General features: G+C 45.9%; 1 protein-coding gene across 9 annotated transcripts; it reads right to left on the reverse strand.

Annotated features, from left to right (window-relative positions):
* Nucleotides 1-699: 699 nt before the first annotated feature.
* Nucleotides 700-120,184, reverse strand: FGFR2 (fibroblast growth factor receptor 2). Of its 9 annotated transcripts, none has more exon segments than NM_001131221.2 (18): nucleotides 700-2,389; nucleotides 6,065-6,170; nucleotides 7,789-7,926; nucleotides 9,753-9,823; nucleotides 10,393-10,515; nucleotides 18,936-19,126; nucleotides 20,918-21,028; nucleotides 23,251-23,372; nucleotides 26,228-26,379; nucleotides 37,540-37,742; nucleotides 39,779-39,923; nucleotides 42,419-42,609; nucleotides 61,104-61,227; nucleotides 73,575-73,744; nucleotides 86,721-86,798; nucleotides 87,668-87,934; nucleotides 115,479-115,754; nucleotides 119,782-120,184. In NM_001131221.2, coding segments are annotated over 17 exon segments (2,523 nt in total). In that variant the 5' UTR covers nucleotides 115,645-115,754; nucleotides 119,782-120,184; the 3' UTR covers nucleotides 700-2,224.
* Between the last annotated feature and the right edge of the window lie 23,995 nt (nucleotides 120,185-144,179).

Consider the following 144,179-nt stretch of genomic DNA (forward strand, 5'->3'; position numbering starts at 1 on the left):
AACACAGAGAAGACCCCAAAGACAACACTCTTTACCAATGGCCCTGTAAGGTTCTAAGAGCCTGGCTGAAGTGCAGGAGAAGTTGGTCTGTGTTCAATTCCCTTTCCTGATGCTGATGAGGCTGGCAGGTAGATATAACAGACCCTTAAGAGTCATAGATTTGCATTTGTTAACTGACAGGCAAAACTCCATTTCCCTCTTCAGATAGTTGGTGGTATGAAAATAAATGATTATTCACAAATTTGTCCAAGTTTTCTTTTGGAAAATTTGAAGCAAATCCTTCTCTCCATACATCATGAAGAAAACAGCCTAAAAGGTTTTTAAGTCCCCAGGATTCAGATGTTCTGAACGTCTTCCCTACTCAAAACCTGTCATCCTTAGGTCACCTCCCAGTTTGCAAAGCTCTCTACCATGTGGCTCTTTGTTTGCTCCTCTGGGGAACTGGTAGGGCTCAGAAAGGAACGATGATTCCATTGAGGCGCCAGTAAGCAACCGAGCCAGGGCTCCAACCAACCGATTCAGATTTTCCACTGGATCAACTCAACCTGTCACAGGTACTGTTGGTCTCAGTCAACCCCTCTGGCAAGTCACCCCCGTGCGTAGCACATAAGACCCTTGGCAGCCCTGCCCTTCCTGCCTTCACAACAGCACTCAGTCAGCACCTTCAAGCACAGGAAACCATTTGGTAAGACACGAGTATTAAAAAAATAAGTTGCGTGACATTTATTTTGTCTTGTTAACATTAATATCTGTAGAAACATTTTTATTGTCAGTATAAAAATTAACAGGTTTTATTAAATACTTTCTCCAATTTTGTAACACATAAGATCAGTGTAATCTGCATTCATCTTGCACGGCTATTGCAAAGTGAGTGGGTGTTTCCAAAGCAAAACACAATACTTTAGTACAGAAGGAACAACGGCGATATTTTGTCTGATGTAGGTATGAGGCTGGATCTTTTGGTGAGGTCCTGCCAGAATTAGATGAAAGCAATCCCTTAAAAATACGGACATATCCCCAAAACTATCAGCAGAACAACTCTGTGTTTCAATTTTCTATGATGGGACTTGAAGATCCTAAGAGGCGTCTCTAACGCCAAAGAGTCTGGAAGCCATTATCAAAATTCACTGAAGAGAATACAGGCTAATCTGATTAATGTGCAACTCAGAAGCAGAAGGCCAGCTGCCAGAGAGAAGCACATTCTGCTATCATTTCAACTGAGGTCTGTCCTCAAGGAATGGATTAAGGCATCTTTTAAGAGGACGCTGGTACCATTTGTCTTGGGAAGTCCAGTTAGACGTTGCGTTGATGAAATGACAGGGTTGCACACCAAAATGAAACACCTTCCTATGAATGAGTTCTTTTAATATGGGGCATTTAGGAGGTCTAAGAACAACCGTCTGACAGCAGCATTTAAACACAAATAAATCAAAACTTCATTTTCCCCAAATTAGTCATATATTGTAAATATTCTCTTTTCAAAGGATCTGATAACTAGTTAAGTCCAAGCAATAGATTAACTAGTCTGCTGTGCTGCCTGCATAGAAATGCCACTTAAATTACAAAAAAAACTATAAATGATTAATTGTTTTGTATATTACCAATTCATTAATAAATTAATGTTATACCATTTTCCCTGAAAGCAAAAGTATTTTTCCACCTCTGCTCGGTGAAAATTAAGAAATTCTGTGTAAGAACAGCATTTAGCAAATAACTATTAAAAAAAGAGAGACCAATTTCCTAGGTGCATTGGGACATCCATTTAAAATCAATACAAAAAATAATTCCTTGTAAATATATAATATATATTTATACATAATTTGAATATATTTACATACATCCAGCACCTATATACTGCATTTGTGCTCTGTAAGTGTGTGCTGACATAAATCTTCTCCAATTATTACAAAATTAACAAGGAAGGCAGAACGCATGTCCACCTTGAGTCCTACTGGTCCACAGCCAGTATGCGCGGCAGGTGAGAGGGGTTACGTGGTGGCTTGTGGCAGTCCACTGCTCCAGAAACCTTCTTCTCCTCCTGGTGAAGATTACAAGTTTTCAACTGTATAAATCTTTACACGTATGCTGATTACTTTTCCAATTATTTACTCCTCTGATCCATATATACAAGCGGAGACAACAAGCTCTGGGAGGCATGGTCTCCCTGCTCAGTGTAGCTAGGTTCCCAGTGCTGTCCTGTTTGGGGACAGGCAGACACAGTCATTCATGTTTTAACACTGCCGTTTATGTGTGGATACTGAGGAAGGCATGGTTCGTAAGGCATGGGGTCTGGAGAAAAAACAGAATCATCTCCTGAAGAACAAGAACTTCTTGTGTCAGGGTAACTAGGTGAATACTGTTCGAGAGGTTGGCTGAGGTCCAAGTATTCCTGAAAGAAGGGAAGAGAGACGTTTTATTTCATCTTGGGTCGGGATAACAAGGTGAATACGGTTCGAGAGGCTGACTGAGGTCCAAGTATTCCTGAAAGAAGGGAAGAGAAGAGTTTTATTTCAAACACAAGCTCTTGAGATGTGGGTATTGGACGCAGGACAGGACAGGAGACCCCTAGAAGGTGAACAGAGACCCAGCCCACCTGACTTCCACGAAGACCTCCCTGAGACCACGTCTGATATACTCCAGGCTGCCCTTAGCTTTTCTCTTGGAATCCATCATAAATCAACTATTGGCAGGTAGAGAACAATAAAACCTAGTTGAGCTATAGGTGCTGGGCAGGCAACTCGACTTCACACGGACCTAAATGACCCGCTGAGTCTACACCACCTCCTCACTAGAGCCCTTGCTTCAAATGCGAGCCCCAGCAAAATGAAAACCGGTAACACGTTGTGGGTCCCCAGACCCCCTTCAAGTAGTTGAGACCATGAATATTTATTTTCTGAATTACATTTTACTATTGTAGTTTCTGGGATAATTGAAGGGGAATACTTCTTCATTCGGCGGGTAATTTAACAGATGTAACTGATTACTCTCAGAAGTTCTCTGAGTTGAAAATGTAAACAGGTTCAAAAAAGGCTTAGATATATTCGTGTATGTTAAATCCATAATGCGCTGTTAAAGGAAACTTTAGGAAAATACAGGTTAAGTTTCAAAGTTTTGAAGGTTTGAGATTCAGAAAGTGTCCTCTGCTCCCCCAAGGCATCCAGTGCTGGTGCTGCAAAAAGCCCTCTGGATCACCCCAGGGTGATACTTCCTCCGACTTGGGTGCCCATAGACGGCTTTGTATGGCCTGAGGGCTAAAGATGGTCTTTAACATTGGTAAGTGGTTGAAAAAAAAAATCAAAAGAAGAATAATATAGGATTAAAATGAATAAAATTTATATACAATTATATAAAATCCAATTTCAGGATCCATAAAATTTTACTAGAAGACAGACTAGAATACATCTACTAGAACACATCTATTTACATATTGTCTGTGGCTACTTTGAGGCTACAGTGGCAAAGTTGCGACAGAGACCACAGGGCCAGCGAAGCTGAAAATATTTACTCCCTGGCCCTTTACAGAAAGCAGTTGCTGACCCCTGTTCTGAAGCTATGAAAAGCTTTCTAAATTGGGAGCTTGTGGGTCTCTCTGCCTCCACTGGGCTGGCACAGTGGGGCAGTTCTGCTCACACATCCAGAAGCCAACAACTATTCTATGACATGTGGTTTTGCTGAGAGGGGGCAAAAAGTGCAGACCACAGCACAAACAGCCTCAGTGTTATCAGAAAAGAGCCCATGGAATGTTGGCAACTAGACATTTTTAAAGACACACACACACACACACACACACACACACACACACACACACACACACACAAAAACCCTATAATTCATCACCAGGGTTGGCAAAAGAAAGAGTCCCCATCCCAGAAGGGGAATGTGTCAGTTGCAACAACATCAGCATTAACCACACAACTGGAAACAAACACGCCCACCACATCAAAAGAGAACTTTTTGCTTACAATGATAAAAATGAAATTTTGTCCTAAATGGAACCATTTTTCTTGAGCATATGGTAATGATTTTCAGAAGGAAAGAAACTTCGATTTTTATATCCGCCAGACAATATGGCATTCTGCTTTTTTATTTTAGGGTACTAGATACAAATTTCAGTATGAACGGACCCACTCTACATGTAAATATATAAATAAATCACTTTGAGCATAGACATGAGATCATTAAAATAGAACTTTAGTGCTTTTCCCAGTTTCTTTTTTTTTTTGAGACAGAGTCTCGCTCTGTCGCCCAGGCTGGAATGCAATGGCATGATCTCGGCTCACTGCAACCTCCGCCTCCCCGGTTCAAGTGACTCTCCTGCCTCAGCCTCCCAGAGTAGCTGGTTTTACAGGCGCACACCAACACACCCAGCTAATTTTTTATATCTTTAGTAGAGACAGGGTTTCACCATGTTGGCCAGGCTGGTCTGGAACTCCTGACCTCATGATCCGCCTGCCTCGGCCTCCCAAAGTGCTGGGATTACAGGCGTGAGCCACTGCGCCTGGCCAACTTTTCCCAGTTTCTAAATGAAGCCATAAACTTTCAGATCTGATAGGAAAAAAATAGGGATATCAGTAGATTCCAAGTCTACAGTTAAAGGAACTTATACTAGAAACAACAATTTTGGCAGAAGAAGAAAGTTGGTTTCTTTTCCCCCTTGAACCGTTCCTTTCGACTTCTGAAGGTCAGCTGTATTCATTTAAGTGCAATCTCTTCCTCTATCCAGCACACGCCACAGTCAGACGCATAAGATAAACCTGCTGAGCTAAGACTTCATATCACTACATTTGATTATTATTTTTTAAAAAATCACTCTAAAACTATTTTCTAAATCAGAAATTAAATGTATTATTTTCCTTCTAAAATATTTGGGGAACCTTAACTTTTTTCTTGTTGAGACAATTGCATGGTTTGGAGTTAGTTTCCTGTGTAAAAGAACACTATTGTGCATCCTCATTAAATATCTCAAAATACATTCATTAACAATTTCTCTATCTTAAGATTTGACTAGACTTGATGGGTTTATCATCTTTTCTGCTCAGAGCATATGCTTTCCATAATTATAAAAAGCACTCTCTCTGCATATTGAAGGAGCCACTGACATGGCTAAATTTGCACAATGAGAGACAGACGAGTGTTTATTTTGTTGGCAAAGATCATAAATTATTATTATTATTATTATTGTGAGATGAAGTCTCGCTCTGTCTCCCAGACTGGAGCGCAATGGCGCAATCTCAGTCACTGCAACCTTCACCTCCTGGGTTCAAGCGATTCCCCTACCTCGCCTCCTAAGTAGCTGGGATTACAGGCACACACCACCACATCCAACTAATCTTTGTACTTTTAGTAGAGACAGGGTTTCGCCATGTTGGCCAGGCTGGTCTCGAACTCCTGACCTCAGGTGATCTGCCCTCCTCGGCTTCCCAAAATGCTGGGATTACAGGCGAGAGCATAAATATTTTAGGGAAAATAAATATTTTAACAAAAGGTACATGTTTTTATGTAAAAATCATGTAAGTTGCTCATTGTAGAAAACAGTGTACGTTTACATACACTTAGAAAGAGGCTGCAAGGCATATAGCATTACCGACAGGATCACATAGGATAGTACTGTGGTTAACAGAAGCTGGTGTTGCAAAACTTCATTGTATTCCATCAAGCAAATGATGACGAACGTTATCAGTTCACCCACGAATGACCAAAGCACAGAACCAAACTTGCACAGGAATCCAAGCTTTTTCCCATGCACACAAAAATGCAAGTGAATACTGCTTCCCCTTCCCACTCTCCCACACGCCCCGGACTGCTCCACCAGCAGCTACACTGAGGGCGGCCTCGGGGACGTCCCTCTGTCTTTGGTTTCATGAGTCAGAACTCACAAAATGAAGTTCTGAGAAAAATCATGATTTGAGAGGAACCCATAGTTGAACTATCTGACCCTATGGAAAAAGAATAAACAAGACCACAGACTCCAACCAACAGCCAACAGGGGAGTGTGTGTGTAAAATGCTACGCATGTCTCACAAGACAACCAAGGACAAGGGGCTTCTTGGAAGGAGGTTCTTACCTCATTGGTTGTGAGAGTGAGAATTCGATCCAAGTCTTCTACCAACTGCTTGAACGTTGGTCTCTGGGAGGGCACTGCATGCCAACAGTCCCTCATCATCATGTACCTGGGAAAAATGGATTTCCTTGAATTAATTTCATATGCACTGGGTACGTGGTTATAGTTAGTTTTAATAGGCAATATGGGGATGTGTTGTAAATTAGGAAAATGCATCAGAACTTTCCAAGCAACTAGATTAGGAGGTCGTGAATCACTTTCCCAAAAGCTTCCCTGCCAGTTCCTCCAAAAGGCACTTTGACTTACAAAAACAGCACGTAACCCAAAACATGTTAGAAAGGCATCTAAGCCATCAAGAAAGATACATCTATGTGTTTTCCCTGGTATCCCTGGGCCACAGTGACATCTCACAACGGCATCACACCCTAAAGATGCTTTGGAGGCTGAAGGAAAACGCGTATTTCTATGGGCTGGTCTCCAGTCTTCCCTCCCCTGACACCCTGCCCTGCACCAAAGCAGCTGTACTATTTATCTGCCCAGTGCTTTGGGTCTTAATGATTCTAGTTGACAAAGCTTCCTGAGTTAAAAAAAAATAAAATAAAATTTGAAAACTACAACTTCAAGTTTTTGATGAATTAATCTGCCACCACTGGGCTGCACACTAACTTCCTGATTAACTCTTAGATAGGCTTAGCTTCCCAGGTCTTATCTTGATTATGGGTTTCAACAGATCCTCTACATTAAAAAAAAAAAAAAAAAAAAAAAAAACAATAGGAATGACAAAGAGCACAATAAGTGCCTTTATATAATATGCTATAAAATGTGGCCATTCATCAGACATCCACGGTACACCGAAAGCACTCCCGGGATTACTGATATAAAATCCCCATGAAATGATACACAATAGACCGCAGTTTCTGGGACAATCACTCTTCTTAGTTAATCCTGGAGGGGTTGAGGCAGGAGGCAGAGAGACTCCTTTCAAAGCACTGATTCTACTGCACCAGGCACACGTCACAAACACAACATAACTCCACTTAAAGTGTGAGGCAGGTTTTGCTAGAAACCAGCTCATGGTTTTATAGGCAGATCTGGTACTCTAAGGAGAGCGCCTGGACACATTTTTAATTCTCTGCACTAAAACACAAGTGAGACCTAGGTAACCAAACACGAGTTCCTTCACTCTGAGGAAATGTGGTTGGCGTCAATCTGTAATGGCAATTTTCAATGGTTCAAGAAGTTCCGGAAACACCGATTCTCCACTGGCCACGATGGGGCCAGGCGGGGGCCAGGCACAACCATCAGGGAAAGGTTGTGTTGGTTCCTTAATCCTACACCCTGCAGGGCGGCCCCGCAGCTTTCTAGCTTGTTTCCTGACCCGTGAGTCTTCCTGTCACTCCACGGGAGACTGCAGAAGGCGCAGCACAGTGGCCCAGGAAGACCACTCCCGCTGGCTCTGCAAAGTCAGGAGCCCTCAGCCAGGCAGCCAGACACCCTCTGATCCAAAGCCCTCTCCATACTCAGAATAATGTTCTTCCTCTCAGACAAGTAATGGTTGTCGGTGTTGCTATGTATCCCAGTTCTGGATTGAGCCCAGAGAGCTTCAGCCATTCTTCTTAGAGCATGTTTAGGAAACCAGGGGCCTTCAAAAATGAGATACATCAGGAGAGGTATTACTGGTGTGGCAAGTCCACTGTGGTACCAGCAGGAAAGACAACAGCCCTTACAGTTCGTTGGTGCAGTTGGCTGGTTTATCCATTCTGTGTCCTTCCTTCAGCAGCTTAAAAAGTTCCTCCACGGGAATCCCTGGGTAGGGCGAGCCCCCTAAAGTGAAGATCTCCCACATTAACACCCCGAAGGACCAGCTGCAACAAAAGGAGAAAGCACGGCATTACTAACCCATCCGCGTTGCCAAAACCTAAACATGCCCAGCTGAGACATAAACACCTCCTCACTTCTGAAGTTCAAAGACAAATGGGCCCTCCTGCAGTTCATCCTATGTGCTCTTTCCTGCCCTGCAAGAGCATCCCCAAATGATGATGACACAGGGATGTGCTGACGGAATTTTCCATCAATAGACAAAAAGGCAAACTGCCATCACTCTGGAATAGAGCTGCTTGTCTTAAATGTGGTGTTAGCAATGCAAGGATCTCAGCTTCTCAGTTTCAAAGCCTTTACGTTCCTTTCCAACTCCCTATGTGCCTGACCCAAGGGTTGTGATCTACTAGGATGGGCAGTTGATAGAATAAGGCCAGCAAGCCAGCTCCGCAGGATCACAGCTGCCCTCTGTGGCCGGTGGAACATCTGCTGCACAGAGGCTCTGGAACTCACTAAGACTGCAAAGGCAATCAGCACAGGGCTGGGGTTAGGATGAGGAATCACATGCCCCAGATGAGTTGCACACAACAAAACTGAACACATCTCACAGGCCACAATTTTACACTTGACTCTTTAGAGATGTGGACTTCCTGTGCCAAGTTCAGGAGGCTCAATCTCTGGGATGAGCAAGCTGAGAGAGCCAGGTTTAGCTATGTCATGGTCACTCTGGAAATAACCTTCTGTACTCGATGGTGGTGAGTTTCACTCCGCAGTTTTCTACAGAGCAAAAGCAGCAGCACAGGACAGGCAGAACAGCCTCTGTGCCTCAGTTGCTCACAGCAAAAATGGGATCGTCATGTCTTCTTTTTTTAGGATTGTTGAGAGGACCAACTATGGTAGCACAGAATTAATGCCTACCCAGAACTCTTCCTGCTCATACAAATAAAAAATAGTTCAAGTGATTTTTTTTTTTTTTCCCCAGACAAGAGTCTCGCTCTGTTGCCAGGCTGGAGTGCAGTGGCACAATCTCAGCTCACTGCAACCTCTGACTCCCAGGTTCAAGTGATTCTCCTGCCTCAGCCTCCCAAGTAGCAGAGATTACAGACACACATCACTACGCCCAGCTAATTTTTGTAGTTTTAGTAGAGACGGGGTTTCACCATGTTGGCCAGGATGGCCGTGATCTCCTGACCTCGTGATCCACCCGCCTTGGCCTCCCAAAGTGCTGGGATTGATTACAGGTATGAGTCACTGCACCCAGCCTTCAACTGAATTTTCAAATCTAAAATATCAGTTGGAGCCTGACCCCATTGGTTTTGTCAGTATATCATAATAGAAATATTCTACTGTGTTTCTAGAATGCTATCAAGGATGCCAAAGCAAGATCAGACCTTTTTGTTGAGGGATAAACATAGACAGTAGACCCTGTGGAGGTCCCCAGCCTGGACCACATCTCACTCAGCTCCACTCTTTAAGGACAAATCTGGGTTAAAGGGAAATATGACAAACTACTCTTAAGTGGGAAAAGCTCCAGGATTACTCCTTTAATGGAGTGAAGAACATGCCAAGAGCTTGGCGAATTAGATAACTGCTTTGTACTTGCACATCCATGAACATGCTCAAGGGAAGGACTTCCGCTCTGGCAGGGGGAGGTCAGCGGTTCCACCTCCTGTGCTCTTTGAAGCCAGGCAGATTAGTAACAGAGCATTGGTTATCAGCCTACCATAAAATCCGTCCTTTCTAAGGCCAGCTCCTGCACCTTCTACGAATGTGTGAAATGCAGCAGCCACTAAAGAAGGAAGAAAGGTGAAGTACGTACAGTATTTTTGCAGCTCAAGCCCAGGAAGAAGCCAGAGAAAAGAGAGTTACTCACACATCACTCTGATGAGTGTATACTCTATCAAACAGGGCTTCTGGAGCCATCCACTTGACTGGAAGTCGCCCCTGCAAATGTAGAGGAAAATGTAAAAACTAAATATATTTAAAAGAATTTATCTTAGCAGGCTCAATAGGGCTATGCCCTGTTTAAAAGCTGATATTCTCATGGTTTTTACTAGTCAGTCAATAGAGCAGAAATCAGTCCCAATGAGGACCATACACAATGTGTGAGATGCACAGGTTTGGGCCATTAATAAAATGCCATCTCCTTGGATTCTATCTTTTATCTCCCTAGCACACAGATGCTCCTTGACCAGTTATTAGGCAAAAATTAAACCAGTAACTTCCAAGCTATAGTTTTTGCTATGAAAGTTCTTGATGAGAACCATAAGAAAATCCTAGCGGCTGCTGATTATTCTGTATATAAGTGTTTCACATTTACTAAAATTGACATAAATAGAGGCTAAATTTGCATATTGAAAGTTTGTGAATAGTAAGGCAAAAGAACGGGAATCAGGGCAGGGGAATGGGTCCCCATCCATCCCACCCAGCTCTCAACATTGACGGCCTTTCTTCCTGGAACATTCTGAGTCCCACCCCCGCCCCTGCCCACTGTGTTGCTGCCATCGACTTACATTGGTGGTCTTTTTGTAATAGTCTATATTGTTGATATCTCTGGCAAGTCCAAAGTCTGCTATTTTCATCACATTGTTTTCTGTTACCAAAACATTTCTGGCTGCTAAATCTCGATGAATACACTGAAATCAAGAAAGAAGCAAGAGAAATAACTAATTTCAAAACACCGCCAGAACAAAAAGGAAATATGTTCATTTCTTAAAATGCAGATAGAAATATAGCTGATGTTAAAAACCAGTTGTGGTATACTATAAGAAATACAGTGTGGCCGGGTGTGGTGGCTCATGCCTGTAATACCAGCACTTTGGGAGGTCAAAGTGGGCGGATCACTTGAGGTCAGGAGTTCGAGACCAGCCTGGCCAACATGGCAAAACCCCATCTCTGCTAAAACTACAAAAATTAGCCGAGTGTGGTGGTGTGTACCTGTAGTCCCAGCTACTCAGGAGGCTGAGGCACAAGAATCACTTGAACCCGGGAGACAGAGGTTGCAGTGAGCTGAGATCACGCCATTGCACTCCAGCCTGGGTGACAGAGTAAGAGTAAGACTCCGTCTCAAAAAAAAAAAAAAAAGAAAAGAAAAGAAAACGCAGTGTGGCTCTAAGATTAAGAAGACAGGTCAACTGGGATCATCCGAGAGCCTCGAATACGACATATATTTGTTTTGGAATTACAAATAAACAGAATGATCATTCTGAAGAGCGAAGGTAGACTAAATAACCATATTCTCTTCTATCTCCAGTTGTCCAGCCACACCGGTGTCTTCCTTTCAGCTGCTTATAGATCTGTATCTAATCATCCTAAAATCTTTTCTCTCAACACTTGCTCTCCTGCCCTTCACACCTGAATTTTCAGAAGCGTTGATTAAAATCCAACATCGCGTCTCCTTCACTCCCCGTCACTTCTCAAACATTCTAATCTGTGTTCTACTCTTGCCTCTCCTGAAGCTTATGAAGAACCTCTGAATTGTTAGACGCAAATGACGTCCTCCAACTCCTCAGTTGTTCCTCCTCTGTGGCGTCAGATGCTACTGATTTCTTGCTTGTTTTTTAAAACGGTCCCTCTGTTTAGGTTTTTTTTTGTTTTTTGTTTTAACATGGAGTCTTATTCTTGTCACCCAGGCTGGAGTGCAATGGTGCGATCTCGGCTCACTGCAACCTCCGCCTCCTGGGTTCAAGAGATTCTCCTGTCCCAGCCTCCCGAGTAGCTGAGATTAGAGGTGCCTGCCACCACACCCGGCTAATATTTTGTATTTTTAGTAGAGATGGGGTTTCACCATGTCGGTCAGGCTGGTCTCGAACTCCTGACCTCAGGTGAGCCACCCGCCTCGGCCTCCCAAAGTGCTAGGATTACAGGTGTGAGCTACTGCACCCGGCCCCTCTGTTTAGTTTTATCCCGTCCCCTTCCCTCAGCTGGCTCTCTGTCTCTCCCTGCCCTCTCAGAATCTCTGGCTGGCTCTTCTCTTTTTCTGTCCCTTCAAATAGAGGAATTGTTCCATTATGTATTTCCATATATCCTCACGGCATTAATTCTAAACACATACAAAACATGCGCAAGTTCGTACCTCCATCCTGACCTTCCTCCTGAGACCCATGTTCTCATTTTCAACTGTCTGTGGGACACCTGCCCACTGATATTCCCTTGACATCTCAAATTCAAGGTTTCAACTCCTCCAATGCTTTGTCTCTCTTAATCGGAGAGCTATACACCGGTATTCTTTACACATTCCTCCCAAGTCCTGTTGATTTCAACTCCAAAATGCCTTCCCATGTGTCCATACCATGCCTTTCCCACTGCTAATCCCTGAGTCCAGGCCGTCTTCACTGTCTGCCCCCTCCCCCTGAGACTTCCACACTGCCCGTCTAGCGGGTCTCTACGCTTCCAAACTTAGCCCTGTTGTACCTCCTCCATGTCCCATGACTAAGGTTCCTGAAATGACTAGTCATGTCCTTTCTTGGCCTTTACCACAGCCAATGCCCGTCCATCCACATTCTCAGTCCAGTTTCTCCTAACACCTGGCCTCGGACTGAATGTGCCACATACACTGAATCTAAACAATGAAACATTAAATAATTACTACAGAACAGCTAATTTATTGTCTTGACACTAACTCTTGGGTCTCAGAAAGATCTAGCTATTACGACTTTTCCTTCCTTTTTTTTTTTTTTTTGAGACGACGGAGTTTCACTCTTGTTTCCCAGGCTGGAGTGCAGTGGCACGATCTTGGCTCAGTGCAACCTCTGCCTTCCAGGTTCAAGTGATTCTCCTGCCCTCAGCCTCCCAAGTAGCTGGGATTGCAGGTGCCCGCCACCACACCAGGCTAATTTTGTATTTTTGGTAAAGATGGGGTTTCACCATGTTGGTCAGGCTGGTCTCAAACTCCTGACCTCAAGCGATCCACCCGCCTCGGCCTCCCAAAGTACTGGGATTATAGGCGTGAGCCACCACGCCCGGCCTATGATTTTTCCTTTCTACAAATGATACGCTATTGTGAGCTGCTGCATTTTTGTTACACTTTCATATGGCAAGATTTCCACAGAATACAAGGTAATTAGGGTCCCCAATCATCACCTTCTATTTTGGGAAGAGATAAGACATAAAGAAGCAAATATCACCACCGAAGGCTTTTACACTGGTTACTGGCAAAGGTTAACTATCATACGAAGCAGAAAGTCTTATCAGTCCATTCAACAAGGCTGAAATGGGGCCGATCTTAGGCACTTCACGAAATGGACAATTAAAAAAGGGGCAAGCTAAGTGATCCCTGAAATATAAATAAGGAACTGTTTGATTCCACCCCGACCCGCAGCTATTCCTTGTGTTCACACACTTCTGGGCCCCCCGTGTAGCCTAAGCCCAGAAGCGGGAAAGCAGGAAAGCCACGCAAGCTTGCAATCCCTGGCCAGGTTGGAAGCAGGAAACGTGAGAGCTCACAGAAGCTGCCTGGAGATTCGTCTGGGGTTGCAGCCCTGTTCCCAGTTTTGGAGGCCTCTTCAAATTGAACTTCCAAGCCCCAGGCCAAACTCTCCCGGTGGTGTGCTCCTGCCGACACGCGCTCTGTGCGTCTGGCAAGCTGTGTGGTCAGAAGAATGTGCTTCCCACGCACTGGGCTCCAACCATGCACTGGGGCTCAGCTTGCACAGAGACACTGCTGACGGCTCCCTCCACCATCTTCTCAGCAAAAGCCAGAGTCTAGTGTGGCCATCCCTCATCCCAGGGGTTAGGAAACATCAAACCCCAGCCTCTGGGTTGAGTAAGAGGAGACTTGGAACCCACACCCGAGAAAAAGAAAGTAATCACAGGCAAGCCAAATCCCCGTCATCCACAGGAATGTGAGCTGTTCTCCAGCACAGAGAGCTGACCATTTTACACAATTAGGGCCCTGGGACAGTTTGGTGTTCCATAGGTGAAGGTCAGTGGGTCACTACGGGAGGGAAGACCAACATCCCTACGATGTAGACAATATGCCCTGTGCCCAGTATGGCTGATGACATCGAATTCCTGCGGCAACCTATGACATGCATAGTGTTATACCCATTTTACAGGTGGGGAAGCTGGGGCTTCACTAAAAAAACTGCTCAGGCTGGGCGTGGTGGTTCACACCTGTAATCCCAGCACTTTGGGAGGCTGAGGCAGGTGGATCCCAAGGTCAGGAGATGGAGACCACCCTGGCTAACACAGTGAAACCCCATCTCTACTAAAAACACAAAAAATTAGCCGGGCGTGGTGGCAAGCGCCTATAGTCCCAACTACTCGGGAGGCTGAGGCAGAAGAATCGCTAGAACCCGGGAGGCGGAGGCTGCAGTGAGCCAAGATAGCGCCACTGAACTCCAGCCTTGGCGAAAGAGCTAGACTCTGTCTCAACAAAAAACAAAAAAATCTGCTCAGGGCCAGGCGCAGTGGCTCATGCCTGTAATCCCAGCACTTTGGGAGGCTGAGGTGGGCAGATCACTTGAGGTCAGGAGTTCAAGACCAGCCTGGCCAACATGGTAAAACCCCGTCTCTACCAAAAAATAGCCAGGTGTGGTGGTACATGCCTGTAGTCCCAGCAACTCAGGAGGCTGAGGTGGGAGAATCACTTGAACCCAGGAGGCCAAGGCTACAGTGAGCCAAGATCACGCCACTGCACTCCAGCCAGGTGACAGAGTGAGACCCTGTCTCAAAAACAAAAACAAAAAACAAACTGCTCAGGTTTAACACTTTGAGGGTTAACTGGGTTTGGGATTCAGTTAAAAAAGTAAAATTAGTGTGATTTGAGCTAAAAATAGTAAGGATTTTATAAATTGTATAAGGCTCAAATACCCTATTACCTAATTGCATTGCTGTATACACCATGGTGTTTTTTCACTTCTCTGTCTCCAGTCCCCAACCCCCACCCCAACACTCACACACTCACACACACACACACGCACATGTACACACACAAATGAAAGCTGCTGGAGTCCAGGCACTGTGTGTTCATCTCAATCGGCCCAGCGCTGAGCACAGATGAACCCAGTACATCAGTAACGATGTAATCAACAGTTCTCTTTTGCCCCTTCCTTCAGGCAAGCAGGTCTCTCACAAGCCCATGACTCCCCATTGTGAGGGGATGGGTGTGGGAAAGCCAGGGCCGGACCCTTTGCCTGGTTCTTCATTCTCCACCTTCAAGAATAAGCCCTCCATTTTTGGAAGCAAAGCCCTCACAAGGGGACCGTGCTTAACAGCTTCATCTACCTCCATGTTGAAACCTATTCTGGGTCCTTAACTGCGTGTGGCCTCCAGTAAGTGGCTTTGGAACCATGCCATGTCTTAAAGGCCCATACAATATCCCTTTTACCTTGGGCTGTTATTCAATGTAGAGACAATGAGGCCACACTGGGGCACTAACAACCCCTCCCACCCCAACCCCGCCCCACACAGGCGGAATCTCATTGGTCCTGCCTCAGTTTAGAGTTAGGGGCCTCATGAGAGCAGGAGACAGCTGAGTGGGGGACCAGGAGACCTAGGTCTGGGACCTGCCACTCCATTCTTCGAACCTACAAGTCCCCTTCTCAGAAGTGAGGACATCTGAGTCCTCCTGACACATCTGGTCTTAAACCGTTCACGCTGCTTCCTCATCGTCCTCCCCCATACAATGGGGATCCAAATCCTGCCTATTTCTGGGTTGTTCTGAGGGCTACATAAGATGCTTTATGTCAAATGCTCTGCCACGGTGCCTGGAAGATGGTTAGCTTTTCCCAGAGTGGTCAGTAATTAATAATAACGATAGTTACTATTATCACAACACTTTAATATGGGTACTTCCGTTCTTCCACGATTAAATGGATTCATTTGCCCTGCTTAGCAAAGTTCGTCTCTTAGTTTTCTCTCTGCCAGCTCCAAAACAGGAAGGAGCTCCGAGTCCTCAGGGCTAGGGTGGGCAGGGGTACCACCACTGCCTCTAGGACCAGGACCGAACACCCGTGCTTCTCACCAGTTTGAGCGCCGAGGCTCTACTGCCTGCCCCCTCCTTCCTGAAGCTCCCGTGTGGGGCCTCTGCGCTCCGTGTCCTGATTTTCCTACTGCTCAGGCTGTGCCTCCTCGGTCTCCGCTGCTGTTTCTGGTGTCAATCTCTAGATTTGAGTATTTTCTCAGGACCTGACTTCAGGGTTCTGTTCTCCTCCTCCAAGCTTCTCCGCAGATGAGTTTGTCCACGCCCATGGCTTGAACTCACAGCTCCCTTTGCTGCCTCCCAGCTGTTAGCCCACCCTCAGAGCTGAGCTGCTGCCTGCAGCTTCTTCATAATCTCCCCTTGGATGACTCAGATACACTCAAGACGAGCTCTGATTTTCCACCCAAATCTATGCTCCTTGCCCCAACCCTGATTCCCAAGTCCTCCCAGACTTGAAAGCTACACCACCATCTGGTTTTTCAAGCTGGAAATCCAGAAGTCATCCTTGACCTCTCTTTCTCTCCCTCCTATCTAATCAATCCATTCACTATCCCAAGAGCAAAATATGTCCAACATCAGCCCACCAGCTTCTCTCAGTGTCTTCGGACCCAACAGACGCTAGCCCAAACTATCATCACCTTTGACAGGGGCTCAGCCTTCTCATTCACCACACAAGCAGCAGTGAGAGTCACCTTTGAAGCACAAACTGATCCTCTTCCTCCCCCTCAGAGGCTTCCATGGCAGTGACAGCAAAGTGCAGTGTCCTGGCATGAGTAAGGCCTTATCCCACTGTTTCCTCCATGGCATATTTTTCAATATTTTTTTACAACCTTATTTTCATTCCCACATTTACGGTGAATTTCTCTTACTGTCACCCATGGTTCCTGCCCCAGGAGGTCAAGGACTATGTCTCTTCTGGCCACTTCGCTGGAGAGCCTGACCAAGGGCATGAGACATCGGGGATGCTCTAGGAGTAGATGTTGAAGGATTTAATAAAATGACCGGGCCAGCCCTCCTACCACATTTCTCCTAGTAGCACCGCCCTGCTGGGTGCAAAACTGCTTCCCCTATCTCCCACACAGGTAGGGCAGGGAGTGATCAAGACCAGAATATCAAAATAGGCAGCCTACAGATGGGCTACCCTCCCCAGGCTTATTTAGGAAGAGTTCACAGCTGCAGAAAAGGAGGGATGGCACAGTGAGTACCCACCGCTGCTGGCTTTGCTTGTTACACCTACTCAATCACTTGCTGTCTCCACGTCCTGCCCCACCTGCCCCCACACACATACACACTTGGGATAGTGAATGGATTGATTATATGTTATGGCTGGACCACTTAAAACTGAGTTGCAGGCATCACTGATACTTCACAAATCTCAATTCTTCAGTGTATTTCTCCTACAACAGATACCACTGTCATCCCCCCGAAATTCAACACTGATAACAAATATAACCAGTAATGTTATACAGTCCATATTCAAAGGACACTCACAAATGTCCTTTCTAAGAACTGGCCACCCTCCCCGACTCACAGGATCCAGTCCAGGATCCCACTTTTACACTTACGAATTGTCTCATCGGCCCCCTTTAATCCGGAACTGTCTCCCCAGCAGTTTTTATCTTTCGAGACACTGACATTTTGAAGTGATATCTTGTCAAATGTCCCATGTTCTGGATCTGTCTCATTGTCTCTGGATGCCAAATACTTTTTGATTGGCAAACTCCCCTACATACATGCACGCACACGCACGTGTACACAAACGCAATCACAGAAGTCAAACCTGTGTTTAATTAGTTTCCTAAAACCTATATATTGGGAGATTTTTATACAAAAAACATCTGAAAAAGTCTTAAACTCTAAACTCTCTTAAAAATGTTTTTAAAGTTTTTCTTAAATTAAAAAGAAAAAAGGCAAAACCCCATCTCTACCAAAAAAAAAACCCAAAAAACAAAAAACACAAAACTTAGCCAGGCATGGTGGCACATCCCTGCACTCCCAGCTACTCAGGAGGTTGAGGTGGGAGGCTCACCTGAACCCAGGAGGTCAAGGCTGCAGTGAGCTGTGATTATGCCACTGCACTCCAGCCTGTTTGAAAGAAAGAAAGAAAAAACCATCCAGAACATGGGGTAGCTCTGGGCCATGTTCCTATGTGGCCAGAGAGTAGAGCTGAGGTGCAGCCATCCCTCGAATCTCTCTGCACTCTGAGTGATCCGCAGGCCTTGGTGGTGTGACTGGCATGGCCCCATGGAGACTTGAGTTTGTGACCCTTCAGGCAACCCAGACCCCCAGTGACAGAGGGTCCACGCCCACCAGAGGATCTCACCTCTTTGGGGACCCAAGGAATTCCTGGCACTGCAATAAACTGCACTGCAGGTAGGAGCAGGGCCCACCTCTGCACAGGAGGCAGCTCCGCCCCTCCGCTTCCCTATGTGTGGGGCTGACAAGGGAGTTTTGGGTCATCCAAAATGCCTCCGAGGACATCTGGGCACCTGTCTAACTACTTTCAGAATAACTGAAATGTTTCAAGTTCCATGGTAAGTGGCATGCCTGGAATGCAGGCAGTCCACCTCAGGGGACCTGGCCAACTTCTAACCACAGAGGGTCACCCGCCAAACGAGACAAAATAAACGCAGAGCTCCAGGACGCAAGGTTACTAAAATACCCCTTTGTTTGACCTTTACTCTTAGAATATTTAATGCCATATCAAACCCAAAACACTAAACACCTAAAGTCTATGTTCAAAAACTCAGTAACCACAAAATAAATGAAGCTAAAAAAAAAAAAAAAAAAAAAAAAAAAAAAGAAAGAAAATCATCCGAATTAAAGGGGGCCTTTAAAACCATCCATTTCCCACCTGGAGAGCTGAATTCCGAGGGAAATCAGACATGGTCCTGCCTCAAAGAAGAGGTATCTTTTCTGCTCATCTCTGCAGCGATGCTATAGGTTTATGAGGCTGCTTTGGTTTTAAAGAGTTCATTAAACTCAAATGTGAATAACGCAATAAATATTTTCCAGGTTGTACAAGACATGCAACGGCTTGATCTAGCAAATGAGCATGTCCAAATTGCCTGTTTTCTTTAAAGACATTTTTAGTTGGATTCCACCCAACCAAGTAGAATGTGAAAGACTCACTTTTTGGGAAGCCAAGTATTCCATGCCTCTGGCCAGCTGGTAGGTGCATGACACCAAGTCCTTGAAGGTCATCTGCTCCTCAGGAACACGGTTAATGTCATAGGAGTACTCCATCCCGGGTGGCCTCCGGGCTCGGAGGTATTCTCGGAGGTTGCCTTTAGAGGCATACTCAACTATGACATAGAGAGGCCCTGTTGACGAAGAAGAGAAGCTCCCTAAAGAGAGAATCCAGGGTCTGCCCTTGGGCAATTCAGCAAAACATTTTTAGTTATTACAACTCATGCTTTTTTTTTTTTTTTTTTTAAAGTTTAACATACAGAGGCCAGGCGTGGTGGCTCATATCTGTAATCTCAGCCCTTACAGAGGCCGAGGCAGGTGGATCACCTGAGGCCAGGAGTTCAAGATCAGCCTGGCCAGCATGGCGAAACCCTGTCTCTACTAAAAATACAAAAATTAGCTGGGCGCGGTGACACACACCTATAGTCCCAGCTACTCGAGAGGCTGAGGCAGGAGAATCGCTTAAACCCAGGAGGTGGAGGCTGTAGTGAGCCGAGATCATGCCACTGCACTCCAGCCTGGGCGACACAGCGAGACCTTGTCTCAAAAAAAAAAAAAAAAAAAAGGGAAGAAGAAAAAAGAAAAAGTTTTAACATACAGAAAAGCACACATAAAAATATCATTATAATCTCTCCAAAATGATAAATCAGCCCTTGGTCATGATAGCCTCAAAAGGCTATAGGAAATGAAACAGAGACACAGTTGACGTGCTCTTCCCTGTCACTCTCATGCTGTCACCTCTGCCCTCTTGGAAAGCAATGGATCCCTCCATTCTATCCTTTTGGTTCGTTTTAACTATTCAATAAGTAATATATTATTTTTAATCACATAAATGAATAATAAAGCTCTTAGAGCTTTGCAACATTTTTCCCCACATATTATCCTTTTGGAATCTGTTGGGCTTATAAAAATAAAACTAGATCATTCCTTTTCACAGCTGCATATACTGTATCATATAAACACACCACACTTTATTTATCCATTCCCTTATATGCATGGGCATTTGCTTCCAGGTTTCAGCCATAACAAACAGTAGGCAATGAACATCTTCGTACATGTTCCCTTACACACGTGTGCAATAATTTCTCCATGGTATAGACTCGGGGTTGGCAGACTACAGCCTGCAAGCCAAATCCTGCCTACCGCCTGTTTGGGTAATTAAATTTTATTGGCATGCAGCCAGGTCCATTCATTTCTGTACTTCTAGCACCGCTTTCTCACTACTATGGCAGACACGAGAAGTTGCGACAAAGACCATACGGCCCACAAAAGTCTAAAATATCTACAACCTCCCTTTACAGAAAAAGTTCGCCAATTCCTGTACAGACCTACAAGAGAAATTGCTAAGTCAAAGATAGGCGTTTTCAAGTTTACTAATTACTTAGCAAATTGATTTCAAAGTGCCAGTAAACATTCAATAGAAGAAGCCAGGGTCTCTCTCCCCCAGGGAAAATAACGTATTCCTTCATACTGCTTTCTCCTCTTTTAAGCTATTCTTGGGAGCTCAGCCATCTGTGACCCACAGCAAGATGTGGATTCCTCAATCCCTGTTTTAAGGGAAGAACTTCTCAACCAAAACATAGGATCTTATTCTGAGAAATCTCTCTTAGCACTTACAAAACAAAAACATAAGGAGGATGCCTTTTCCAAAACCCCCTCCAGGTTATGACCTAGAAACAGCACGGCCCTCTAGGCCCTCAAATCCAAAGTCACCCTGCACCCTCCTTTCTACTGGCCCCCAGGTACGGGCACAGACCCTTCTTTGTGTTCATGGCTAGGAACATCTTCCAATGGGGATTTTAAAAAGAACTTTAAACATGCACACGGGGTGCTCTGGGAGCAGGATCTAGAAGCCCAACCGTTTCTAAAATGATTCAATCAAACTGCAGAGTATTTGGGCAAATGCAGTTTTTCGTCCTACTCACCATCCTGTGTGCAGGCTCCAAGAAGATTTATGATATTCTTGTGTTTCCCAATCATCTTCATCATCTCCATCTCTGACACCAGATCAGAAAGGTCTTTCTCTGTGGCATCATCTATGAACAGTAGGCATATTCACAAATCAGTTCATTTCCTCTAACTCATGGGCAGCTACTGTTAGTTGCCAAAGACTTAGTTGAAACAGCATGAAATTGAATTTCAGAATCAGAAAAGATTTTCCAAATCATCTCCCTCATTTTATCGAGGAAGGGACAAAGGCCTACACAGGGAACTGCCTCACTCTGTGTCAAAGAGCTCACTGGGGGGCCAATGGGGCCAAGAGTCAGGACGAGAGCAGGGGCTTCTGACACTAATGCCAATTCTTGCCTAGACCATGAGATAGCCTCATCCTCTGCCATATCTAAGGCGTCTCAGAAAACCACACCCAACTTCACAGTGCCTGAAACCAGTGAAGAGACCAAGGGTAGGGCCATTTCAAATCACTACAGACTTGTGCCCGACCAAGCATTCCTAACCCAGCCCCTCGAGGCCCTTAGAGCATTCCGAGATGGGTTCAGAGGGTTCCCCATAAACAGGGCCATAAATGTGCATGCATGTGCATTCTGAGCAGGTAAAGGGCTGTGACTTCTAGTGGCTTCTCAGAGGGCACTGTAGTTCCCATCCTAAGAAAAGTTATATAAACTTCCACTCTGTAATTTCAAGCAAGAATAGCATAGGTCCCACATACGCGGGCTCGCAGTTAGCTTCTCTTAGATTCTCCTAAGTGGCAAGACTTTCCCATGTGCCCTCCACCTCAAGCTAATTCAGTATGGAAAAATCTGGGTTTCCTTAAAAAAAAAAAAAAAATGAAATATGGGCATGGATAAGAACCATGTTGCAAACAGTTTTTTAGCTTCACAAAAGGAAGATCAATACAAGTGACTGTGTGTGCAAAATTTACACTGATGTATGTGAAGGAGGGAGCCACGGGCCACGAGGAGAGAGGGAGACACAGCTGTGGGCTGTAAGAAAGGACACGCCACAATGGCTTGGGGACTAATACCCTTCTGTGTCCTTAAAGGGAAGACTGCCAGCCTGGGCAGCACAAGAGAAAGAGAACTCCCAGACCTCCCTTTTTGCAATATCCCATGTAACTCTGAGCTCCATTAGCAAAACCAGAAGTTCCGCCAAAAGAGATGAGAAGCCTGGGTCCTTCCCACACCTGGCCCTGGTACGCAGCCAGGGGCTGCCTCCGTCAGTGGTGCCATGACACCTGGGGCAAGAAAGCACAGTGTTCCTCCCCGGCATCAGGCTCCAAGGTGGGGAACATCTCAAAGCACTCTAGTTTTCCTTGGGAGTCATTCAGATAAACAGCCTTTTAAAAAACCCAAAAAACAAAACGCACATCTTTTTGACAAAGTGCAGCCTGCTACTTCCCCTTGGGAGGGACGTGATGACCATCCCATGAGAACCCACAAAAGAAAGACAAAGCCTAACTTCAGAGCACCTGCGACATGCCCGGCACCATATCCCAAGGACGGGCCCCTCTGCCTGGAAACGTGGGAAACACTCGGCGTGGGATCTTCTTTCCGAGATCCCTACAAGAGGATTTATAACATGACCGTTCCCTATAACTCTTCTCATAAAAGAATACTGCAGGACAAACAAGTTAATGGTTAAAAGTTCTTTAAGTTCTTTGGACATGGGCATGAAGCAGGGTTGGAAGGTTAACATAGAAGTGTTCACAGTCCCACAAACACAACACGACATTTACATCTCAAGGTAATTGTTTACGTGTTCCAGGAGGCTCTGCACCAGCCCTGATCCTATTCGCTCCTTCTCAGCTAAGTGACTCTCCCAGACCAGTGTCATTTCTGCTTCGTTCCTCACGCAAAAGAGAAGGCTTTCTGCTCCCTTACGTCTCTTTGTTCCCTCCAAAAACACAAATTTCCTTGTACTTGTAAAGTTAAGGTTTAAGTCCCAAATCCAACACACCAACTCCTAGCTAATAAATCCAATTATATGTGAGTTGATAATCTCTAAGCACATAAAAATACAGAGAGAATGAAGAATCGTGTTCACGAAGAAGGAGTCAAAGAATAACTCTATGTAGGAGGCTACCACTTTCTAACAAAACTGGCTTTTCTTTATAAGTACACACAGCTCAAGATAAATAGTCTGTCCGAGATGCTGATTTATACTGAAAACTTCTCAACCCCTAGGTCAACTATGTGCTCTCTGACCCCGTGCCATGATAGAGTTCACATGCCACAAAAGGAACTTTCTTGATAAGACTCTCCACCCAGCCCCTCCCCGAGCCTGCCGCCTCCCCGCTCACCTTTCAACATCTTCACGGCCACGGTGACCGCCTCCTTGGGCTTGTCTTTGTCAATTCCCACTGCTTCCGCCATGACCACTTGCCCAAAGCAACCTTCTCCCAGGGGCTTGCCCAGTGTCAGCCTAAATGTGTAAATAGGGGATTAGCACATAGCATCTGGTGATGGGGTGTAGTGAGGGAAATTCCAGAACTAAGTATAAAAATCTTTCAGCGGCTTGCTAAAGCATGGAGCGCTTATCATATGGAACTAATGAGACTTAGGGTACACACGTGCCCGAGTATTTTCCTAGTGACGTTTTAGAGAATGTCAATTACTGGTGGAACAGCTATTAAATTTCACATTGGTATTCTCGGTTTATTTTCTTTAGGGAAGGTATCCTTGCTAGTGCGGTGGTCAGCTTTCCTAAGTGCCAGAGAAGAGCTTTTGATCTTGAGCCAATTAAATATTTGTAATTTAGAATGGCTCAAAGAAAAAATGTTAAGACTGTTCTTATTTTTTTGTCCCTGTAAAATGGTGACTTTAAAATTATTATTCAAATACCAATGGATTTTATGGTCACATTCCTTGCCAAGTTACAGGATATGCCTCTTAAAAGCATTTCAATGAATCTCTAATTTTTTACTCAAAAGAAAATTCTAAAAAATTGGGGACTTTTTTTTGACATAAGTTTAAAAGTCCTTATGACTACATAAAATTAACAATGAAGAAAATCCAAAGTGAACACCACAAATTAAATTTCTAAGATTACAAGGTCTATGCACATCGGATGAATAGCCATATATTGTCCTTGTGCATTCCAGAAACCAACAAAATGCAAAAGTCTTTGGAATACTTATGAATATGGCCCTTTCTAACTTAAGCATAACACAGCAAAGCATGGAGCTGCCATTAGTAAACAGTATTTACGGTAAGTACACAATAGTCTGCAGAAGTTCAACATAAAGACTGAGGGCAGCGTGTGCTATGCTGAGGTCATTTTGTTTCTACCCAGAACTAAAATTAAATTTAACATCTTGGCAGAAAATAAATATTTGCATTGGAAAAATGGCTAATTTATGTCCCACTGCCTTGCTACTACAAGCATAACAATCCTTTCTTTGTATAACTTCTGCCTCCGATCTAATAAACTGCTTCTAAATAGTCTTCATTCATTGGAAATCTGTTCCACCTACGTTTGCGCTAAACACTGTTTTGAAATGTTTAGCACTCAGATTTTCCACACTCAGGGTACCCCGGGTGGGAGGTAACAGTTGGGCACATACAGACTTCCACTGTTGACTGGTGTCACAGGTGGCAAAAACTATGGACTAAACCCGAAAGCTGCAATTTCTTAAAATGTGATCACAACTCCCCAGTTCAGTCATATATACAGGAATGTGCACATGAACCTATCTGTGTATATAATCACACACAGACTAGGGCTGGCGGAGTTCACAAGAAACATCCATTTCTCCACATTCTACAGGTAAAGAAACCATTCTTTGTGTTTTCTCGGGTGCCCCACCAGTAAATGTCCAATTAACATGCCTTGAGTGAATGAATAAGTGAATGAGTGAGTGGTCTTTTCACTCACTGGAAATTACTTCCATTAATTGGAAAGTAACTGGAAATTACTTCCATTAACACTCTAACCAAATAATATCTATACAATTATTCAGTCCTAGCTAACGGTACACATCTCTAAATTGGCAGTTGGGAAACAAAACTGATGTGACATCACGTGAATCAAAATCAGAAGTGCCAGCCACATAAGCTACCTCTCCCTTCCAAATAGAGCTCATCAGATCAGTCTCTGGAAAAGCTTATCTTTGCATTTCCAAATGTGTATATGTATACATGAGAAGTGTATATAATCTCAGGAGCTACTGAAGATGTCAAGGCAAACCAGGGTAGCTGCTTATAAGCAAGTCAAGAGCTTATTCCAGTGTTGTGATGCAGAAGTAGTCAGCATTTCCACCTTCCCATACTCTCAAGCTGTGACTACAAAAAGTACCCCAGAAGTGAGTGGACAGCCCTCCAATGACCACTGCTCTTCCTTTCAGAAGGACGATCTGAGGGTCGGTGCCTGCTTAGAGGATGAGGGCTAGTAGCTCAAATTCTGCCCACTGACTCCATGCCCCACACAATGATCCTGCTGAGGTTTGCGGTTTAGAGCTCCCAGGTTGCCACCACGTGAAGGGAAATGAAAGGAAAACTCGCACAAGCCAAGAACTCTGCTCAGTCCTGGGAGGTCTGAACTACCACCCTCATTTTATGAGAATGAATTTCATAGAATCAGATGCCTCACCCGAGGTTGCCCAGCCACTGTCTGGCAAAGCCAGGATTCAAATGCAGCCCAACAGAGCTCCAGTACATGGAGTTCAAGCGAGACCAAGAGATACATAGCCCCAACACCACCCAGGTGGCCACATTTTGACTAAACATCTGATTGGCACACCTCTGTATCATCCAACAAGGAAAATATTATGGACCACAGAAATTAGATGTCAGGTACCATATTTGAAGCTTTTCAGCCCAATATGACATTAACAACCAATGAGAACGGCAACACTGGGTAGAGGTCCTTAAGGCCATTTATATTCTGCATCTAATTTCTCCACAGAAGTGAACAGAGAACAGTCTTGTTCTAGTAACCAAAAGCTGGAATGTCAGATCTGTTTTATAAATTGGATAATTCTACTTTTATTCCATTTGACGGAGTCTGAATTGCCCAGACACTTGAAAAATGATAACCAGATGTCATCTTCTTTGGGGACCAGCCAGGGGCAAGTACCTCTGCTTTCAAGGAGCTATTTTTTTTTTAAATCCATTCTTTTCTTTTCCAGGAGTTGGTTATTTAGAAACACAATCTTACTCCTGCTGACATCATCACAGCAAGACCTTTGTGGCTAAGGGTCATAAAAAGAAAATGTTAATCCAATATCCCCATTTATAGCTGAGTCTCCATCCTGGGACATGGCCAAGAGAAGTACTCACTTATCTCTTGGAAACTCCCATTTTGGGTCCTCTGGAAGTTCATACTCGGAGACCCCTGCCAGCATGGGGGTGTCTGCCGTTGAAGAGAGGCGTGTTGTTATCCTCACCAGCGGGGTATTGGAGTTCATGGAGGAGCTGGACTCAGCCGAAACCTGGATACAAAATGCAAAGACACAGATGTAATCCTGGCTCCACCTGAGAAGGCTGGAAGTCAGCCAGAGCCCAGCCAGAGTATCGAATCTTAGAAAGGAATGGGTTGAGGGCTGGCAGAAGTAAGAAACCAAATTAGAAAACCACTGGAATCCAACTCCTCTGCCCTCTAGTCCACGCAGTACTAGATTCCATCCAAATTGTATGTTCCTATGTTCAGGTTTTTCTATGAAATTTTCCTATAGCATCTGATCACAATGTAAGTTTTCTTTCTGTCCTAATTCCTCCAGAGAGTCACTTGAGGACATGCAGACAGTCCTCTCTGGCTTCATTAGTGCCTTTACGGTTGTACCTGCACCTGTACTGGAGCCCTGGATAATGGATCTCCTCTCAGACCACCCAGATCACGGATCAATGCTGTGCTTATGAAATTCTATGAAAACTTTAAGGAAATTGGCTCTTCCATATTTCCTCTGTCTTTGGAAATGTAAAGTGGAATATCTCAAGGAAAGAGTTCTAGGACTTGAATGTGGAAGACATTCAGTAGCTCCAAGTCCCTTTAACTCAAAATAACCCAAGACCCCAGCATTGGGGGCCATTCTTTGTTTCTCCCCAGTCCTTCTGGAAACTTAATGATGGCCAGGCTGTTCAGTGGAAATGGGCTGCCTCTCGTCTTCGGTTTCAGAAACCAGCGCACTAAACACGTGGGATGAAGCATCAATGGAAATAAAATACACCTTTTCCCATAACCACACAAGAGAACTCCTCTCCCACCTGGCAGTACACAGGGCTCCACCGGGTTACTTTCTTGTTTATCCTGATCCATTTCAGTGTGTCTGATAAAATGATTATTTCTTAAATATATCATTGTCCTTTGGCTGGTTTCTATGGAAAAAAAAGACTCACGCAGCGCACACTGGAAGGCCACTTCTGAGGATGACTACGCAATCTTAGTCTGACCACAGGCTGCTTGAACACTGTCTTATTCTAAACCATGAACAAGACTTTGGCCCAAGAGAACAAGAATGTGAAGTTAACCACGATCCATCTCTAAGCAGCCAACTAGCCCACCCTGGGCTCTGTCTCCTGTGTGACTGCCCGGGTGGATAGTATTCCTGGATGTGCTTACAAACACCTTCAATCACACTGGCAAAGACCCAGTCCAGAAGAACAAATTTAGTGAGATGAACTTTCACAGGGTGGGTCCTGGGCTCTTCTCACAGAGAACCAGAGGACCTGTCCTGTTCGAAAAGCTTTGAATCTCGCCTTTGTAAACCCAGACTTCCCTCAAAGCAGGCTAGAAATTCAAGAAGATGCCCAAGAATAGATTAGGGGAAGAAAATCATTTTAGGATTAGGAAGTTGTTTTCAGTATTAAAATAAAGAAGTGGGCCATTTTTCACATAGAATTCCTATTATCTTTTAAAATGTACATGAGCACTTCCTGAGCCTTCCATTCAATCTTTTGGCAGGGGGCAGTTATTCCTAAACTTCATTATGCAGATAGTATGAGCAACATTTATTCATTGTATGGTAAAAATGTTTTAAAAGAGGGAACTAAAGAATCATTAATTGTGGAGCTGAGACCCTCACACCCAAGTGTCTGGGTTGCACAAGCAAATGGCAGAAGCAAGCGGGAAAAGACGAGAAGGTAAATGTGGGTGCTCCTGTGGAATCCATCCTGCTCCCCACTGAGGTCACAGACTAGGCATGAACCCCACCCTGGGTGAAACAGACAACTTTAAAGTCCCCGCCATGTGGTATCCAACCTCACTGTAGTGAGCTGACCTCGTCTGCAAGACACATCAGAAGCCAGGAACTTTCAGAGAACATCAAGACTTCCAGTTTGCATTGGTCCACAGGAACATCTCAAGCTCCATCTACAGAGCTCAGAAAGATTTAGGAGCGGGTTTAACGGCCAGTGATGCTTCCCCAAATCTTTCTGTCCTCCTAATTCATTCTGCATCAGGGCCATGTGCTGTGGATGCTTAAGTATGCAGGTGTTTTCAAAACTAAGAAGGTCTTCTGAAAGTTCTTCCCCATGAACAGGCAAAAATCACCACTCATTGCAGAGGGACCTTATGCTTGAGGATATCATGGGCAAGAAGCTCCAGCCAAACTAGTAAGAACCGGCCCGCCAGGCGCAGTGGCTCATGCCGTAATCTCAGCACTTTGGGAGGCTGAAGCGGGCAGATCACTTGAGGTCAGGAGTTTGAGACCAGCCTGGCCAACATGGTGAAACCCTATCTCTACTAAAAATAAAAAAATGAGTCGGTTGTGGTGGTAGGTGCCTGTAATCCCAGTTACTCCGGAGGCTGAGGCAGGAGAATCGCTTGAACCCAGGAGGCAGAGGTTGCAGTGAGCTGAGATTGCACCACAGCACTCCTGCCTGGGCAACAGAGCAAGACTCCGTCTCAAAAAAAAAAAAAAAAAAGAGGCCTAGCAATGGGACAATTTCCGCAAATGGCCAGGGTCTGGCAGGTTGTGCAGCCAGAACACTCTCTGCACGGCCTGCAGCGTAGCCCCTCATCACTGGATACCTGTTTCCAGGATTCCACTATGGGGTGTGTAGGGAGCTGCAATCAACAGAGGAGTGAGAACTGATTAAGCAATTGCTGGGGACCGCAGTCCTGGATGACGTTAACACCCAGCAGAGGCAGAGGCATGGCTGGGCTTCTGTGCCTCCTCCCTGAAAATCACCACTCTCATCAGCGAGGCTCACAGAATAGGATGTGGGGAAGGCAGCTGTCCCACAGCGAGGTGTGAGAACAAGGGCACTTAAAAGTTTCTGGAAGGATATATAAGAGACTTAGCAGTGATCGCCTTTGGGGAGAGAGATTAGGAGTTGAGAGAGGGGGTAGAAAATACATTTTATTTCAGAACTTTCTAGACCATTTGGATTTTATGACCATGTATATGTAATTCTTTTATGTTCTAGAAGAAGTACTTTATTTAACAAAAATATTTTTTAGAATAATAAGGATCTGAGCTGAGGCATGAACAAGGGAAAAGAAAATGAAGGGCATATGCTTGAAATATGCTGTCTTCTAAAATGAGTGAAAAGTTACAAGATCACCGCTTTCAGCCCTTCCTTCTGCTACCAGGCTAGGTTTTGTGGCACCTCTGCATCCTTCGATGTGGGCAGCAGTCAATCCCGTTGCTGCCCTTCCTGTGCTCATCATTCACAACATGAAGCCCCGCATCAGGCAGGCTACAACCTGACCAACTGCAACAACATGGGACTGTGCAGTCAGATTGTCAGGGTCCCCGTCCCAGTTTCAGCACTCACTCACTGTGTGAGCTTTGGGAAATCTCTTAACCTTTCTAGACCTGGGTCTCCTCATCTGTTTAAAACAAGACAGGGGCCGGGCACAGCGGCTCACACCTGTAATCCCAGCACTTTGGGAAGCCAAGGCGGGCAGATCTTCTGAGGTCAGGAGTTCGAGACCAGCCTGACCAACATGGGGAAACTCTGTCTCTACTAAAGATAGAAAAGTTAGCCGGGCGTGGTGGTACGCGCCTGTAATCCCAGCTACTGGGGAGGCTGAGGCAGGAGAATTGCTTGAACCTGGGAGGCAGAGGTTGCGGTGAGCCGAGATGGTGGCACTGCACTGCAGTCTGGGCGACAGAGCAAGACCCCATCTCAAAAAATAAAAGAGGAGACAGGAACAGGTCCAACTGTGCAGCATTAATGCGATGATAAAATGAGGGGGAAAAAAAAACTGATGAAGTGCTTAGTGCTAGGCCTGGCACTAAGAGCTCAGTTAATGTCTGCTACCAACACTGCAATATTTTCTCTTAGTCCCTTTAGAATCATTTGCTGCCCAGATCTGACAGAACAGACAAAGGCACTTCTCTCTGGGTAACTTGGAGCGTTTGGAGCCTAGGGTGGTTCTGTGTGTAAGATACAGTCAGTCCTCCATATCTGTGGGTTCTGCGTTCATGGCTTCAACCAATCACAGATCAAAAATATTTGAAAGATAATTAATAAAAAATAACAATACAACAATTTTAAAATACAAATAAAAACAATACAGTATAACAACTATTTACATAGCATTTACAACGCGTTAGTTATTACAGGTATCACTAGAAATGACTAAGTATATGAGAGGATATACACAGTTTATATGCAAATACTACACCATTTTAAATAAAGGTCTTGGGCGTCCACAGATTTTGGTATATTCGGGGTTGTTAGAACCAATCCCCAACGCATACCAAGTGACGATTGTGCTGTCAAACTGTGTGCAACCAGGAAGATAACCCAGTGACATTAAGGGCTGACTGCAGAAGATACGCCTTAGTGGGCATGTTTGATTTGCTAGATGAGGCCCTCTGCTCACTGCCAGGATGGGCTGGGGTTCTAGCAAGCAGGAGATGAAGAATCCAGGAGTCAGGGAATCATCTCAGGGCAGGAGGAAAACTGGACAGTAAGAGGGTCCTAATGACAAATACGGCTTAGGGGTTACCTCAGAAGAGAAAAATTTAACATTCAGTCTGAAGTTCGCCCCTCTATGGCTCACCCATGACCCCGAAGGAATCTGTATCCACAAACCCTTGGCAAAAGTTCACATGTATCTACACCATCCCCCACACAGACTGTCTAGAGAAGATTTTCATGTGACAGCTTTTCAAACGGAAAGCCTAAAAATAAATAAATAAGAAAACCTTTATCAACTTTATTGTCACTATTATTAGAATTTTAAAAATGAGGTTTACAAGAAGGATGATTTATGGGAATTTTGTTCAGATGAAGTATGGAGATTCAGATTAAAATTACAAACCTGGAAAATACTTTTATAAAAACACGAAACGGGGGAAAAGGGTAAGAAAACGTGCAAAGACTAAGAAACTATAGAATTTGATTGCTCTGTCTACTGATGTATGTCTTAATTTCACCTCCATGCATTTTTACTATGCTTTTAAAATCCCCTCTGGAGCTATAAAATACGGCTGACTTTCTCTTCATTCCCTTCGACTCCAAGAGGGAGCCTGTGTTGGGTGCTTGGCCCGATCCCGGGCAGGCCATTCCCCTGTGGGACACCATGTTTTACTGGGCGTCTTTCCTCTGAATCAGGACCCTCAAATAACTCCCACTGCTCATCTCTGAAATCCTTCTACTTCTTCAGCACTATTAAATTATCTTTTCTTTTGCACAAAATCATAATCCTCCTTATTCTTCAATTCCTACCTAGAAACTTCAATTCCAGTTTCCTTCCTAACCAATTTTAATATATTCCCGTTAGTGATAAGTGAGTTACTTATAAACAATCAACACGAACACTCTAGTAAACTGTTTTCCCACTCCCGAATCTTGGCAGGCATTTTTTTTTTTTAAGCATGTATTTTCACAGACTCCAATTCCATTTCCTCACTTTCCGGAATCTCTCTAGCATGTGCCATAAGTCAAGCTTTTAAGTAAATGTGCTTTTCGTACATTTCCATAGTACATATGGGAGATTAAGTGAGGAAGTGTTTTTTTTCCTTTCTTTTTAAAGGGCCACCAAGAAACAGTGTTATCTTTTTCTTTTCTTTTCTTTTGTTTGTTTGAGACAGAGTTTCACTCTCATTATCCAGGCACGATCTTGGCTCACTGCAATCCCTGCCTCCCGGCTTCAAGTGATTCTCCTGCCTCAGCCTCCCAAGTAGCTGGGATTACAGGCATGTACCACCACGCCCAGCTAATTTTGTATTTTTAGTAGACACGTGGTTTCATCACACTGGTCAGGCTGGTCTCGAACTCCTTACCTCAGGTGATCCACCTACGTCGGCCTCCCAAAGTGCTGGGATTACAGGTGTGGGCCACTGCGCCCGGTCTAACAGTGTTATCTCTTAATACTGAATTAAATTTACCATCTAGAGGGGATTTCTCAGAGAACACAGCAAGCAGAAGCAAAGATGTTCCAGGGAGAAGAGATGAATTAATACTTGTGTGTTTATTCCCCAGGACTGACAAATACACTTGGACCACAGCCTGCCAAACAGGCCCTGTGACTCTTAGGCTGTAAACCACCTTCCCCCACCAGAACACGAGGCTGGCATTAACATACTTCTGCTCTAATATAAGCCTTGCTCACCACTCCCCTACGGCCAAACAAAATGCTTTCACCACCGCAAGCTGGGTGCCTGAGATAAAGCTTCAAAGGCTTCTGAAGTTGCACTTTTCATTCCTCCATAACAAAATTTAGGTAATTAGGCAAGGCAGTTCATCAGACACTCACTTTTCTCCCGTAGCGAGTCTCTGCCTCCCGCAGGCCTTTCCCTGGGACTCTGTGAGTAAACCTATCAGAGCCATGACGCACCAGCCCCAGATGCGCTGGCTCTGCTCGAGAGATCGCATCAGCCAAGACCCAGGTCAGATCTTGGGCAAACTGTCATGTCCTTTGGAGGCTGAGAGAGGAGAAAAGGGAGCAGCGAAATAGTGGCAGGGAGGGTGAGGTGCCCACATGAGAGGGCAGATTCCAGTTAAGTCATCCGTGACCACTCTAATTACCCAAATGTTTTCAGGAGCCGGTAAGGTTTAGACCACCTGATTGACCAAAATACAGAGAATATTCCCAGATCATGATGTTCAGCTGCCAGGCAGTAAACGAGCTTCTGGGAGTAGAACATCCATCCCCCTTCCTGGAATTTGGCATATGTTTGAGGATCACTAACACTGGACCTGAGAACTGGCTACTGAGTCACACATTCCTCCCCCGAGGCACCCGCTCCGCTCCTCCCTCTTCATCTTGGTCCTATTCCTAACGTCCCCAGGAACATGCCATTTGCCTCAAAAGTATTGTTACAAAAGGTAGCCTTCACTGCCCTTGATTTATGTTATTTTATTTTTATTTTATTGTGTGTGTGAGACGCAGTATCACTCTGTCACCAAGGCTAGAGTGCAGTGGCGCCATCTCAGCTCACTGCAACCTCTACCTCCTGGGTTCTAGTGATTCTCCTGCCTTAGTTTCCCAAGTAGTTTCCCAAGACTACAGGCATGCACCACCACAGCCAGCTAATTTTTGTATTTTTTAGTGGAGACGGGGTTTCACTATATGTTGGCCGGGCTGGTCTAGAACTCCTGACTGCAGGTGATCTGCCTGTCTTGGTCTCCCAAAGTGCTGGGATTACAGGCATGAGCCACGGCACCCAGCCTGCTCTTGATTTTTCTCTGGTTTTCAGCCTACCTATATCAGCAGCTGAGAAGGTGAAACTAAAGTCTGAAAAAAACAAAAAAAAAGCCACCCTGCAGCCTCTTGTACCATGCTGATGGCAGTGAGAGAAGGTGTAAGCTGCACAGGAGATGAATTTATCTGGACGGAGCCAACCATAAGACAGTTAAATCTCCATCCTACCCTATGGAAGCTTCAAGCCCCAGAGAAAGAAACTGATGTGCTCGATGTAAAACTGATTCAGCAAACCCAGCAACACTGCACGTCTCCTAAACAGGCATCCTCAGTTTCCTCTGCACTCCATCCTCCACCCACCTCTACACCTTCCCCCACCACCCAATTGATGTGTGGAAAACACAGAAAGTAATGCTGCCCCCTTTAACTCACAAAGGCTGCTTCACACTGGCCACTGGCTGTCCAGCAGACCTGTATCAGAACCAACAGGCTCACAAAGATGCCCCTCTCTGGGCTGGCTGTTGTTGGTCTCATTTAACTTGCTGGGCGCCAAAGGAGTGGGAGTGGGTGAGCAGTGTCTGGCACGGTGCCCAAGCCCTGACACTGAATGTGACATGAGCCTCCATCAAAGGACACAGGGAAATGCCACCTGCCATCTACCTCCCACCACCCAAAAGCTGCTTCTCCTTCTTCAAGCCATGTGCATACAAAGTCTCAAAAAATTCACGCTTACTAGGAAATGACTGCAAGGAATTTCTTCTTTGGTACTGGAAAAAAATATTTTTGCTCAAAAAAATAACATAAACTTAAACGTCTGTGTTACACCAGTAAGTCTAGTGCACATTAATAAATGCCAAGAAGGAAAAACTCACAGGAGGAAAAAAACCCAACTTTTCTTGTTCTGAAAAGAGAACAAGGATGGACTGAGGGACCTGAGTGAGACGCTGTGTGTGTATGGGTGTTGGAGAGGGAAAGAGTCAGGGCCATGGAGACACTGAGTGATCCCTGTGTCCTAGAGGAGACTGGCCAACACAGAATAAAAAGTGGCCTCATAAATGCCTAGAAACAACCCATCCTTGACACATCTGATTAGAGGCTCACCTGTCGCCAGGTAAAGGCATGCTTGGCATCCCTGCGGTATTTGCTCTGTCATCAATGTATCTGCAGGCCTTTCTGGGGCTTTTCATTCCAGCTCCAGTCCAATAACCCTCTTTTATCCAGATACCCGATAAGCATCTCTTTCTCTACCAAAGGGGCCATGCGTACTGATGAAACATTCTTTGTGAAGATCCAATAATGTACCCCACTTGGACATGTAAAAGGAGCTGAGGTGTGTCAACATTCCCCCCAAATAAATTAATCTCGCAGAGATGTACTTTTCCAGGGAACTGGTATTTGCCCCATTTCCTCTGCTTCTGTTATACTCCTTGGCCCTACTGAACACAAGGCAATTACATTTTCCTTTTTTTTCCACTTTGGGTTTTGGTTTTGTTTTGTTTTTTTGAGTTGGGGTCTCGCTGTGTTGCTCAGGCTGGTCTTGAACTCCTGGGTTCAAAGGATCCTCCCGCTTCAGCCTCCTGTGGAGCTAGGATTACAGGCATTTACCATCAAATAACCCTGGAACCACTGGTGAATGTGACAGGCTGTGTCTTACATGTAACCTGGTTTATACCCAGCACTTAGTAAATTATGATGAATAAATGAAGGAGGGAAGAAAAAGAGGAAGGAACTCTGATGTTTCCTCTGGTAACACAGAGAAGAGAGGAAAAAGGACTAACTTAGGCTGAATTCTCTTTTTTTTTTTTTTTTTTTAAAAAGACGGAGTTTCACTCTTGTTGCCCAGGCTGGAGTGCAATGGCGTGATCTTGGCTCATTGCAACCGCCACCTCCCAGGTTCAAGCGATTCTCCTGCCTCAGCCTCCCAAGCAGCTGGGACTACAGGCATGCACCACCACACCCAGCTAATTTTTGTACTTTTAGTAGAGACGAGGTTTCAACATGTTAGTCAGGCTGGATGGTCTCGAACTCCTGACCTCGGGTGATCCACGTGCCTCAGCCTCCCAAAGTGCTGGGATTACAGGCGTGAGCCACCATGCCCGGCCAGGCTGAATTCTCTTAAAGAAAAAATATAAATGGTACTGCATGTGAGTATACATATAATTACTTAATTTAGAACATCCTTATGTCAACTTCCAATGTCTGCCCTCTTCTTAGTCCTCAAGGATACATCCACAAGCAGTATATTTCCAAATACTATTTTTCTGAAACTGTATTCTTAGAAAGACAGTGAAGAAAAGCCAGCTGGCACTGGGGGAAGAAAACACAATGACTGTGGCTGAGTCAGGGGGATTTTAAGGGCATCTTACCCTTTTATATTAAGTAAAAAAAAAAAAAAAAGCATTGTAACAGTTGCAGAAAAAAAGATGATGAGATAATTAAGGGGCAGTGGCCTAGCTATGTCAAATTACAAGTTGCCTCCAGAAGTTAGCATTTTTCCCTACTAGAAAAAAAATAATAGAAACCACCTAAGAGTTATCTCAGGACTGGACTCGTCTAGAAACTGGTTGGCCAACTGGCCTCATCTTTGCTTTCCTGGCCCCAAGAAAGATAATCATGTCACTCAAAATGACAACAGCGTTCTTAGTGGCAGATGTGACCCAATAGGCCCCTTTTTTCCATGCTCTTAACACAATTTGGTCATTCGCCTACACTTGACACACACTTTAAATTCTATCCTCCGTCTCCACAAAGAAAGACCTGCTTGAAACATGGCTTTAGAGAAGTTAACAAGGACGCATTCAGCCAGGAGTTTGAAGCTGGGTTGTGAACAACCAGACCCATGCCAAAACCACTGCTGACCAACTGGTTCCTAATCCTTCCTAATGCCTTGTCCAGAAAATGTCATTCCGACCTGAAGTCCCGGGAGAGGCACGCCTGGGATTAACCTGGAGTTTCTCAAAGTGCATTCTAAAATCACCATAGGGCTTGTGTAAAATGCAGATTCCTGGCCCTATCCAAGATGACTGAACAAGAATCTCTGGGGCTGAGACAAAGGAATCTGAAATTTTAACAAGCACCCCGTACATTTTACTAAAATACACACTGAAATAGAGCCAATGAGTTTGCTGTTTTACTTGCTATTTCAAAAGAAACCTTTATCAGAACCAAGTTTCAAATGCTTTAGTAAATGTTCTGCATCTACATCTGCCTTCCACTTCCATCTCTGTGAACAAGCAGAAAAGAGCTGAAGCATTTCCTGTCCCACCTACCTATGCAGGGCTTTGGTTTACAGCAGAGGCTCCATCTTGCCCCATCTCCCCCAAAGCAAAATTAAACCAATCAGGAGGCACACACAAGCAAAAAGCAACCACCAAAGACCAAGTTGGGGGTTAAAAACAATCTGTTGCTGGTTCCACACAAATATTCTACCAATAAATCCACAGCCACACCTGTGAACTACTAACAATGAGACATAATAGATGCATACAATTCTATTGTAAGTTGCAAAGTGGTTAAGCCAAAATTCTGTGTAGAAAGTTATTGTGCACCAGTTTAAATCAAACAGTTCAGATGCACCCACAGGGCATAAGATACTGATCTTGACTTTAAAAAATAAGTCAGAGAACTTAGAGTCTCTTTCGTACTAGTGGCATAAGTTCCAAGCGAATGTTCATGCTTATCTTAAAAAAGGTATTAGATCACAGGACACAAATGTGGCCAAAGCTTCGAAGAGACCGCTGTACTTGAGTCTGATCAAACACACACAGAGGGATTTGCCTCCAGTTATTTCCAGTCCTGCTGATTAGTTTTCTGATTCTGACACTATTGTCCTTTCTTGCCCTTGGAGCTGGACCCCACTGATCCAAGCAAAGCACCATGACTAGACTCTCCCAGCTCCAAACACTAACTGGGTGACCGCCAAGCATCACACCAGAATCACTCGCACATGGAAGCTCACAGAAGTCGATGGCATCAAAGCAGAGGACAAGATCCACAAGCTGGCTGGGTCACGGGGGAGGACTAAATTTCTTTAAACTCTTTATCTACTTTCTGTTACCTGTCTCCGCAGGGGGATGCGCTTGGTCAGCTTGTGCACAGCCGGCTGGCTGCTGAAGTCTGGCTTCTTGGTCGTGTTCTTCATTCGGCACAGGATGACTGTTACCACCATACAGGCGATTAAGAAGACCCCTATGCAGTAAATGGCTATCTCCAGGTAGTCTGGGGAAGCTGTGATCTCCTTTTCTCTTCCAGGAGCTAGATTGCAGATCACAGGAGGAGGAACAGATAAGCAGGCCATAGGGTTAGCACACCAGATTGATGCATCATAGCACAACCAAAGGAACCAAAAGGCGACGACCATTCTCAAGGCAAGGTGGGCTTCTCAAAAACTCAATCCTGCAGAATGGCATGGGCCATGCCAAGTGCCTCTCCCAAATGAAAATGAATAACCAGGGGTTCATCATTTGACCACCAGGACCCAGGTAGTCACTGTCTCTAGCCTCAGTGGGCACCTGCAATCCAGTCAGTGGCTGACACCCAGTTGCACAGGGCAGGCTATGAGGCCACATTCTGTTAGACATTTGAGTGGAGGACGACCAACTGTACCCACAATGAAAGGATTATCTTTCATGATGGTCTGTGAATGCAAACCAAATTAAAAATTCTGAAATATCAGCGATGCCCACTTTTGTTTCTAAGGAGACAGTGACAATGCTTCAGTCTTACACGGGTAGGCTCTTCCAAAGGAAGACTCCACAGGATAATTTAACCTGGATGAACACAATTCCATATGAAACTGATGTTCATCTAGTAGGCCGGTCCCAAAAAGTTTTGGTAAATTCCTTAATACCATCTAGTCCATAAACAAACCAATGCATTAAATATATAAATTGAATTGCTTATAATATAGAACCATTAGATCCATAATACATAAAGCTTATAATATTCCTTAATAACCTTTTAAGTTTATACATATCTGGTTATACTGTTATGTCACTACAGCTTTTCTCTTAAAGAAAAAACATAAAGGTATTATGTGTGAGTATACATATAATTACTTAATTAAGCATATTTTTATATCAACTTCCAATGTCTGCCTTCTTCTTAGTCTTCGATGATCCATCTACAAGCAGTGTATTTCCAAACAGTGTTTTTCTCAAACTGCATTCTTAGTTAAGTGCTAGCACTGTCAGGCAAACTGGTTAAGAAGTGCCAGTTAGGCACCACAGAACGCAGTACTGTAAATAAAAGCAAGCTTCAACATAAGAGACGTCTCTTTGTTTCAAAGCAAATATTCACAGAGCAGATTCGCAACAAAAGGAAAAATGGATGCAACGGTATTATTGAAAGCTTATACATTTTAATCAGAAAAATACTTGCAAGATAGTCAAAACTCTCAGCAGCAACAGCACAAAAATGAAACGATCTATTTTATTTTTACTAGATGTAAAATAAGCATGCAGGTAGGCATTGTACTCTAAAAACAAGGAATTAATAACTGGAGTGGAACATCATAAGCTAGCAAACCACAGTCTCTGCAGTTTCACAAAGGAAATGACAAAGAGGCAGATGCATCAGAGAGGACAGTGTTTAATTTCAAGAAAGTTTCACTAGAATAGAGATGTCGGTTAAAGATTCAGACAGCAGCAATGTTTAGGCAACAGGGCTGCAATGATGTTTATTTCTCTGTAAGGCAGAAATAACATCAAGCCCAAGATGGCAGGAGCATGCTTGCAATGAAAGCAAACCGAAAGTCCATTCTATTGCAACATGCAGCAAGCCACCGATCCCCAAGGTAGGCAACACACTGCTTCTGTGCACCTGACATTCAGAGGTGCCGCTCCCCAGGCTCCTCCATACACATCCCTCTATTTACATCTCGTTAAAAATACAAAGTGGGATGAAAGCAATAAAAACACATACAGGATTTTAGCAAAATGGAATTTGAAATGAGAATAAATTACTTTGAATTTTACAAAGTAATTTCAACTTCTTGCTTAAGAGAAAGGGGGATGGGCTAATTTATACATTGGCTCAATGACTCGCTAAAAATATGAGATCCCTTCAGGTTTTAAGGGTGAAATTTCCCTTGATCATAAATGTGCGTGTGGGATCTCACTGTGTGTGAATTTCCAAGGCAGTTTTCTTATCCCTGAGGGATCATTTTTAACATTTTTTATATCTTTATGCAAGGATAAAAGCGGCCATTTCTGATAACAGAAGCTGTGTTAATTTTATAGCAATCAACCAAGAAAAGGGAAAAAAACCCAGAGAGAAAGAACAGTATATACCTGGCAGAACTGTCAACCATGCAGAGTGAAAGGATATCCCAATAGAATTACCCGCCAAGCACGTATATTCCCCAGCGTCCTCAAAAGTTACATTCCGAATATAGAGAACCTCAATCTCTTTGTCCGTGGTGTTAACACCGGCGGCCTAGAAAACAAGGGAAGCAAGAGAAAAGGCTAGACGACACAGGAATGATTGTGGAGGGGGCTGTGGAACCACAAGGCGTCGCACCGGGGGCTTCAGGGGGTGCTGGCCACTGGGAGATTCCGACTGCAGCCCATCCACAAAGCCCACAACCGAGAGACACGGAGCAACACTGACCAGCTCACCTCCACAGGCCCGTCACCACACCGGCTTCACCTCCTACACATGCACGCAATCAAACGCATGGAAAAAATCAACCCACAGAGGTCCGTTCTCTTGGCCTGTGCTTTGGTTTGCATTTAGGGGTGGTTTTCCAAAAGTGTGGTGCCCAGAAGGCCAAGCTGGTTCTGGTCCTGTTGGCTGCAGACTCCCACCAAGAGGAAAGGGTAGTTCTATCTAAATTGCTGTGTTTTAAGACAACACACTGCACATAAGCCCAGATGGACACCTCACCCATCCTCCTGGCCCTGTGGGAACCAATTGGGGTGGAAGGTTGTCTTGGTTACCAAGCTCTGGTTATTTTTACTTCTGTGATACCATCTTGCCCTACGTAGCATTGACAAAAAGACATGGAAGGAAGCATCATCTTGGTAACCAAAAAAACTGGGCTTTTTTTCTTTTTATTAATAAACATTTGGATGTGAGTCATGACAAACCTAAAAAGTCAACCTTTTGCCTTTAGTAGCGTCCAGTAGTACGTTCATTAAGATGAGCTCCCCTCAAATTTGGTGCAACAAGGTCAAGAACAGCAACTCATAAGGATCAAGTATGCAACCAAACAAATGATGCTTTGTTGAACAAATTGCATCATGCCAATATTTCCCTAAAAACTTGAAGTAGAAGGAGACAAACTCTGCTGATACTCAAATGCCCCGTATTAAACAGGCATGGAAGCGTGTGTTTTAAATGGTGTTAATGTGCAGTAATGATGGGAAATGTGCAGCCTAAACAAGATCAACCAGAAGGAACAACTTAAAAACTGGGTGGGGGTGGAGGCTAATCTCTAGAAGAAATTGGAGCAAGCACTTTGAACGTTGTGGGCATTTTTCCATGGCTACTGGTATCATACCAGCTGCATCACCGAAGAAAGATTATTATAAATATACCAAGGCCACAAGAGTTATCCTATAAGCTGCCTGCAGTCTCCCAAAGCACCAAGTCTTTTCAGCTTCTATATCCAGCTTTCTTTTTAAAAAAAGACAAAAATGAAAGCATTGTTACCTTGCTGTTTTGGCAGGACAGTGAGCCAGGCAGACTGGTTGGCCTGCCCTATATAATTGGAGACCTTACATATATATTCCCCAGCATCCGCCTCGGTCACATTGAACAGAGCCAGCACTTCTGCATTGGAACTATTTATCCCCGAGTGCTAGAACAGACACAGGAGAACAATATAATGGCCAACCAGGAAGGTCTTAGCATTGTCTATGGTCCCACCACCAACACACCGCATGAAAACAAACTCCATTACATCTAAACAGCGGCATTAAAGGGCTGTGGATTTTAAAGAACAAAATCAGTCCAGTGGTGGACAATGGAAAGACCTGGTGGAGAGAAGGGCAGGAGGGTGTGACCGATAGCTAACTGGATAGGTCGGGTGTGTCCCCAGGTTGGTCATCTTTTCCCAATGCCTTTGATCCTTGGAATTATTAGCTGGTGAGAACACTTCATGGGCTGAAAGTTCTTAGCTGGGTCACCTATGGTTCTACTGGAAGAATGTTCTTCTTAAGGACATTCATTCTCCATGAGCAACTAGACATGGGAGCTGTGGTAGGCAAGGAGTTAAGAGCCAGCTGTACAGACTTAGCTGCCCCCGTCCTCAGTCTCCTGAAGAGCAAACCTAGATCTAAAAAAGAGGCAGATGCTACGAAAATGGGGGGGCTTGCAAACAACAAATAAGGAGGGAAAGATATTTTCCTTGTTCAACATTTCACTGGTGCAGAAACATGACCTAGAGTTTATTGTCTAAATCACCTCTGAATGGATTTCAAAGGTCAGGGTTTTGTTTTGTTTTTGTTAAAAAAAAAAAAATCCAAATTGTTTCTAAAAGGTGGCTACTAAAATTGGATCCTAATGTCCTATTAATCGAAAGCAACATCAGAGTAACAATCAACATTGGCACAATGCCTTGAGCCTACAAAGCTCTTTCCATCCATTCCATCCCATTTATTCTGCACAACCGCCCTATCGGGGAGACAGTATCATGATCTCTACTTTTATAGAGGTGCAGCTAAGCCTAAATGTCTGTGATCTCAGGGCTGATAAATAGCTGAACTATTCTCTCTCCAAGTTTAGTAGTTCTTCCCCTACTCCATAGTTCCCTTCTGAAATTCTACTAGCAAGCGTAACGATCTGTTAATTCCTTAGCATACCCTCTGCTGGCTAGTCAAAAAAGAGAATCATCCTCTCTCAACTCCTACAGGAAATCAAAGAACCTGTGGCCAAACCCATGAAGGAGACCCCAGTTGTGGGTACCTTTAGATTCAGAAAGTCCTCACCTTGAGAACCTTGAGGTAGGGCAGCCCGTCAGGCCCGTATTTACTGCCGTTCTTTTCCACGTGCTTGATCCACTGAATGTGGGGCTGGGCATCACTGTAAACCTTGCAGACAAACTCTACGTCTCCTCCGACCACTGTGGAGGCATTTGCCGGCAGTCCGGCTTGAAGGATGGGCCGGTGAGGCGATCGCTCTGGTGGAGACAGGGAAGAAAAGAGGAGCGGGGATGGGAGAATGAGAGACTAATAAATAAGTTGTGTTGTCCAGAGGGCTGTCAGTGAACTCATGCCAGAAAAGCCTCAAGCCTGCTGGCTGACACCTTTGAAATAACACCGTGGCCCCATGAATAACAGAAACGACTTCAAAGGAGACTGCTGGAGCGTGACCCTTGTAAAAAGAACACTTATTTAGAAAATCAAGAAAAGAACTTATTACATCCCCGGTTATTGGCTGTCCACGGCCACCTAATGAATACGGGAAGAGATTCTACTCTGACAATCTAAGTGACAAATGGTAGGGGAGGGAAGCTTCTTCACTTATCCTATTTGAGATAATCTCAAAGACTCACCTCAACCACAAGCTTAACATCACAGGCAAATGACAAGACTAACTTTAAAGACACTCTGAATACCAAAAATGGTTTCAATAGACATGTGTCTCCCAATACATTTTTTTTTTCTTTTCTCAGATGGGGTCTCACTTCATTGCCCAGGCTGGAGTGCAGTGGCATAATCACGGCTCACTGCAGCCTCAGCCTCCCAGGCTCAGGTGATTCTCCAACCTCAGCCTCCTGAGTAGCTGGGACTACAGGCACCCGCCACCACGCCCAGCTGATTTTCAAATTTTTTATAGAGAGAGGATTTATCATGTTACCTGGGCTGGTCTCAAACTCCTGTGCTCAAGCGATCCACCTGCCTTGGCCTCCCAAATTGCTGGGATTACAGACATGAGCCACCACGCTCGGCTCCAATACATTTCTAAGATGCTCTGAGAAGACTTCCAACCTTTGTTTTAAAAATTAAACTAAAGCCTAAAGCCCAAAGTTATGAACAGATTTGATTAATAAGGGGATTCACCTCTTTATTGTGGAATTCACTCCATTCACTCATTCTTTATTCACCCATTTAGCTCTTTGATGAATATCAGGTGTTAATGTATGCCAGGTACTAAATGCACAAGTAGATGTTTCTTAGCTTATTCCAATATGGCACTGAATGAAACATAAGGAGATGCTGGTTTCCAACTCCTGGCTATGTTTTAGACTGCCCTATAAAAGGGCAGAGATGGTATCCCAAAATTACTTCCTAGCTTCACTTGTCTTGCCTCTCTCTCCCTTGAGAACACGTTCTCAATAAAGAATACACCCTCTCATCTTAAGCGTGGAAAGGCTTCTCTCCAGCTAAGAGGCGGTCTCTGCAGAACTTTTGTGGAGACAACCAAGCCAAGGGGTGCTAGCAACCACACATGAGACTCCTCAAGTGTTAAGTAACACCCATGGAAAAATGGGCTAAGGACTTAACTATGCATTTCTCCAAGACACAAATGGCCACTAGGTGTATGAAAAGTTTCTCAATGTTACTAATCATTAGAGAAACGCAAATCAAAACCACAAGGAGCTATCACATGACACCTGTCAGGATGGGAGGAAAACAAAAAAAAGACAAGTGTCGGCAAGGATGTGGAGACACTGGAACCCCTGCGCACTGTTGGTGGGAATATAAAATGATGCAGCCACCATGGAAAACAATATGGAGGTTCCTCAAAAAATTAAAAACAGAACTACCCTAAGATCCTGCAATCCCACTTCTCTATTTATCTAAAAGAACTGCAATCAGGATCTGCACTCCTATATTCATTGCAGCACCATTAACAATAGCCAAGCAATGGAATCAATCTAAGTGTCTGCCAACGGATTAATTTTTGCAATGTGGCTATATACACAATGGAATACTATTCAGCCACGAAGAAGAAGGAAATGGTGAGATATGTGACAATGTGGAAGCCATGATGCTAAGTGAAACAGGATAGTCACAGAAAGACAGATACTGCCTGACTCCACTGATATGAAGTATCCAAATTCATCGCATTCATAAAATCAAAGAGTGGAACAGTGGTTGCCAGGGGCTGGGACAGGGAAGGAAATGGTGAGTTGCAATCAAGGGGCATAAAGTTTCAGTCAAGCAAGATGAGCAAACTCTAGAGACCTGCTACACAGTATCGTGCCTATAGTCAACAACAACGTATTGTACACTGAAAACTTAGTTGAAGACCAGGTGCAGTGGCTCATGCCTTTGAGCATAATCCCAGAACTTTGAAGGCTGATGCAGGAGGATTGTTTGAGGCCAGGAGTGTGAGACCAGCCTGGGCAACATAGCAAGACCCCTATCTCTACAAATAATACAAAAGTTAGCCAGACATGATGGTGCACGCCTGTAGTCCCAGGTACTTGGGACTGAGGTGGGAGAATGGCTTGAGCCCAGGAAGTTGAGGCTGCAGTGAGCCACGATCATGCCATTGCACTCCAGCCTGGGCAACAGAGTGAGACCCCGTCTTAGAAAAGAAAAAAAAACTTAGGTGAGATGGTAGTTCTCATGCTTAGCATTCTTGCAACAATAAAATGAAATAAAATAAAAAGAATTAAATAACCACCAGACCACCAGACTGCTACCTGATCTTATCATACAAACTTACTGGAACCTTCCTACACAGATCTGTCAAAAGCCACACAAAACACAATCATGTGTCCATTCATGAATACAACTCCATCCTGACAGGCCTGCACTTACCAGCCTCCTCCCTCTCTTCCTCCCCTAGGTGTGGGTACCACTACCCTAACCTCCAGTGTTAAAAAACAACTGAGGGAAATGAGGAGAACCCAGCCAGCTCAGCACACCAAGGATGTCTCTGCACTGTACCCGAGAATCCCCGTGCACTGGGCTGGAAACAGCAAATCAGAACAATAGATATCTACATCTTCCTGTATGGGGCCTTTCAGATTAAAACATCATCTAGTGGAATTTGTTGGACAAGAGCCAGACCATGTGCAAATTGATTTTACTGCATAAGTCTGTTGCTGGTCTTTAAAAAGAAAGAAAAAGTGCTAGTGGTTACTCTTAGCACATTTCATTCCAGAATCTCCCATCACTTTACAGACATCTATGTTTTCACATTATAAAGATAAGGATACTGGAGCCGCAAAGAAATCATTCATTTGCCCCTATATTGCCCATGTAGGCTGAGCAAAGAACCCGAAGTTAAGACTTCTGGTGTTTGTGGGCAGAAAATCTCAAAGCGGGGTCCCTTCAGACGTCAGGTGAAACCCTTGCTCTCTGGCTCGTACAGTGACCCAGGCAGGGATGGGCCCCAGCAAGCCTCCTGGTCAGGCCTAGCAGCTGGCTGGACACCCCAGGGACCTGTCCACAGCGGGTAGTGACCGAGGTCTGGTTTAATCCCAGCTGGCCTCATCCATGTGGGAAGGGCAGAGTTAAGTCCGTGCACAAACAGACACACACTCCTCTCCTCACCTGGCCTCCTACCAAGAGACTTCACAGCACGAGGGGAAGCTGTCCTCTGGGCTAGATCCTGCCAGACAAGGTCACAAACTATGCTTCTATGCACCTAGCAAATAGTAAGAAGGTTTACTCCTTCACACAGAAATGTGAACTTTAGTATCAACGCACGCCCCGGCTCCGTTTTCCAGTTTTGTACTTGCACATGCATGTGTGCGTGTAGTGTGGGTGCGTTTTAAGATAAATATTTACAGTGGGCCTACATATCTATTCTTAGAAACAAAGGTAATAAAATCTTAAATGTCATAAGCCAGATCAACTGAGTTTCAAACCAAGTCCTCTTTCTTAAACATATTTGTTTCTAATAAATCGTTTCACAAGTAAACATTGTGTATGCAGCACCAAACAACGATGCCTGGTGAACAATGAGTGCTTTCATCCCGCCTGACATCTCTGGCCTGCGCCAGGCTTCGGCAGGGAATTTAGTCACTGAGGCAACACTGGCAGGGCCCACTACAGAGCTGCAGTCTTGTTTTCCTTGTGGTCAAAGTGCTGCTGAGCTCCAGTTATTAAGTTATTCCAATGCTATCCTGGCTATGTACACACACACACACACACACACACACATACACACCCCAAGTTTGCAATGGTTTAATGTTATTGCATTTGCAAATTACAGCATACCAAATGTTACACACTCGCAGTCTTGAATTCATCTTTTCAAATTTTCTCACCTTATACAAAATAACCTCTTAACCACCTCCACTCCCCCTCCGCCCTTTCTCACTTCTGGTAGAAAAACTGCAAGCAGGATTGTTCTGTAATAGAAACCTTACACTGTCTTCCAAACTTATTACAGCTGCCTTCAGTATAAAATGAAACCTTAGAGAATGTTATTTAAAATGTTTTTAAAAAGTCAGTAGGTCTCATGTTTCATTTCTCCACATCAGGCTTTGATTTCCTTTGCAACCTTATTCTCTGCCCTTAAACAAGTCGGAGAAGGAGGCCTGGACGTCTTGGAAAAGGGCCCAGGATGCCAGCATCTGCCGAACCCTGCGCTCCTCCTCTCGAACCCTTCAGCGATCCACCACCCCTCGGAATCCATAAGAACCTCAGAAACAGTGAACAGTAAGTGGATGACAGCGCCTGGACTCCTGTCCTAACTTCTGAAAAACTGAGGTGATGGGAGGGTGCAGATGGCGGACGAGGATGCAGGCTGGGCAGAGTGGGGGCCCCCTTCGTGGCCTGGCCCAATGGGCACTACGGCAGAGACAAAGGGGACAATGACCCCAAGAGCTCATGTGTTCTCCCTACCAGGAACCTCCCCGGTCCCTGGGCAAACCAAACCCCTCAAGTTTGCAACTTTTTTGCAACAAACTGATATAAAAAGAATCCCCTGATGAATTATCTCTGGGCGAGAGACTAAAGCCCAGTGCTAGTTCATCTCTTCCTTCTATGTTATAACAAAAATCACATCTTCTCCACCAGAAAGGACAGGAAGGATTTACAGTTTTAGGCAAAGTTCTCTTCTAGCATGTTTAACTCTCAGATATTATATAAAACAGATTTTCCTTTCTACAAAGGGAGTGAGATAAACACATGGAAAATAGGCTGATGAGTAGCTCCTCTGTTTACTGTAATTTTAATTATATATATACACATATAAGAATAGACGTTCTGAGGTTCAGCAGGTTGCAAATGCACAGTGCACAGACCTGGAACAAGATGAGAACCTTCAAAAGAGTGATTGGAAGGTGCCTGTGTGAATTCCAAATTAAGACGGAATGGAAAGCAGTCCAAAGGGTGCGGCCACTGCTGCCGGGACAGTTGGCTGCACTGCTGGAATGAGGTTCCACCAAATAAACGCGTAGTAAACACAGGCTAAAGTGCTTTAAAAAATACATTCTCTCCCAGCGTTCTCTCTCTCTCACTCTGGGTCTCGCCCCCTTTTTTCAAGTGTCCACTCTACTAAAGCAGAAAGCCCAGCTGCTAAGAATTGAAATATCAGGATGGGCTCTGTCAAGCCCTGCTCTGTAGCTGGGAGCCATAACCCACCTAAAGACTGGAGCAGGAAAGCACAGCCTGCTTCCTTCCAAGAGGTCATTATTGAGGGAGAGAGAGAGAGGAAAAAAATACCTGAGTGACAAAGAATAAATCTTTGTTAATTGACCATTGAAATTTTATAACATGCCAGTCCTCCTCTGGACATAGTAATATGTTTGCTCATAAGAGATCTACAACTTTTGCTCTGACATAGCAAAGGCCATAAAAAATGTCCACCGAGCCGAGAGGCCTCATGTCTACAGGCTCAGTAAACATGCATCCCAGGGATCAGAAGGAGAACCAGGCTCTTAAATTACACCTATAAATTAATCAAGCACAGAGTGGCTGGTTTCCCGGCTCACACTGGTCTCCTGAGCATTTCTCCCCAAAAGTTAGGCAGTACTTGCCACAAAGAGCCATTTCAAAGCCACCTCTCTCCGGCAGTCAAACACCAAGAGACTCGAATCACATGGAGTTCCTAGTATTGATCTGGAAACAGCCAGTCTCCTGCTCTTAGGCCTCCATTCATGTAAGGAGCGTGGATAACCTCGCTTGCTCTGTCTTTAAATTAAAATCAAAATTTAATTACCTTTCCTCCAAAATGGCAGTCTCTTAGCAACGCCAAAGAGCTGAAAAGGGAAAGAACATTCTGCGATTTGGAGGACAAGTGAAAACAACTGAGAATTCTTTTTCTAAAGCCTGCCTAGCTTTTTTCTAAAGAGTAGGCGGTGGTTGCTTTTGTTGCATAAAAATGCACTAAACCAGTTAGCATGAGGCATGGTTATTAGGAGGAGGAGGAGGCCGATCAAAGCCCTCTGAAGTCTGAGGAGCCCAGAACTTGCTAAAGGCCCCGCGCTAATTACAATTAGTAGAATGAGTTCATTGCCTTGTCAAGACTCCACCTAATGCACTCAAAGCCTGACAGGCTAAATCTCGTTGGGTTCTGAGTTTTGTTTTGTTTTCCCAGAAATACGAAGCTTTCTCCAGCTTCTGAAGATCAGCACAAAGGAAGGTCAGAACTAAAAATGATTAGCAGAAAAAGGGAACGCTATGATGGCCAGGAAGACTTCACCTTCAGAAAGAGCCCAGGTGCCCACAGCCAGTATTTTGGCTTGTCACCTCCTAGAATAGATGAGTGGGCTGGGATGCTGGGCACCCAGTCACCTGTTTTGTTTTGTTTTGTTTTGTTTAAACACATTTTTGTAGAAGGTCACTGGTTTGTTGCTCTTTCTCCCTCACAGGCTTGGCACATGCTCGTTTTGTTCTTTCCTCTTCGCTGTCTGGTCACCCAGGTGTCCGCATCTTCTGTCTGGCTATCTGACTCTCGGAAGTCTTGCAGAATCCGCTGGGGCTCCCACTTCCTCTAAAACACACACGTCTCTTTGCAGAGAGAGTGAAGTCTGCGGAACAAACTTGTTTGGGTAAAAATGAAGTGTCCTCCCTCCAGCACTAAAGTCACAAAGTGACTTATGGAGGCTGCACCCTGTGAAATGCTAGAAGCAAAACACCACTAATGCCTTTGTGCTTGCTCGATGAAGTGAAGAAGAGAGTAAAGTGCTGGCTGGGCTCAGGGCCTGGGAAGACCAAAGCAGGTGGAGGCAAAATACCTTCCCTAATTAATGTTACAGGCTGTATTATTAGTACCTTCCCTAATTAATGTTACAGGCTGTATTATTTGGCTTGGGGTTGAGTGGCTTCTACCAGCTGGGTATCAATTTGGGTCTTCTTGGGCGAATTACAGGAGTAGGGCTGTGTGTTATTTACACCCCAAGTGTTTAAGATACTCTGAGCTCTCTGCCTTCAAAAAGTTTCACCAGAACTGAAGATTCTTTGGTAACCAGAGAGTTATTATGCCAAATTTAGGTTCGAAATTGGTCTCTTTTGCTAAAAGGAGTCATGGTTTTGGGATGATGGAAAAGTCCTGGAGATGAACAATGGTGATAGTTGCACAACAAACTGAATGTACTTAATGTCACTGAATTACACATTCAAAAATGGTTACAGAGGTATATTTTATGTTATGTATATTTTACCACAATTTTTTTTAAAAAGGAGACATAACAAAGGTGACAATATCTCAGAGTGAACAAGATCAATTTCTAGGGTCACAGAAAACCTACCTTCTCAATCAGCGAGGTATATTGACCTTGTCCAGTTTACTCAGTGAGAGCTTTTCTATCTCCTGACCCACACACACTAGGCAGGAGGTCCCTCCCTACGTTGTGCTTGGGTTTTGACACTGATGTAAAACTCAGACGTCAGTCTCCCAGGCTCCCTCCTGAGGAGCTGAGGTAAACAAAGCTGAGAGCATTCATGCCTGGGAGTCACATCAGAGCCTCAGCAGCCGCCACTTGCCATAGGGGGTGCAACATCTTTCAGGAATGCAAGATTATCAGCTGGTGTCTGCATAGCTGGGTTTCCTTCAGGGGAAGAAAATGTTTCCTTCAAGCTGGAAAAGTCTGTTCTTTTTTAATGTCCAGGAATTAGGTATACCCTCTTATTACAATAGGTGAACTCCCAATTAGAGTATCTTCTCTCAAATGATTTGCAAAGAAGCTAAAAACCAAACCACAGGGGAGCCCTCCGTCAAAGACAGCAACCACTCCAAGTGAGGCCCCTTAGCTTTAAAACGTTTGACTGAAATCTATGAAAAACGATCCAGTTAACCAACCTTTACAAATCTGTCCTAGAAAAATATTCACACAGATGCCCAATAAATAAGTGTGGACAAAGCCTGTCGCTGTAGTGGTTTTTTTTTTTTCACAATATGAATTTTTTTTTTTTATTATACTTTAGGTTTTAGGGTACATGTGCGCAGCCCCATCAAAAAGTGGGCTGTAGTGTTTTTTTATTGGAAAACAAAAGATCTGCACAACAATCATATTGTTTAATATGATTAAGCAAATTGTACTATATCCATGAAAGAAGAGCATATTGGCCACTAGTAAGAATGAAGGAGATTGAGATGTGCAGACATAGAGGGATGTCCATTGTAAAAATGCTGGCAGGTTTCATCAACTTTCACCATCTAAAAAGCCTTTCTTCTAGAGAAGTCTAGAAAATCTATCATGCTCATCTCTCTCACATGCCTTGTTTTGCTCCTAGGACGGTTTGAGCTGAAGTAAAAGCTTTCAGCCCATCTGAGCAAACAAGAAATGCCTCCCTTTGATAGGAATAACATGAGAGGCTGAACAATAAATCCCATTTGTTTTCTTGGAGATGAAACTCAGAAACTGAAAATAATCACGGTTCTAGATACTTCTAAGTAAGCATGACCTAAAGAGAAACTTCAAAATCGTCACCCAGATCACAAAACCTTCAATCCAAATGCCACTGCTCTTCTCACTGTTCAAGCCAGATGGGAAGCTTCAAGTCAGGCCCCAGCCCCAGTCCCTCCCTATGAACACTCGGTGAGAATCTCACATACAGAATGGTTTTGTTTTTTCAGTCTAAAATGTAAAATGTATTTATTTATTTTGAGATGGAGTCTCACTCTATTGCCCAGGCTGGAGTGCAATGGCATAATCTCAGCTCACTGCAACCTCTGCCTCCCGGGTACAAGCAATTCTCCTGCCTCAGCCTCTAGAATAGCTGGGACTACAGGCGTGCACCATGATGCCTGGCTAATTTTTAATATTTTAATTTTTTTGTTTGTTTTTGAGAAGGAATCTCACTCTGTCACCCAGGCTGGAGTGCAGTGGCACAATCTCGGCTCACTGCAACCTCCGCCTCCCAGGTTCAAGTGATTCTCCTGCCTCAGCCTCCCAAGTAGCTGGGATTACAGGCACACAACACCACGCCCGGCTAATTTTTGTATTTTTTAGTAGATATGGGGTTTTACCATGTTGGCCAGGCTGGTCTCGAACTCCTGATCTCAAATGATCCACCTGCCTCAGCCTCTCAAAGTGCTGGGATTTCAGGCATGAGCCAGCACGCCCGACCAAAATGTAAAATTTAAAGGACTAAGTCCTTTACCTTTCAGTTTCAGCCCAGAGTGTACACTGAACCAGTAAAATGAGAACTTCCTTTTTCTAATAGAGCCCAATTTTCAAAAGATCCTACTAGAACAATATCCAATGTTTGTCTCTCAAAAGACCACAATCTCCCTGATCCAGTAGGGAATATGTCTGGGGCACCATTTGACCTGCAGATTTGCATACTTATTTGGGATGGACAGAATTCCTGCCAGCCTTGTTTGAGAGAATCCTGTAATCCAGAGGCTTTGAGAAAGAGAGAAAAAGTTGGAGTTCCATCAAGATCTAGAAATTTCCATCCCAATTTATGGTCTTTGACCTCAAAATGTGACCTGAGGAACTCCATGAGGGCAAAGCCTTATGCCTCATTCAAGCGACTGTCACCCTCTCGACCACATACAGGCTGCATGAGCATACCACGTGTGTCACAGATAGAGAATTAACCACTGCAACTCAGCAAATACACAAAATCCCAGCTAGAGAGCTCTGCTCTATTTTCTCCCTCCAAGCCAAAGCAATGAGGTTCCCATTGCCTCGTCTGTCTCTTCTCAGAAGAGGAAACAGAACAACCTCCCTACAGCAACACCGACACCCTCGGCCATCTATTCCCCACAGACACCCACATTTGACTGGCTATCGTGAAAGACGCACAGTGGCTCTCTGACACCACCCTTCCAAATCGCTAAGTAGGGAGCACATCCTACCTGCAGGTAGAACCCTACAGCATCCTACCTTCTCTGACTGTGAAAACAAACCAAGCATGAAGACCGTGAATACAACAGCCGGGTCTCCTAAGGGAGAGGGAATCCGTGAAAGCAAACCAACAGACACATCTTTTAAAAGGGGAAGAACACACAGCATTCCACACCCACATCTTAACAAGAGTTGGCAGGCCAGGTGCGGTGGCTCATGCCTATAATCCCAGCACTTTGGGAGGCCTGGGCGGGCAGATCATCTGAGGTCAGGAGTTCAAGACCAGCCTGGGCAACATGGTGAAACTCCATCTCTACTAAAAATACATAAATTAGCCAGGCGTGATGGTGTCTGCCTGTAATCCCAGCTACCGGGAGGCTGAGGCAGGAGAATCACTTCCAGGAGGCGGAGGTTGCAGTGGGCCAAGATCATGCCACTGCCCTCTAGCCTGTGCAACAGAACAAGACTCTGTCTCATAAAACTTCCCAACTGAGGTCTTTTGGTTTATAAAGGCAGCCGTTGATAAAGCCACATGAGTAAGTGAGTTTAAGAGAGAAACTCTAATTTCTTGCTTCAGAATTTGCAATGTTAAGAACCAGAAAACTCCAAATATAAGCAACTTATTAAACTGTTTTTTGATTATTTCAATTCAGCACACGCTGATAGAAACCTTGCTAAGTTCCAGCACATTACTGCACACTCTTACTGCCATCAATAAATTGACACTTCATGGCAAGTTTATTTGCCCAAGCTCTGACAGAAGCAGCTTTCTCTCTGCCCCATCCTCACCTGACTCTCCAGGTAACCTCTTCTTACATAAAACTGTAAGATATTAACTTGATTTTAACACTTCTACATCCTCTTTGCCCACACCATAAATGAAATGCCAAGATTAAATGCCAGACCAAATATTAGCCCTCTCTCCAGCCACCTCATCCAGGCCCCCTGCAAGAATCGAAAGCAATCAATAAGGCTTCCTTCCTCAATGGTGGGGCAAAGGACAAGGGGTAGCCTGCAGAGAATGTGACAAAAAAGCTGACACCGCAGTTCTACCATGCCCCATCCAGGCTGGCGTGTGCCTGCTCCCACCCCAGGAAGCTGGCACCCGCAGAATACCACCTGCTCCCAAAGGCTTCTTGCTGGGGTCAGTTCTGCGGGAGAGTCTGTATTTGCCAGTCAGTACGTTTGGAGTGATCTAGCTGCCACTAACCAGCCTTTGCCCCCCGGGATCCCTGTTGTGAAACAGGAATGAAAAGCTGCTTTGTAGCAATCAAAAGCTCATTAAACAGTAGCTACCAAAGGAAGTTTTGAAATCTCTATCCTGGAGGAAAGGACAGGACTGACCCCTCCTTTCATCAGGATGGGCTCAGGGTGCACGGCTCTGTCTGGAGATGCAAGAGGAAGTATGGGACCAACGCACAATACTGACTAACAGTTGCATGGTACTATTATTTAAAAGCACTGCCTCTCCTACCACCTCCTCCTCCCCATAGTGCTACAAGGAAACAGTCATCACCCCATTTTACAGGCAAGGAAACTGAGGCTTAGAGGTTCCATGCCTTTTCCAAGGTCATAGAGTTAGCAAGGGTGGAAACAGAACTTGACACCCCTCTCCATGTAATTTCCACCTGAACCTCCAGAGAGGGCATCTGGCACAGACTAGAGACCCTTAGGGGTTGTCTGTGACAGCAATGGTTTGTAAGAACAGGATGAGATGGCAGCTGGAGACACAAAAGCAGCAAAAGGAAGGTGCTTCCTCCTCAACTCCGCTCCCGTTCCGTGATCTCCTGTCAACTAAATAAGCCAACTTAGAAAGGCCGTCGCTGTGATCCATTACCTGGCACGCCATCCCAATCCCTTCTCAACAGCGGGGGGCTTTCTGCCTCCCTCTGGTGAGATTTTGCAACTCTAGAGCTGGCATGCAGAGCCCGTGTCAGGGTAGGACACCAAGTCTTACACTCAGAGCAAGAAATGGAAAAGAATTCACTGGCAGCAAAGCCAGGAGTATGGAAAATCAAATGAGGCCTGGCCAGGCAGCCTCTAAGTCAAGAGAGGCTTCAAGTTCAGAACCCCACAGGGCTCTATGGAGCCGAGACCTTGTGCCAGGAACAGGTACAAGCGTGACAACCTAAAAGGTAATGGTCAGGCTTTCAATATCCTAACATCTCTGGACATGCAGAATCACGTCGTTTAAATGATGCCACCACAGCCACTCCTCATCACACACAGAAACAAAAATTCCATCCAGAAGCCACAGTGTGATGGAAACCGAGACTGAGATGCAGCCTTCCATCAGGAGCAAGTGAGCAGGAATGACTGAATCTTGACAGCTTCAGTAATGAATTAACCAGTTAATTAATTAACTAGGCCACCGCTTCTTCATTTACTTAACCACTACTTTGTTCCAAACCCAGGAGAGAGTCCAAACTTCACACTCCAGCTGTGGTTTGAGGGACTCTGCCGTGCCTCCGTCCCCTGGCCCCAGCTCAGCTATCACACGGGAGCCTTTGTCTTTCTGGGACAGAGGCTGCCCCAAGCAGTCAACAATTTCAGCCATTCCTCCTTCTCCCACTGGGGACAGGCTGCCAAAAGCTCCCAAAACTCCATTCCAGGTGTCAACTCCACATTCGAGCTTATCAGTCAGTGCTTGGAATAAAAGACGCTTCATTCTTGAACACACACCTGAGGGGGGACTTCGCTCTGGTACAGATTCCTGCGTGCTTTCAGGCTGTGTCCTATCATGTCTGGGGCTAAGTTACAACAGATTTATGTCAAGGGCTAGTTGACAGTGCCATGCTGATCTGCCACCATCAAGTCGGGGCTGGTAGTGATGCCTGACCCATCCAGAAGTGACATGCGGCCTCTGATGGGCCCCCAAACAACAACTGTCAGCTGCTTACAGCTTTCATTTGAGGGGATGGGGACGGGCAGGGGGAACAAATTTCTGTAAAGTTAAACTGATAAAGGCCAGGCACGGTGCCTCATGCCTGTAATCTCGGCAGTTTGGGAGGCCGAGGAGGGCGGATCACTCCGGGCCAGGAGTTCGAGACCAGCCTGGCCAACATGGTGAAACCCCAACTCTACTAAAAACTACAAAAACTAGCTGGGCATGGTGTCATATGCCTATAATCCCAACTATTCAGGAGACTGAGGCAGGAGAATCACTTGAACCTGGGAGGCAGAGGTTTCAATGAGCCAAGATCATGCCACTGTACTCCAGCCTGGGCAACAAAGCAAGACTCTGTCTCAAAAAAAAAAAAAAAAAAACAAGGAGTGGGGAGAAGACATATCTGGCCTTGGCAAAACCAGAGGCACCATTTCCACCTCCACTGTTCTTTGCCCCCAAAATATCAAATGCCAGGCAAAAAGCTTGACGTACCTGAGGGTCTCTGGAAACGCAGAACTGGAATGCCCAAAAAAAGCAAGAATTCATGATTCAAAGCCAAATCGTCTACATGAGTGAGGAAGAGCAACTAGTCTTTTAAGGTCCCATCTTTCTCCTGCACATTCTGTCTTCTGCAGCAAAGAGCTGAAAGCAGGGTGGGGTGACAGCAGCACCTCCTTAGAGTCGGGCTGCGGCAGTCACTACTGAAACACACCACAGTGAACATCAAATGAAGAAGTCGGCTTAGAGAGCAAGGAGCATTCATATAGGTAGGCGTGGAGAACACCCAGATGGAGGCCCCAGCTCCAGAATGCCTGCTCCAAGCCCTCACTTAGCAAATCACTTACCCAGCTGAACCTGAACTTCCTCCACTGTATAGTGGGGAGGGGGAGGTGTGGGCATAAAGAGGCCAACTCCATGAACTTCATTCAAGTCCTCAAACTCCACACGCCTCTTCTGCAAGTCCAACAGCCAAACCAGTCTCAGGATGGCCTTGATGACAGCATTAATCAAAGGTGGAAACCTCAGTAGGAAATGTCAATGTCAGCCTCTGGCCACATCTGTAAGTCTCAAAATGGCTTTTATTTTTTATTTTTTATTTTTTTGAGACGGAGTCTCACTGTCGCCCAGGCTGGAGTGCAATAGCACAATCTCAGCTCACTGCAACCTCTGCCTCCAGGGTTCAAGCGATTCTCCTGCCTCAGCCTCCTGAGTAGTTGGGATTACAGGTACCCACCACCACGCCCGGGTAATTTTTGTATTTTTAGTAGAGATGGGGTTTCACCATGTTGGTCAGGCTGGTCTTGAACTCCTGCCCTCATGATCTGCCTGCCTCGGCCTCCCAAATTGCTGGGATTACAGGCATGAGCCACCGCGCCCGGCTTTCTTTTTTCTTTTTTGAGATGGAGTTTCACTCTTGCTGCCTAGGCTGGAGTGCAATGGCATGATCTTGGCTCACTGCAACCTCCACCTCCCAGGTTAAAACAATTCTCCTACCTCAGCTTCCCGAGTAGCTGGGATTACAGGCACCCACCACCACACCCGGCTAATTTTTGTATTTTTAGTAAAAACGAGGTTTCACCATGTTGGCCAGGCTGGTCTCTAACTCCTGACCTTAGGTGATCTGCCTGCCTCGGCCTCCCCAAGTGCTAGGTTACAGGTGTGAGCCACCACACCCAGCCCCAAAATGGCATTCTGTTTGTTTAATAAGACTTCTGATTGAGACTAATAAAAGCTATTAAAGATCCGCTCTAACCCTCAAAAGAATCCTGGTTTGGAAGGGAGGAAACCAGCATTTGTTGCTGGCCACCTACATGCCAGTCTGATGTTTTCATCTGCTAACCCAACTGATGCCTCATAACTAATGTAGTGAGCTGAGGGGTGACCTTCGAGAAGGTACGTCCACGTCCTAAGCCTTGGAAACTAGGAATGTGACCTTATTTGAAGAAAAAGGTCTTTGCAAAAGTAATTAAGTTAAAAATATCGAGGTTAGCTCATCCTGGATTTACGGTGGGCCCTAAATCCAGTGACAGGTGTCCTCACAAGAGGAAGACAGAAGGAGATTTTGAGACACACAATGAGAACACGACCGCATGAAGACGGAGGCAGAGATTGGAGTAGTGCCTCTAAAGCCAAGGACAGCTACCAGAAGCTGGGAGAGGGGCATGGAACCTGCCAACACCTTCATTTTGGACTTTTAGGCTCCAGAACTGTAAGAGAATAGATTTCTTTTGTTTTAAGCCAGTTAGTTTATAGTAATTTGTTAGGGGTACCCTAGGAAACCTAATACAACCATCATAGGAATGAGGTAAGTATCATCATTCCAATTTTACTGATGATAAAACAGAGCCTCAGAAAAGCTAAATAATTTGTCCCAATTCACTAGGGGCCCCAGGTATGGCCACTGACAAACCTGCTATTCATTCCACGGCACAAGCCGCTTTTTTTGTTCTAACATTCATGAGTTCCAGTTCCTTCATTTTTGGACACAAGGAAAGTGAAATGAGTCATCCCAGCGTTGCAGCTTCACAGTGACAGGACCTCAGTCAGAATCCAGGGCTCTGGTACCACTCAATGATGAACGATGGTGAAGGCTCGCCACCTCCCGGAGCCACAGCTATTTTAGGGGAGCCCATTTTATTATTGCCACAATTACCAAAATGTGGAGCGTCACACTAATTTTCCCTTGCAGTAAATAGCTGAAAAGTAATGGTGTCAATTTTAATGAGGATCAAGCCAGGCTCCTAAAAGGGCTCCCATAAATGAAAGCATTTCCCTTACACACAACAATGGCTTGCCGTTTAATTCCAGAACACAAGAATGTCACTTAAATTACACGGCTTTTACATTAAAGTGCTTATGGGAATGCCTTTCCAAGGGAGAATTTCAATAAAAAGATCTCACCCATCTTGATGCTTCATAATATCTGAACCACAATCTATGTATCATAGCAACAAAAATAAAACCCCAAAGAATGTGGGCAAGAACGGGACTTCGCTTTCACTGGGAAAGGGTTTCTGATTTTCTGTGAAACAGAGAGGTGGCTGAAAAGCTGTTATCACACAGCAGTGTATCACATTTGGGCCTGTGGGCTACCAGAAATTCACTGCTTAAGCTTGAATCCTTTTTGTTTCCACTTGCTGAGATGTTCAGAATGACTGCCAACCCTGTACGTCTACATGAGCCTCTTTAGCTGACTCAATTCTTATTTTATTAGTGCTTCGCAAAGCAATTACTAGGGTTTTGAGCAAAGATGAGAGTATTTCACACTTCCATCTTTACTGAAAATGTCTTATACTCCACTGACTTTTGGCTTCTATTTATAAAGAAGGTTCAAGGCTTGGAAAATTATTGGAGTTGAGCTTTAATGGATATTCCCAACCAGCATTGTGTCATTATTGGCCTGTGTTTAGCTGGGCGATCTCCCAAATTTGTGACATAATCAGGCCTCTCTCTGCATTACTCCATACACTCCACGCTCTCTCTACATTACACCACTGAATCATACGCTCTTTTCAACAAGACTGATTGCCAGGGGATTAACATTAGACAGCACAATTCCATTATTCAGCAGCCCAATTCAAATCCCAACCCTAAACTCTAAGAGAGATTTCAGGGCTTCACAGGGATGAGCTGCCAGAAAGCTCAAAGAGGAGATGGGGTGAGGGGCTTTTGAATGTTTTACATAACAACTCAACTTAAAACTTGCTGTAAGCAAAAGCCCAGACCAGAGTGGCCAAGATCTGACTCCACGATGCCTGGAATGGCCCCAGCCCAGCCTAATGAATGATTTGTAGACCTATGCAAAGCTATAATCCCAAAAGACTGCTATAGCACAATTATTTTTTCCCACAATAAATTACTTAATTTCAAAATTAGGTATTTAGAACATTTAGCCCAAAATCTAACTCTCTTTCCCTAAATAGAAATAGTTTTATGTCACATTCGGTATACACAGGAACCCAGGTAAAGGCCAAGTCATATGCTCTTTGATCAATGGATTTACAGTGTATCAATGCCAAAACAAATGTTAATCATTTTCTTCTCAAATTTGAGTGTTACTTCTCTTTTTGTTTGTTTTGTAAAATATCTGAACATGGCAATTCTCACTAAGAAACATGCCACAAATATCTCTATGGGGAAAGAGCTCTAAAACTCACTCTTTTATGAATATCTATAGGATCAACACTATTCAAGGACCCATCAAATTTCACATGAAGGCTTCTGAAGAACAAAACTCAAATCTTTGAATAAACACTATTTTCCCTGAATGCTTATATGCAAATGGAAGTAATGGTTATATCTTGCTTTCTAAGGCAGAGCGTCTTGTAGATCCAATTCTGTTTAACTTGACAGAAAATCAAAATAGTTTTGTTTACTTTTCAGTTAACCTAAAATTTTTAATTAACCAAATCTTTGCACTTTGGTTAATCAAGCTTTTGGATTATTTTTTAGTGGCTTTTTTGGGCAATTCCAATATCTAACGGGGTCTCCCTCTTCAAAGATATTTTATTGAAGGAGACCCACACGTGAGATGATACTAGGCACACACGCGCAGGCTATGATGTAGGAGACACTTTGTTTACAGAGGCACAGTGGGTGGTGTGGGCTTGTGGAATTACCAACAGTCACATTACGGCAAAATGTGAGTGTGAACTGAGTTGAGTCTACAGCAGAAGTCAGCAACCTGTATTTAGGGGAGGGCAAACCAAAAGAAAGGGCTCAAGGTGGCAGGCTGAAAGTCAAGGCACATGACAGGAAAGAGAAAAGATGGCCCCCACATGGAAGGGATCTTAACCTGCCATCCTGCTACAATGAAGTATGTCTTGGGTAGAGTTCCATATGTTAGCAATCCTCCAAGACACAGAAACATCCTTTCTTCATTAGTTACAACAAAGCCCCATCATCACAGGCAAAACCTGGGAAGAAATTTGAATTTCCAAGACAACAGGCTAGGTGGTCTTCAATGTTTAATTAAAATGGCCTACTTATCTGTGCACTCTGACAAAAATGTATTTATAAGCTCATATACATGGTTCCCTTTGCACAGAGGAAATAGCTGCCAGGAACAGACACTGAATTGGTACCGTCTAATGACTTTCTTGTGATGGAAGTGAAGGGCCCTCAACATTCACCTTTTTCCAGCCAGCCACAGGCTCAGTCCTCAGACCTTTTCCTTTACTCTTCAGCTGGCCTTCTACAGTTGCCCTGTTGGGGAAATGATGCTTCTCTTTTAAAACCAAAGGTCTGCTACAGCACAACTGTACCCTTTTCACCTGCCCAGTTAACATTTTCAGAGCAATCTCAGCTTCCAAAATGTCAGACATTTCATACCACGTCCACTTTACACAGATGACACTTGGGAACCATGAGGATCATGCAAAGCTCATAAACCCTTGCTGCCTGGAAAACAGAATATTGTCAGATGACAGAAGCAGCCTTGTAAAATGATAGTAGAAAGAATAAGAATGAACCAATTCTCCTGAAACTTATGGGAGAAACAGGACTTAACATTCATGCTTTCAAACGAGTCAAGCAAGAATGGGCTGGTATGCAGCCGCCACGCGAGGAAAGGCAAACTCACCCACAACATCCAGGTGGTACGTGTGATTGATGGACCCGTATTCATTCTCCACCACACAGGTATAATTTCCCTTGTCAGATGGGACCACGCTTTCCATAATGAGGCTCCAGTGCTGGTTTCGTACCTGAAAAGATCAAAGCAAAGGCGGTTATTTAACAATCCTAGCACAGAATACCAAGTACTGTGCTTTCTTGATTTAAAAAGAAGCTGAAGGAGGCAAGGAAGGTATGGAAGAATCACCTAAATTCTAAATTGATAACTGTCACTAAGAATCGTGAGAAATGAAAACCATCATCATCATCATGGTGAACACCTGTGAAGCAAATATTGACATATTCAGATCTGCAGGAGTATTCGGCAGTGTACAGCGTGGGTCTGTTACCATCATGGATTTGAGGGTTCCTCTAGGAGAGGCCAACTGGCCAGGGAGCCTGAACACCAGCCAGCCTGGTACCAATGGCCACAGGCAGGCGAGCTACCAGTTTGCCCACCCACTGGGAACCCTCAGCCTCTATGGCATCACAGAACCATCTAGAACTAACACTAGTGAGCATTTACTATATGCCAGGCACTGCTCCAAGCCCTCTGTGCTGCCGTAGCTAATTCATTTCTCCTAAGGAGCTCATACTTCTCAGATGTTGTCTGGATGTCTCAAGAAGTTTCAGCTGGGAACATCAGTCTGCCCTTCCCATCTCTGGTGGTGGCTGAATAGATATACATGTTCCTCAGAGAAATACCCAGAATTCCAAATATGGGAGCAATGAATCCTTACAAAACTCAAGTTGTATATCAGTCCGTTCACAAACTTCTTGAGACTTTTCAAAGATAAGCAGCACATGTGAAAATCAGCTATTGTGACTCCTACCCAAGGTACCGTCAATACACAAAGAGACGCCATTCTAATGTTCTCCCCCGGCTTTTCAAATATTTCCATAGACTCAAATTTTCAAACATGCGAGCGTTTTCCTTACCACAAAATGCAACATCTCGTATCTTCAGGGTTTGAGGCTTTAGTATTTCTATCTGAATCCAAGTCATTCTCTATAGGTGTTTTGGACAAGGCACTCCAGTGAAATGAAATGAAAAAATAAACAGTCAAGGCCTACTAACCTTAGCTATCATTTCAGGAATTTCAACTGACCTCCTGAGCCATGCCCTGAGCATTCCAAGTGTTTTTGGGTTAATCATGTAAAAAACAAATACAGGCAGAGCATTTGCAAGCACATGAATGATATAAGAAACTAGAATGATATAAGAAACTAGAATGAAACATGAATGATATAAGAAACTAGAGAATAAAGAAAATCATCTCGTAACCACTCCACTATAAAAACAGGAGGGCAGAGCAGCTGTCCACTTTGCAAAGCAGCGCCAGTGATTAGCCTGCCAACAGAGTTAAGAGATGCGAGGAGCACGCTGTAGTGCCACGGTTTTCATGTCAGCCACTCAGTTCTATGCAAGCCATGACTGCAGGGTGGAGGCACTGCTGCTGAGTTCTAAAACCAGGTCGCTGCTCATCACTGACAGTCTTAGAAAGGATCACTGGGTGAAGGTTGGCCTCCTTCCTCCTTAACAGAGTACAAGCAGTGAGTTAAGACAGTTCTGGACAGTCACTTTGCTGGGCTGCTGCAGTCACTGACAACTATGAAGGTAGTTTCAGAGTCTAACAGCCTGGAGCTGGTGATGGGAAACTGATCCTCACTGTCGCAGGTAAAATGTCTGGCAGAAAAATGAATCTACGGGCATCTGATCGACAGTGGAGAGTCTGTACTGTACAACAAAGACTCGCTTTCTGCTCTTGGTTGAGCCGTAGACTTGTAACAGGACCTAGACAAGATGCTAGTGCACCTCCCCTTAGGAGAGATAAGCACCTTCCATGCAGAATGTGTCTTCTGAAGGAGGAGGAGATATGGATGCTAAATCTTCCAGCGCAATGAGAATTCCCTACCTAAATCCTGGATCCCTGGGTGCTACAATGGCGTAGTTATGCTGAGAGCATGGGACACGTAGGTATAAGCTCCTTGATTTTCCTTGAGGTCCACAGACCCAAAAGGAGACCCTCCCTTCACCTTAAGCTCTCAGGGGTAACAGAAATGATTCTCTTTGCCTACAGGGAACCAGTCATGTGGCAGGTAACTTAGGGATGTAGCCACGGGTCCCCACGTCGCCAAGCCATGTAATCCAGCATTTATCCCTGCTGTAAATATTCAGTTCTTTGAGCCCCCACTCAAATGTCATGCCCATAAGCCCTTAATCACGGCTAGTGCCTGTCTCTGGACCCCATTCAAACTGTCAATGTCTTTCTTGTGCCTGGATCCAGATTTGGCACATGGAGTATTCCAAATGGAGCTGAACCTGAACTGCACGGGGAGGGGACATCGCCTGACTCGGCTGAGACATTAAATCTTGGCATATGCAGCTTGGCTCACTGCTCCCTTTTTTTAACCCCAGGGGATATGGTCAGCTCAAGTCTCTCACTGGGGCCATGGCATTCCATACAAGATCCCTCTTCAAGAGCACGTGCTCTCTGAATATTTACTTCCTGGAGATGCACTACAAATATTAATAAGTTAACGTTTATAAAATGTTTTTACAATGAGAAGCACAATTACCAAACAGGGTGTTTCTGTCCATCCAGAAATCTTGGTACTAGATCAATATTGCCCCATGCAGTGCTGTTAATATTTATTTTCTTACACCATTGCTCCAGTATTTGATTTATTGACCCAAATTTTATGAGCTGTAGCATTTTCCAAATGGATGCTCTTAAATGCCACCAACAGTGGGACTGCTGGACACTTTTGTAGGGGATATCCTACCATTGATTAGTAGTTGCTTAATAGCAAGCTAAGAAACTACAATAGTAACTTTATAAAGATGGCAAACAAAAGCACAAACTTTGGGGGTTTTTTTTTCATTACTCTATTTCCATATGGAGATTCAGTATAAACCTAAAGAAACAACTCTTCCGACATAATATATACAACGCGTGTTTCTAAATTCCTCAGATTTTCAGTGCTACAATTCTTTTGCCAGTTAGGCCAAATGCACATACACCATCTTTGCTTTCAGAGAAGAGGGAATGTAAATACCCAATAAACATATGAAAAGATGCTTAACCTCATTAACGATCCGGGAAATGCAAATTAAAACAATAATGAGACACTGTTATTCACCAGCTGATTAACAAAAATTAAAAGGATCAATGTTATTCAGTACTTGGTGAATATGTAGGGAAATAAAAGATTCCAATTGAGAATGGGAACATAAATTGAGAAAAACCTTTGTGTAAAATAACTTGCTGGTACCTATTAAAATTAGCAGCACACATTTTTTTGACCCAGTTAATTCTACTTCTAGAAAGCTAGCCCACAGAAAATAGCACAATTACTTCAAGGCACATGAACAAAACTGCTGCTTCAAGCACTGCTTGTAAGAGCAAAAAACTGTCAAGGAGAGAGACATTAAGAATGCATAGTTCATCCTGTATGAACTAAGGGATAGTTCATTCAAACAGCAGAGTCTATAGTCATAAAAAGAATGAAGTATTTTGTCCAGACCTGGTAAGCTATCATTAAACAGTTATTGATAAATGAAAAAGTTAATTCATGATTCCAATTTATTTTAAAAAAAAGAAAAAAGCAGACACATTTACCACCCTAAAGATGCATATAAAACTGAAAGTATAAGCCTGACTATAAACATAGCTAAAATTAGAAAGAAAATATACCAAATTGTTAGCAATGTACTTTATATAATTAGCAGCAGGATTATGGGTATTGCTTACTTTTTTCTTATTTCTACCTTTCAAACAAACAGAAATCTCAACACACACAACAAAAAAGTATAATCAAACAGCTCCTTAGACAATCATTCAATAGTAGCTACCGCCTGCAGAACCAATGGATCTGGCAAAACAAACACAAAGCCAGAGAGAAGAAATTCTGCACCAACCAACACAACCACGACTCTTTTTCTTTCCTGCTCATGGCCAAATCCTTGTGGAATTCATCATTATTTTTCATCTGCCAAGTAACAGAATAGGAGAGCACGGGCTTCAAAACCATGTTCACTAAAGACTTTTTTAAAATAACATTTCAATATTGAAACAAAGCAGACTGAAGCAAAATGGCCTAAACTCCCAAGTATAATACAAGAAGCGGATTCCATGAACATTCCACACCCTATCCACACAAAGACACCAGGTGGCCCAGACAGGTTTTTCGGAATTCTTCTGTTACCTTCATTCCCCCAAAATGCCTATTAAATCCCAGGCTACCCTCAGGTGACAACTGGGAATGTAGATTTAGTTTGTTGACACCAAAACACCGCAGTGAAAGGTGAAGGGTGAAAGGTTAAAGACCCAGGCTGTCACCTGGATATTTACCTTCCACATTGCAAAAAAATCCAGACATTTCCAAATACTCAGGTGTTCGATAACAAGCAGAATAAACATCCAGAAGGTGATAGAAAGTTTTACTCTGTGCCAGGTAGAACGCTGTGTCCATGTGATATCAGAAAGATAGTCCCAAGCCTTTCTCCCACCAGTATCAGCACCCAATTTACCCAGGAAGACAGCAATCTCTTGTAATCCTGGCCTTCACACAGGCACCCACCCCATGAACAGATCAGTTCATTCAACAGGTGAGTTGCCATTAAAATGCAAAAAATCTGCCAGGTGCGGTGGCTCACGCCTACAATCCCAGCACTTTGGGAGGCCGAGGCGGGCAGATCATTTGAGGACAGGAATTCGAGGCCAGCCTGGCCAACATGGTGAAACTCTGTCTCTACTAAAAATATAAAAATTAGTCAGGCATGGTAGCAGGTGCCTGTAATCCCAGCTACTCAGGAGGCTGAGGCAAGAGAATCGCTTGAACCTGGGAGACAGAGGCTGCAGTGAGCTGAGATCATGCCACTGTACTCCAGCCTGGGTGACAGAGTGAGACTGTCTCAAAACAAAACAAAAAAACAAAAAATGCGTAAAATCTAATTTTCCCATCCCAGTCCCCCACTTTCAGCAGGTGCCTGGGGGACTTGCATCCTTTCTGAAAGCATTTGTGCCAACTAACCTTGTATGTCAAGGACAGAGGTACCTGCTGTTGCTCACCACCACGCAGATGTGGAGGCAAACACCTGTTAATGCTTAAACTCCAACATTGATACAAGAAGTTTGCTTTTCAGGAGGTGTCCAGAGAACAGGGCCGGGCGATCTGATCCTCGGGATCAGTGGCAGAAACTCTTCCCTCTGCTCGGTAAACAACCATTGGATCTCTCCAGAGGAGGTGGGAAGTGAATTACAACATGCCATGTTTTCTTAGAGGCCCGTTGCTTGTAGGTGCTCACAAAGGTGGCTGCAGCAGGACATCCACCACCTGTTGAACTTAGCTGTTTAAAAATGTTACGATCTTCCCCATTTTTGCTTTTGCAAAATAGACAAATGCCATATGGTCCTGCAATTCCACTCCTAGGTATATACCAGAGAAACTTACAGCAAGGACTGGGACAGATACTTGTACACCAATTGCTACATTATTCACAATAGCCAAAAGGTAGAAGCAACCCAAGTGATCATCATCAGTTGAATGGATAAACAAAATGTGGGGCCAGGCACAGTGGCTCATGCCTGTAATCCCAGCACTTTGGGAGGCCAAGGCGTGTGGATCACAAGGGCAGGAGATCGAGACCGCCTGACCAACATGGTGAAACCCTGTCTCTATTAAAAATACAAAAATTAGCCGGGCATGATGGTGAGTGCCTGTAATCCCATACTCTGGAGGCTGAGGCAGGAGAATCGCTTGAACCTGGGAGGTGGAGGTTGCAGTGAGCCAAGGTTGCACCACTGCACTCCAGCCTGGGCGACAGAGTGAAATTCTGTCTCAAAAAAAAAAAAGTGGTATATCCATACAATGGAATATAATTCAGCCATAAAAAGGAATGAAGTTTTGATTCATGCTACAATATGGATGGACCTTTGTTAAGTGAAATAAGCCAGACACAAAAGGAAAAATATCCTGATTTCACTTATATAAGGTACACAGAATAGGCAAATTCATAAAGACAAAAAGTAGGTTAGAGGTTACTAGGTGCAGTGGGGGAGGGGAAACGAGTACTTACTGCTTAATGGGTACAAAGTTTCTGTTTGGAGAGATGAAAAAGTTTTGAAAATAGTGGTGATGGTTGTACAACACCGTGAATGTAATTAATGCCTACTAAACTTGATAATGACTTAAATGGTAGATTTTATATTATGCATATATTACCACAATAAATGTAAAAACCTCATAACCAGCTGGGCACAGTGTCTCAAGCCTGTAATTCCAATACTTTGGGAGGTTGAGGCGGGAGGATCACTTGAGCATACGTGTTCAAAGCCAGCCTGGGCAAACAAGTGAGACCCCGTCTCTGCAAAAAATTTAAAAATTAGCCAAATGTGGTGCCATGCACCTGTAGTCCTAGCTACCCAGGAGGCTGAGGCAGGAGGATCACTGGAACACAGGAGGTCAAGACTGCACTGAACCATGTTCGTACCACTGCACTCCAGCCTGGGCAATACAGAGGGACTCTGTCTCAAAAACTAACAAATAAATAACCCACAGAGGTCTTGGAAGTTGAAAGAACAGCATCATATCCCCAACTTTGCTCTGAACAGTATACCTTGGGCTAGATCTTTGCATGCTTTTGGGGAGCCATTACTTTCATCATGTTTCTCATTCAACAGCAACAGTGTTTTGGTTTTTACAAAACATGGAACTACATTTGAAGAAAGCAGTTTAGCAAGAGCATAAATTCTGGTGCAAAATCACGTAGGTCCAAATGGCAGCTGTGCCACCTATGAGGTAGGTGTAGGGCAAGCCCTCAAATGTAAAAGGGCAAAATAACAGTGTCTGCCTCTTTGGGCTGTGGAAGGACTGAGCAACTAGCTCCATGGGAGGCACCTGGGAAGTCACGATGCAGGGGGGAGCAGTCCATAAATGTTGGCTAATACAAACATATGCCTGTGTCCTCATCAAAGACTGCTTGATGTGGGATTAAAGCTGAAATGTCTTCACTGAAAAAACTCTCCATAAAGTATAAACATGCTGATAAGTACATTAGTCATGATTTCTCCCCCTAAACATACTTGTGGATTAAGCATAACATTTGCATCAAAAAGTCTTTAAAATGACATCTAAGTAACTAACCTAGAAAATGTAAATCTAATTAACCTATGCTTCAAAACAACCAGTTTAGTAGTGATTATAACAAAAGTTTTAAAAATCATCTTTTCTTAGATCTGAAATATACTTGGTTCATGCTCAATAATGCTTTACTCTCTGCTGAGGGGCTCCAGGGGAACCTGAAGCCCTGTAATACCCAACGCTGAGGGCTTCTGTGCCAATTTCACAGTCACATTGAATGAGCCCTCTGTCCTGCGATCTCTCTCGGTCTATGTTCTTAGGCACTTCGAAGTGGCATAAAAGATGGTTTTTAAGAATCCCCTATGCCTAAATCATTACCTACGAAGGAGGTGAGAACTGAGGTGGTCTATTAATTATCTCAGCCAGCTTCTTGCTTTTCTGCATTAAACTGCAATAACTGTCCTGAGCCCTGTGAAATATCTAGCCATGAAGGTAACCTCTTTATTACAAAAAAAAAAAAAAAATCTGTGCTGTTGTTTAAGAAGAGAAATGGCTAATGCTACACGATGGTGATGCTATTAAATTACAGTTCTCAGAGCCTGAAGGGATCAGGATTATTTAGCCAATCTTCTCATTTTAAGGCAGGGGATTCTGGGGCACAGAGAGCTGAAAAAACTTGCCCACGGTCAAGACTGATGTAAAAGCTCAGGAATAAGTATGATTAGGGAGACAGAGTTATGATTTAGGTCCTTTACTATTATATCAATTACATATTAATAACATCCAGCAAGACTTTGCTCATGTACTTTAGGTGCCCGATCCATAAACAGGTAGAAAGAATGAGATGGACAGGCCACCAAAGCACAATCATAGTTTATGGAATGAACAGAATTATAAAGGAAAAACAAAAATTGCAGAAATAACACATATTTGTTTGAAGAAGCTTTTCAGGTATTTGCTTTCTAGAAAAATGTATCTTGGAAAACTTGACATTTTGCTTCTTCATTAAACAAACTGGCAAATGGGCCGGGTGCGGTAGCTCACGCCTGTAATCCCAGCACTCTGTGAGGCCAAGGAGGGTGGACTACTTGAGGTCAGGAGTTCGAGACCAGCATGACCAACATGGTGAAACCCCATCTCCACTAAAAATACAAAGTTAGCTGGCCATGGTGGTGGGCGCCTGTAATCCCAGCTACTTGGGAGGCTGAGGCAGGAAAATCGCTTGAACCCGGGAGGTGGAGGTTGCAGTGTGCTGAGATCATGCTATTGCACTCCAGCCTGGGCAACAAGAGCAAAACTCAGTCTCAAAAAATAGAAATAAAATAAAGCAAAGTGGCAAATGGACAGGAGTCAGGAATGGATCAGTTAGATGTCAGGCCCTCTGAGTTTCAATTAGGTCTCTTTGCTTTTGGGGAAGTGCCGAGGAATGAAAATAACAATATAGTTCCCTGAAGTCAAATGTACAAAGGTACCTTTTAGGTACCTTTTTTTTCTTCTTTTTTTTTTTTTTTTTGACAGAGTCCTGCTCTATCATCCAGGGTGGACTGCAGAGGCACAATCACGGCTCACTGCAGCCCCAAACTCCTGGGCCCAAGCGATCCTCCCACCTCAGCTGCTTGAGTAGCTGGGACTACAGGTAAGCGCAACCACATCCAGCTAATGGTTTAAATTTTTTGCAGAAATGGGGGTCTCACTATGTTGCCTAAGTTGGTCTTATGCTCCTGACCTCAAGTGATCCTCTTGCCTCAGCCTCCCAAAGCACTGGGATTACAGTGCCACTGCACCCAATCCAGAGGCACATTTCTTTAAGTTTATATAGGTAACGAAGAAAATATCAGAGGGAAAATCCAACACCAGGGACCATTCTCCCCGAAGTCTGCCCTGGTCAGGCCCCAACAAGGACTCTCTGAGGCAAACGCAGGCCACAGCCAGCCAGGGAGCTCCCCATGGGGCAGGCCCACAGGTGGGAATGAGCCTCTTTGAGCTCCAGTGACTCCGGGTCCTGGGGTTGACTTAACACATCATTAGCAAAGATGATGCCTTAGGTAACTAAAGGAACCTTCCCAGGAGATGAGAAATGTGTCTTTCCTTTTCAAGTCCCAGAAGCCCTTGGGACTCAATGGAATTTCTAAGAGTTTCAGGCATCTCCAAAATGAATGTTCAATGCCAGTGCTGTTGTGAAAAGCCCTTGATAAACCTAGGCTGACCACCTCTGCAACTAGCAGGCCAACCTCCCAGGTCGCCCCACCCACAGCCATAGCCTTTCTCCAGCAGAGAACCAGAAGGGCGAGGACCACGCCAGCACACTGCATCCAAAGGTGCGGTCCTCTTCCGCTTTTGGCTTTTTTTTTTTCTTTTTTTTTGGTAAAGCAAAATATATTTTAGGTTTTTGTCCCACACACTGAAATTCCATTTCCTTTTCCCTCCAGAAATGGCTCAGCGTGACACAACAAAATCACTTTGGTCATCTGCACTCCACAGGGGCAGGCCAAAGGCTTTCTGCTGAGAGTCCTCATTTTGCTTTTAGAACATAGGTGCTCTTCGTCTAGCGGAATGTTGGCATCAATAATTAACACTGAACTGCACCTGTTAAAAATCAGGCAGCATTTTCTCATTAGGCCCTCTTAGTCTCTTAGCATATTTGTAATCACTAATTCAGATTTGCAAAAAGCTCCTTCCCCATAATAATGATGTCGGTTCCATTTATTTTGAGCCCAGGGGTCTCTGGAACCTCATCAGCTCCTCTTTGTACTTATTTACAAGGCTGTCTTAATTGATGAAATTAGTTAACCACCAGGATTTTGACTACCATTCTCACACTCAGATTGTATTTAAATAAATCATTGGAACTGCATCAATTACATGAGTTTCAGAAAGCATTTGGTGGTTAAAAACAATCCCAGGGGCCGTGATTTCAGTGGCTTAACTCTTCCTTTCTAACCAGCATCCCCCCATGAAATCCTTAACTTTTTTTTTTTTCAAAAAGATTTCTTTTAAAAGGGCCAACCTTTCAATCTCATCGTATCTGGTCTAAGGACTGAACTAAGAACAGAAGGACAAATCACCCCCCTGCCTCCTGCTTCCACCACCAAGTAGGAGTTGTGGAAAACAACCAAAGTATTTCTACTTCCAAGCTTCAACAGTACCCACCTGCTAGCAGATCTGCCTCATAACTGTTTCACATGTTCACTGCCCACCATGTGTTCTTAGAAACTTACTCATAGGCTATCTCCATTTTCCTCTGAATTTTGGCCTCTAGATGTTAATTTCTAAGTGTTAAAAGAAAAAGGCAAAAACTTTTGCAGAAGAAAATAATCCTTTAAAGATGAATAACTGTCTACGGAATTTCAGAAAAGGGCTGCAGGGCATTTTTAGGTGGAAAGGAGGCTCATTTACCTACAGCAATGATGGAGCTAAAGTGATGCTGGTGTGTTAAACACACGTGAGACACAGTCCTGGACACCCCACTGCTGCTACTGAGGAATCCTCCCCACCTGGCCCTAAAGGACCTGAGGTCTGAGCTAAAGAGCATCTTCTATTCCTCCCACAGGGCAGTTTTCCCAGATGGGTTCCGGAGATCCCCTTGTCTCCTGGCATTCAGGTCCTTGGGCAACCTCCTCCCTAGTGTCTTGCTTAATAATAGAAAAAAGCAAAAGTAGTGGCTGTCCCTTCCAACACTAGGTTACAAAAGGCTGTGACTTCTGTGATCCTGCTCTCTCTCTCTCTCTGGCTCCTCCTTTGCTCAACCTGATGACAGCAGCTGCCCTATGAAGAGGCCCGTGTGGCATGGAACAGTGGGCAGCCCCCAGCCAACAGTCTGTGAGGAACTGAGGCCCTCTGCAAGGAAGTGAATCCTAACAGCAACCACATGAGCAGTTCCTTCCTCCAATTAACCCTTCCAATGAGACCTCAGCCTCAACCCTTCCTTGCTTACAGTCCTGTGAGACAGCTGGAGATGGAAGACCCAGCTAAGCCACACCTTCATTCCTGATCCAGGAAACAGTGAGGTAATAAATGTTGCTTAAAGCTACCATACCTTGGGGCAATTTATTATGCAGCAACAGGTAACTAATATGCCCACTTATGTTCCAAATGCATCAGAGAATTTCATCATAAGGTTTCCTTCAGTGCTTTTCATATGCTCAATTATTACAGTTCTCCCCTTTCATACTAAATAATTTGGAAATTCCATCTCTCTTTCTGAGACATCTTTCCTTCCAACTCAGACCTGAATCCTTTCCTGACCTCCTTTTTTCCTTATTCTTCCAAACAGCCAATCCAATATCACCTTTCCATGTATATCCATGGGATGCAACATGCTCCTGCAACTTCAACCAAACCTGTGTCCCTCCCATTGCCAGAGTTCTCCTCTGCCTCCCCTGCTGGACTGGACTAGGAGCCCCTCCGAGCTGGGGCCATGCCTCACCCTCTCATCTCCCCAGAGCCCAGGAGGGTGCCTGGCACACAGGGTGCTCAATCAATGTCTGCTAAGTGGATGAACAAAGGCTAGAGGAGCATGTGCAGGCATCTGCAGGGATACAGCTGCCAATTTCAAACTCCCTAGGGAGTGATGAGACTAAATTCCATGGCACTGTGTGACGTGCTCTCCAGCATCCTTCAAGGAGGACAGCAGATTGCCACTGTCATCTCTACGCACTCTCCCTTAATGCATCATATTTCATACTCCAGTCTCTAATCCAAGTCCCCTCACTATTCATGCAATCCTGCTCTGACAGGGAAACCATACTGACGCTTCTCAAATTCCACACCCGTTTTAGTTTTATACACTATAAAGCATATAGAAAACAGACTCTCAACTTTCGACCCTTCTGTTATTAAACTCTCCTCATATGAAGAACAACACAAACGGGAATTGTACTTTAAAATTACATGCAAGTCCGGGATAATATTTTTTTTTAATATCAAACCCTGACATGGGCAATTGTGACAATTATTGATTCTTGTTAAAGTATTCCTTCTAATTCCTGCTAACTTTTGAGCACTTTAAAAAATAAACAAAAATGTAGGGCTGGGCATGGTGGCTCACGCCTGTAATCCCAGCACTTTGGGAGGCCGAGGCAGGTGGCTCACGAGGTCAGGAGATCAAGACCATCCTGGATAACATGGTGAAACCCCGTCTCTGCTAAAGATACAAAAAATTAGCGAGGCATGGTGGCACACGCCTGTAGTCCCAGCTACTCGGGAGGCTGAGGCGGGAGAATCGCTTGAACCTGGGAGGCGGAGGTTGCAGTGAACCGAGATCGCACCACTGCACTCCAGCCTGGGCGACACAGTGAGACTCCATCTCAAAAAAAAATGTAAGAAATGTGATGTTCTGAAAGCTTAATTCTACCTTGTAGCCTCCAATGCGATGCTCCTGCTTAAACTCCTTCCCGTTTTTCAGCCACCGCATGGTCGGTGTTGGGTTCCCCCCGGCTGGGCAGCGAAACTTGACAGTGTTGGCTGCAGGCACAGCATGGAGCCGCTTTTCCATCTTTTCTGTGTTGGTCCAGTATGGTGCTCCTGTTTTGGAAAACAATATTAGAATGTATATCGATGGCCACCTTCCCCTCCGTGAGTAAACTCCAAACAGGTAAGATCATTTTGCTTTACATGTAAATGATAGGCTATTTTTTAAATCTTTGGGTAATATTTACATTTGGAAAATATTTTCAGAAGTCTAATCCAGCTGGCTGAGCAGAAGGTCCCAGAGAGGGACGGTTCATGTCTACTAACAGGGAAAAAAAAAAAAAAAAAAAAAGTGTTTGAGGCCCCTTCTCTCTCTTGTTCTTGATGCCAGAAAATAATTTCACGCCAAAACATGTTTTAAAATGCTATTTTATATACATATGAACAACATATACAACCGCAACAGCTCAGTCCTCCAAAAATATATCCTTTTGGATTGCCACACCTATTAAATGATCGCATATACACACTAGTAAAAACAAGTTGTTCTCAAAAGCCTTATCAACTTATCTACTGGAGCCTTACTTTAAAGGCAATCAATAGTATAAATTATCACTCTAATATAATAAAATAACCCAGACAGGCATTCGTACATTTCTCAGAATTTATACACAAACAACAAAAAAAACTGTATCACTAAATACATACTAACTTTTTTAATTAAAAAAAAATTTCTTTCCAATGGTGGTTATGAATGCCATAACCCTACCACCCCACCTAATGATAACTTAAGAGGAGGCTACCAATTAAATGATATGTTAAAGTTATGCCTTCCAAATGTCCCCGAAAGTCATAAATACAAGTGATTTTTTAAAGAAAAAAGTTTTAAATCACAAAGTAAAGTATATTTTTTCTAAATAAAAGCCACAACATCAAGCCAGAATACTACTGTAAATTCTTCATGTCTGCTACTAATGGCTAATGACTACTACCGACTGAAAGTTTCTACTTTGCCAAGCACTGCTCAAAGAGTTTTTACATGTCAACACATTAATCTTCACAACAATTCAAGAAGAAAGGCACTATCATAATCTTGGCTTCCAAGTGGGGAAACTGAGGCACAGAACAGTTAAGTAACCTGCCAAAAGCCACGAAGCTTGGAAGAGGTGCAGCCAGGATTTGAACCACATCAGTCTGATGCCAGAGCCCACTATCTTCAACCCTACTCTCCACTGCTAGGAAGATGCAGCTTCTCCATGAGGTTGGAATCTGTACCTTCCACCAATCTGATGTTTAAGGCTGAAGTCCGGGAAAGCCAGCCTGGGTCAAGGCACACGTCCTCCTTTTTTCCTGTCCAGAACCTCTACTGTACAGCAATTTAACTTTTCACATATATGTTTCTGTCTTAGCAAACTGGTAACCAAAATCCCTGTATTCCTCTGAAACAGCCACCAACAGGGACTTGAATTAGAAGGCTAATTCGTAACTGTGCTTATTTCTGATGAAGGCTAGACTGAACAACAGCACACACAGTTCACAAACCCAAGGCAAAATGGCCCTAGGCAGGGGCTTTGTCTCTGATGCATATTTAGAAGTCTCCTCTATTCTACGGGTGCAGAGCACGTCCCTGGGGGATAAGGATCCCCTTCACTTAGCAGCCAGACTCTCAGGGTACAATTAGGAATTGAAATCACTGCATCCAAACACCTACCCCAATTAGCCTTCACGCTTGCTCTTGAAACCTGTTGTCAAAGGCAGGGCTGAGATTTCTTTACAAGGGCGTGCTGTATCTTTATCCTTGTGCTTATCTTGGTGTCAAAGTGATGGGATTTAGGTGCATCCACATGATGCTGAAACAGTGGGAAGAGGGGCAAAACTATAGAAGCCAGGAGGAAAGAAGAGGAAGGAGGACAAAGAAGGAACAGGGGCTGAATTCTTTCCTTTGAATCCAGTTGCGTTTGCAACCTGGGTAGACATTTGGCTTTGGGTGTTGAATGCCCATAAACGCACCTATTCTTTTGCAGGTTCACCAGGGAGTACCTGATTCCTATTCATCACAAGACTCTCAGGGCCTGGCATATACTGAAACAATTTCAATAATCTTTCATTTTAAAAGCTTCTACTTAGAAAAATCCATCCACAGCCACAGCCACTAAAAAGAAACCATTGAGAGCACAAAACAAATAATGAGCTTTGTCACTACACAAAGACGTTTACAAATCTGACCTAAATGAAAAGCATACCTCATGCTGTCAGGTGTCTGCACTCATGTCATTTGTTTAAGTAAACACAATAGCCTATTCATATGAATTAGCTAAATATTAATGCAGTAACTCTTTCAGATAACATCAATAACTGCTGAGCTGATCCTGTGGAATGTCTTTTCTTTTCTACATAAAAGAAATCAACAGATATGTGCTTACATACCATTAGGCATGATTTTTATGTTCCCTAAAAAAAAGTGGGATTTAGCTGAAGGAACCAGGAATGTTGTTCTTTTCTGCCCTCACTAGGCCAAGCCACGGGTGACTGTAACAGCACAGGGACCGGCCCAGACCACGCGCACCTATGCAGGCCTGACCTGCGGCAACAGCCCATGGGCAATCCGCACCTTTGTCTTGGTGCCTCAGGAGTGATTTAAGGACTAAGGTGAAATAATTTTGCTGGAATTCCTGGCAGGTAGCCACTTCCCTGGGGTGATATTTCAATCATCAAAGCTACACCTATAAAATCTGCTTCTGCAAAACAGAGACACAGCCATACAGCAGGGTACGGGCACAGTGCTGCTCACCCAGGTCTCAGAGATCCAAGGTTGAGGGCCATCATAAAAAATCCAGGCACAACCCTCCACCCAGGCTCCCATGTGTGACCAGCCCCACCCCGGTGACTGCTAACATCACACCAGCACACAGCCTCTCTTTAAATGTCAAGCTCACAAATATGTTTAATGAACTCGATACGGGAGGGGAGGAACTTTTTTTTTTTCCTTTTTTTGAGACAGCATCTCGCTCCGTTGCCCAGGCTGGAGTGCAGTGGCGCGATCTTGGCTCACTGCAAGCTCCGCCTCCCGGGTTCACGCCATTCTCCTGCCTCAGCCTCCCGAGTAGCTGGGACTACAGGCGCCCGCCACCATGCCCAGCTAATTTTTTTTTTTTTTTTTTTTTTTTTGTATTTTTAGTAGAGACAGGGTTTCACCATGTTAGCCAGGATGGTCTTGATCTCTTGACCTCATGATCCACCCGCCTCAGCCTCCAAAGTGCTGGGATTACAGACGTGAGCTACCGCGCCCGGCCGGAACTCTTTTATAATTTTACAATAGCTCTTCCTAAAATACACTAGCTTTATGTGAACCTTGAAGAATCTGTAAGATCTAGAAAAATAATAATACTATAAGATAGCCCTACTGTGTTTCCTTCATCAGCAGCTTTCTGTTCTCTGTATGTTTTTACAGTTGGAAAGGCCACACATGGAAACGCCAGGGCCTCCCAAGAACTGCAAAGAAGCTGGAGACAAACACCATCCAGGCACTTAGAACAGGTTCCTCTACCTAAGGAAGCCCCATTTATATCAAGGCTCGTGAACAGCTTTAACAACTCTTATTTGGAGAAGGAACTCATGTACCAAATTAAATAGCTACCGAAGCAGAGATCAGCCTTGACCATAGTAGATGCTCAACAGGGATGTTTACTCAACAATCTTATCTAAAATGAACCTGCAGGCCAGGCACGGTGGCTCACGCCTGTAATCCCAGCACTTTGGGAGGCTGAGGCGGGCGGATCACCTGAGATCAGGAGTTCAAGACCAGCCTGCCCAACATGGTGAAACCCTGTCTCTACTAAAAATACAAAAATTAGCTGGACATGGTAATGCCTGGCTGTAGTCCCAGCTACTAGGGAGGGTGAGGCAGGAGAATTGCTTGAACCCAGGAGGCAGAGGTTGCAGTGAGCCGAGATCATGCCACTGCACTCCAGCCTGGGCGACAAGAGCAAAACTCTGTCTCAATCAATCAATCAATCAAATGAATCTGCAAGCCAAGGACACATGATTTTCCCTGAACCTTATATACCTTACAGGTGTATGAAGAGTGGGCTTAAAGTCAACTAATAGAGACGTGTGGTATAAACTTCCAATGGCATTCAAAATGAATGACACTAATCCACCTGTAAAGGAAACAAATTAACCTCGATGAGAGGTATGGTTCCTTTGGCTCTGACATTCTTAGAGCTTCTGATGTAATAGGTACCACGAGAATGATGTTCTCCTAATCATTAAATACTAAGAATGAGCTGATTAAAGAACAGTCAGACCTAGCCACAATCAATCCCATCCCATCAATCAAATCCCATCACCAGCGTATAGCATACCTACCCATTATCATTTTCTACACTGTAACAGTTATTGCATATTAGTAATAATATTAAGTAGAATTTTACTTTAAGACAACAGAAGTCTTTTAAGATGCAATGAGTTAAAGAGAGATTTATAAACCCACAGAAACTTCCTTCAAAGGACTCCAACACAGCCTTTATTATTCCCACCCCAGAGCCAAGTTATTCTTTCTCAGGGCCCCTTCTTTATGATAGATGTGTGCTTCCAACATCAGTGTCTCTGTACTGAAAAATACCCCTTCTGATGCTGACCAACAAGAATAGGGCACCTGGAAGGTACAGCTGGAGTTGTCTTTAGCCTATGGGGTAGGCACTCAAGCGTTTATTGGATGGATGGATGGATGGATGGATGGATGGATGGATGGATGGATGGATGGATGGATGACTATTAAAAGCTTTAGCTATAAAATGAAGTAGTTGCACTGATTAAGATCCCTGCCAGTTCGAACATAGTTTCCAGGTATCTATGTGCTAGGCAGGTATTGATTCGTCAACACATGGTAGGATTATATGATTTCTTTTGACCCTGCAATTTAAACTTAGTGAGAAACCATAGGCTGCTGGGCCTGCCCCCACCAAAACCCTTGCACATCCCAATGCTGATATCTAAGGTTTATAATCTACTCTCTCCTCTCTCTCTCTCTCTCTGGAACCAAAAAAGAGAGAACACGGCCCAACGATTTAAAGGAGAAACATGGAATCATATTACCAGGCTGTACCAAAAGAGACCTTGGTGACCATCTGGCCCAATGACTGATGTGATGAATGTCATCCAGAAAGGTTAAGTGATTTGATCAAGGTCACACAGCCAGAGGACGGGCTGAGGCCAGGCCCATCTCCAGCTCCCTGAGCAGTGTTCCTTCAACCACTCCAGCCTGCCCTTTGAACTCTCCCATGGTAATTAAGTCAAAAGTTCAAGATTTATGTGAGCAGCGGCCACCGATGACTGCCAACTGTATTTTTATGGATGCAAAAAATTTTAAAAACACAGCCTGTTTCAGCTCCTAGATTAAGTCTCACAAACTCTCTAAAGCCCCACTAAAGCCTCTGTCTCGAGTCTATAATTAGGGCTTTTAAAAATATCACTAATCAGGACATTTGAATGCTTTGACTCCTGACAGGGGAAAAATGTCTCAGAGCTCCCCCCCATCCTGCAGTTCTGTTTTCGGTTTGGTACAAACTAAGAGAAAACAAATCTAACAAAATATGGAGATGTGAGTGAGAATATGATTCTGAGGGGTATATCTGTGGCTTTGAGAAATCTCATTAAAAACTTGCTAACCAGCCAGGCATTCAATCAGAAATATATGTTTTAAAAACCAAGCAAGTTAACCACAAGTGAAAGAACTGAGCCCACTAGCGGACCAGTTAGCCCATGGGAATTCCCAAGATCTGCCTTCAAAGGAAACTTCTCCAATCATTGGCTATGCTGTTTGACCAAGGAGGAGACGGAGAAAGATATTCAGTCCAACCACTGGATGGAACACCATCACCAGTCTTTGTGATAAAATACCAAAACCAGCTTTTTCTTTTTTTTAAGAGACAGGGTCTTGCTCTGTTGCCCAGGCTGCACTGCAGTGGTACAACCACAGCTCACTGCAGCCTTGACCTCCTGGGCTCAGGTGATCCTCCCACCTCAGCCTCCCAAGTAACTGGGACTACAGGCATGAGCTACCACATCTGGCTATTTTTTTATTTTTTGTAGAGATGGGGTCTTGCTATGTTGCCGAGGCTAGTCTCAAACTCCTGGGTATACACGATCCTCCTGCTTCGGCCTCCCAACTAGCTGGGATTACAGGTGCGAGCTGCTGTGCTGGCCCAAACCAACTTATTGATGATGTTTTCATTACAAAGGGAATTTCCAAAAATTTGCGAAGCCTGTGTGGGTTTTTTGTTGTTTTTGTTATTGATATTGTTCTTTTCAATTCCTAGAAACTTCAACACAACTAAGAAGCCTGCTGTTACCAACTTAGGATCTCTACCAAGTAAAAATCCCAATTAGAACAAAGGTGACTTTGAACTGTTATCGGCAGGTTAATCAATGAAATGAGTTTGGAATCTCAGGCTAACTACCTTCATTTTCCCTAAATACTTCCAAAAAAAAATAGCCTTTCTCCCTGACATGGAGTGTGGGCATCTGCAGGTCTCAACAGGAATGAAACCAAAATAGAAAATTACTTTGTCTCTCATCACTCGAGAGAAAGAACCACTTTAGCAGCAAGAGTCTTGATACAACTGTCTGTCCATCACTTCCCTCAAGTTAAGCAATGGACCTGAACTTTTCGTCAATCGTGATCTTCTCAAAAACTAAGTCTCAAGCTCTTCAGAAACATTAATCACTGAAACACAAACTAGAGACAATAAAAATCCCTCGAACAAATGGGTATATGTATCTACCTAGTTCCTGCCAGATAACCCGTTAACATACCTAGTACCTAGGGAAGGCAAGAATTAGTTAACTTATACTTTTCTACGCAAAAGGATAAATTCTCAACCCTTCAAAACCCTCAACCTGGATGCATTTCAAAAATTAGCATTTGAAATTGCAACTTTCTTTCTGGAGAAAATGTGTTGCACCGAGGGGCATATGTAACAGCATTATTTCCTGGCAGCCAGGCTTGTAATGACATCACAGGACTGTTCCACTTGGAAACATCTAGTGCTGGTACCATGTGAGGTCATCAGCTAGTCAGCTGCTAAAATATGACCAGAGAATGCCCTGCACATCTGTGATGAAGAAACCAACTTAAAAAGATCAATCAAATCAGCCCATGGCTGGGTTTTTCAATGCATGTACAACATGATGTTAATAGATATAGATTTTTTTTTTTTTTGAGACGGAGTCTTGCTCTGTCGCCCAGGCTGGGGTGCAGTGGCACGATTTCGGCTCACTGAAACCTCCGCTTCCTGGGTTCAAGCGATTCTCCTGCCTCAGCCTCCCAAGTAGCTGGGACTACAGGCGCCCACCACCAAGCCCGGCTAATTTTTATATTTTAGTAGAGATGGGGTTTCACCATATTGGCCAGGCTGGTCTCAAACTCCTGACCTTGTGATCCACCTGCCTCGGCCTCCCAAAGTACTGGGATTACATCCATGAGCCATCGCGCCCTATCTTTAATGCTTGATTGTTATTTTTGCCATTGTATTTGGCACCCAAGCTTTTCGTACTCTGTACAGAATCTAAAAAATACTCTAGCAGGCAGCTGAGCTTGCCTTCTTATGTTAACCACCAAAATTAGATCAATAATCTAGCAAATCAGCAGAGGGAATAACCTGCAATATATTTTTCCAACTGGAAGATACAGAACTAAATTTTCAATGTCTCAATCCAACAGGAGAAAAAAAAAAAAAAACTCAAAAAAGCCCAAAAATGTCACCATCAACACAGGGTCACTGGAGCATCATTTGTCAAAGTTCCTGAAGAAGAACATTCAAACACACCCCAGTGGCATTTCCAGACAATCAGAAGGCACCAAAGAAATCAATCTCGACACATGAGTGTTTTCCAGGTGGCTGAAAATGCAAAGAATTTGGTGCTTCTGCAATTTTCCCTATTAATCGGGTCAGGCATTTGACACTTGAGGTGGCAAAAAATTGTTTTAATGGCAACGTCCCCTTTCCTGCCTTGCCAATTACCCCAGCCGTGGCATTCCTCTGTCCACACAGGCCACAGCTGCTTAATCTCAGCCGCCGCAGGCTGCACCTGTGAATCAGACCAGCCTAATCACACTAACAGATGGCAGAGGCCAAGTAGCCAGCTAAGAACCGCTATCACTTTAAATAGCATCTAATGTTTCACAGACACCAAACAGAGGCACCTCCTCACAGCAGTATCTCCCTGGTACAGCTAACACTAGCCCTTAATCACTGCAGAGCACCCATTTCAGGGGCAGAGTTGCTGTCATTCGAGAGCTAATTACAAAAGAACCCTGCTTGCAAGGTGAAGGCATGGCAAGTACACTGTTGGCTGGCATTCATCACATGGGCACTCTACCCCCTGGCCCTTCTGCATGGGCGCTGGGCAGTTAGGAACACTGTTCACAATGCAAAGCATAAGGTCCGCAGCACATAATCCTTCAGAACCACTCAGCCTGCCTGTCATGTAATCCATACTTTGCTGTTGCATTCTATTGCTTCACATGGTTTCACGGTAACCTGCTATTAGGCAGGTAGCCGACAACCAGGACAACACAGTTCCCCAGGCATCCAAAAACCAAGCTGACAGAATCTGATGTCTCAATCCACAGCGAGGGCACCCACATACAGTAAAACTTGAGAGCTGTAAACACCTGTACAAGCATTCTCACTCCACCCCCATCGTGACCGTAGGATGCTCTCAGGCAACAGGCCTACGGCTGAAACACAGCCCTTCTTCTGCTTGCTGAGCCACAATTTTCCAATCAATAAAGCAAGAATAAATACTCTCTCCACCTGATCGGGTTATTGGTGGCATGGACGGAACCAGGAGCCAGCACACAGCCTGTCTAGCGCAGGCCCTCGGCATCTTTGCCTCCAGCTTCATGCCAGAGCCACTGGCCAAAAGAAGCGAGTGGGCCGGGCACCGTGGCTCACGCCTGTAATCCCAGCACTTTGGGAGGCCGAGGCAAGCGGATCATGAGGTCAGGAGATCGAGACCATCCTGGCTAACACGGTGGAACCCCATCTCTACTAAAAAATACAAAAAATTAGCCGGGCGCAGTGGCGGGCACCTGTAGTCCCAGCTACTCGGGAGGCTGAGGCAGCAGAACGGCGTGAACCCAGGAGGCGGAGCTTGCAGCGAGCCGAGATCGCGCCACTGCACTCCAGCCTGGGCAACAGAGCAAGACTCTGTCTCAAAAAAAAGAAGCGAGTGACATGCTCCACTGTATCAGTATTTTTTGTTAAATAACAATAATGATAACCTCTTTAGAAGGCTGGTACAAATCACTGAAGATACTTCCACTCACCTTATTATCCACTGTTTTACGAACAAGACCGCTAATGGTAAGCTCCCATTCAGGGCAGACCTCCACGTGCAAATTCTAAGCCAGTGGTTCTTGCATTTCAGTATGAATCAGAATCACCCCCAGAGTTTCTAAGGCAGTGGGTCTGAGGAGGAACCTGAGAATCTGCATTTCGAGGGAGTTCTCAGGTGATGCTGATGCTCCTGGTCCAGGAACTTTACTTTGAGAACCACTGCTCTAAGCTTCCTCTTGACAAAAAGTAAAAACTGCATCAACCAAAATATTTCTCTTTTGCCCCAGCTGCTAGGAGACTCAGGGACAAATCTAAATCTTCACTTAAGTAACTCATTTATCCGAGGTACCTACCAGTATCTATTTTATCTTTTTCCTTTAAAAAGCTAAAAGACAGGCCAGGTGCAGTGGCTCACACCTGTAATCCCAGCACTTTGGGAGGCCGAGGCAGGCAGATCACCTGAGGTCGGGAGTTCCAGATCAGCCTGATCAACATGGAGAAACCCCGTCTCTACTAAAAGTACAAAATTAGCAGGGTGTGGTAGCATGTACCTGTAATCCCAGCTACTCGGGAGGCTGAGGCAGGAGAATTGCTTGAATCCAGGAGGCGGGGGTTGCGGTGAGCTGCAATCACAGCCTGGGCAACAAGAGCAAAACTCCCATCTCAAAAAAAAAAAAACTAAAAGACAGTCTTTTCAACAAATAGTGCCAGAACCACTGGACATCCACAGGCTAAAAAGTGAATCCACACACACACCTTACATCCTTCACAAAAATTAACTTAAAATAGATTACACACATAAATACAAAATACAAAACAATAATACTCCTAGGAGGTAACATAGGAGAAAATCTAGATGACCTTGGGTTGGATGATGACATTTTAGATATAACACCAAAGGCACCATCCATAAAAGAAAAAACCGGACTACATGAAACTTAAAAATTTCTGCTCTGCAAGAGACACTGTCAAGAGAATGAAAAGGCAAGCCACAGGTGGGGGGAGAAACTATTTGCAAAAGAGATGTAATAAAGGACTGTTATCCAAAATATACAAAGAACTCTTATAACTCGACAGTAAGAAAACAAACAACCTAATTAAAAAATGGGCCAATGGCCTTAACAGACAACTCACCAAAGAAGATACATGGATGGCAATTAATCATATGAAAAGATGCTTCACATCATCTGTCATCAGACATCAGAGAAATTTAAATTAAAGCAACAAAATACCATTACACACCTATCAGAATGGCCAAAATCCAGAACACTGAGCACATCGAATGATGTGGAGCAACAGGAACTCTCATTCATTGCTGGTGGGAATGCAAAACGGTGCAGCCACTTTGCAAGGCAGCTTGGTGGTTTCCTACAAATCTAAACATACTCTTCTCACGTAATCCAGCAATCACACTTCTTAACATTTACCCAAAGTAATTGAAAACTATGTCCCCACAAAAACCTGCACAAAGATGTCTGTAGCAGCTTTATTTGCAACTGTCAAAACTTGGAAGCAACAGAGTTTTTTTTTTGTTTGTTTTTGTTTTTTGAGATGGAGTCTCACTCTGTCACCCAGGCGGGAGTGCAGTGGTGTGATCTCGACTCACTGCAACCTCCGCATCCTGGGTTCAAGTGATTCTCATGCCTCAGCTTCCCGAGTAGTTGGGATTACAGGCATGCACCACTACACCTGGCTAAGTTATGTATTTTTAGCAGAGACAGGGATTTCGCCATGTTGGCCAGGCTGGTCTCGAACTTTTGTTCTCAAGTGATCCACCTGCCTCGGCCTCACAAAGTGCTGGGATAACAGGTGTGAGCAACGGTGCCCAGCCGAGATATCTTTTAGTAGGTAAACAGGTAAATAAACTTTGATACATACAAACAATGGAATACTCAGTGCTACAAACACATGACCCATCAAGCCATGAAAAGACATGCGGGAAACTTACATGCATCTTACTAAGTCAAAGAAGCCAATCTGTAAAGGCTACAGACTGTATGATTACACACCCTAAAGTCAACCACAGACTTTGGGTGATGATGATGGCAGTGCAGGTTCATCAACCAGAACAGATGTACCATTCTGGTGGAGATGTTGATAACAGGACAGGCGATGCTGTGTTGGGGAAGATTATATGGGAAATCTTTGTTCCTTCCTCTTTATTTTGCTGTGAACCTAAAACTGCTCGAAAAAATAAAGTATTGCCAGGCACAGTGGCTCACACCTGTAATCCCAGCACTTCAGGAGGCCGAGGCGGGTGGATCACTCGAGGTCAGGAGTTCAAGACCAGCCTGGCCAACATGGTAAAACCCTGTCTCTACTAAAAATACATAAATTAGGCCAGGCATGGTGGCTCACCCCTGTAATCCCAGCACTTTGGGAGGCCAAGGCGGGTGAATCACGAGGTCAAGAGTTCGAGACCAGCCTGGCCAACATGGTGAAACCCCATCTCTACTAAAATTACAAAAATTAGCCAGGTGTAGTGGCAGGCCCCTGTAGTCCTAGTTACTCGGGACGCTGAGGCAGGAGAATTGCTTGAACCTGGGAGGTGCAGGTTGCAGTGAGCCAAGATCACACCACTGCACTCCAGCCTGGGTGACAGAGCAAGACTGCATCTCGGGAAAAAAAATATATATATACATAAATTAGCTGGGTGTAGTATATTACTTAGGCCTTGTTTAAATGTACTAAATTGCCTAAAATCCTTTTAAGAGAAATGTAGAATATACCATGTAAGCAGAGAACCCCAATACCCTATGTACAAACACTTTAGGAACATTCCAGCCACGTCATTGAAAAATGCAAGTAATGCTATATTGTATATTGTGTATCGAATAAACACTTGCAAGCACTCACTCTTCTGAGCACTATCCAACGAGGAACTCATGTAATCCTCATAACAACCCCAGAGGATAGTATTATTATTATTACTCCCATTTTATAAAGAAACTAAGGCACAGAAGTGAAATGAGCAACTCAGAAGTTGTGGAGCAAGATTCAAACCCAGGTTGCCCAGCTCCAAGAGGCTACGCCATGTTCTTCCTCGCAAGTAAATGGCCTCTCCCATGTTAGCGCTCAGTGTTCGTGGCCCTCATTAAGCAAGCCACCCTTGGCTCCCTTTTCAATCGTGGTCTACAAAGTAAGGCACACATCCTTCATTTCCAGTCAGCATGAGGTGTGCGTTGTAGGAGACCGGGTTTCTCACCCTAGGGATGACTGACATCTTGGACCAGATAATTCTTAGTTATAGGGCTGTGCTCTTCATCTCTGGCCCCTCCCCAACTAAAGGCCACCAGCACCCCCTCCCTCTGTTGCGACAACCAAATATTGCCCAATGTGCCAGGAGAGCAAGAATAGGCAATCGCCCCAGTCACGCACCACTGGATTAAACCAAGCACGATCAATGATTACAAGGAAAACCAAGATGTTACATGGTTCTACTATTTTTATGTCTCTGAATAGGGAGAAGCCAAAGGGAAAAGGGAAAATCAAGGAAAGAAAAGTAGTAACTGCTTTGAAAAACGAATGACCAGTGACACGAGAAGAAAGGACAAACGATAGAGAAGGCTATGCAGCAACACTGGTTTATTCTCAGGTTTGAAAGTCAGGAAAGTAGACACAGCGGGGAAAGGCAAGGGCCGCAGGACACAGCATGGCGCGGAAGAGTCGACAAGAAGACAGGTGACAGGCAGGACTTCCCTCCATGCTCCTCTCTCGGGGACCATCGGAGCCGGGCAGTTACTTACTCTTGTTGTTACTGTTCTCACTGACAAAATCTTCCGCACCATCGGTGTCATCCTCATCATCTCCAGATGAGATGGCATCTGTATGCAAAAGAACATATTCCATGGATGTGTTTTTTGCAAAGCAAAAAGGTTCCAATTATCTACAACTGAGACCTTCTCCATAGCAAAGTCAACAACCCAGGAACCCTCGCAAAGAGCCTGGGATTGTTTTCAGTTAAGATAGTTTTAATGGCTTAAATTTTCCCTCCATGATGACAGTTGGTCTATGTTATGATTCTCAATGTTTTCTGCTTTCACGCTATTTAAACAGGCTATAAAATTGGATATAGGAGAACTGGATTTCAAGCTTCAAACAGTATTCAAGCCCCTGACAAATTTACCAATTGTGTAGCACCCAAAGCCTCTTTTTCCAACATTAACCTTTCAGTATGCGGGGTCCCTTTGAAGAAAAAAATTGATCCCTAACAAAACTTAGTCCCTGTGTGGCCCTTCTCATCGTCAACTAACATTCTGAAAGCAGAACTTTCAACTCGGCCACAAAGGGGGGCCTGTTCTGTCCCACTCACTGCATAGAAGGAAATCAAGGAGAGAAACTCAAACTCTAATAAACGAATCAGAAATCTTGAGTATCCAAATTTCAGTCCTATATTCTAAATGCCAAAGATGTCAGTGGTACAAAAAAAAAAAAAAAAAAAGCATGTATTTACTTAAATAAAAGCGTACTATCTTAAGAAAAATGTTACTTTGTGCACAAGAATTCTATCATTCTTAATGATCGGCCTTTCTGGTGCACCAGGTCCCAAAGAAGAATTTCAAAAACTATGAAGCTGTATACCTGGCATCCAATTACAATTAGAGATCTCACTACCTTTTCACTTGGCCAAAAAAATGTAAATCAGATCATGGCTACAGAGAAGAGAGAGCGTAGTGCTGGTGGGCCAACTCACCTGTGACATTCACCATGAAGTACCAAGTTTCACTGTCTACAGTCCTAGTGGCAGTACAAGCATAGAGGCCGGAGTCTCTAGGCGTGGCGCCCTTTATCTGCAAGTACTCCCCAATAAGCACTGTCCTATTGTTGGGCCCCAAGTGCACCCCATCCTTAGTCCAACTGATCACGGCGGCATCTTTCAACAGGCAGCGCACCTCTAGCGACTCCCCTGGCGCAGCCACGTACACTTCTGGTTGAGAGATTTGGTATTTGGTTGGTGGCTCTGCAGAAAGGTGGGAGAGAGAAGATGGAGACAGATGGGAAGGAGGGAGAGGAGAGAACGTCCAACAAAGGTCAGTGGAGGCCTGCTTATTCCTAGCAGAAGCTGTTCTTGCTTTGCAAATGGCCCCAGCAGGCATCCACCTCTCCCCGAGCCCCAGGAAGTCAGGAAGTATCTGGAACAGCAACCAGAGGATACTCCCAGCAAATCTGTCCTGACTTAGTTTCCACATCCTATGGGGCTTTAGAAACAAACCAAACCATAGCATGGAAGGATATTCCACAAGAAAATGTTTACATTGATTGCCAAAGCGTGCTTGCACCATAATACCTGCAAAAATCTGTTATTGTGGTATGTTTTACTTGTAACAATGCCGAGTTTTACACATTTGTACATGAAACGTGACTGTGGGTCACACACACATACACTCTTTATTATTTGTGCTAGACTTGGTCTGTTGCCCCAAGGCCAAGCTTCTTAAAAATGAAATGTCTCAAACTCAAGGAAAACTAAGGGATCCCTCTACAAGATTTTTTGCCACCCAGAGTTTTCATGAGCTCTCAGGTTCAGATCAGTACTTTGCCGGTTTAGAGACCTAATTCTGTGCTGGGTGAGCTGAGACCTGCTGTTTTCCTCAAAATGATAAAAGCCTGGAGGCCTTAACACCAAAAACACAAAGAGCAAAATGCCCAGACAGCTGCAAAGCGGTCTCCATTGCACTTACAGGGGTCCTGAAATGAAGCCACTGGGTGCTGTGTGCCCCCAACTCCACACGGCAAAGCTGAGTCCCACCCTGCTCACCAACACCCGCCACACATGTCCCAGACTTCTTCTGTAGGGACAGTCCTTCCTCCCTCTCCTCCCTGTCATCCACCCTCTAAGGCCCAAATCAAGCAGGGTCCTCCGTGATGGGGGTCACCTTGCGTCAGTCTCCCTGGGCGGAATGCACTGGCTCCCTCCCCCTCCACCATACACCTGCCCACTTTGCCAGCTCACGGGTTGCGCCATATTCTCATGAACGCATCCCATCTCCCCAAGGAGACACCAAGACCCTAGAGAAAAGGCGTGGGTCTCATAGTTCTCTGTGCTTCCCACCACCGACCCCATCCTGCTTGGCATACACATGGCCATGTCAAACAAGGTCACAGTCCCCAGACATGCAGCACAGGATTGGACCCACAAGGATCCAACCCACACAACCTCTCCACTGGAGTTGAGAGGAAACCATTGGCATTTATTAATAACAACGGCTGGAGCGGCCGGCTGGGGTAGCCATGAGGGCCCAAGAAGCAGGCTTTCATCCCTCCAGTGAGAAGTGTGAACGGGACCCAGAGTTCCAGGCCTGGAAAATGCAAAGCTTCCCAGCACTGAGACGGCACCAAATCAGGGCAGGATCAAAGTTAACTGTTTTGCCTAGACACCCCTCAGAAGGACAAATCTCCCACAGGAGATTATAATCAAGTCAATCTGTGTTTCAGTCCCACTGTGAAAGGAGCAAGGGCCACATGCACTGGGGACAAGAAATCCCCCTCACCACCACCATCAACAGCCACACAGGAGGCCCGGGGCTTCCCAAAGGGGCCTCACCAAAGGCATGCACGCCAAGCCCCAGATGCCAACTAGCACGTGAACACAAAGAGAGAATCACAACAAAAGGAGGAAAATAGAAGCTAAATGTAACATAGACAAACGCACCCCAAAGCAAGGAAAGCCCAGCTGACGGGAAGGTTATGTTTCTAACGTTTGTTTTCTCACTCAACAATTATTTACTGCACGCCTACTATACAACAAGCCTATTCTGGAAGCTCCACAGCACGAGGAGACAAGACAAAGACCCTGCACTTGTGGAGCGTCCATTATGGTGGGGGTGACAGACAATAAATACAAAATCTACAAAAAATACAGTGTTCTTGCTTAAACGTTAGGAAGAAGGACATGGCAAGCTACAGGCACACACAGCAGTGGCAGGGGAGGGCTGGTCCCTTGGCAGGAGGTGGCAGATGATGGCCTGAGGGCCAAGCCAGCCGCAGCTTGTTTTTGTAAACAAAGCTTTATTGGAACACGGCCATGCCCATTCCTTATTGTCTGGCGCTGCTTTTGTGTGTTACAAGGGCAGAGTTCAGTCGTTGCAACAGAGACCCTGTGGCCTGCAAGCACTACAATATTTGCAGTCTTGCCTTTACAAAAAGTGTTTCAATCCCTGTTGTATAAGACAATCAGAGAGACTTCTCCAAAGAACAGGCATTTGAGCTGAGAAGTGAAGGACAAAGCAAAGTTTAAAAGATGTTGGGAACTTAGTTTGAAGGCTCTTAGAGCAGGTCTCTCAAGGCTGGTTAAGTCAAAATGCAGCTGAATTGAGTGACTAATAGAAATACTTTAAACTATGGAGACCAAACGAAAAAAGAAGAGAAATATGAGAAGGAGGAGAGGGCAGGGATTCAGTTTGGCCCCAAATCTCGGCCCATCTCCCACTCCCAACATCCTAGAGTCACAGATTCATTCAACGTGAGAGCTTAAGGGGCCCCAAACGCTATTGGTCCAACCCCTTTGACAGCTGGCTAAGGCAAGGACCAGATGTCCTTTGAGTCCCAGGTCTCCAACAACTCATTGCTGAAACAGCACCCACCACGTTAGAATGAATTTACATTGGATTAGTCTGGGTCATAAAATGATCAATGTCTATTATGACAACATCACATGATCAGCAAGTCACCAGGAATGTTATGGAATGTACTTTCCTCTTAGCCAGAATTGGTCACCAGGGCAGCCACTAAGCAGAAGCAGCAAAGCTTCCCTCCCTTACAGGGGAGGCACCTGGGACCCACACACCAATCTGCTCCATCCTGACCCTCAGATAAGGTGCAACCATGTCCCTATGTCATGCAGTGGAATGCTCTAAGACTGCATTAGAGGGAAAAAAATAAAAAAAAAAGATAAGCAAGGCATTTGCAATTGTGATGCAGAAAAAAATCTCTCCCGGCAAAGGAGGAGTTATGATGTATGATTTCCTGTTTTTAAAGGAAAGTGTTTTCACTGAGAATCCTTTCCTTCACCTAAAATCAGTAAACCCCAAAATCTTGCTGAAACTGGGGGTAGCTGAGCTGCTGGACTACCACCTGCTGTTCTAGAAGGAAGAACAGGGGACAGCGAGGACCTTTGTCTTATTCGGAGCTGGACATGGAAGATGCCTGGTGAAGGGTGCTGCCCTGGACGAGAAGAGGATGAAGCCCTGAGTTGCCATGCCTCTCCGTTCCTGCTTAACCTCTTGGCCTGGCGTTCCCCATCTGTTGCAGGGTAAGAGTACCCAAATACTGGTTTATTATTGGTAAGATTCCAATGAGCCAACGAAGACGAACCTGATCATCAACTACAACATGTTGGGCTAATGACTGTCACTATCACTGTTATTCTTCAAGGTGGAAGATGCTTGCCATGATTTTTTAAGCACCACGATTTTCAGAGGATAATCACAGAACATTTGGGTTTCTTTTTCTTTTCTTTTGAGACGGAGTCTTGCTCTGCCGCCCAGGCTGGAATCCAGTGGCACGATCTCGACTCACCGCAACCTCTGCCTCCCAGGTTCAAGCGATTCTCCTGCCTCAGCCTCCTGAGTAGCTGGGACTACAGGCGAGCACCACCACACCCGGCTAACTTTTTTGTATTTTTATGAGAGACAGCGTTTACCATATTGGCCATGCTGGTCTTGAACTCCTGACCTCATGATCTGCCCACCTTGGCCTCCCAAAGTGCTGGGATTACAGGCGTGACCCACTGCGCCCAGCCGGAACACTTGGATTGCTATCTCCAGATACAAAGTGATTTTACAGGAGTCCCATCTCAATGGACAGTTAAGATGACTTGATGTACTAAAACTGCTTTTGATCCCAGTAAAACCAGATCAAAACTGTCATCTAGATATCCAAGCTTCAAGGATAGTAAAATATCACCCCCTAAAATACACCAATGAGATAATGATGTTTTATCCATTAAAAATCAAGCCATCCTGTCTTCAAAGTCTCAAACCAGTAACTGCTGTCTTGGTAAACTGAGAAAGCACGGACTCCTCCCTCCACCCCTTCAGTGGTCATTTCACAAAGGGCCCATCTTGGGGATCAGCGGTGCCTTTAGTAAACACGCCAGTGATACCCCTGGGTATCCCAGAAGACTCTGCAAGCACATGTTAGGGAGAATGCATGAATAAACACACAAGAAAGAGAGAAAGAGGTTGGGGAGAATAAAAAGAGGAGGATGTAAGTAAGAAGAGAGGCAGGAATGGGGTGGGGCCATACGCTGGGGAGGGGCCAAATGCCACACCGGTAGCCTCCCAGGCCACCCAGTGGCCACCCAAGCCCAGCCTGCAGGGCCCAGCACACACGACACATATCAAAGACAACCCCGGCCAGGGGGCCAAGAACACAAGCCCCTAACAGCTGGCTCAGTGGAAGCAGCTCTGTCCCTGCCCGTGTCCTTGGGTCCATTTGCCGTCCACAGGGCTTGGCTTCTCTTCTGGGTTTGAATGCTGCAGATGACCTGACCCGCTGCCCATGACCTGACCCGCTGCCCACTCCCTGGCAAACATGCACTCCCTGAGCCCTCCACGTCCATCCCCACAGTTGTACTGACCTGGCCCCAGGCTGCGCGGAGCCAGGACAATCAGCGAATGCCCTCTGTGCCTGCATGTGCAAAGGGGCCTCCCTAACTCTGGTCACCCACCATGGATGGACCACCTCTCCCTGACTCCACCAGGCTGCACAGCCTGCTCTGTGAAAGAGCAAAGAATTCCCCAGGAAATGTACATAACTCCTTTTATAGTCATGTGAACACTTCCTGGATTTACTTTTTCCCATTGCTGTGGCATACTTTTCACCTTTCCTGTGCGAATCCACCAGGGGTGCACAGCCCAACATCTCCCTCATCTCCTGCCAAAACGCAATGGGGAGAAGGTTCCAGAAGCCGCTTTGCTATGCACAAATGCACTTTCAGAGGCTTCCACAGACAGAAAATATGTTTCCATGTATTTTTCACAGTAGGAATTAAAATTCGAAAAGAAGCAAGCAAGCTTCACAGTAGTATTGGCCAATCTTTGTCACTGTTTCCTAAAATTGGTAAACAAAGAAGGCACCAAGTCTCCTTCCTGGGACACAGCTCAACACTCGTTTCTACTGCCGTGGCCACACTACTGCAGCCCTGTTCCATAAAGCTCAGTTGCATCCATGTGAATTTTCTCCCAGAAGTTTCAAATACTTGGGAAGTACCAGCAGCATGTTAGCAAGCAGCTTTTTTTTTTCTTTTTTTTTGAGACGGAGTCTCGCTTTGTCGCCCAGGCTGGAGTGCAGTGGCGCGATCTCGGCTCACTGCAAGTTCCGCCTCCCGGGTTCACGCTACTCACCTGCCTCAGCCTCCTGAGTAGCTGGACTACAGGGGCCTGCCACCACGCCCGGCTAATTTTTCGTATTTTTTTTAGTAGAGACGGGGTTTCACCATGTTGGCCAGGATGGTCTTGATCTCCTGACCTCGTGATCCGCCCACCTCAGCCTCCCAAAGTGCTGGGATTACAGGCGTGAGCCACCGTGCCTGGCCTTTTTTTTTTTTTTTTTTTTTTTTTGAGACTAAGTCTCACTCTCGCCCAGGCTGGAATGCAGTGGCGCGATCTCGGCTCACTGCAAGCTCCACCTCCTGGGTTCAAGCGATTCTCCTGCCTCAGCCTCTGGAGTAGTGGGATTACAGGGGCATGCCACCACGCCTGGGAATTTTTTTTTTTTTTTGTATTTTAGTAGAGACAAGGTTTTACCATGTTGCCCAGCCCGGTCTCAAACTCCTCAGCTCAGGCAATCCACCCGCCTCGGCCTCCCAAAGTGCTAGGATTACAGGTGGTAGCCACCGCACCTGGCCACAAGCAGCTTCTTTAAAAAAAAAAAAAAAAAACGACTGGCGGGGCGCGGTGGCTCGTGCTTGTAATCCCAGCACTTTGGGAGGCCGAAGCGGGCGGATCACCTGAGGTCGGGAGTTCGAGACCAGCCTGGCCAACATGGAGAAACCCCATCTCTACTGAGAATGCAAAATTAGCTGGGCATGGTGGCGCATGCCTATAGTCCCAGCTACTCGGGAGGCTGAGGCAGGAGAATCGCTTGAACTCAGGAGCCGGAGGTTGCGGTGAGCTGAGCTCACGCCATTGCACTCCAGCCTGGGCAACAAGAGCAAAACTCCATCTCAAAAAAAAAAAAAATTGACTGTTTTGATACTTTAAAAATGAGAGAGACAGGTACTTGTACAGCTAATCAAAAAATAAATGGGCCAGGCACAGCAGGTCATGCCTACAATCCCAGCACTTTGGGAGGTCGAGGTGGGAGAGTCACTTGAGGTAAGGAGTTCAAGACCAGCCCAGGGAACACAGTAAGATCCTCTCTCTACAAAACAAGAAGAAAAAAAAAAAAAAAGCCGGGAATGATGATAAACACCTGTAGTCCCAGCTACTCAGGGGGCTGAGGTAGGAAGATCGTTTGAGCCCCAGAGGCTGCACTGAGCTATGATCGCACCACTGCATTCCTGCCTGGGTGACGCAGCAAGACGAGAACCTGTCTCCAAAAATAAATAAGTAGGCCAGGCACGGTGGCTCATGCCTGTAATTTCAGCACTTTGGGAGGCCAAAGCGAGTGGATCACCTGAGGTCAGAAGTTCGAGACCAGCCTCACCAACATGGTGAAACCCATCTCTATTAAATATAAAAAATTAGCTGGGCGTGGTGGCACGTGCCTGTAATCCCAGCTATTTGGGAGGCTGAGGCAGGAGAATCGCTTAACCCAGGAGGTGGAGGTTGCAGTGAGCCGAGACCATGCCATTGCACTCCAGCCTGGGTGACATGAGTGAAACTGTCTCAAACAAAAAAACAAACAAATAAATAAATAGTATGAATAACAACAGGCATCTACACATCGGCTGTGAGTAATTCCTGCCTTGACCTGGCCTCCATCCTTCCCTAAGAAAACCATCCTGTTATTCCTTGGGAGCTCATAGGACCTCTGACTGGGGAGAGAAAGAAACTGAGGCAGGGGCTGCCTGACTCTCCGAGGCCCTCAGCAGACCATTTGACATCACACGGATTGCCACTAGCCACAAGCTGCATGAATTTACCTCTCTATAAGTAAACAGAGAGAAAAAATCCTCGCTGTATGTGAAGATAGCCCCAGGAGGGTGAAATCTTGTAAAAGTCAAAAAAGGCTGTGACTTATGTGACTTCACTGCACACATCCAGCTGGACTTCTCACCCATCTCAGCAGGAGGGTTGTCTTGAGACAGTTGAAACAGCAAAAGGGTTTGGAAACGGTAAGCTATTTCAGGTAACACTTTACGTTGCCAAACCAGCGATAACAGCACTTCAGACTGTCACTTTTTATAATGTTTGCCTATAAACTTTTCCCGTGTGGTTTTTGAAATGGCGCCCAAATGCAAACAGAGAACAGATGGGAAACCTGAGTCTTGCCCCGTCCAATCACTTCATGGAGAACGGACAACAGATTTAAACTGTTAAGGAAGAAAAAAGCAGTTTCTACCAACGGCACAGCTCACTCCATTACTTTTCACAAATTAAGCCTTTTCTGGGGTTTCCCAGGGATGGTGTCTTTTCCAACGTCTAGATCATCCTAGTTCCAAGGATGCGGTGGGGTCGCCCTGGAACACATCCCACTGAAGTTTCTCCCTCCTCCAAAGTCAGAGGTGTCCAATCCCTAAACACATTCCTCCAGGAAGAAGAAGGAAGAGAGAAAGAAATCCCTGAACAGACTCCTCTGGAAGAGAGAGAAGGAAGAAAGAGAGGGAGAGGAGGGAAAAGAAGAGGAGAGATGGAGAGAGGAAAAGGAAGGGAGAGAAACAGAGGAAGGGAGAGGAAAGAAGAGGAAGGGAAAGGAAAGAAAGAGAGGGGAAGGGGAGAGGAGAAAGAGGGAGGGGGCAGAGAGAAGAGGCAGGTTAGGAGCACACCCGGGAGGCATGTCCTGTCGGGGTTGTGGGCTTCAGGAAGACACCCGTTTGTACCTGGAGGCACAGCTGGGACTCCCACAAGCACTGCAACAGGAGCGCTGCGGGAAGGGTAGTAAAATGGCCTTTGGTTCCCGGTGCCCTCCCACACCTCCTGCCACCTTGTACAGAGTAAATGTCATGGCTGTAGGGCTGCCAGTGTCTCTACGGAAGAAACAGAATCCGGCTGCAAATGTCACTACATAGTCACCGCACACAAGTGCGGTAAGTGGCCGCCACTGTCCTCCCTGGTCCGGTAGCCCCCAACTGGCCCTCTTAGTCTGGAAGATGTCCTGTAGTGGCCACGCCCAGTCCCAGTAAGAAGTCTTCACGGTCAATACCCAATTCTCTGTCCATAGGAACAGAAGAGAGATTTCTGCAAGATAGGGTTTCTGGAAGAGCCCAGCCCCCTCTTTCCTATGGCACAATCTGGGTATCACTGGCATCAGAACTTATCAGCAGAAAGAAATAAAGGCAATGGAGGCCAGGTGCGGTGGCTCATGTCTGCAATACCAGCACTTTGGGAGGCCCAGGCAGGTAGATCACTTGAGGTCAGGAGTTCGAGACCGGCCTGGCCAACAAGACGAAACCCCGTCTCTACTAAAAACACCAAAATTAGCCAGGTATGGTGGTGTGTGCCTGTAGTCCCAGCTGCAAGGGAAGCTGAGGTAGGAGAATCACTTGAGCCCGGGAGGCGGGGGTTGCAGTGAGCCCAGATCGCGCCACTGCACTCCAGCCTGGGTGACAGAACTAAACTCCATCTCAAAAAATAATAATAATAATAATAATTAAATTAAAAAATAAAGGCAATGGAGTCCCGCCATTGAAGTCAGAACCAACCACCTTTGCATGCCCTGCCATAAGGGCTGTGCACACAGCAACGAAGACAGCCTGCTGCAGCCCAGACATCCTCAAAGCCTCCCCTCTGCAAGAACCGACTTGCAAGAAGACCAAATTCCTCACATCAAACAGAGACCTTATAAGGCATAGGTACTACGTGTTCTTTAAGGGGGCGAGGAAGGAACAAATACTCTGCACAATATAAAGGTGAAAGTTCTCTACCTCAAGAAATACTGCCAACATAAAAACGGAGAACAAAAAGAAGTCAAAGCAACAAACAACAGCTAAGTACGCAGGCTGAAAGGGTGCAGTCCTCTCTTTCTAACCAGTTGTCAGGGTGTCTGGTAGACACGAGTGGGGACTGAAACCTCCCTGGTTGCTAACAAGGATGCCAGTAACAGCAGCTAACAGCCGCCTCTGCAGCGGTAGCTGGATTTCTCCAGAAACTCCAGACTGGCTCATGTTCCTAGTGATCAGATGGGATCACGGCTAATGTTTCCAATATGGTAACCATTAAAAATTATATATTTAGGCACACCCCTCATATCATTTAAGTCTGCCTTTGAGAAACATGCTGGATGGCTCTTCACGTTTGAGAGAAATTATATTGTTGCCCATGAGAAAATAAAAATGCACACAGAGTAAAGAGCCTAAGAATGCACTTACTGAAGAGTGAGTCACCGTGTCTCCCAATGTCCCCACCCAAAGTGGAAATCCGCACTCCCTGTTTTGTCAGTATCCCTCTCGCTTTTGATCTGATGTTTTCGGCTGTTCATGACAGCGTTCTCCAAAAAAAGATGCACAGAGGGAAGGTTTTCTCCCTGGTCCCAACACGTGTATTAAACTCATATTTCATGAGTGAAAAATTCCCGATGGACCACTAAGACGCAGGTATTGAATCAGCACTGTGTGCATAAGCTCCTAGATATGGGCAGCTTTGCTTGCACAAGAACTTCAAAATTGAGTCCTGGCCGAGTGCGGTGATTCACGCCTGTAATTCCAGCACTTTGGCAGGCTGAGGCGTGTGGATCACCTGAGGTCAGGAGATCAAGACCAGCCTGGCCAACATGGTGAAACCCCATCTCTACTAAAAATACAAAAATTAGCCAGGTGTGGTGGCACACGCCTGTAATCCCAGCTACTCGGGAGGCTGAGGCAGGAGAATCACTTAAACCTGGGAGGCGGAGGTTGCAGTGAGCCGAGATCGTGCCACTGCACTCCAGCCTGGGTGACAGAGCGAGACTTAGTCTCAAAAAAATAATAATAAAAAAAAAAAAATAATTTAAAAACATAAAAGGCCGGGCATGGTGGCTCACACCTGTAATCCCAGCACTTTGGGAGGCCAAGGAGGGCGGATCACCTGAGGTCAGGAGTTTGAGACCAGCCTGGCCAACATGGAGAAACCCCGTCTCTACCAAAAATTCAAAATTAGCCGGGCGTGGTGGCACATGCCTGTAATCCCAGCTACTAGGGAGGGTGAGGCAAGAGAATCGCTTCAACCTGGGAGGCGGAGGTTGCGGTGAGCCGAGATCACGCCATTGCCCTCCAGCCTCGGCAACAAGAGCGAAACTCCATCTCAAAAAATAAATAAATAAATAAATTGAGTCTTTTGTTCAGAAAGCATTTCCCAAAGCGACAGTCCATTAGATCATATAGCGCCCAGGAAATAGATACTTGCGCTACAAGTTACGTTGAAGTCCTGCACGCCCCGGCTGGGATGTACAACGAGGAGTCTGTGTGCCTGGCTACCTGGCCAGCCCAGCCCGAGCCTCCTACCTTCTGAAAATACACTTGCTGGACATAGCAGAGAAAGTTGGTACATCTTCAGCCCTTCAGGGCTTCTTGGGACACACTGTTCTAGGGAAAACCCTTTCATCAAAAGGCATGTGGGGGGCTCACAAGGAGGTGAAGGAGTGAATAGGATGTGCCTGGCCTTTAATGACCCCCTACAGAGTTGTCACTCTGTAAAATGAGTGCATTGTGATCTCCAGTCCTGAAACTGAACCCTCTGGTCTCAAAATGCTTCCATCCCCTGAGTCCTAATGACAATGCTCGGCCAGAGGCAGCTCTCTTCATCTTACAAAGTAGTAAAGCACCTGTCTCAACAGACAGTTATACCCCAAGCCTCTCATAGTCCCTTAGCAGTAAGGCTATGGCCTCATTTTTGTCCCTTCTCTGGTGACTCTTCAGAAAAGGCTGGGGGTGTTAAAGGTACAGACCAAGGCCGGGCATGGTGGCTCATGCCTGTAATCCCAGAACTTTGGGAAGCTGAGGCAGGTGGATCATTTGAGGTCAGGAGTTCGAGACCAGCCTGGCCAAGATGGTGAGACCCCATCTCTATTAAAAATACAAAAATTAGCTGGGCATGGTGGCAGGCGCCTATAGTCCCAGCTACTCGAGAGGTTGAGGCAGGAGAATCGCTTGGACCTCGGAGGCGGAAGTTGCAGTGAGCTGAGATAGCGCCACTGTGCTCCAGCCTGGATGACAGAGCGAGACTCCATCTCAAAAAAAAAAAAAAAAAAAACATATATATATATATATAGAGAGAGAGAGAGAGAGAGAGACACCAAACAGACCTGTCACTGACACCGGGACTCTGCCACTTACAAATCATGTGACCTTGAGGCAAGTCCTCAGAGCAGGAACAATAATAAATGAGATAGGACACAGAAGGCACCCAGCACAATGTCTGGCACTTACACATCTGCCATCAGAAAGACCTTCCGGCTGAAATCCTCACTCCTCCGCTAAACAGGAAAAGAAAACAAGGCTGCCTAGCCAGGTCTTCTCATTGTGGAAGGTCAGGAAGTGAGAGAGGAGGGGGCAGGGCTCCTGTTCTATTTCTCGATCCCTAACACAGATTTGGGGGTTAATTATCTTCGGTTAGCATTCTGCTTCCTGCTGGTGCATGCATGTGTGTATGTGTTCTTATGGACAGGAACATGTCAAGGAGGTCTTCTTGCCTTTCTAGGAAACTTCTCCTTCCCTGCCACCCTCCTGTATCCATGGATATACCCAGAATTCCACCTCTGGCTCTTCTGGTCCTTTCCCTGCATTCCAGTCTCCTGGGCACCTGTAGCTTTTCCCACCTCCTCCCCGCAGATGCCACTCAAGTCCCTGCTTGTAGGTTCATATTTCCACCTGCCCGGGGGGAGGAAACACATAACCTGGATGTCTGCAGAGGTCGTATCCAAAACAAGCAAGTGACCTTCAACCTCCTCCTCCTCCACCAGTCTCTTCTCTTACATGATGAAGGGAGTCACACCACTGAACTGCCACCCAAGCTCCAAGTTGGCCCTGAAGCCCCTCTTTTCCTCTGGCCCTTCCTCTGATCAGTCCCCACACCCCTTCACCTATTAGGCCTATCCCTGATAGAAAGCTTAGCTCTGAAAGAAAGTACGGGCAAAACTGCATCCCACAGGCCTCCTCCAGCCCTCCACAAGACCTCTGCAATGCGCCTAACCCATCACCCATGGTGCACCCCTTGTAGCCAACGCAGACCCCCAGAGGAATCTTCTGAAAAGCACATGATCCCTACTCTTTTAAAAAGGAACAGACCACTCCAAAGTCAGAGAGAATAAAACCCAAAGAACATCATGCACATTGAGGCTTGGTTGCTCCAAGCCCCACATCCCCCTCTCTCTGACACTCTGGCTTGCCTGTCCACATGGGCACTGTTACCTCTACCTACAAGCCCACCCAGCTATGCTGCCTGGCAGGCTCCTATTCAGCCCAGTTCCAATAGCTCCTCCGTGAAAATCCCCTGATTCCCATTAAGACACTGCACTGCTCCCATCTCGTCCTGTTCATCCTCTAGCACATGCACAGCCAAAGACAATCTGCATCCCCAACCCACTCCACCCAAAAGCTGTACGGAGAGGGACTGGAGTAGGGATCAATGCAATGTTTCTCAGACTTTACTGTGCATAAAACCACGTGGTCAGTTTAAGACAGCTTCCTTACTCCCACTTCCAAAGATTCTGGGTCAGCCGGGTGCTGTGGCTCACACCTGTAATCCCAGCACTTTGGGAGGCCGAGATGGGTGGGTCACTTGAGGCCGGGAGTTAGAGATCAGCCTGGCCAACACGGTGAAACCCTGTCTCTACTAAAAATGCAAAAATTAGCCAGGTCTGGTGGTGGGAACCTATAATCCCAGCTACTCGGGAGGCTGAGGCAAGAGAATCACTTGAACTTCAGAGGCAGAGGTAGCAGTGAGCCGAGATTGTGCCATTGCACTCCAGCCTGGACAACAAGAGCAAAACTCTGTCTCAAAAGGAAAAACAAAAAAAGATTCTGGGTCAGTAGGCCTGAGGGTGGGGGCTGACATTCTTTATTTCCTACAGGTGAAGCCTGATGCTGCTGGTCCAAGACCCACACTACCACTACAAGAAGTTCAGCTCCAGTGTCCAAGGATGAGAGTTTGCGACCTGCCTCTGCCAGTAGTGAACATGTCAGCTTGGACAGCCTCACACCGCTGAGCCTCAGAGTCATGCTTTAGAGAAGAGAAAAACATCTCCAGCACTGCCTGCTGCAGGGCAAGGTCACCACAAGGACACAATCAAAGGCTGCCTAGGAAGGCCTCTGTATACTTAAAGTGAGGGGCACGTCTGAGAGCAAGCACTCCTCATCCTGGCGGGCAGTTGGAGGTGGGGGGGGGTCCCCATCCTGCAACTCAGCCCTGGCCAGGAGGGCACTCCTGGGTTCCTGTTTACAGGGCGTAACTGGCCGGCAGATTGCTTTTTCCAACCATGTGGGAGCCTCCATTCGCATTCCTCTGACTTCAAAACAGGTTTTCCTTCAAGTGAACAAATAGGTCTCATCACATATACGTTACCTAAGTGAGGATTTCTGGAATGTTCCCAGAGACTAAACATCTGAAGATTTTGTGAGATTCATCATTATGAACACCCATGTATGATGCCTGTTTAATTTACAAAGAGGCCTGTGGCTTCTTAAAATACCTTCTACTATTCATCCATCCAACACATTTGAGAGTAGCTGATATTTGCATGTGGGGCACATTAACACACCACAGAATTCCCTTGAGATGAGAACCCCAGCAGGGCTCAGGAGCCGGATAACTTACCCTAGCCCTACAGCATGCTGGGAATAACCCTGCAAACACCAAACCATGGGCAAGAGTCCCCACAGCTGTGCCTCACGTGGTCCATGGAGCTAAGGGCCTGCGTTACTGCGAGTTGGGGCGGCTGGCCTGCATTCCAGAGAGCATACCCTAAAGCCTGACTCATTCCAGAAGCAGGTTTTCAGGGACAGTCACCCTGCCACACTTACTGTTACCTGTGGCTCCTAGAAGCTGCTGCTGGGACAAGCTCACCTCCCTGATATTGATGTAAACATTCAATAAATGGTGCATACTCCAGCGGATACATTTGCCCTGTATGGCCCTGAAAGGTCAGATCGATGTCCAAATCCCGTTTGACATTTTCCCCCAAGCCCATAGAGCAGGCCCTCTCACACTACACACTTTCTGAATAAAGAAATACTTTTAAAGTGGCCAAGGCTACAAAAGAAAAGGGAAGGTTAAAGAGTTATTCCAGGAGGGCAAGGCTGCCTCCTGCTTTCTCAACTCAGGACCTTCTGGGGGTACTGTTCGGCAAGTTGATTTAAAGGGCTCGGCCTTTCTTCTCTCAGCAGGATCTCGGTTCCAACACTCCTTCAGAGTCTGCAGATGTGTCCCCGGCCTGATTCCCTCAGCAGTATCCCAGCCATTTGCAAATGAAGCAGCAGCAGCTGGAGACTGGGAAACAGATGGTCTTCCTCATTTGAATGGGTTTGATCGGGCTGCTTGAGGCTCACCAAGTTCAGGCCTGGCCAGCATCGAAACCCGTGCAGAGGCCTGAAGGCACAGAGCTGTGGCCGGGGGAGCCGGCAGCAATCAGCTGAATGGGAATGACCTGGAGGAGAGGTTCCCCACACTGCCTTCGGGTGGGCGGGACACGGTCCCAGCTGGTTTTGTACCGCAGGACCCAAGGAAGGCAGGTCGGAGCCACAAGGATCACTTTTCTCCTGTGTTTTGCAGAGGAAAGAAAAACTCTCCCTCAGGGGATCCTGAGCCGGAGGACTGAAACCCACATTAATTCAGGACATTCCACGTTAAGAGCCGGCGCCACCACAGTTAACCTTTCTTCCCTGCTCCAAACCGCATATTTGCATAGAGGTAAAAGCTTCAAGAAAACAAACTTTGAAGAGTCACTACCTCTCACAACCCTCCAAAGCAGCATTCGGAGGGAAGCTTTAGATCTCAAACCGGCTGTGCGCGGCTCCCACGAATGTAGGCTTCCTGGGACAGGGCATCCCCCGGGCGAGGCACCTGGGAGGAGGCAGCATCGCCATCCTGCCCACACCTGGCCTGACCCCCCTGGCCGCCCTCCGGCCATCTCTCTGCCTCCACATTGGTCTGGCAAGAAACTCTGCCAATTAGAGGTAGTAACAGAAAAGAGATAGGAAGCAGGCTGAAACGACCCACTCAAATACGGCCTAGAGGCTGCCGGGATGCCCTTGACCGGCCTCCTCACTCACCACACCTTCAAGGGCAAGCACCTCACAGGAGGGGAGAAGGGGGGCCTCTGAGCACAGCTGCACGCATTCGCTCAGCGGCCTCTGCTCCGCCTCCATCAACATCAACAGGTGAAGCCAGCAAGGGACAGCAGAGAGGCTAGGCCCTGGAAAATCACCTCACTGGACAAGGGTCAACCTAGCAGGCAAGGTGGCTGGTACTGCTAAGGGTCAACCTTGCAATGCAGGTGGGTTTGCTGGGGAATCCAGGTGGGTGCCACCTCCTTAAGGGGAAGACCAGCCTCAGGTGTGGTGGCTAACACCTGTGATCCCAGCACTCTGGGAGGCCAAGGTGGGAGGATCGCTTGAGCCCAGGAGTTTGAGACCAGGCTGGGCAACAAGTGAGAACCCATCTCTACAAAAAAAAAAAAAAAAAAAAAAGAAAAGAAAGAAAAAAAAGAAAAAAGAAAAATCAGCCTGCGCCTATAGTCCCAGCTACTCAGAAGGCTGAGGTGGGAAGACCGCTTGAGCCCAGGAGGTCCAGGATGCAACGAGCTGTGATGGCACCACTGCACTCCAGCCTGGGTGACACAGTGAACAGAGTGAGACCCTGCATTTAGGAAAAAAAAAAAAAAAAAAAAGCAGCAGCAGCAGCAGCAGCTTCATAGTCCCAATCCCTCAGAACTCCTAACCATGGGGCACATGCCTCCGGCCCATCCTTTTCCTTCACAGAATCTTCACCTTTGACTGGACCTAGCCCTTCATTTTTTATTTTTGTTTAATTTATTTTTATTTTATTTTATTTTATTTATTTATTTATTTTTGAGACAGAGTCTCACCATGTCGCTCAGGCTGGAGTGCAATGGCGTGATCCCAGCTTACTGCAACCTCTGCCTCCCAGGTTCAAAGATTCTCCTGCCTCAGCCCCCCAAGTACCTGGGACTACAGGTGCCTGCCACCACCCCTGGCTAATTTTTGTATTTTTAGTAGAGACCACGTTTCACCATGTTGGCCAGGCTAGTCTCAAACTCCTGACCTCATGATCCACCCACCTCGGCCCCCAAGTGCTGGGATTACAGGCGTGAGCCACCGCACCCGGTCCTAGCCCTTCATTTTTGCAATTATTTGACAAGAGCCTGTCTCTCCCACTCAACTGTTTATTGCTTGCTATTCCATCCCCACAGAACCTGGCACATAGTAGGTCTCAAAAATTATTTGGGGAGCAAATGGATGAAAAAACTCAAAGAAATCACAGCAATTACCCTGCAATCTAAAAATCATGTTTATACCATCTAGTTTCTGCCAAGCTCTGAAAGTGGTCATCGCACAGGGAGCTGCAAATTTAAGAGGGAAATTTGCAGCATCTCCTAGTCAAGAACTCTACAGCCAGGCGCAGTGGTTCACACCTGTAATCCCAGCACTTTGGGAGGCTGAGGTGGGTGGATCACCTGAGGTCAAGAGTTCGAGACCAACATGGTGAAACCCCAGCTCTACTAAAAATACAATTAGCCAGGCGTGGTGGCGAACATCTGTAATCCCAGCTACTCTAGATGCTGAGGCAGGAGAATCGCTTGAACCCACGAGGCAGAGGTTGCAGTGATCCAAGATCGCACCACTGCACTCCAGTCTGGGTGACAGAGCAAGAGACTCTGTCACACACACACACACACACACACACACACACACAAATTAAAAGAAAAAGGAATTCTACAACTTTCCTCCAAAACTCAACTCCCACTTTGAAATGCCTGGGACCCCTAAGTGTTCTGCAGTGGCTGTACAGGTAGCCAAGAACAAAGTTCAGCTGGCTAAACCAGCCTCGATTCACCTCCACATTAGCTGGTACTGGAGTTCACTTTTTATTTTTAAATACCAAACTGATCTTTGCTTGCTTTAAAAATGGGCTCCATTCCTTGGCCTCTTTTTTTTCCCCTAAGGACACCCTTCCTGGCCAAGACTGGAAGAAGAGTAGGTGTTTCTGCTTTTGGCCTTTTCATTCTTGGAATTTTTTCTTTTTTGGCTTTCTTAGTCTCTCCTCCTAATCTCTGCAGAAAAGTGACATTAGAAGGGTCAGGTAGGCCTTGGTGCTTGTTTCCATGACCACAGTTCGTGGGAGTCCCGGGTACAGGGGTCTGTCTGCAGGTAGGCCTTGACTTCCTACTCAGTCGTAAATCAGAAATTCTGGGAAGAAAAGCTTGACATAATATCAAAGTGGCAACAGCTGAGGGTTAGCAGGCACTAGGACAAACCAGCAGAGGCATCTGGGACAAGGAATAACTGGGGATGGCCGGCTTCTGCTGAGGTGGCTCATGCGTCAATGGGCAACAGAGGCCAGCCCTTCTTGTTCTGGACTCCTACGGTGTGGCACAGCCTGGACCACCAATTGGGACCCAGTCTCCCATTGGTCTCCTTGGCAGCAGTCAGGGTTAGCCTCTTTCCAATAAGCCACATGCCACCAGAAGCCATTCTAGAAGAATTACAAAGTATAATCATTAAACATTTTTATTGCCCGGAATTTTTCTTCAAATGTCTTCAGGAGAATTCGGTATGGATGTGTGAGAAAGAAACAGAATCAACCAGCAGTGTCCCTAACAGGTTTAATAGTCAAACGACAGATTTAGCAAACAATCAGGGGTCACCACATTCTCCAGCAAAAAAAAAAAAATCCTCCTGCTCAGGAAGGAGAAGGGAAATTTTTCTTACACCAACACATTCACCCAAAGACCTGGGCCCACACTCACTAACGATGAGGTCCTGGAGGAGTCACTTGATCCCCAAGAATTTCAGTTACCTTGTCCATAAAATGAGAATAGGAAAACCCAAGATGTTCTGGGTTATTAAGATGAGAGATAATATATGTTAAAGTACCTAGCACAGAGTCCAACCATGACAGGCACTCAATAAATGGTAGCCAGTCGTCATCATCATCACCATCATCACCATCATCTCAAGGAATGGGCTAAAGAAACATGACCTCATCCATACTGCCCCCACTTCATAGCCTGTCCTACCAAGTAACCTCCATAGGGGTATCATGTGCAAATGCTTGTTCAGCTCCTGTCCGCTTCAGTACTGTGGGTCCCATCACAATTTCCTTGAGCTCCCTTCCATGCAGACGAAAATCTCATCTAGGAGTGTTCAGGGGAGGTCACTACAAGCAAACATGGCAAGGATGACCATACCATGTTATGGAGCTCTCCTCTCCAGCCTGGCCAAAAGCAGAACACACCACACCGCATCCCACCCCAACCAATCCCATAACTCATCTCCATCCCGCACCCCACCCCAACCGATCCCATAACCCCTCTCCATCCCACACCCCACCCCAACCGATCCCATAACCCATCTCCATCCCACACCCCACCCCAACCAATCCCATAACCCCTCTCCATCCCACATCCCACCCCAACCGATCCCATAACCCCTCTCCATCCCGCACCCCACCCCAACCGATCCCATAACCCCTCTCCATCCCGCACCCCACCCCAACCGATCCCATAACCCCTCTCCAATGTTCTTCACCGGGCCTAATGGCAATGTGGCAGAGTATTTTGTATTTTGAAGCTTCAAACAGAAAACTCTTTTGCCAAAATACATTGTTCCTCATGAAGTATGTGTCTGCTGTTATTACTACAGAGCTGCAACTGACTTTTTTCAACAGAGGGGAAAAAAAATGTCAACCCTGAACCATTTGGACTGCAAGCAGCAGGATGATCCCATTTCTAAAATCCATGGGACTTGCAAAAGCCCAAGATAATAAAAAGGGTTGGACAAATCCAGGGCCTAGAGCCAGTTTTACACTTTAATTAATGTAAATGCTTCTCATCAGACAATTATCACTATACACTGTAGAGTAAACATCTTACTGGTCCAGGAAATGTTGGTTTTAGATTTACTTTGACAGGAAGCGGCGGCACAGGGAAGAAATCAGCATTTAATGAATACCCACTCTGGGCCAGGAAATTCAGTAGGGGCTTTACATTTCATTTGCATTTAATCTGCACATTCGCCCTTCAAGATAGATGCTATCTTTGAGGCTCAGAGAGGTTATCTAACTTTTCTGAAATCACAGCATCAGTAGATAGTGGAGAGATTCAAACCTACCTCCCAAGGTCAAGTTCCCTCTGTTAGTTTATGTCTCCAGAAAGCATACCACACGCCATCCAAAACGATTTTATTCAATTCTATTTTTAAGAATGGAAGATACAGAATTTAGATTAAATGCACAGAAGATTCTTGTTCTTTTAAAAATTTGAGTGGTTTTAAATTTGAAACATTTATAAATGTCCACGATATATATTCCATTGTGTGTCTATTGCAGCCAGGTAGAAATGCAACATGCATTGGTGGAAATCCAGGAGGCTTAGCAGGACGAGAAGGCTCCTTAAGGCAGCCACACATCTTTGGGGGCAAACCCACTGTCAACTGACAATCTGAACTTTAAGAGTGTTCAAAGAGTTTAAAACCTAAACTTAACCATTGCAATCATCTTGACATTCATTTTATAGCACACCCCCCCGAGCACATACACACACCATAGATACACACAGTTGGCCTTTTCAATGTCTGGATACGTTTAAAATATTACAACTGGTCACTATGGAAAATTTAACAGTAAACTGTCAGGTATAAAAATGGGTCACATATAGTAATATAGGAGCTCAAGGGTTCAAAAATAATCATGACAATTTATATAGAGTTTATTAACGTTAGAGCTCAGAATTGAGTTGTCTCCAAGAAAGGTGCTACATAAACCATACAAATAAATACATCCCTTGTTCTCATTCCTGAATCTATCAGCATTTTCCTTATAAGCTATTTTTAGCCTCATCATAAAACACATTCAGCATAACCTGAAATTCTATATGTGTGCATTCCATTCTGAAATGAATTGGAATTTACCATTCTTTAGTTAGACAAGGGGTTAAAGGAAAGAATCTACAACAGCGTAGCCCCTTGACTTGGTACTGTCAAAAAGAATCAGAAGTTTTTGAGAGTGGCATGATGTGGCCAAAGTCCACAATGGCGCAGAATTACTTACAGTATTCCAAAGTGGAGTAAATGACACACACAGCATCTGAAAACTCTGCCATGGTACCGGTTTCCCAAAACCAAAACTACAGAAATCTAAAGCACGCCTATTTTACTTGACACACACTCTTCAAGGATGGCCATGGCTTGTCCCAATGATTCATACTTGTGTATAAATATTTAAATGGTAAGAGCTTGAAGTTATATAAATAGAAGTCAGCTACCACATACAAATCATGGTGAGGAAAGCGAAACTTGTAAAAAGTGTGACTTTTGTCTATTACAGAAGGAGACATCTTCAAGACATGAAGGACCACCACAATGACCTGTCCAGCATCTTGTTCAATCAGACCTCTCCTTAAAAGAACTTAGCCTCTGAATAGCCAAGGCAATTCTAAGCACAAATAACAAAGCTGGGGGCATCACATTACCTGACTTCAAACTATACTGTGGGGCTACAGTAACCAAAACAGCATGGTACTGGTATAAAAACCGGCATGCAGACCAATGGAACAGAATAGAGAGCCCAGAAATAAGGCAACACACCTACTGCACCCCTACGACCATCTGATCTTCGACAAAACTGATGAAAACAAGCAATTGGGGAAAAGACTCCCTATTGAATAAATGGTACTGGGATAACTGGCTAGCCATATGCAGAAGATTGAAGCTGACCCCTTCCTTATACCATATACAAAAAATCACCTCAAGATGGAAGAAAGACTTAAATGTAAAACCCAAAACTATAAAACCCTGGAAGACAACCTAGGCAATATACCATCCTGGACATAGGAATGGGCAAAGATTTCATGACAAAGACATCAAAAGCAATCACAACAAAAGCAAAAATTGACAAATGAGACCTAATTAAACTTAAGAGCTTCTGCACAGCAAAAGAAACTATCAACAGAGTAAATAGACAACCTATGTAATGGGATAAAACATTTGTAAACTATGCATCTAACAAAGATCTAATGTCCAGCATCTATAAGGAACTTAAATTTACAAGACAAAAACAAGTAACCACATAAAAAGTGGGCAAAGGACATGAACAGACACTTTTCAAAAGAAGACATATATGCGTCCCACAAGCATATGAAAAAAAAAGCTCATCACTAGAGAAATGCAAATCAAAACCACGATGAGATACCATCTCACCAAGTCAGAATGGCTATTAATCAAACGTCAAAAAATAATAGATGCTGGTGAGATTGCAGAGAAAAGGAAACACTTATATACTGTTAGCAGGAGTGCGAATTAGCCCAATAATTGTGGAAAGCCGTGTGGTGATTACTCAAAGAGCTAAAAGCAGAACTACCATTTGACCCAGCAATCCCATTACTGGGTATATACCCAAAGGAACATAAATCATTCTACCATAAAGACACACACACACAAATGTTCACTGCAGCACTATTCACAATAGCAAAGACATGGAATCTACCTAAATGCTCATCAAGAACAGATTGGATAAAGAAAATGTAGTACGTATGCACCATAGAATACTATGCAGCCATAAAAAAGAGCAAGATCATGTCTTTTGCAAGAACATGGATGGAGCTGGAGGCCATTATCCTTAGCAACAAACCAAATACAGAAAACCAAATACTGCATATTCTCATTTATAAGTGGGAGCTAAATGACGAAAACTCATGAACACAAAGAAAAGAACAACAGACACTGAGGTCTACTTGAGGGTGGAGGGTGGGTGGGAGGAGAGAGAGGAGCAGAAAAAATAGCTATTGGGTACTAGGCTTAATGCCTGGGTGATGAAACAATCTGTACAACGAACCCCCATGACACGAGTTTACCTATATAACAAACCTTCACATGTACCCCCAAACCTAAAATAAAAGCTAAATTTTTAAAAAAAGAACTTGGCCTCAAGATCTTGACCAAACTACACTAAGAAGGCAAGTCAGGGAGGAAGACGGTGTGGTAAAGATGGGGTATGGTTAGCAACACCAAGCATTTCAATGCTAGGAAAGCTAAAAAAAAGTAGAGCCATCTCTAAATCTCACATGGGATACAGCAAAAAGATGAAAAAAATGCAAAACTTAAGGCTAGGACAGGCGTGGTGGTTCACATTTGTAATCCCAGCACTTTGGGAGGCCAAGGCTGGAGGATCGCTTGAGGCCAGGAGTTGGAGACCAGCCTGAGCAACATGGCGAAACCCCATATCTACAAAATATTTTTAAAAATTATCCAGGCCTGTTGTCCCAGCTACTCAGGAGGTTGGAGGACCCCTTCAGCCCAGGAGTTCGAGGGTATAGTGAGCCAAGTTTGAGGATACAGTGAGGGTACAATTGCACCACTGTACTCCAGCCTGGGTGGCAGATCAAGACTCTGTCTCAAAAAACAAAAACAAACAAAAAACCAAAGGCTAAAATCATCTCCCAAGGAAAAAAAAAATAGAGACCATAAGCATTTTGCACAGTTGCATAAAACCTACTGGATCAGAATTATCTGTGGAACAGCCTAAAAAACTTCCAAAAAATAATTTCTGAACTGCCTACAGAGATGTCCCCCTGCCAAGAATCAGACCAGTACAGTGGAGACTAGCACACCAGCTATATTTCCTACACAGCTTAACAGCCAGGCACCCAAAAATCAATTTCCCATGTTTTCCTTCAATGACTAAAATTAGCTTCAATGGAAATGTAAGAGTAAGCTAGATTAGAGGGAGTTTTTAACAATTACCCTGGCTAAACAAACACCTAAACAACAGTCTGCAAACTGGAAGACTAGTGGATACATTTTATTGAAACTACGAACATTAAACAAAACACTTCCAGTTTAAACACCACCCCAGTTATTTCATAGCCATGTAATTATTTGTTAAGTCTGATATTAAAAACATCTCATATTGGATTGCTGTGGTTTTGTGAATTCTCACCCTCAACTGGGTCAGAAAGACTTGAAAGGAATAAAGTCTTTACTTATGGCTTGATGCGGGGCCATTGGCATAGTAAGTGCTCTGTCTTTTAACTGGTTGAAATAAACAGACAAAACAGAAACACACACATATACCCCAAATTTGAATCAGAGAGAGCCAGTATAAAATGATACAAGTACCAGTTCTCTGGGCTTGCCAGATTTCTGCTCTATAAGTAATATTAAACACGGCTCTTGGTCTATGAATTGTGAAACACTTTATATACTAATAAAGAATGTGTACTTCATTGCATATTTAACTGCGTAAGCCTGTATTTGGTTTAATTGACCAAGAATAAGTCCTTGTTCCAAAGCTAACTATCAAGTTACAGTCAACTCTTAAATATTAACACTCATATTGAAAAACAAAGATGCACATAATACGAAACAGAAGATTATTTCAAATCATTCACTCTTGGTATGCGGATATATTCTTTCTTCCTTTCTTTTAACTCGCAACTAAAGGCGTATGGTTAATATTTTAGCATTTACAATACCTCTAACAAAGGACTTAAACCATACGGGAAAAATCTGACTTAGGGAGGTCTCTGTGTAGATCCTGTCCCCAATGTTTCTGCTGCTGAACTCTGGACCAACTCACGCTGGTCCAGGAGAGCATCACCTCTCAGAAGATTGACAAAAAATTGCTACACAAACTACTTTTTTCAGGTTGTTACTTTTCAGAGTCACACTCTGTGGAGGGTGGGAAAGTAATTAAGGGTTTAGGGTTGAAAAGCCCTTTCATTTTAGCTCCTACTGGGTTGGTGTAAACAAAGATGCCATTAATGTCAACAATGACTTAATTAACCAGAGTAGGTGACAATGTCAGGAAGAACTTGAAAGTAAGAGTTGCCCCCTCTCAGGGTAATCAAGCTTGACTAGACTTCAAATATTTATAATGTTAATCAACAGAATAGTACTTGGCATTGAGGACTGCCCCCCTTCGAGTCAATAACCATGTTTTCACTCCTCTGCTGGTGCCCTATAACAATGAATGGCCAAAAGGAAATTAACAATGAATGACCAATTGGAAAACTCATATTTAATCTGAAACATTAAAAACTAAAATCTTCTAGAGATTATTTTCTTAAGTCAATTAAGTGGGCCCAACCCCACTGCTACTACTTCAGAAAGTGTCCAGAAGACAAATGATATATATGATATACGGTATGACATATGATATGATACGATATTGTACAAAGCCAAGATGACTAAACATAACCTTTCCCTGAAGGGCCAAAAGAAAAGGACCCTCTAGTGTTAGGGCCCAGGCTTCTTCCTGGAACTCCTCAGTCACATTTTTCTCCTATCCAATAGACATTATCTAAACCGAGCTTCCAAATAAATTAGCAAACCAAAAAGTCTTACAAGATAAGACCTTGGTGCACAGAAGGTCAAGGTGGAACTTACTGCTAACCAAAGCTATAGTTGTTCTAATCATGGAGAACTGATGGACAGGGGCACAGGCACGCACGCGCGCACGCGCGCGCACACACACACACACACACACTCTCTCTCTCTCTCTCTCTCCAATTCACCAGCACAGAGCCTAAACCTGAGCCCATTTTCAGTTGTTAAAAACTCCTTTCTCATCTATAATTCAATGACCTTCCTAATCACCTCTGACACCAAAGCGAACTCCTGCAGCAGAAGAACTGGTCTTAGGGCTCAAATCAGTGGCCAGTATTAGACTAACAGATGAGGGGAAGTGGGGACCCTACAGAAAGCAAACACAGCTTCCTGGAAACACCAAGGGTCTCCTCCATCCAAAAACAACTTTCTTCTCAACTGTCTCCAAAAGCCTAGATGTTTTTTGACATTGTGGCACCTGGCACAGCCAGCCCTCGGGACTGGGAAGACCCATGTTCCCAGCTCCCTGGCGACAATGGTGACAAGGCCATGCACCCGATGCTCACTGGATGCCAGCCCCTGTGCTAATTGCTCTTTATGTTCAGGTCAAATGGAAATCTCCTAACAACCTTTTGGTGGAAGAGTCAGAAGACTTCTGAGGACATTAATATTCAATGACTATTAATGAAGAGACCCTAAAGATCATCTTCTCAAGCCCTCAGATGACAGAAAGGGAAACTGAGGCCTGGGACTTGTATGCTTTTCCAAAGCCTCCTCTTTGTCAGGTTTTGCACCTTCCTCTAAGACATCTTTTCTTTTCCATCTCATAATTCTGGATGCAAATGAACTCATAGCTCATGGAAACTATAAACCCATAAAAATGCACAAAAGGACATTAACAAAATATTACCTAAAATTTCCAGAACTTCATGGACCTCCTTCCTGATCCATAAGTGCATCCACAGATCCCAGGTTGAGCAGGCCTGCTTCCAACAATACCCACATTGTTGGATGTAAATTCTTACACAAAGACTCATTCGGGGAACTTCGTCTCTTTCCACTATTTCTTCCCTCTGCCTCACCTGTCCCTCCCTGCATGTATACACAATTTTAAACTTCCTTCAAGAATTAAATATAGTAAAACAAATGCTCCGGGACCATTTTACACTTTATGTTGAAATAAACTCACAATAACACTGCCCTGAAAAGCCAAAATGAAAAATGACAGTTTTTCCCTAACCTGGGTTGCTCCTAAAGCCCACACTGTAGGAAATCCCAGCTCAGCCTCCTCAGTTTTTGCTCAGCCATGCACTCAAGGGAAAACCAGCAATTACGGAAACATCCATTTTAATTATTAGCAAAATTAAAGACGTACAGGCATGACTTTCAGAAACCAGGAACTTTTTCCCTCTTACATGAAAGCCCTGTAAAAATGCATCACCACTGCAAATTACATTCATCCTAGTGTCCCAGCACAAATCACCAAGAGGCAGTTCCGTAATCGGCCTGTAGCTGTAGCTATACAAGCCTCAGACACAAACTCCTACCAGATTCCCTTCCCAGAGACGTAGGGAGATGTCACCACACCTGTTAATTATAGAGCTGCCATCCCTCTGTGTAACAAAAAGTTCCCCAGTCTCACACGATTGCTTCAGGTGATAAGTGCTTCGGTCCTCATCCTTTAATGACACGTGCCTGGGGTCTTCCTCGGGAGCCCATGTCTCTCAGAACTCTCATCTCAGATGGACACAACCCTCCTTCCTAAATTGTCCTGATCTGGCTAAGGAGGCTGGGCTCTCTGTCCTCTCCCAGCCTACCCCACTGGGTAAGTGTGCTGTTCATTCACCCCACGCACGAAGCAGAGCAGCTCAGTGTTCCCAGAGCAGCTCAGCTTACCCCAGACACCACTCGGACTGCTGCGGGTTCCTAAAGCCAGGCAGGCACCAGGTGGGTTCTCCGCAAACAGGTTCATTAAGTGGTGATGAGTGCTGGGATCTGCCGTTTTATTCTCGGATTACCACTCGAAAAATAACTCAGCTACCAATATTCCCTACTGATGACAGATTTCAATGCAGCACCAAGTAGAGGCTTGGCTCACGTTGTCTCCAAAGGGCTGGGAGAGAGATTCGAAATCTGCTAAGCTGAATAATTCAGCCTCATGTAGTCCTCACAATTGGACTTACACCTTGAAAATTAAATTTCCAAAGCTGTGACACCGGCGCATGCCCTGTGATACTTGGAGGTTCTCAGAGCTGGAGGAGATCCCCTGGCACATTCACTTTCAAGTTTACCTAAAATAGAATCTGCCACTCTGTGATGATGTATTGCTTAAGTATTATGAATTACAATGGCTAAAAAAAAATTTCTGAGATGTCAAGCCTCTCTCTCTGTGCTAAACTTCAGAACCTTCTTTTCTCCTTAAACAATGAAAATAAGACGTCAGCATTTCAGATGTTGGCAATTTCTTTTAGTGGTTCCTTTTGTCAGAAAATAGCAATTCTTTACATCGTAAGCAGTAGGAATGCTGCTGGGGGAGACTAGAGATGAACATTCATCCTCCAAAGGTTCGTCCCTTCCACAGCTCTCTCGGGCACTGGATAAAGGCGAACTCCCAGCTGTCTCCCTCACCCAGCACAGAGAAACACACACAGCAAGAAACCACCAAACTACACCATCCTGCCTGCAGTGTTGCGGCAAAGGACCTTCTCTCATCAGCTCTGCCTTGCCGGGAGCCAAGAGACCACGATCAGGTGCTCTTAGAAGCCCCATTTACAATACAAGGGTAGCTGATTCTAAAACAGCCCTTAACAATCTGCCCCCAGACAAATCCCAAAACAAACTTGAAAAGTGAAATTAAATGACTTACCTTCTGGCTCTAATGTGGTATCCTCAACTAAACTGAAGGAGGGCCGGGCCAGGGACAAGGTTGCCATGGTGACCACGACCAGGCAGATGAAACGACCCCAGCTGACCATGGTTATGGTACCAATCCCTGGTCCTCTTCCATATCTCCATGTGGACGTTAATCCCATCTGCACACTTCCTCTACGGGCATGGACTGCGCGCAATGCCTTCAGCCTGCGGTGGGCTCAGGAACCGAGGCGCTGCCGCCGCTGGCTCCGCCGCTGCTGCTCTGCAGTCACTAAAGGAAAGAGATTGGCGAGTCAGGGAACCTTCCCCAATGCCAAATCACTCCAGCCCAAGTGGGATAAAACCATTTTTCAGCCTCTCAAATGTGTGCAAACAGAGTTCTTTTTCATTATCTGCTAAATCCTTCCATCCTCACCTCAGAGTCCCAGGTGATTCCACCAGACCAGTCCACAGAAATGTGTGAGGTTAATCTTTTTAAAAGCATACTTTTAAGAAACAGAGATAAAACAGTAGCTGCAGGACTCAGATACGTGCAGCCACTTCAGTGAGGCAATGTGTGCTCTCTTCTACTATCCACTATCGCCTCCACCGCCCTCAATGAGCAGAAGCAATGTGACCTTAGTTTCAAGGGCAACTACAAAAGCAAGTTAAAAATGCTCGGGTTGGCATAACCAACCTCGTTCCCTTCTCTTAGTCCGACTGGGCTTTAGAAAGCTAAACTGTTGGAGGCGTCTGCTCACAGCTCTGTATTTCTGCTGGGCTGGAGGTGAGCAGTCTGTCCCACCCTCACTGTAGCTCTTGGGAAGAAAGGAGACCAGCAAAATCAAAAGAATCCCAGGAAGGCTACAGAAAATTCCCACCAGTTTACACTTGTCAGGATTCATTTTCAAATGGAGAAGTGTCTTTCAGTCTTCCGCCAAGCAGCCACTTACGAAGAGTGAACACAACTGCAGTGCATTCAACGCAGCTGATCCAAAAAGGACTTCGAAGCCTGAATTCCCTTCCCCTGTGACTAAATGGCAGAGTCCAGGGCTGCTAAATGTCTTCAACCTCTGTAGAAGGGTTAGGAAACTGAGCAGATGCAAATTCTGATGAATAATGCAGGAATTTATTAATAATGATGATGTAAATTATGTAAATTATAGTCAGGGTATGTGATTGGACAAATAACTTTCAATATGCAAACCTATTGGCTACATTTTCAGAGTATAAGTTAGAAGAGGACACTCAACTTAATATTCTGTTCACCCATTTGATCCAAGGGAAAGAGAATTTTCCAAGAAAGCTTAATATATTCCAAGCAACTTTAAATTCACTCAGTACCCTCTGTGACTAAGGGTACAGTAAAATACACAAACTTTAGAGAATGATTAAAACAATCACAAGAAGGGGCTCATCAATCTCAGGCTTCAGATTCTGTGAACCGCAAGAATGAACCACATTTTCTAAGACTGGGGGTGGGAGGGAGGCCTTTAATACAAAAATCTCTAAACTCTACATTTTTTATGTACCCACTCGATGTTTCAAGTTATGTCATAGGATTTCAACACTGCTGGAGCCTCCCCAAATCTCATCTTAAAAACTGCTCATTTTAGCTTTGACTGAGGATAAAAATGGATGAGGGAAAAGAATATGCCACATCATTTCCAAAGGAGGAATAAAGAAAACCTCTGCTTCAAAGATAGCACAGGTGAAACGGTGTGATTCACAGCAAAAGCAAGAAAAGTATGTGTGCAGTGTGTGTGTGTGTGTGTGTGTGTACACAGTGTGTGTGCGTGCACGGTGTGTGCGCATACATGGTGTGTGTGCGTGCACGGTGTGTGTGCGTGCACCGTGTGTGCATGTGCTTTCAGATAGCTTGAAAGATTTTTCCTCCTAACTTTTCTTTCCTCTTAGTCAAGAGCCTCAAAAGATAATTTCGGATCTATTTCTACATACATGTGGGAGGAAAGTACACAAACATTCTCATTGATTTACTAAGCATTTCCAGAATGCAGGGGAATTTTCTACCTCTAACACGACTTCAGGAACAATCCTAAGTCCTCGCAGAGGTTTCACCCCAGGCTCCTTCCCCAGCCTGCTCGCCCACCTGTCCCTGCCCAGAGGAGCCTCCTTGGCTCCAGGTAGAGAAAGGTGGACAGGGCGCTCCGCTGAATCTCAAGCCATTCCATCATCCCGCTAGCTGGCACTAGAAATGTGCATTTCAGCCATTTCCAGGCCCAAACTCCACGGCAGCCCCCTCCCCAAAACTCTGGAAGGCGGAGACCTAAGGCGACAGGTCTGCACAGTTCCTCACCCCAGTGGACAAAAGTATGGTGCGACCTCCTAGGCAGGATAATTAGGTCCCCAGGCTCGGTGTTGGGAACACAGGCCCAGCATGCCGCTGGCGGCCACAATCCCGGCTTCCTGCCTTCAATACCATAATCCTTCCTGGAGTCTGAGCCCCAGTGAAAGCCCCAGCGTGTTTATTTTTCCCCTTGAAAGGGAACTCTCTTCTCAGCCTGCACGCGGGAGGAGTTGTCACCCTCCCTCTGATGGATGGCTCTTCTCGGCCGCCCGCCCCCCCAGTCCATTTTCACCTCGGCACAAGCCTGCCCCCAAAGACAGGCAGAGTGACAAGCAGGAAGGGCTTGGCTGCGGAGCGGTCCCCATGCCGGGCCTGTGCTGGGCTCTTCAATTTACCATGACATTCCCAAAATCCCCGCCCTCCAAGAAGGCAGACCAATACAGTGCCCTCCGCTTTGGGTTTCCACCTAAGGGGTGATCTGTCCACTGCTGGCTCGGCCACTGGGAGCACCTGGTGTTTTGTTCCTGGGTAGATTTCACATCAGGAAAGTCAACAGTGCCCGGCTCCTCCAAAGTGCAGACCCATCTCTTCGCTTAAGGCCTCCCTACTTCTCCCCAGCACTGAGTAGGAGCGGGAGCTGTCAAGGGGTCAAGTCTGGGGGGAAATTCCTCAACAAATTGAAATCTCAAAAAACACCACTGACCCAGGACCACAATGCCCTCCCAGTTTACTGTTTGCGTCCAATCAGAACTTGCGAGCAGCTTGGGAGTGCTCCCCACCACCACCCCCTTTCAGGGCAGCACTTCTTTCATTTGTTTGCCTGAAATATCCTGTTTTTCTCCCCCTTCTCGGAGCGCTAAAGAGCTCAGAGAAATCTGCATTTTAATTGACATTCCAGGGAAAGGGAGAGGGGCGCCTGATTGCTTTTCTATTCAAACTAAACAGGCTTTTCAGATGAAAATGAGTCGAGCCCGGTGGAAGATTTACAGGGATTTGGGACCAGGGAGACAATGGAGTTTTAAATGTTGATAGCGTTTCACACCAAACACATAATGGGTGCCCTGAGTTGAAAGCAGGTTTGCCTTTAAGGGTAGGTTTTATTGAATTGGGAGAAAGGAAGGAGGGTCTGGAGAACGGTTTGCAAGGGAGCGGGGTGCAAGGAGAGCGACGGAGGCTGGTGGCCCCCGGGCCAGCCTCCTGCGCCAGGTCCGTGGTCCGCGAGGGTCGGAGCCAGCGCCACGCAGGGCCCTCGGCTTTTTTCCCCAGCGCGGCCCCGTGGCCGAAAGAATGAGCGCGCAAGTTAGAACTCGCCTGCGCTTTCGACATCTCCCAGCCGCTGAGGCAGAGCAGACAGGCGAACTAGAAAAAGTCGGTCCAGTTCGCCCCCTAGCCCCAGGCGCACTGCGCTCTCTCCAGCGCCGACGGCGGCTGCGGGCGAGGGGCGCCCAGGCACCGAAAACCCGGCACCGGAGCCGTCGCCTCCCCAGCAGTGCCACCCCTGGCCATCGCCACCCCTACGGGATGTCACCGGCCCCACCCCAGCGGCCCCCTCCCGAAAAAGGGGTCTCCGCGGGGCCTGGATGGTACGGAAGGAAGTTCCCAGGACCCATGGATGGGGCACCTCGGAGATGCCCCCCGGGACCCGGCCTGCGGGGCTGTGCCACGGGCAGGCGAACCTTCCGCCCGTCTGCTCTGGGGTCGGAGAAACGCGCCCAGTCAGCGAGAATGCGCCCGCCAGGGTTTGACAGGGAGGGGGGCGTCAACGCCAGAAGCAGATGTCAGCATCTGGATGGGGGTAGCAGAGGCAGAACTTCCAGAACGCCGGCCGTCAGCACGCACCCACCTCCCCCATCACCTATGCAGCCACAGAGGGAGGACACGGAGCGTCCTCCACAATGCCAGTCCTTCCGCGCCCCCCGCCCGGAGGACGGAGCACCCGGCGTCCCGGGCTCCCGTGGCGCCCACGTCCCCGGCTGGCGAAGCTCCCCGAGGCGTCTTGCGCGGCGATTACCTTGAATGGCAACGCTCCTCCGCGATCTGTGTTGTCCCCGCGCCCCGCGTGGGTCGGGATGGAGAAAGCGACGAGCCCGGGGTTGGGGGGAGCAACTCCAAACGCAGAAGGGTGGTCCTTGGGTCTTCGCCGGCGCCAAGCCTCCCGGGCTTCACGCGCACCCCCGGCTGCGGAGGAGCGCGGGCATGACGCCCGCGGGCTGCCCTCGGATTTGGGGAACGAGAAGAAGAAAGGACTCAAGCTTGGCGTTGCCTCCACCAAACTTTGCTCGCGAGTTGCGAAGGCTCAGAGCGCGCAGGCAAGCTGCGGCCTCGGGGCCCCCGGGGCTCGCGGCCGACCCCCGCCAGCCCGGAGAGCAGTCGCCGCGCCGGGCCAGGTACGCCGCATGCAGCCCCGCGGCGCCCGAGCTTTGTGGCGGCCGCGCGCGCTCGCTCGCTCGCCCGCTCCGCACCCGCCGCCCGCCCGCTCGGCTCTCCACCGCGCTCTCCTGCAGCCGCCGCCCGCGCCGCCGCCGCCGCCGCCGCCTCCTCGCGGCGGGTCACGCCCCCACTGAAACCCGAGCCGTTTCCTGGACGGCGGCGCCCTCTCTGCCAATCAGCGCCGCGCGCCCGGGCCGCCCCGAGTCCCGCGCGGCTCCCGACGCCTCCGAGCAGCCGGAGACACCGGCCCGGGAGGCGAGGGCTCGGCCGCGATCCGGCCGTAGGGATGCAGCGAGAGCCTCCGAATAAGGCCTGGTCCCGCGCCCCGCGCCCCGCGCCACCTCCTCGCTCCTCCCCGGGCGAGCGAGGCTGGCCAACGGCTCGCTGAGCGACTGCGTTACGTTGTTTTATGTCAAGTTAGAAAACAAGTGACCGAAGGCTCTAACCCTGCCCTCCCCCTAAAGAGACTTTAAAATGCGCCTGCTTGATACTGCGGGGAGGGTTGTCAGGCAGCTGAAGCTTTTGGAGGAGAGGAAGCCACTTGGAAACGTTCGCAGGACATTGCGTGTTTCTGTCCTTCTGAACAATAGAAATGAGAGGAAAAAACTGAATATTAATGGAGGCCCTACTATGGGAGGGTCATACTACACAGGTGATTCTATTTCATCTGCCCAACCACCCTGCAGAATACTAGTCCCAGTTTCTGATAAGGAAACTAAGGATCAGAGAGGTTAAGTAATTTGCCTAGGATCACATAGCTGGCTACTAGGAGAGCTGGACTTTGAATGTGGCTCTCTCAGAAAAAGCCAAAATTGCATAAAAAAAAGTGTTTAATAATATATGTTTGGATTAATAAAAAGAAATTCAAAGGAGTCTAAAGACTCTACCATAAATAGACCTTGAACAAAGTAATTCCTCCCTCTGAATCTTAGATTAAAAATCATAAATGCAAAATCTGATTCTTCAACTGCACACCAAGCTGTAACTGGTTAAAGCTCCTATTTCCATTTACCTTTTCACTAAGCCGTGTCTTCGGAATAATTTATTTTAAATATGCTTTTCTCCCTCCTTATTCATCCAGCTCCTGAGCAGCCGTGCTTAAGTTCAAGACCATATAGATTAAAACCTTAATTATTTTTCTTTAGAAAAGGTCACTAAACCCAGAAATGCTTTAGAATCCTTTTGAGGCCTGAAGATAGATGAAGCATTGAGAACAAACCTGACTTGGAAAACAGAGTTTTCCTGCATTTAGAAACGTATTTGCACCTGTGTCACTAACATTGCACACTTCATAACATTTACAAAAATATTTTTCAAGGTGCCACGTGATTAGAAAATCATTTTTATTCACAATATAGCACAGAAAACGTTTATGCAAGTTATTTAAAAGCCATACAAGTAAGAAATCCATTTAACTGCCTCAGGCAAAAGGCTATAACATTACATTTTGGAAATTTGATAGCAACAAAATAAAAACTGGTTCTTAAGCAAAATTATCCCTCTATATGCTTGGTGGGAGGGTATGTTTTTGGTCAAGTCCTCTAACCTGGATTAGCCCTAGAGCCTATACATTAACAGACACCTCAGCCCAGGTGACGGTTAGCCATTCACTCCCACATGGGTTGTTCTGATAGCAGTATGTTTTCAAGTTCTCAGAAAAGGGATGCAGCTGAACGTGTCTGCCTGCTCGCAGGCTGCCACTTACATCTTTATATTCCCCACCAATGGGAAACTCGAGTGTCTCAGGACAGATTCCTTTCCCATCCTGCACCGCATCCATCAGCCATTGAAAATGCTGTTAACACATTCTCACATAAATTAATGGTGCAGGAAGCCGCTGTCCCTATCCCCCATTCATCAATAGCTTTATGCATGTTGAATGGAAAGGAAGCTTTCCGCTGAAAATGACAAATAAGAACACCTACTTTCATGTCCAGACACAGTTTGCAGAATGTATTTTTTATAGAGATAAAAAGACACCAATCTATCAAAAGCTGCTTATTCCCTAAAGAGTGCTCATATTTAAGGGACTGAAACCCACAAGACCACAACAGCAAACTCTTCAGTTTTGGGGGAAAAAAAAATATGTTTAGAATTATTTTTAAAAAATCAATTATGTCCCCATATTTAGTCATCAAGTGACCTCAGACCATCCAGGAAAACCTTCACGCCACTGAGGCTTCTGAATGAGAAAATAATCTCTTTACAGTTTTTTTTCTTTTCTCTTCCCTCTTCAAGTGGCTGGAACCCCTTTCGTCAATGGCCTCCCATGAATGGTGTTGCTAATAAAGCCTATTAATGAGCTTCCACGGCGGAGTGTGAATAGGTAAATAAGCCCCAATCTGTTGAGGTTCTGGGGCAAGGGCAGAAAAGGCAGCAAGAACTAAAGGTGACAGTTTGAACTGAACTGCGAACGCCAGCACCAGGTTTCAGCTGAAAGAACCGCCAGACAAGGATACATTCACAGTTCCTCCACCCCCCACTGAGGTCTCTTTTCTTCGCAATTTTCCCCCCTTTACAAAATGTCTTGAGTAGTCACCCTTTTTTTTTTTTTCAAAAGCCCTCGAGACGCCCTTCTTTTTTCACTCTAGTAATGATACATCAATGGGAAGGAAGAAAAATGAGGACACCAGAACTCCGATGCCCCCAAAAGTTTCAAGAAACAAATTGTGCTGCTAGCCTGTTGGTGATGGGAAGAGAAAGGAGAAGGGGGTGGGAACACTCACTACCACGGGCCTCTCTCCTTTGAAGATTTGGAATTTTTCTTTTAATAATTTGTTTTGTAATGGGTGGCTGTTCCTTCACTCTATGGAAACGTTAAATGAAAATAAAGGCTGCTGACATGAAGTGCTCATGAACCTTCCCGGGTGGATCTGAGCTCCCTTCAACGCCAGGAATTTCATTCTCTAAGCTACATCTCAATAACGCCCGCAGCATAAAAGAAGCACTCAAATGGAAGGATACAGAATAGTCGGAGGACTATGATAAGAGTATTTACTTCTGGGTAAGGGGAGGGGCTGGATCCCCTGACAGCTCCAGCCCATCTTCAGGGAGCTTGTGGCATTTAAGTGAAGCAAAATCATTGATCCCACTACTGAACAGCATCAGTGATTTTAAACTTAGAACTGGGCCTGAATTCCAAAGCCAAGGCTTCCCCAGAGACAAAGTCCTTCTGGAAGTATAGCCTCACTTTGAGGCAAAGGAGAATGGCTTTCTTAAGGTGAGAGGCTGGATGCAGCTTTCTTCGCTCAATAGCTGTATGACCTGTGGCCGGGCGCAGTGGCTCACGCCTGTAATCCCAGCACTTTGGGAGGCCAAGGCAGGCGGATCACTTGAAGCCAGGAGGTCGAGACCAGGCTGACCAACATGGTGAAATGCTGTCTCTACTAAAAACACAAAAATTGGCTGCTTGTGGTGGCGCATGCCTGTAATCCCATATACTCTGGAAGCTAAGGCATGAGAATCGCTTGAACCCAGGAGGCAGAGGTTGCAGTGAGCCGAGATCGCCCCACTGCACTCCAGCCTGGGTGACAGAGCAAGATTCCCTCTCAAAAAACAACAAAACAAGGCCTGGCATGGTGACTCACGCCTGTAATTCCAGCACTTTGGGAGGCCGAGGCAAGTGGATCACCTGAGGTCAGGAGTTCAAGACCAGCCTGACCAACATGGAGAAACCCCGTCTCTACTAAAAATACAAAATTAGCTGGGCATGGTGGCACATGCCTGTAATCCCAGCTACTCAGGAGGCTGAGGCGGGAGAATCGCTTGAACTTGGGAGGCAGAGGTTGCGGTGAGCCGAGATCGTGCCATTGCACTCCAGCGTGGGTAACAAGAGAGAAACTCCGTCTCAAAAAATAAAAAGAAAAAAAAGAAAAAAAACACTGTGTGACCTCAGGCCAGTTGCTTGAGTTATCTGAGTTTTCCATTTTCTCAGCTGTAAAATGGGGAAAATAATGGTTCTTATCTCCTGGATTTTTTTTTCTTTTTTCTTTGCGATGGAGTTTCACTCTCTCACCCAGGCTGGAGTGCAGTGGCATGATCTCGGCTCACTGCAACCCACCCTCCGGGTTCAAATGATTCTCCTTCCTCAGCCTCCTGAGTAGCTGGGACTACAGGCACCTGCCACTGCGCCCGGCTAATTTTTTGTATTTTTAGTAGAGTTGGGGTTTCACCATCTTGGCCAGGCTGGTCTTGAACTGCTGATCTCATGATCCACCCGCCTCGGCCTCCCAAAGTGCTGGGATTACAGGGGTGAACCACCGCACCCAGCCTCTCCTAGATCTTTAATAGGATCGCTAAGAGGATTAAATGAGTTAGGATGTGACAAGCACTTAGTTTTTCTTTGTTTTTCTTTTTTTATTTGTTTGGTTTTTTTGTTTGTTTTGTTTTTGTTTTTGTTTTTGTTTTTTGTTTTTTTTTGAGATGGAGTCTTGCTCTGTCATCCAGAGTGCAGTAGCGTGATATTGGGTCACTACAACCTCTGCCTCCCAGGTTCAAGTGATTCTCCTGCCTCAGCCTCCCGAGTAGCTGGAACTACAAGCGCCTGCCACCACGCCTGGCTAATTTTTTTATATTTTTAGTAGAGATGGCATTTCACCAAGTGATCCACCCACCTCCCAAAGTGCTGGGATTACAGGCGTGAGCCACTGCACCCGGCACTTAATTGTTTGTTTTGGTTTGGTTTGGTTTTTTGAGACAGGATCTTTCTCTGTCACCCAGACTGGAAGGCAGTGGCACAATCACAGCTCACTGCAGCCTCAACCTCCTGGGCTCATGCAATCCTCCCATCTCAGCCTCCTGAGTAGCTGGGACTACAGGCATGCACCACCATGCCCAGCTAATTTTTGTATTTTTTGTAGAGACAGGGGTCTCATTATGTTGCCCAGGCTGGTCTCAAACTCCTGGCCTCAAGTGATCCTCCCTTCTTAGCCTCCCAAAGCACTGAGATTACAGGCATGAGCCACCATGCCCAGCCTCACTTAGACATTTTTATTCAGATGGTCCTCATGGTTTGGAGAAACTTTGACACATGAGCAAGGCTCTTGAGGATTATTATCCATACACAGTAGTCCACCCTGATACGCAGTTTCCTTTGTCATGGTTTCAGTTACCCTCAGTTACCTGAGGTCAGCTGCAGTCTGAAAATAGGTGAGCATAGTACAATAAGATATTTTAATTGAGAGACCACATTCATATACCTTTTATTATAACTGTCCTTTTTTAATTAGTTTATTATTATTAATACTTTTTTTTTTTTTTTGAGACAGAGTCTTGCCCTGTCACCCAGGCTGAAGTGCAGTGGCACCATCTCGGCTCACTGCAGCCTCCACCTCCTGGGTTCAAGAGATTCTCCTGTCTCAGCCCCCCAAGTACCTGGGATTACAGGTGCCTGCCACCACACCCGGCTAATTTTTGTATTTTTAGTAGAGACAGGGTTTCACCGTGTTGGCCAGGCTGGTCTCAAACTCCTGACCTCGAGTGATCCATCCGCCACAGCCTCCCAAAGTGCTGGGATTACAGGAGTGAGCCACCATGCCTGGCCTATTATTAATACTTTACTACGCCTAATGTATAAATTAAACTTTCTCATAGTGTGTGAGCATAGGAAAAAAACAACCAAACAGGAGGCATCACAATGCCCATCAGTGCCCACTGCTCCCCAGCAGCTGTCCAGGGAGAGGCAAGGACAGTGCCAGGTAGAAGACACTTTTCCTACTAGGAGAACCACATATAAGGGTGAACGAACCACTGTATATGGCTAAGAATAATCATAGAAAACACATAACCTTCCCATGTGCCAAAGAGTTTCTCTACCATGAGGACCATCCAAATAAAAATGTCTAAGTGCTTGTCACATCCCAATTCATTGAATCCTCTTTGACCCTATTAAATAGCTAAGAGATAGCAAGGACACCTCTGTCCCCAAGGAAAGAGCTTCTTGAAAACCACGAGGGACATCTGAATAAAGGCTGCCCTGCTCTAACCATCTCCTGAATTTCTGAGTGGCTTGAACGGCACAGGTTGTTCTTTGGAAGGAGACCAGACCTAAAGGTGAGGAAGTGCATGTCAAACCTATGACAGCACATCAAGTGTGACCCCTGGATTTTACAGGGGAAGAAAGCAGGGCACACAGAGGAGTGATGGGCTCAAAGTCACCCCTCTGGTTAATGGCAGCAAAACCCAGAAAAGTCTGTGTTCCTGACCCAGCTGGGGTTACAATGGCCACTAGTACAAGTCCACCATGGCAGGTGAGTCTCACCCATCCAATGCCAGGCAGTTGGCTCTTTCTAGGTGATTCCACACCTTGTAGAACTGAGATATTTCTTTCTTTCTTTCTTTCTTTTCTTTTTTTTTTTTTTGAGACGGAGTCTCGTTCTGTTGCCCAGGTGTTGCCCAGGCTGGAATGCAGTGGCGCAATCTCAGCTCACTGCAACCTCCACCTTCTGGGTTCAAGCGATTCTCCTGCCTCAGCCTCCCAAGTAGCTGCGACTACATGTTCCCACCACCACACCTGGCTAATTTTTGTATTTTTAGTAGAGACAGGGTTTCACCATGTTGGCCAGGCTGGTCTTGAACTCCTGGCCTCAGGTGATCCAACCGCCTTGGCCTCCCAAAGTGCTGGGATTACAGGCGTGAGGCACCGCACCCGGCCAGAACTGAGATATTTCAAGTAGCATTCGTTGCCTCTGAAACTGTTACTATTTCCAGAAAACAATTACCCACTCACCATGAGTTCAGCTCACTTCTCCTCCTTCAAGTGCTCCAAGAAGGATTTCTGTAAGGGTTATTATTGTTGTTAATATTTCAAAGAGCCTTCAAGTTTAGGTGCATACGCTTGTTAGACACCTCTTTCACACACCTACAGTTTCATCTGCTGAATCTGCATAGTCTTCAAAATAGGGGAGGAATAAAGGTGCAATGTGTGGTTCACAGAACGATTATTGTCAATAACAAGTGGAAATGAAAAATTATTAAGAATTACTAAGACTTGCATTTGAGAAATTAAGACTTAAAATTCTGCGACACATTTGCAATTTACAAATGGGTAATCGGGTTTGTTGCTCAAAATGCAACGGAAGGGCAATTTGGGAAATTTGAATGCATTCTGTGTTTTTAAAAAAAATTAAACAAAAGCAGAAATCACTATAAAAGTGGGGGAGGGGGGATAATTGGGAAAATTTTAATATGGTCCGGATAGGAGATCATATTAATATTAGAGATTGAATATTAGAGATTGTTGTTAATTCACTTACATAAGATTATGACAGCTTGGCTTTGTAGGAAATTTTTTGTATTCTTATGAGATCCATGCCAAAGTTTAAAGGATTAAATGGCTTGATGTTTACAACTGACTTTCAAGTGGCTCAGGAAAAAAAAGCACAGACACACACAGATAAAGCAAATATGCAAAATGTTAACTCTTGACACTATACAGTTGACAGTATTCATTACTTATTGCACTATTCACCCAACTTTCTTAATGTTTAAACAATTTCACAATTAAAACCTGGGGAACTCTAGTGGAGGGCATTATGGACTCTGACCCCAGTACTGTCCCTTGTGCCACCCCTGTGGCCACAAACACATTCCTACCTTTGGCTTCTGCCAATCTGAATCTATGAAGGAAAACTGGTAGGTCAATTAGCTGGTTGGCCAAGCCAGCTGCATGTAACATCTACAATGTCCAAGGTCTCAAGGTATTTTTGACAAGTAATGTGGTGCCATAGAAACAGCACTGAGTCAGGGCCCCCAAGACCTGGGTTTTTATCCCAACGTGGTCAAGGGCTAACTATGCAAGTCTAGGAATGTTACTGAACAAGCCCCATCCCACCCCTAACCTTGGCCTCACCTTCTTTTGCATAACTGAAGTGTCCCCCTTCTATCTTAAAAATAAATTTATCTATGATTTCCGGCCTATCTCTGAACATTCCCCGCCTCCACCTGGAGCTGAAAACTTGTGGTTCACCCATCACTGAAGGCCACCCTGGTGTTATAGGAAGTGAACATCCTCTTCAAAGTATTCTGAAACCATAGTCTAGGAACCCTGCTGTTCCTACTGGTAAACGAGTATCTACCGGAAAAGTCCTCTAATCCCTGGCCCATTGCTGTTTAAGGGCAATTTATGGCATGTCATTTCTTGGCTGTGACTCCATGCCTTTCAATCACCCCCACCCTCCACACATCACGACCACCTCCACCCATCACGACCACCTCCACACATCACGACCACCTCCACCACAACGAGGTTTCCCAGCTCACTGGACAGAAACTATTCAAGTGGTTTTAGCCAGGGTGGGGTAAATGAGGATGAGATTAGCAACAATATCCCGTCTGCTCCCACCCCACCCACACCCTTATCGCTGCCTGGAGCTATGCTGTCTGATAACGTTAACCACCAGCCAACGTGATTATTTAAAGTTAAATCAATTAAAATTAAATAAGACTTCAGCTTCAGCTCCTCAGTAGCACTAGCCACAATTCAAGTGCTCAACAGTCACATGGGGCCAGGCCACCACATTGGAGAGTGCAGTATTATAGGGTATTTTCACCATGGCAGACGATGTATTGGGCTGTGCTGGAGAGCACACCCTGCTTTCCGCTTCCTCCTCCAAGAAGACCTCCTTAGTCAGAGGAGTCCCCAGGAACTGCTCCTGCCCTCCTTCTCCAGGTCCCCGCGCTCATCATCCGTGGACTGCTCCCCATGCCCTAAATGGGCATCTTGCCTTACCAGGGTGGAGGTAGGGACAAGAATTCTACTTCTTAGATGGAGAACAGTGCAGGAGATACACGGGACAGGTCTTACTGTTGACAGTGAAAACTATCTTAGCCGGGCATGGTGGCACACGCCTGTAATCCCAGCACTTTAGGAGGCCAAGGAGGGCGGATCACTTGAAGTCAGGAGTCTGAGATCAGCCTGGCCAACATGGTGAAACCCCCTGTCTCTACTAAAAAATACAAAAATTAGCTGGGCATGGTGGCATATGCCTGTAATCCCAGCTACTCGGGAGGCTGAGGCGGAAGAATCGCTTGAACTGAGGAGGTGGGGGCTGCAGTGAGCCGAGATCGCGACACTGCACTCCAGCCTGGGACACAGAGCAAGATTCTGTCTCAAAAAAAAAAAAAAGATTTTAGTCTGCACCATCACCTTCTGATCCTGGGGCCCCCTGGAAGCAGCCCCTGGTCTCAGTGGGAGTTTCTATGGGCCCTAAATTCCTCCCTTCGAGGATTCCTGACCTTGGACAACAATTTTGGTGGAAAGGGGTTAATTGGGGACCACTAAATGCTAATACTCAGAAAGGCGGGGGTGCATCTCCCATCTCTAGATTCCCAGGACCTGGCACTACCTGGCTAGTGGGAGCAGTTTATGGGGCTGTGTTTATACCTTACAGGCTCTTAATAGATGCTTGTTGATTGATGACTGCAACTCAGCCTCCTCCAGGATTTCCTAATTAAAGCATCTGCATAAGTGCAAAGAGGCACATGTACATAGGTTTGGGTACACAGTCAGCACGGTCTCTTTAGAAGGTGGGGAATAAAAGCCAGTTTAGGACAAGGCTGACTGAGCTGTGTGGGGGAAGTTACCTTTCCCTGTAATGACCTCATTTCCACGGTGCGTTTCTTTCTCTTTTCTCTTGATTTCTGCCTTTGGTTTGCTACACTCTTTCCCGAGGGTGTGTGTCTACTTCTTCCAAATGTGAAAAGTTCACTTTCGCCAGGCACGGTGGCTCACGCCTGTAATCCCAGCCCTTTGAGAAGCCAAGGCGGGCGGATTACCTGAGGTCAGGAGTTCGAGATCAGCCTGGCCAACATGGTGACACCCCGGCTCTACTTAAATACAAGAATTAGCCGGGCGTGGTGGCACACGTCTGTAATCCCAGCTACTCGGGAGGCTGAGGCAGGAAAGTCGCTTGAGCCCGGGAGACGGAGGTTGCAGTGTGCCGAGACTGAGCCACTGCACTCCAGCCTGGCCGACAGAGCAAGAATCTGTCTCAAAAAAAAAAAAAAGTTCACTTTCATAAACCAAAGGAGAGAAAAATGATGCAGCCAGGATCCTGGTAAACTCGGGGAGGGAGTGGAGAATACAGAGCCCCACATATCGTAAAACCACAAACCTAGTAACCCTTTTAGAGTCTCAGAGCTCTCGTATTGTGTCCCCAAACTGGGAAGAAAAGCCATCAAGTGGGGAGCGATTTCTTTAACAGATTTCTAAGAGCAGCGCTGAGCAAAAATTAACTCCTTCGCGGAGGCCGGATGCTGGCCTGGCGCTGGGGCAGCGCCCGGGAAGCAGGTGGCTCCAGGTGAGGGAGGCCGAGGTCCCGGGGCGCCCTTTGCTCTCCGGGTTCTGCGCAGGGAGGAGCGCATCGGGCGCCAGCGCCCCCGTGTGGCCGCGAGCACCATGCGCGCAAAGGGCGGGCGAGCGCCGCCCGGGGCGTGGGTGACGGGGCTGGCATCAAGGTAGAGGGCGGCCGGGCCTGGAGGAGGGGCGGCCCCGCCAGCGCCGAGCCCAGCCCTGAAGTCGTTTCAGCTGTGCAGATCATAAGCGACCCAGGTCGAGGCGAATCAGGAGCTCAGGTGCTTGCCCAAGCACAGCTGGACGAAATGTCTGTTCCCCCGACGGCTGGGGCGCGGGACCTTGCAGGGACGTGGTGCTGCAGCGGCCTCTGCCTGGGCCTGGCGTGCGGCTACCTCGGGCTAATTCACCATCCGCTTCGTGGATTCGTCCCCGGGAGGCGGCCCCACATTTCCAGCCTGTGGATCAGCAAGGCGGAGAACCACCTCTGCACCCTCGCCGGGAAACCAGCTCCCACCTCCGGCCCCCTGTTGGGCCTTCTGGCCCTGGTGTTCTCTGGGGCTCCTCTCCCACCAAGGCCCGGCAGTCCCAGCTGTGGGCTGTCCTCTCTCTCTTTTTTTTTTTTTTAACCTCTACCTCCCAGGTTCAAGAGATTCTCCTGCCTCAGCTTCCAGAGTAGCTGGGATTATAGGCATGTGCCACCATGCTTGGCTAATTTTTGTATTTTTAGTAGAGACGGGGGTTTCACCATCTTGGCCAGGCTGGTCTCGAACTCCTGACCTCGTGATCCACCCGCCTCAGTCTCCTAAAGTGCTGGGATTACAGGCCTGCGCTACTGCACCCCGTGGAGCTGTCCTCTCTTGAAAGCCACCACAGCTGCATCTTTCCTAGTCTCACCACAGCTGCCCTGGAGAGGTACCTGCCAGATTTTGGGCGGCCTCCGCCTCTGGTCTCTCACCTGCCAGTCACCCTGCCCAGAGGTGGGGACCCCTGTCCTGCCCTTTCATCAGGCCAGTGGGAGCTTTGAAGTTTCCACATTTGCACGAACCAGGGCAACGGCCCTCTTAGCCCAGAGTGGGTGCTTGGAGGCTGACATTTATTGGGTGCATACCATGTTCCATGCAACTGGGATTATGGCCTTTAATGGGTGATCACATTTCAATCACAAGGACCCTGTGAGGTAGCACTACTGTGACCCCCATTTTATAAATCGTGCTATGGAAACACTGAGAGCTCATCCAAGGTTACAGTCGGGAGGGAGGGCTGACCCTGGAGCCTGTGCTTTCGCTTATGCTGCCAGCGTCCCTGCGAGGGTGATGGGGTAGTGACTTCAGCTGATGAACGGGAACAGAGGCTAAAGGGGCTAATTCTCCTGATCTTCCCAGAGAAGTTGGCTGTCCCATCCAGATGACAATTGTCCCAGTTTTCAGACGTTGACTCCTTTTCTAGTGGGCCTGTGGACAGCAGGCTGCACCCTCTGCTGTCCTATAGTGGCTGAGATCATGGGACCTGAAGTCCAGCTGCCTGCTCTGGGCCTTACATCTGCCCCTCCTTACCACGTTCTCTTCTGTAAAATGAAGTCATGCTAATACCCGCTTCACACAATCTGCGCAGATTGGATGGAATACTTCAGGTGAAGTGCTGAGTGCATGGTGAATGATAATACTTGTCAGCTAGTACTATTATTTCCAGACCAGAGGCATCCAGACCTCCCTCTGTAGCTCTGTCTAACCCTATCCTACCCCTGACCTTATTACTTGCTACTTCTCTTTGCTGTGTGACCTTGGGTAGGTTACTCGGCTTTTATGAGCTTCTGTGGCCTTATTTGTAGGCTGTGAATATTAGCGGTAATCATCTTCAAAATTCACCCATAATGGTATTGATTTCAGTGGCAGCTTAGGCTGTCCAGGGCAGAGGACTTGCTCACATTCTTCTAAAGTTCTTCTTAGCATCACGTAGAAATTCATTCCAGTGTTGACTCATCATGACAGTCAGCAAATTCTTCACCTTATCCAACTGAGTTATCTTTTGCTTTAAATTTCTATTTAAAGAAATCCTCTGTATACGAGAAAGGATCCATTTGTTTTCTTTGTAAAACTCCTCTGTGTGCTTCAAGCAAGAATGAAGATAATGGTTACCCTCATCTCCTCCGAATCAGATAAGACACGACTTCAGAGCACTGCTGAATTGAGCCGATAAAAGTACAGGACACCCAGTTAAATTTGAATTTCAGATGAAAAACAAATAATTTTTTTTAGTATAAATAGGTCCCCACTATTGCATAAACAAATATTGCATGGGACATACATCTATGAAGATAGTCATTGTGTATTTGAAATCCAGATGTAACCAAGTATTCTGTATTGCATATGGCAATGCTGTGCTGTCTAGAAGCCACACCCACAGGTTGACTAGTCTGGGCAAGTCCAAGGGAAACAATCATTCTTCCAGGAAATCATTGAGAACTAACACCCTTCTCCTTCCCGCCTGTCTATGCCCAAAAACCTCTTTTAGTATTGGGAGGCGCGCCTAACCAGAAATTCTGTCATGTTTTCCTTGGGGTTGGTTTCCAGAGCCACTGTTTGGCAGCTTGGGCCTGTTTCGTAGCGATCAATTTATGTATTGACAGAGCTATTGAATATTTGGTGATAACTGTAATCATCTGTTCTAAGTCTGCGTTTCCTCCTGAATGAAGTAATAACCCCTGGTGTTTAGTCTGCACTATTGGGAATGATGTATAACACTGTTGGGATGTCAAGTGTATATGACATGTGCAGCTGTGGTCACTTGCCTGGGCGGAGTCTTGCTACATGTGGAGCGTCATTTATGCCGCCAAACAGGGGTGCCTGGAGCTAGAGAGAGCCAGACAGAGCCACCATCCATTTTCCAGAGCCCAGAAACCGTGTCACCAGGGAATGATGTGACATCGGCCTTCCAGCCCAGGGCTGCTGTGAGGATCTAGGAGACACTGCCAGCAAAGCCTGAGACGGCCACTGTGTTTCTTCCCCTGCTCTGCCATCCAGTGGGAGCTGGTGGGTGAAATAAAGCCCCTTATCTAAAATGGAGCCGACTAACCTCCTGCTACAGAGGAGCCCACACCATTCACTTTCCTAGCTGTTTCCAGTGCCTGCCCTGTTTCTCCACCTGGTTCTGATTCTCAGAGCCTGTTTGCCTGTTTTCTTTTTTCCTTCCTTCCTTCCTTTCCTTTCTTTCTTTTTCTTCTTTTTTTCTCTTCTTTCCTTCCTTCTTTTTCTTTCTTTTCTTCTTTCTTTCTCTCTCTCTCTCTCTCTCTCTCTCTTTCTTTCTTTCCCTTCCTTCCTTCCTTCCTTTTTCTTTCTTTTCTTTCTTTCTTGACAGAGTCTCACTCTGTCACCCAGGCTGGTTTGCAGTGCCGCCATCTTGGCTCACTGCAGCCTCTGCCTTCAGGGTTCCAGCTATTCCCCTGCCTCAGCCTCCCAAGTTGCTGGGATTACAGGTGCCTGCCACCACGCCTGGCTAATTTTTGTATTTTTAGTAGAGATGGGGTTTTGTCATGTTGGCCAGGCTGGTCTTGAACTCCTGACCTCAAGTCATCCACCCGCCTTGGCCTCTCAAAGTGCTGGGATTACAGGCGTGAGCCACCGTGCCCATCAGAGCCTGCTACCTGCTCAAGCATGGTGGGTTTCCAGCAGTTTCTCATAACCAGCAATTCCTCAGTATCAGCTGTCTGCTGTGGGCACCACCCCTGTGCCAACCGAGAGATCACGGATCTCCCTGGCATCCCTCCTTTCCCCTCTGCCAGCTCCCTGTCATGTCACTCTCCTATTTGGACTCAGTTTACCCATCGTCTACATTTGCCACAAATTCCTTCAGCTTCAGACAAGTAAGCCACATGGATGTTGGTTTCCCTCAAACTTGGATTCCCATAGCAGCTTCTCCCCTGCCCAGTTCTCAGAACATGGGCAAGGTTGCCAAACCTCGGTGCCCGGGTCTCAGTTGCTGCATCTGTTTTATAGGTGGCATATTTGTTCCCTATCACTGCTATAAGAAATTACCACATATTTAAGGGCTTAAAGAATAACACAAATGTATTATCTCGCAGCTCTGTGGGTCAGAGGTCTGGATGGAGGAGGCTGAAATCAGGGTGTCGGCAGAGCGTCGTTCCTCACTGGAGGCTGTGGAGAAGACTCCGCCTCCAAAGTCATTCATGATGTTGCCAGAATTCAGGTCCTGTGCAGTGAGCTCAGGTCTTGTTTCCTTCCTGGCAGTCAGTGGTGGGTTGTGGGGGCGCTTGCTCAGCTCCCCCACTCCATTTTCAAAGCAAGTAAGGACACATCACATCCCTCTCACTCTCTGAATCGCTCTCCTTCCTCTACCCCATCTCTTCTGCCTCTAGCCAGAGAATGTCCTCTGCTTTTAAGGGCTTATGTGATTAGACTGGGCCCACTTTTAATCATCTCCCTATTTTAAAATAACTTCAATTCCATCTGCTAAGTCCCTTTTACTCAATTCTGGGGTAGAGGGCATGGATGTCTTTGGAGGGGGTGTTATTCTGTCTCCTGCAGCTGGGGGAACAATGTTATAGGGTAAAACAAGGTGTGTCCGTTTCCCAAAAGGACACAAACCTGGTGGCTTAAAACCACAGGGATTTATTGTCTCACTGTTCTGGAGGCTAGAAGCCCCAAATCGACTTGTCCATGGGGGCTGTGCTCCCTCTGAAGCCTTAGCAAAGAATCCTTTCTCTCCTCCTGCAGCTCCTGGTGGCTGCGGCCCTCCCTGGCTCTCCCTGGCCCTCCCTGATGCTCCCTGGTGCTCCCTGGCCCTCCCTGGCGCTCCCTGGTGCTCCCTGATGCTCTCTGGCCCTCCCTGGCACTCCCTGGCCCTCCCTGGCGCTCTCTGGCCGTCCCTGGCTCTCCCTGATGCTCCCTGGTGCTCCCTGGCGCTCCCTGGCCCTCCCTGGCCCTCCCTGGTGCTCCCTGGCTCTCCCTGGCGCTCCCTGGCCCTCCCTGGTGCTCCCTGATGCTCTCTGGCGCTCCCTGGCCCTCCCTGGCGCTCTCTGGCCGTCCCTGGCTCTCCCTGATGCTCCCTGGCGCTCCCTGGCGCTCTCTGGCCCTCCCTGGCCCTCCCTGGCGCTCCCTGGTGCTCCCTGATGCTCCCTGGTGCTCCCTGATGCTCTCTGGCGCTCCCTGGCCCTCCCTGGCGCTCCCTGGCCCTCCCTGGTGCTCCCTGATGCTCCCTGGCGCTCCCTGGCCCTCCCTGGCACTCCCTGGTGCTCCCTGATGCTCTCTGGTGCTCCCTGGCGCTCCCTGGCCCTCCCTGGTGCTCCCTGATGCTCCCTGGCGCTCCCTGGCGCTCCCTGGCCCTCCCTAGCCCTCCCTGATGCTCCCTGGTGCTCCCTGGCGTTCCCTGGCTTGCTGCTGCAGCACTTCAGTGGCTTCAGTCACACTGTGTTCTCCCTGTGCGTCTAAGTCCACACCTTCCTCTTGATATAAGGACACCAGTCATATTGAATTAGAGCCCACCCTAATGACCTCATCTTAACTTGAGGACATTTGCAAAGATCTTACTTCTTTTTCTTTTTCTTTTTTTCTTTTTTGAGATGAAGTCTCGCTCTGTCACCCGGGCTGGAGTACAGTGGCGTGATCTCAGCTCACTGCAACCTCCACCTCCTGGATTCACGAGATTCTCCTGCCTCAGCCTCCTGAGTAGCTGGGATTACAGGCATGTGTCACCACATCTGGCTACTTTTTTTTCTGTATTTTTAGTAGAGACAGGGTTTCACCATGTTGGCCAGGCTGGTCTTGAACTCCTGATCTCAAATGATTCACTCACCTTGCCTTGGTCTGCCAAAGTAAGTCAAAGGTCTTATTTCTTCTTCTTTTCTTTTTTCTTTTTCTTTTCTTTTTTTTTTTTTTTTTTTTTTTTTTTTGAGACAGAGTTTCACTCTTGTTGTCCAGGCTGGAGTGCAATGGCACGATCTCGGCTCACTGCAACCTCCACCTCCCAGGTTCAAGCGATTCTCCTGCCTCAGCCTCCTGAGTAGCTGGGATTACAGGCACAGTCCACCACACCCAGCTAATTTTTGTATTTTTAGTAGAGACGGGGTTTCACCATGTTGGTCAGGCTGATCTCGAGCTCCTGACCTTGTGATCCGCCCACCTGAGCCTCCCAAAGTGCCTGGATTACAGGCGTGAGCCACCGCGCCCGGCCCGAAGATCTTATTTCTAAATAAGGTTACATCCATAGATAAGAGGAGTTAGAACTATCACATGTATATTTTTTTGGCAGGCGAGGAGGACGGTCACAATTGAACCCAAAGCACAGGTAACGCTGGAGAAGCACTTAGCACAAGCCCTGACCTCTGGCCCACTTAATCTACAGCAGCAGCTGGCAATACGCAAGTCAAGTCTCAGATGCTGTCTGGGTCCCTGTGGGTATGGACTGGGACAGCAAGTGAATGTGTGATGACAGCTTGAGAAAGCAGGCCTCCTCCCAGCCTCCTTGCTGACTGCCCCTCCTATCTCAAGCTCAGCTTCCCTTCCACACCTTTACTCAGCCTGGCCCCCAGCCTGCAGTGCCCGCTCCCTTTTCCCAGCCAATCCAAATCCGCATCCTGGCCATCCTTCAAGTCCCACCTGCTCTGGGAGAGGCCGCCCTCATGTGCTGCACCCATCGGCAAGGTAGGTGATTAAAGATGGGAATGGACTGTACTGCTCAGCTGGCTGGAAACAGAGCCTGTCTATGAGGAAATGCAGACAGAAGACTCAACTCTGTCAGAGAGAAAGGAAGATAAAGCAAGGCGCTGACTCAGTGGCTAAAAGGTTCGGAAGAAGAGCAATTTTCAGGCAAGAAATTGCACCCCCTGCCTATCTTGGTCCAATAACAATCCTTCTTGTAAACATGAACTGCTCTTCCTAGAAAGAACAACAGTAACATCCAAGCACTCTTGCCAAGTTGGCCTTCCAGGGGCCGTAATTCTTTGGGGTCTGCATGACATACAAGCCCCTAGGTATTGGCAGCTTACCACCCTTGCACATTTACTATGTGGGGGCCTGCCTTATAATGAGGAGGAGGAGAGGTTTGATAGATTCCATCAGCAGTCCAGGAATCTCACTGGTTTTTTTTTTGTTTTTTTTGTTTGTTTGTTTTTTGCACCTCCACATTTAATAAATGCAAACACGTGCAGACACAGAGCAGTCCCCAGCCACAAGCAGAGTTCAGTGGAGAGTGAGGGCCTCAGCCGTCATTCCGTCGGATGCCTTCCAAACACTTCAGCATCCTGACCTCTCCTCATTTCCGGAAAAATCCTTAAGCTCACTTCCCCAGGCGCAGATGGGAACAGAGCTAGGAGGATGAGGGACAGCTGTTGCTGCAGGGGGAATGGAAGAGACAGGCAGGCTCGTTTTGGGTTGAAAGATGTCCCTAAGGGAAATCATCCTCCGCCGCAGGACACCACCCACCCCAGGCTCTCACCCTGGTGGGCAGGGTCTCCCAGAGGCTGGTCTGATTATCCTGGCATCACCAGAGTGTAACCCAAGGCCTGGAAAAGACCAATAACTGTTTATTACATGAATACATAAATGAAAACCTGGACGTGAGTTGAGGCCACCAGAGAAGATTCCGGAAGCCACCACCACTTGCAGTTGAGGCCTGGTCTCAACCTCACCCTGGTCCCAGAAGGAGGCTGTTCACCTCCCACAGGCTCAGCCCAGGCCCCACCAAGGGAAGAGTATGTGATTAAATGGGGCCACCTTTGGGCTCAGAGCGCGGCCCCGCAGGTCAGAGCTGAGATCCACCGCCACATGAGGCAGGAAGGCGGTTGCAGCTGTTTATGTAATGTATATCTGGAGGATAAATAAACTTCATTTTCCAGCGCTGCCAATCTCTAAACATGCCGAAATATACATTCGCTCAGAAACTTAAAAAAAAATAAACAAATGTGGTGGTGTTTGACCGAGTCTTCCTAGCGTCACAGCCCTGGTCCTGACGACTCACCGTTCAGCTGGTTAGTAAACCTCGTTTATGGATCCCCTCCTATGGGCCTGTGTGTAAAAGTTCTGCTCCGAGGAATGTTCTCTGTTAGGATGTGGGGGAGGGAGAGTCCAAGCAGCAGATCCTTCTAGTACAGTGGCCAGCAGAACCCAGGAGGCCCACGGTGCAAGCCAGGTACACGATCATCTTCAACTGATCCCAGAGGCGGCCACCAGCACCTGCCAGGTGCAGCCCAGCTGAGAGCAGGTGAGGTTAGGTGAGCCAGGTGAGAGGCGACCCGAGATATTTAAGTAGGGATTACCTCTTAATTGTGACTCTGAGGCACCTTAGATGGGCAAACATCTGCCACGTCCCATGCCTACGTCCCCTCGTGGGGCATGCAGACAGAGCAGGAGAAAATTTGGTTCTGGGCTTCACCCCTTCTCAAGCTGAGGCTGGCAGAAGGTACCAGGGGCTTCATCAGCTCCTCCATTCATCTGCGCCATCATGAAGGGCATTTATTCATGTGCTTTTGGTCCACAAAGAGGGGCCTTGTGAAGCCCTCTAAGGCTTCATCAATTCGTTAATTCATTCATTAATTCATGTATTCATTAACTGGTAGCGCATTTGGAGCCGGGTCCTGCTTTGGGTGCTCATTGGCCACACAACGGCGAGTGAGACAGTGGCTGCCTTCAAGCGTCTTACAGTCCAGGGGACACAGAGGCCAGGTTTTGGGAAACAGACACCCAGAGATGTCTTGGGGATTTGGCCAAGACCTCCTCTAGTAAGTAACAGAAAGGGACCCAGAGGTGGGTCTGATTCATTGCTGGAAGGTCTTTCTACCATTCAGTGGGTTGCATTAACCTCGAGTTAAGGGTTTTGTGCTTGGAAAAGGAGAAGGAGGAAGGGAGGGAGGAAGAGTGAAAGAGGAGAGGGGAGAGGAAGAGAGGGGAGGAGGGAGAGCGGGGGAGGGCGTCTGAATGGCCATCCTAGTTCACGGGCTTGTCCAGCAGCAGTGACAGGACTCCGAAGTCAGGAATCACTGTTCCCTTTGTCAGGCGTCTGAGTGTCTGCCATGGTGTCAGCACCTCCCAGCACCAAGGTGACAGCCTGGCTCCCACAGACAAACCAACCACTGCATGGCTGATCAGAAAACTAGAGAGCAGCTCCAGCCTGGGAAGAAAAACTGGCAGTGCAGAGCTTATGGGAAACAGCACATAGTCTCCAAGTGTCTCTCCAGAGAGTTCCAAGGGGAATTCTGACTAAACAAGGTTTTTGCCTTCAGTACTAACCTTAGACCCTAACCCCTCCCCACAACAGCCCAGGCAGAAGGGACCACCATGACTCCAACACCCCAAAAGAGGTCTGGGCCTGTCACAGCTCTCACGTGAACACAGCCAGAAACACTCAGAGGAAACGAATAAATCGCTGTGGCAGATGCCGCAGAGGTGCCCAGATCCTCCCTTGGGGCTGAGCCACTGCCGTGAGAGTTGGCAACAACTCTCTGCCCAGTCCCGTGTGGGGAATTGTCCTGTGTGGAAGAGACGCCCCTCCCTCCCCAACTGGTTTTAGGGTGACCAACTCATCCCAGTTTGCAGGGACTGTCTCAGGTTTGACACTGAAAGGCCCACATCCCAGGAGCCCCCTTAGTCCTGGGATGGGTGGTCACCCTAGTTGTTGGGGTGAGGGACAGGAGGTCACCCTAGTTGTTGGGGTGAGGTAGAGCCGGAGCACAGAAAGGCCTGGCCCCTCACCCAGTGGGAGACAACTCTGAAAGACCACAGTAGCTCCAGGCGCTTTTGCCTTGACCAAGGCAGGTTCACTGGCACCAAGTTCCACCTCCTTCACTCCTCCATGGCTGGGGATCCCAAGGTCAGCACCTCAGGAAGCTTCCTGTGTACAAATCTTGACCTCAGAGTCTAGCTCATGGGGAACCTGACCTCAGGCAGGACCACAAGTGGAATCGTGGTTTGGCAGCTTCTGGCATCTTGAGGTTGTCAACAGACGCCACAGCAAGGTGCATCTGGGGACTGCAGGAGGGTAAGAGTCCCATGCCCACCTGGTCCCCTCCTGAGAGGCTCTCATTCTGCCCTCAGTGATTTTCACTTGCCCCACTCAGGGAAGATTGTTTGAAATAAAAGTGGGTTCACATCTATTTAGTTCTGAAGCCTCTATGGCATCCCTGGAATTGGCAAAGATGCCTGGAGTGCTGCTAAAATGGGCTCCCCGAGGTGAGGCTTGGAGCAGCCACAGGGAGTCCAGCAGTGGGAGGCACCCTGAAGTCTCGGGTACTCCAAGCCTTCCTTGACTTTCACTCATGTGAAAGATGAGTAAAGACGGCCTTTGGCATTTTGTCCACAGGGACTAAGACTTGACTTTAGAAAGCATCCAGATGTTGCTGGCAGGTTGGAGGTAGAGGCAGGGAAGATAAGTAAATAACATGCAATCCACATGACGAAAATAGTTTGAGATCATCCAGGGAAGGAGAGGCTTCCTGATGCCAGAATGAGGACAGGGCTTTCCAGTTGACAAGGAAGGTCCCCCGCCTATGAGTAAACAGTGAGTGGGTAAGGCACTCTGCAAGGGCCTCTTTGGTTCTAATATTGAAAAAATCACCACCCAGGTCCAGTTTTCTCTGGAAATTTACACCCTAGCCAAACACTGCACTTTGTAAGAAATTAGGAAAAGACATCCTCTGCCTTCAGAAATCTTAACAAACCCTGCTGTAAGTTTCATTTGTGCATTGTTGCATAACAAATGATCCTAAAATATAGTCACTTAAAACAACAACCATTTATCATTACTCGCAATTCTGTGGGTTGACTGGGCTCAGCTGGGTGGTTCTTCTGTTCTATAGTGATGTCATCAGGGGCCACTCTCATCCAGAAACTCAGCTGGGCTGGAGTGAGCACTCTCTCAGTCACTCACCTAGCTGGCAATTCCTGCTGGCTGTCAGGGGCTCGGGTGAGCTGTTGATAGAAGCACCTCAATCTCCTTCCATATGGGCTCTCTACTAGGCTGGAGCTTATCACAGCATAGTGCTGAATTCCAAGCAGGAGTGTTAGAAGAAAGGTAAAGCAAAAGTTGCAAATCTCTTAAGCCCTGACTTTGGAAGTTACACAACATTGCTTTTGTCACATTCTATTGAGCAAACCAAGTCATATGCCAGCCAAGATGCAAGAGGAGTGGAAAGAATCTTTACCCCTTGATAGGAGAGGTGGCAGAAACTTTGGAGCCACCTTTTAACCCACTGCAGGTGGTCACTGTTAGGGAAATGGAGAATGATACCCAACTTTGGTGACATTATTATAGTGCTAAAGACCCCAGTTCATGGAGTAAGGAGTCACAACAAACAGAGTGAAGGAGCAGTCACATCACAACTGGCAGGGAGACCAACAACCTGAGGGCACAAAGCTATAGAAACAAGAGAAACTTCTTCCTCTTTCACTCCCTGTGTGAGCAATGATGACAGGAGTGGAGACCTGGTGTTTTGAAGTCCATTGACCTGGTCTAGCCACCTTTTTCTTTCCTTCTTTTGAGTCTGGATAGGATGTTCCTCAAGCAAACAGGAAGTCTTCTTTAACTGCAAACTCCTACTTCAAGTCTCCTGGTGAAATCAGACTAGGAAACCTACTTCCTCTCTGCACCTTTCAGTTCCAAGCTCCAAACACATCGTTCAACACTTGTTTTCCACAAGAAGTGACAATGCTGTGAACTAAATAAAGTGGAACTTCATCCTAGGGCTTAATTCATGTGTGGTAAGTTAAGACTACATAGATAGGCCGGGCGCAGTGGCTCACGCCTGTAATCCCAGCACTTTGGGAGGCGGAGGCAGGCAGATCACCTGAGGTCAGGAGTTCGAGAACAGCCTGACCAACATGGTGAAACCCATCTTTACTAAAAATACAAAAATTAGCTGGGTGTGGTGGCACATGCCTGTAGTCCCAGCTACTTGGGAGGCTGAGGCGCGAGAATTGCTTGAACCTGAGAGGCAGAGGCTGCAGTGAGCTGAGATTGTGGCACTGCACTCCAGCCTGGGTAATAGAGTGAGACTCCATCTCAAAAAATAAAAAATAAAAAAAACTACATAGATAGAAAGTGCACATGGAAGAGAGGGGCACACACTTGCTCTTTTTTTTAACTCCCCTTTTAAAAACCTTTTCTTTTAAAAAAAAAAAAAAAAAAGAAACCTCATTTTTCACCCATCCCTCTCTGATTTCACATACACAGACTGCAGATATCACATCTTTAGCCCAGCATGGATCTCTGAGCTGGACCCCTGAGGAGCCCCCTGCATACCCAGGAGGCCACTTCTATCAATTCCTTGAGCAAGCTGGGAGGATGGGTGTGGACGTCAGAAATAGCTTTAAATGCCTCCCCAATGAGGAAGGTGAAAACCACACCAGATTTCCAGAAAGTGATTTCTCACCCACAAGGCAATTTCAGAGGACGTGAATGCAAAGCTTAGCAGCCCTGGAGGGCCACAGCCTCCGCGCGTCTCCACTAGTGCAGCGGTCTGCTCTCTGCATATTGTTCTACTTTCTTGTGCAACGTGTTCCCAAAGCCAATTTACAACCAAGCTGGAATGAAACAAAAAAGAGAGTTGGTCTCCACATTAAGGCACGTCTGGGAGGTAACTGGGAGGCATTTGATAAGAAGACATTGTGTGGACAAACTCTGCAATAAATAACCAAGAAACTCCAGACGAGTTCCACTGAATCACAGATTTGTTTATTCATTCATTCAGCCAACATTTATCAAGTACCTGGTATGCCAGACCCGGGGACAGCAGCAAATGTGAGTCTTGGAGTGTGGAGTCAGGTGGGGACACAGGTGTTGAACTAGCAATGACAAGCATGAGGAGGGCCATAAAAGACAACAGTTCCCTGCAAGAATGGTTCCCTTCCTGCAAAAGTGAGTCATGTGTGGCCGGGCGCAGTGGCTCACGCCCGTAATCCCAGCACTTTGGGAAGCTGAGGCGGGTGGATGACCTGAGGTCAGGAGTTCGAGACCAGCCTGGCCAACATGGTGAAACCCTGTCTCTACTAATAATACAAAACTAGCAGGGCGTGGTGGTGGGCGCCTGTAATCCCGGCTACTCAGGAGGCTGAGGCAGGAGAATCGCCTGAACCCGGGAGGCGGAGGTTGCAGTGAGCCAAGATCGTGGCATTGCACTCTAGCCTGGGGAACAAGAGCAAAACTTCGTCTCAAAAAAAAAAAAGTGAACCATGTGATCCATTGTATCAGTAAAAAGTCACAATTTTGATTCTGCAGCTACTGAAAAAGTAATCTTTTATGAACAAATGATTCAAGGGCCAAAGCTGTCTGCTGCTGTGTTTTGATTGCATGCCACCCGACATTTGTGTTGGCGAGCCAGCCACCAAATATCATACAAAGATCAGTCTGAATTTTGCACTACTGAAGAGTTGTCAGTAAAAGGAAACTTGACCACAGAGAAAAATAAGTCACCCTTCCGTAACTTGGCCCATAGGGACCATCAGTCTAGTAACTCACCATTGCTTAGCATTTTTCTTTTGCCAAAAGAGAGGGCCAGGCTGGAGAAGGGGCTGGGGTAAGAGCTATGGATCTCCAAGGGGATGCAACTGTCACCCCAGCTCAGCCACTGAGGGGCTAAAGGCAAGTCACTGCTCCTCTCTGGCTCCAGTTTTTCCATTTGTGAAATTGGGTAGGAGGGTTTTATTGACCATGGTCTGTCATTGAGTAATTCTTCGGGAGCA

The sequence above is a fragment of the Pongo abelii genome, chromosome 8, assembly GCF_028885655.2.
Source record: "Pongo abelii isolate AG06213 chromosome 8, NHGRI_mPonAbe1-v2.0_pri, whole genome shotgun sequence".
In the NCBI taxonomy this organism is placed as follows: domain Eukaryota; kingdom Metazoa; phylum Chordata; class Mammalia; order Primates; family Hominidae; genus Pongo; species Pongo abelii.

Bases quoted from the DNA above. Each gene is read 5' to 3' on its own strand.
- FGFR2 (XM_054521363.2), bottom strand. From the start codon at position 115,644: ATGGGATTAACGTCCACATGGAGATATGGAAGAGGACCAGGGATTGGT. The intron at 86,799-87,667 runs GTGAGTTGGCCC...TTTTGCATACAG, and splicing joins CTTCATGGTGAATGTCACAG to ATGCCATCTCATCTGGAGAT. The intron at 2,390-6,064 runs GTAAGAACCTCC...CCCTTCTTTCAG, and splicing joins TCACTCTCACAACCAATGAG to GAATACTTGGACCTCAGCCA.